This window comes from Silene latifolia, chromosome 4 (genome assembly GCF_048544455.1).
Source record: "Silene latifolia isolate original U9 population chromosome 4, ASM4854445v1, whole genome shotgun sequence".
NCBI classification, from domain to species: domain Eukaryota; kingdom Viridiplantae; phylum Streptophyta; class Magnoliopsida; order Caryophyllales; family Caryophyllaceae; genus Silene; species Silene latifolia.
The window spans coordinates 12569812-12687402 of NC_133529.1; the positions used below are offsets into that span (position 1 = coordinate 12569812).

At 38.2% G+C, this 117591-nt stretch overlaps 12 protein-coding genes, 1 long non-coding RNA gene and 2 other non-coding genes across 25 annotated transcripts; 4 read left to right on the top strand and 11 right to left on the bottom strand.

Annotated features, from left to right (window-relative positions):
• Positions 1 to 6715: 6715 nt before the first annotated feature.
• On the top strand, positions 6716 to 23325 carry LOC141652979 (ribonuclease 2-like). Of its 2 annotated transcripts, none has more exons than XM_074460611.1 (8): positions 6716 to 7014; positions 8515 to 8543; positions 8730 to 8803; positions 9843 to 9944; positions 21655 to 21746; positions 21910 to 22071; positions 22388 to 22487; positions 22971 to 23325. In XM_074460611.1, exons 1-5 carry the CDS (start codon positions 6794 to 6796, stop codon positions 21712 to 21714), a joined length of 486 nt encoding a protein of 161 aa, XP_074316712.1. In that variant the 5' UTR covers positions 6716 to 6793; the 3' UTR covers positions 21715 to 21746; positions 21910 to 22071; positions 22388 to 22487; positions 22971 to 23325. The 2 variants fall into 2 exon arrangements, with proteins under 2 accessions (XP_074316712.1, XP_074316711.1); XM_074460610.1 differs by having other exon boundaries at positions 22974 to 23325.
• A 13502-nt stretch (positions 23326 to 36827) lies between these two features.
• On the top strand, positions 36828 to 37348 carry LOC141652980 (histone H4). The gene has a single exon (XM_074460612.1). The coding sequence runs from the start codon at positions 36912 to 36914 to the stop codon at positions 37221 to 37223; it is 312 nt and encodes a 103-aa protein (XP_074316713.1). The 5' UTR covers positions 36828 to 36911; the 3' UTR covers positions 37224 to 37348.
• An 11038-nt stretch (positions 37349 to 48386) lies between these two features.
• On the bottom strand, positions 48387 to 50742 carry LOC141652981 (ABC transporter G family member 4-like). The gene has a single exon (XM_074460613.1). It carries the CDS (start codon positions 50349 to 50351, stop codon positions 48465 to 48467), a length of 1887 nt encoding a protein of 628 aa, XP_074316714.1. The 5' UTR covers positions 50352 to 50742; the 3' UTR covers positions 48387 to 48464.
• A 1524-nt stretch (positions 50743 to 52266) lies between these two features.
• On the bottom strand, positions 52267 to 52346 carry TRNAL-UAG (transfer RNA leucine (anticodon UAG)). The gene has a single exon. It is a non-coding gene; the product is annotated as a tRNA-Leu (tRNA).
• Positions 52347 to 52418: 72 nt separating this feature from the next.
• TRNAL-UAG (transfer RNA leucine (anticodon UAG)) lies at positions 52419 to 52498 on the bottom strand. Its single transcript has one exon. It is a non-coding gene; the product is annotated as a tRNA-Leu (tRNA).
• Positions 52499 to 54880: 2382 nt separating this feature from the next.
• On the bottom strand, positions 54881 to 55559 carry LOC141652983 (uncharacterized). The gene is made up of 3 exons (XR_012547277.1): positions 55458 to 55559; positions 55291 to 55373; positions 54881 to 55193 (listed from the first exon to the last, which is right to left on the bottom strand). It is a non-coding gene; the product is annotated as an uncharacterized LOC141652983 (long non-coding RNA).
• Positions 55560 to 55571: 12 nt separating this feature from the next.
• Positions 55572 to 56584, bottom strand: LOC141651076 (uncharacterized). Its single transcript, XM_074458801.1, has 2 exons — positions 55728 to 56584; positions 55572 to 55623 (listed from the first exon to the last, which is right to left on the bottom strand). Exons 1-2 carry the CDS (start codon positions 56582 to 56584, stop codon positions 55572 to 55574), a joined length of 909 nt encoding a protein of 302 aa, XP_074314902.1.
• Positions 56585 to 58466: 1882 nt separating this feature from the next.
• On the bottom strand, positions 58467 to 60551 carry LOC141652982 (pentatricopeptide repeat-containing protein At1g08070, chloroplastic-like). The gene has a single exon (XM_074460614.1). It carries the CDS (start codon positions 60460 to 60462, stop codon positions 58618 to 58620), a length of 1845 nt encoding a protein of 614 aa, XP_074316715.1. The 5' UTR covers positions 60463 to 60551; the 3' UTR covers positions 58467 to 58617.
• Positions 60552 to 62395: 1844 nt separating this feature from the next.
• On the bottom strand, positions 62396 to 64667 carry LOC141652081 (pentatricopeptide repeat-containing protein At1g08070, chloroplastic-like). The gene has a single exon (XM_074459728.1). It carries the CDS (start codon positions 64456 to 64458, stop codon positions 62659 to 62661), a length of 1800 nt encoding a protein of 599 aa, XP_074315829.1. The 5' UTR covers positions 64459 to 64667; the 3' UTR covers positions 62396 to 62658.
• A 1427-nt stretch (positions 64668 to 66094) lies between these two features.
• Positions 66095 to 66982, top strand: LOC141651077 (RNA polymerase II C-terminal domain phosphatase-like 4). The gene has a single exon (XM_074458802.1). The coding sequence runs from the start codon at positions 66095 to 66097 to the stop codon at positions 66980 to 66982; it is 888 nt and encodes a 295-aa protein (XP_074314903.1).
• Positions 66983 to 67109: 127 nt separating this feature from the next.
• Positions 67110 to 70571, bottom strand: LOC141652990 (uncharacterized). Its single transcript, XM_074460629.1, has 5 exons — positions 70459 to 70571; positions 69616 to 70004; positions 68026 to 69143; positions 67699 to 67847; positions 67110 to 67499 (listed from the first exon to the last, which is right to left on the bottom strand). The coding sequence occupies exons 2-4, from the start codon at positions 69941 to 69943 to the stop codon at positions 67764 to 67766; spliced, it is 1530 nt and encodes a 509-aa protein (XP_074316730.1). The 5' UTR covers positions 69944 to 70004; positions 70459 to 70571; the 3' UTR covers positions 67110 to 67499; positions 67699 to 67763.
• Positions 70572 to 70819: 248 nt separating this feature from the next.
• On the top strand, positions 70820 to 86685 carry LOC141652985 (tubulin-folding cofactor C-like). Of its 8 annotated transcripts, XM_074460621.1 has the most exons (6): positions 70820 to 70952; positions 71650 to 73038; positions 84890 to 85038; positions 85532 to 86122; positions 86218 to 86298; positions 86392 to 86685. In XM_074460621.1, exon 2 carries the CDS (start codon positions 71768 to 71770, stop codon positions 72776 to 72778), a length of 1011 nt encoding a protein of 336 aa, XP_074316722.1. In that variant the 5' UTR covers positions 70820 to 70952; positions 71650 to 71767; the 3' UTR covers positions 72779 to 73038; positions 84890 to 85038; positions 85532 to 86122; positions 86218 to 86298; positions 86392 to 86685. The 8 variants fall into 8 exon arrangements, with proteins under 8 accessions (XP_074316722.1, XP_074316721.1, XP_074316719.1 ...); XM_074460620.1 differs by having other exon boundaries at positions 85532 to 86298; XM_074460618.1 differs by having other exon boundaries at positions 86218 to 86685.
• On the bottom strand, positions 84022 to 86471 carry LOC141651078 (cytochrome b561 and DOMON domain-containing protein At3g07570-like). Its single transcript, XM_074458803.1, has 4 exons — positions 86292 to 86471; positions 85456 to 85858; positions 84364 to 84650; positions 84022 to 84252 (listed from the first exon to the last, which is right to left on the bottom strand). Exons 1-4 carry the CDS (start codon positions 86469 to 86471, stop codon positions 84022 to 84024), a joined length of 1101 nt encoding a protein of 366 aa, XP_074314904.1.
• A 229-nt stretch (positions 86686 to 86914) lies between the features above and the next one.
• Positions 86915 to 90386, bottom strand: LOC141652986 (uncharacterized). Its single transcript, XM_074460624.1, has 6 exons — positions 90009 to 90386; positions 89463 to 89558; positions 88444 to 88642; positions 88171 to 88259; positions 87508 to 87618; positions 86915 to 87317 (listed from the first exon to the last, which is right to left on the bottom strand). The coding sequence occupies exons 1-6, from the start codon at positions 90114 to 90116 to the stop codon at positions 87156 to 87158; spliced, it is 765 nt and encodes a 254-aa protein (XP_074316725.1). The 5' UTR covers positions 90117 to 90386; the 3' UTR covers positions 86915 to 87155.
• Positions 90387 to 94021: 3635 nt separating this feature from the next.
• On the bottom strand, positions 94022 to 100848 carry LOC141652987 (uncharacterized). Of its 3 annotated transcripts, none has more exons than XM_074460626.1 (21): positions 100366 to 100848; positions 99082 to 99161; positions 98159 to 98245; positions 97981 to 98031; positions 97780 to 97897; positions 97634 to 97690; positions 97400 to 97464; positions 97201 to 97284; positions 97060 to 97110; positions 96906 to 96968; positions 96758 to 96804; positions 96602 to 96671; positions 96445 to 96507; positions 96206 to 96295; positions 96019 to 96057; positions 95587 to 95814; positions 95405 to 95490; positions 95259 to 95307; positions 94990 to 95070; positions 94803 to 94896; positions 94022 to 94716 (listed from the first exon to the last, which is right to left on the bottom strand). In XM_074460626.1, exons 1-21 carry the CDS (start codon positions 100481 to 100483, stop codon positions 94388 to 94390), a joined length of 1950 nt encoding a protein of 649 aa, XP_074316727.1. In that variant the 5' UTR covers positions 100484 to 100848; the 3' UTR covers positions 94022 to 94387. The 3 variants fall into 3 exon arrangements, with proteins under 3 accessions (XP_074316727.1, XP_074316726.1, XP_074316728.1); XM_074460625.1 differs by having other exon boundaries at positions 96206 to 96334; positions 96406 to 96507; XM_074460627.1 differs by lacking the exon at positions 100366 to 100848 and adding an exon at positions 100156 to 100173.
• Positions 100849 to 117591: the final 16743 nt, after the last annotated feature.

The following is a 117591-nucleotide window of genomic DNA, read 5'->3' on the forward strand; positions in this document are numbered from 1 at the left end:
TATATAGATGAGAGCTTAAGTGATTATCTAAAATTGGATGGGAAAATAAATTTTGACACAATTTGCTTTATTATTTCACCTATTTTATAATAGCTTACTGACCTACATCATCTTTCTAAGAGATGACTTTAACCTTGTTTGCTTTGATCTCGTTTCAATGCATCTTAAAATGCACTAATTAGTGTGAGTGTAGTGACTTTATTTCATTTATATTATTTCAATTATATCGTAGGGCGTTTCAAGAGAAAAAAGAAATTAATAAGATAACAACTTACTTATTGACGGTCAATTAGGGCAATTTTATCATAATGCGAGAGCAGCTACAGAGTACTGAATTAGGTTCAAGAATATTGAATGTTGTCTTTTCCTTCTAAAATTTAAAAATAATACTCCGTAATTAATCAGGATAAATTGAGAGGAAATAAAGCTTTCTTCATACTTAAGCCTAATATATAATATGGTGTATAAAATTTAGCCTAGGTTGAATAACGACATTGACGCAAGTACTACAACTGGTTTATGAAGCATAGGTTGAAGAACATAAGTCGCACCACAAAGAAACAAAAAGTAATGCTTTGTAAGACAATTTTACACATATATTTCGTAAAACATATCTACTCACCAAGATCAGTCATGATCGAAATTAGTGGGGAAAATAGTTATTAGACTAACCTATTTTTACAATACACTTGCTTGTGTAAGGCCGCCTTGCCTAAACACATATTGGAAGTGAATAGATGCGTCAATTGGGCATGGATGAGCGCAATATAATACTTAAAAAAGCCGCATCATACTTAAGCTACCAAAAACTTTTCAATTATCATGACATTACAGCACACATAGTAGTTAGTATACATATTTAGCTATCTTTTTCTTTTTTTTTTTTTTTTTTTTTTTTTTTTTTTTTGGCAGCTGTAAACATATTTAGCTATCAAAAACGCCAAACTCTGATAAAAAATTTCATCCAAAGCAAAAACCAATACAAATGAAGGTAGTTTTTTTTTTTTTTTTTTTTTGTCAGAATGAAAAAGATCGCTTTCTTAGGCTATAGACATAGCTATAGCATGAGCGATCCTAATAATACATTGAACAGTAGCTAAGATAAAAACAAACCATAAATCTAATAAAACTAAAACCGTCTCATAACAAAAGAGACGCCAAGTGACAAGCTGGTAAGATGATATAGAAAGGCCACGAGCCGCTTCTTCCAAACCATCAGCAATACTAACAACTTCCATAAGCCAACGAGACGAGCCAGGTGCACTTACGCCACAAGAGCGTAGAAAGAAAGGGGGAAGAACGAGCTGAACAAGCTTGTCTTCAGTGGAGAGGAATCTCCTACACCGTGGCGATCGGTCCCAACAGTCCAAAAACCAACAACTCAAGAAAGGAAGTAAGGTGATAAGAAAGGCAAGAGAGCTCCCCCTGACCAACCATCCATCAAACACTACCAACGACGCCTTTGACCGGCCATTATTCCATATAGCATAACTAATCCTAACAGATAGTCTCCCATAAAGGGAGGTTATTTGGAGAAAAAAGACCAAAAGAAAGCAAAAAGACGACATTAGACTTGTGAAAGACCACCCCATCCAAACCACCCAACACCAAAGACCAACCCAAACCCACACAATCCATCCGACACACCCACACAAAACACACAAAAAACCAACTAGTGTCCAAGACGATCGGATCAAGACCGAAACAAAAGCGACAACAACCAACAAAACCTCCAGCTTCACCCTCAACCAAAAGAAAGACGGACCGAGTCCCACAACCAAAAGATGGACCAAGCCACCATCAAAACCGAGTCAGACCGACAGTGCCAAAAGTTGGCCAAACTAGAAAGACCCAACAAAACAAGAAACAAACTTAACAAACGACACCCATTTCACCAAGCAGATCCTCCCAGACCACCGCCTTGCATGCAAAAGCCAACCAACACAAAGCACCAAAGAGACAAAGAACCGAAAGACGGGGAAATGGGGGATCATCAATCGGTCCTAAACCGTCCCGAAGAACAAAGGGCAAAGACACAAAAAAGGTTAAAGACCGATAGATGGGGGAAATGGGGGGATCACCTATCGATCCCTAACCGACCCAACGAGCTATGCTCATGGACACCACAAAGAAATCGGAATTTTCCGACATAAACATGAAACAAAAGGGGATCACCCTGGTCGCATGCAAGGTCATCTCGTGACAGACGAGGAAACGAAGGGACAGGAGCCCAAGTTTGCAGCGACAAACACCGAAATCGATTAATGAGGTACACCGAACAGTAACACCATCTTTGTGACCAACACCAACACAGTGGATCGATAATAACGATGTAAAAACACAAGGACCAATGAGGGGAAGAAGGAGGGAGGCCGGAGAATCACGCCGATCGGAGCTACGGGTCGGAAAAAGTCAGATCCCAAGAAAATGGACAGAAATTGATTAAAAGTGTGTTAATTTGTACGGAAGTGAGGGTCGCCGGAGATGGGATAAGAAAGCCGCATCTCCGGCGAAAGGATTGAAGGAGAGGGAGAGTAGATGGGTGGGTGGCGGCTGAAGTGGATCAAGGTTAAGGTTTTTTGGAGGGGATTTTCAGAGAAAAAAAAAAAGTAGAGAGAAGAGTTCCAAATGAAGGTAGTTGAAGCTGATCAATGTTATGAAGTTCCACTAAAATTACAAATAGTTAGTCTTGCTAAAGACGGGTCGGATCAAGTGACGGGTAATGTCACTCACAAAATGGATAGGGGGGACAAGGTGGGGGCACCCCCATGTGCTTCCCTCTCTCCTCTACTTGGGTCATTTGTGAAAGAAAATGGTATCCGTCATTCCAAAGTGACAAATACGTGTCGTCTTCAATGAGATTTTGTGAATTACAAAACATTACAGCACACATAGTAGTATAATACCCTATAGTATCTCAAAACACAAATGACAAAATTTACAGGAATGTATCGCTAAGAATAGATATAACCTATATAAAAATAAAACAACTAAAAACAAAATTATATTCAAAGGAAAAAAAAAATAGGTATCAAGTTGTACAGATGTTAAATACTCAGAAAAGGCAGTCGATAAAATTCAAAACAATACATTGCCTGAATTACCCGTTGATGACCCGTTCATTCCAATGAAACAAAAGTAACGCTTTCAAGAGGCTCCAAAGTTTCAGAGATAAACGACACTCATATACGAAGTACTTCGAAGATCCTAAGCAAAAAATGTCGATAAATCGGACAAAATTATATACTCCCTTTGTCCAAATTATTTGTTTGCCTTCTTTATTCTTTGTAAGATTTATTTTAATGGAAGACAAACAAATGATTAAGACGGAGGAGTATCTAAAATGAAGTAAAATTAAATAATCAAATTCATTACAAATGGTTTGGAGAAACAAACATAACTGACCAAATGATAAACAAAATGATGGGGCAAATCTTTGTGGTAAGCAAACTTGTTCTATTCAAAAAATTGGAAATTAGTTTGTTATGACTTATGAGGAAGATAAGTAGGGCGTAGTTATGTGGAGAAGGAATGCCGAAGAGCCGCAAAGCAAACGGAGCCACGGAGTTAGCGTTTGATTTCTAGGGTTTTGTAAGAGTTATGGTCTATATTGTGGTGAAGGAGTTAGGCGGGAAAAAATGTTTAGCGGTTTCTGTTTTATTATTTAGTATAGATTATTAAGGTATAAAATATTCAAATTTTTCTACTCTCAAAATATATATTTTGTGAAACTACCCACTATTAAACTAAAATAATTATCTAACATTATTTTTGTATAAAATAAAAAATTATGATTTTTTTTTAAGCTGAAACATATAAATACATAACACCCATTTATCACCCGATCCACCCGTTTCATCCATGGATGATGGATGGATGGATGACGGATGATATGTTTCATGGATGACGGACGGGTTGGATGAGATTTTAAAGGGACGGATGGATGACGGATGAGGCTTCACCCGACCCGAACCCGATCCATTGACATCCCTATTACACCGTTGTATTGATTTTGGCTTTTGGCAGGTTTAGACGGCAAAATTTGGACCTTGAATCGGTGCGAAAGCGGGACAAGCTAGCCCTCTTGGGAAAAACACTACTCGTGTCATGGAACTAGTGATAAAATCGCCATGCCATGAAGGAATTAAAAGATTGCACCAAATTCGGCTAACCCTATGAGTTATGATATCCGCTCTTCCGTTGTTTGGACAATGTCTGGTTTAATTCATTTTAGATATGACTATATGAGGTAAACGTTTGGAATGAGCTAAATCGTGTTTGTTTAGTCACACTAGACCAACACGTGGACCATGACAACCTTTAGAAATTTGGGTAGTGCACAATGGCTCAACACATGCGAGCCATCTTGCTGCTATGATTGGTAGCACGATACAATCAACCCCTTACTGAACTGCATCCGAAAATATGATTTGAATTCTATCTGCAACCCATGTTGACCTGACCCCATCTAGTCCGACCAAAATGCTAATTGTGGCATATCTATATCTATCTATACATATATTAATCTTCTAATATCTCTGCTGACATGGCATGATATTAGAACCTTTTAGATGATATGTCAACATTAGATTCACTAATAATTCACTAATAAATTTGACTGCTTGACTATTGACAATGAATACCAAATTACGAATCATATCACAATACAATCCTTCCTTTTTAAAATGCATACTGATATCACAAAATATTCCTTCCTATTGTGGTTTTATTGCCCCCTTGATTTACATAATTATTAATGTTATTTACATAATTACATATTTGATTGGATAAGCTAAAGATGTAAACCATTGGCTATGAATATCATGTGGTAAAAAAAATACTAACGGATAATGGTAAAAAAATATTATTTAAATAAAAAATATGGTATTCTAAATTATGAGTGATATTTTTTCCCCGATAACTTTTTTTCCTATTTAAGTGAGGTTATATATGTTATCTAAATTTCTTATTAGACTTGTCAAACGAGTTGGATGACGGATCATACAGGTAGGGTAAGAATACGGGTTCGATTAAATAGGGTCGACTCACGGTTCGGGTTTAGGGTCAGAGTTCGGGTCAAAATTAGTTTCTACCGCATGTTTATATATCGTTTTTTTTTTTAAAAAAAAAAACATCTTTATTATTACTATTTCAACCATATTCAATGTTTACATTATTTATATTCAACGAATTATAGAAATTAAGTTCTTTTAGAAATTATTTTATTATTAAAGTTTGAAAAAATTATACAAATTCTTTTCTAACCGTGTTTGAAATTTGTTTTTTAGCTTACATGATGTGTCACTTTCTCCTAATCATCTATATCAAAAGTTCAAGTAAAGGGTAAAATATTAACCCACCAATAACGACTACCATAAGTTGACCGTGCACCATCACCGTTACTGATCATCGATCGGTGACGACCGCCGCAACCAATACTAAGTTCTGGAAGACCACCGCCACCATTATTAGGCATAGACAATAACCACCACTGCATACCCCCGACTAACACGAACATATTGAGCATGAACGACTGTTGCTTACCCATGAACAAACCAGTCAATGATCATCATCAACTTATGATTCACGCAAGACACCCATCCACCCGACGAACCACATAAACACATTCCCAACCGCCATGCCCAAACTTTGACAATAGATGAATACCGGCAGTGAATAGTGCCGACTGGCGATGAATAGTCCATGCAACTATCAACTCTAATCCACACAACCACCAATGACAATAGACACAAGATTGAGGACCCATAAGTAGATCGGGGTTGACAAAGTCCAATGATTCGCTCGGAAATTTTGGCCGTAAAATGTGTGGTTGTGAAGAGTGATTAAGAGGGGGAGAGCGCCATAGATGATCGATTAATAATTCATGAATTAGTTTAATTATTGACGTCGATAAACTCAAACCCCATCCCAACGGGCCACAACCACCAATAATGGCAGGTGTAATATTCGACATCCATTCTAACACCACATGGGTATATGAACGAAGAAAAAGGGATATAAGAGATAAAATCAACAAGAAAATACAAGTGTACAACGTAGGATTTGCTTTTTTTTGTGCTTACTCATTACGCGTGATTAAAAAACACGAAATAACGAATACTTACTTACGGGTGAGAATTGCTTTAGTATGAGTCTTATTTAGTAACTACGGAGTATTAATTATTAATTATTTTGAAATCATTTATACCTTATAACAACATATTAGAACAGCCCCATGAATTTCACGGGTTTAAACCTAGTTAACCATTATTATCCTTAAATTACTAACTTAACTTCAACTAACGTTATTCGACCCAAATACTTGCTAACTCGACCCAAACTAATCCTTCTCCTACCAAGTATGCCGCTTGCTAATAATTTAGACATGGCAAATGGGTCAAACGGGCCAGTTCGAATTATTCGGGTTTGCAAGAATTCGGACCGGTCATTCGAGTTCAGATCATTTTTGAGTAGGGTGCTTTCAAGTTATTGGGAATATTGATAAAGTTTGCGATAATAATAAACACAAATCCAGGTCAAATTGAATAGAGTCGGGTGAATTCGGATGTCGGGTTATATTTAGGTCCTAAATTCAGGTGCGAGTTATTTCAAATCAGCCATTCAAATCAGGTGTGAGTTATTTCAAATGAGCCATTCGAATCAGGTCAATTTTGTCAAGTCTACTGGCTTATCGGTTCTGGCTAGATCTACTAAATTTAGCATGCAAAACTTAATAGCCTGGCACTCTTTTGGCCCAGACGTCTGATACGATCAGGTTTAACGAACGATTGCAATGGCTAAACTCATAGCCATTGCCGTTCTTTCTCCTCTGATCGTCTCTTTTCTAGTCGGGTCTTCCGCAAGCTTCAGTGTAGCTAACAATGGCGGACTATCACTCCGTAACAGCAACCACCGTGATTTCGATTACTTCGTCTTAGCTCTTCAATGGCCTCCTACTAACTGCCGTAATACTAACACTCTTCACTGCTGTAAATCCAACGCTTGTTGCTCAAGGTTTCTTCTCTCTTCTCCTAATTATTCGTTTTCGCTCAATATTCTTCGATTTTTTTGTGCTAATTAGGTTTGCTGATTTTGATTGTTATTTTGATTTGTCATGTATTTTTAAGCGTTTGCGAATTGTAGCTTGATGCGTTGTTCGGATCATTATGGTCTTCACGATATGTTGTTTTGATTGATTATGTCGTTTTCGGAGTCGAATTTTGTGGTTCACTAATCATTATGCAGATGAATTGTTCATTTGTACTAGTTTGAACTTTGAAGGATTAAATAATCTGCTAATTTACTTTAATGCATGTTAATTGAAACATGTAGGTGATTATTTTGATCAGTTATGTGTATTTAAGTGTCTTCAAATTTTAGCTTGATGCATTGTTTGGATCATTTTCGACTTCATGTTATGTTGTTTTCGGAATCGAATTTTCTGGTTCATTACTCAGATGAACTGTACTAGTCTGAAGGATTAAATAGTCTGATAGTTGAGTTGATGTTGTTAATTGGAGCATTTACATGATTATTTTGATCAGTTATGTGTTTTGAAGTGTTTGCAAATCATAGCTTGATGCATTGTTTAGATCATTAAGGATTTAACTTTTTGTTATTTTGATTGACTATATCATTTTCAGAGTCTAATTTTGTGGTTGTACTAGTACGAGGGTTTAAATAATCCGCTATTTGAGCCATTTTGAGGTGTGCGTTCACCAAGGGACGGTTCTAAAAGATGATTCATGTCAGCCGACCCCAAATCATTTTGGGATTAAGGCTCTGATGTTGTTGTTGTTGACTTAATACTCCGTACATGTTAATTGGAGCATTAAGACACTTTGTGGAGCAATGATTATGTGAGCATCAAATATCAATGAATATTTTGACCTGCTATGTGGTTTCACTTTTGAAGCGTTTGCAAATTTTAGCTTGATGCATTGTTTCGGAATTGAATTTAGTGGTTCATTATTTAGATGAATTGTACTAGTATGAATGATTAGATAATTTGCTAGTTGACTTATTACATGTTAACTGATGCATTCAGGGATTTCAGGCATGTTGTGAAGCAATTTTGTGTGCATCAAATTTTACTTGCTGGCTGGGGAATTATATAAATATGCCGCTTTTCACATGTTTTATTACCCTTGGGAAAGGTGAAAGAGGGTAGGAAAAATGGTGACTGTTTCATTAATTTCTTGACATAGACATCATACATAGATGGCAATACAGCATCATCAATGTGTAAGGATTCTTCTTTCAGTTGTAACTTGTATGGACGATTAAAAGGGCTTTCGAGTCATCAATGTCGTCAAAACTCAGAAGTTTACAATGCGAGTATTCAAAGCAGTCTTTTTTTTTTGAAGTCTCAGTCTTTCACATTCCTCAATCGAAGCGTGCACAATTTGGGCATATAGGGAATTGTATTTATAGAGTTGGAAATATTATATTTTTCTTTTCGTGAAGATTGAAACATAAACTCACCATCTTGTTTTTTGTCTTTTTTTTTTCTAGTTCCGGTCCACCTCAACATTTCACCATTCGTAAGTATTCTATTATACAAAGCAATATCTTCATAAGTAAATGGTTTGCTTTTTTCCATATAAACTGTACACATTCCTAACCCATGACTAGTAAAGTGACATTTTAAAAAATTAGATAGTTATTGCCCCTTTGGACATTGGAATGATGTTCTGTTTATGTATATTCATTTCTCTAACTTAATGCAGATGGCCTTTGGTGTAACTATAATGATGGAAGCTGGCCTTCCTGTTGCGGAGACAACAATTTTGACGAAAAAGAGGTATTACATCTTGGACTTCGACCCTTGTGATTATTGTGCTCGCCAATGCTCTTTTCCTAACCTGTCTGATTATTCTTAACCAGTCTACTCCTTGGATGCAACTTATACAAGAGGCAAAACCAATAAGTATTTGGATTTGAAATTTCAAAATTTTGCTATAAAACTTATGGTGTTGAACTGTTGATAGCTGTAACTTCAAGAATAAACTAAAAATATGGCATTTAGAGCTGATTCTTGTTTAGATGTCCACATAACTCCCCTAATTTTCATCGACTAAGTGTGTCGGACGATTGTTATTTGACTGCCCACGTTGTTTGGAGCTGTCTGATTGTTTTTTTTTTGCTGGAGTAAATTGTTTTTTTTTGGTGTTTATGGATGATTTTCATATACTTATGCTTACTAAATTTAGAAAATAATTTTATGTTCTTTAATTGTCACCTTTCTCAAGTCCTAATGTTTTGACGTACTATACTAGTTGTGCCTAATAGAACGTTCAATTTTACATCAACAACACTAAACTCATGTATCTACAAATGCTCTTGCTTGGTGGAGTAATTTACCTATCTTTATTACCACAAAAAGGCTTCTCCTAATGGCGCTTGATGAGAAAATGTGACAACTATTTCTATTGCACAATATACAAAAGCAGATACAGCTAAATTAGCATTTAAATCATCCCTATTTTGTGAAAATAGTTAATATGTTGGATCAGAAATGGAAAATGTAATTTTTCTTTCGTGTTTTTATCTTGATTGTCTGGTTCTTTTATTCCACTAACCAAGAATGCTCATGGGGAGGGAATATTTTTGGAATTGTTACTGCAATTCAAGAATTTATGGTACCTGGCCTTGGTGCCGATACCAGCATTTTCATTGTTCAGGATGATGCCATTAGGATTTTATTTGGGAACATGCACATATTAGGATTGCTCTCTCATTTCTGAGATATTCCCGCAGCTTTGATGCTTGTAAATTTATGATCCATTTAGATACGCATTTATGAGTAGATACATATATTATTAACTGTTTTCTGGCTCTAGATCTCAACACTGCAGAAAGCACTTGATGACTATTGGCCAACTCTTTTCTGTGGTTCTACCTCAACATGCCATGGACATAAAGGATCATTTTACGCGCATGAGGTGATTGGCTTTTCGTTTAATTTTGAGTTGCTTATATCTTTCTCATGGTGGTTGTATGTGACTTGTAACAATGGCTCTCTTTTGTTTTCTTGCTGTGGCTGGGTGCATTATTTACATCACAGTGGGGTAAGCATCTTCAGCTATTTGTTTGACATTTTTCTGTGTCTTATTGCTCATTAATCGTTGCATACACCTACTTGCTTATAAGAAATTTTGGATGGGAGGATTTACAGTCACACAACTTTTATATCAGAGTAGTGTAATCTAAATGTCTTGTACAAGAGGGATTATTGCACTTTTGATTTGCATGAAGTTAACTCTCTCTAATATAGATTTAACTTAGAATTTTTTTCATTAAATGGGGTTGAAACCCAAACTATTTAACAAAATAAAGCGGGTTTCAAACTATTTACCCAAAATGGGCTCAAGTTATCATTTCCGGAGTATTCTTTTTTTTTTTTTAAAAAAAAAAAAAAATTTAGAACTACTCATTGTGTGGGGGCAATGACTAGTTCTGTGACCAATTTACAGAATATAGGCCTTCGTTATCTTCTTCTTTGTCCTCTGTGCTCTTCCTCTTATTCTTCAAGGCAACGACTAGTTATGTGACCAATTTACAGAGTATAGGCCTTTATTGTTTTCTTCTTTGTGTTCTTCCCCCTCTTTTTCTTCATTATCTCCTCATCCCCCACATCCTCCTCCATATTTTGAGGCTCACCACCTCCTCATTGGTTACCTTGATTAGGGAACAACGCGAGTTGCGCCCATGAAGGAAGAAGCCCATTGGGGCCAGTTACCCTTGGTTGGCCATGAAGTAGTACGGAGGGTATTGGGCGTAGTAATTGTTGACCCGGTCCTCATGCATCCCCAAATGTTATTCAACATCCCGCAACATAGTTATTATTAGGTCGAATTGCGGGGTCGGGGTGTTGGTAGGGTGAGGGTATGGAGGGATAAGTACGTAGCTCTAGGGAGGTGGTTGTTGATACGGAGGAATAACCAATATTTTGCGGAATTTGTAATTGATATCCCTCGGGAGAAAGAGATAAGGTAGCTCGGTCTCTGGTTGTCCCTCTCCTTTTTTTTTTTTTTTTTTTCGAATTTCATATTTTTTTTTCTACTGATTTTTTCAACTTTTTTTTCTTTTCTTTTCTTTTTCATCATTTTCATTTCACACCCCTTTCTAATAATAATAAAGGAATACAAAATCGACAATCAAACATGTACCCATAATTAACAACTAAACTAGCTTGACTAGGGTTGGCTAAATTTAGGATTGTAGTTAATATATGGGTCAAAATAAGTCAATTTGGCTAGTGAAGTTCAAGGGTAAAAGATGAGAAAAAGGATTTGCCTCTCCACATGTGTCACCTACCACAAACCGGATGCATACAAATATTAAGAGACAAATGTCATGCTTATGCAATTTGATGGTACATGTCTTATAAGGAGTACTACTCTCATCTTAGAATGAAACTTATCATGAATGTCATCAGTTTATTAAGCTCTATACCTTAGAAAATTTGAGTAGGTTGCCGATATTAAGTCAAGTCTATTCGTTCAGTAGAAATTAATCAAAAACTCGTAGATTATGCAACGATTTTACAAGAAAGGCATTGGCTATGCAAGGCTTGGGCTATAATAAAAGCACATACGGGGTTTCATCATTGTTATTCAACCGTTCCGACTTGACCTAATATGCAAAAGAAAACATGTTTTTGTATATTTCTCAAATTTTTCAAATTTTTTCTTTTTTAAAATGGAAAAGAAAGAACAATGCATATGGAAATGCAAGAAATATGTTAACAGAAATGCAATAAAAATGCAAATGGATGCAAACAGACAAATGCATACCCTCCCCAAACCAAATCACACAATGCCCTCATTGTGATCAGCAAACAACCAACAACATCAAAATATATGGAAAAGGGATACTGTTGGGGTTTTTGGTACAAATAATATAAAAGGTAAAGACACAATATTTTTGTTATGGACTTAACCACAACCCAACTTGTATTATTATTCTTAAACCTTAACAATAATACAATCTCAATCTTCCAACACTTAGCTACTCGCTAAGATTTCAATCTATGCTTAACTCGGGATATTAAGCACACACTCTTTTTTTCAACAATGACTAAAACCCTTATTTATATAAGGTCCTAAGTCCTAACTTATCTAGTAACATTAAGAGTCTTAATACCTAACTACTAACTCCTACTATTTACATCTTATAACATCTAACATTAAAGGTGTAAATACTAGTAACATAAAACAACTTATGACTCTTAATGCTCAATAGAATAACTTAAGATATATCAATGTTGGGGTTACTTTTCCAACAAACCTCCCCTTAAGCCCAACATTACTTTGGACTTGTCAATCATCGAGCGGAGCGACAACCTTTACTTGGAAGCACTTCCCCTTCACTTGAGAGTGTCTCCCCTTGAACTAACCCATCTTCAACACATCTTCCATCAAATGTGAATAAGTTAGTTTTACCTTTTCTACCTTTGAGAATCACCTTACCCTTTTTAGTGACCTCCAAAACACCACTCTTAACATGAATGGTACAACCCTTAGAATCTAATCTACCTAATGAGATTAAATTTCTACTAATGTTTGGTATATATCTAACATCACCAAACCTTCTAACTTGGCCATCATGAAGTCTCACCTTAACTTCACCAATCCCTTCAATCTTTGCCTTATCACCATTTGGCAAACTAACCACCTTCCCTTCACATTCTTCATAAGAAGAAAACCAATATTTTCTCCCACATATGTGATAGGAAGTTCCCGAATCTAATACCCAACTCTCACTAGGTTCCTTTTCACCATGAACCATTAAGAGCTCACCATCATCAACTTCTGCCATAGCTGCAACCCCACTAGCACGAGTCTTTTTCAACTCTTTCAAATCTTCTTTTGCCTTAGGACATACAGTTTGTATATGGCCTAATTCATCGCAGTAGAAGCACTTGATATTAGGATTGTGCTTTTTCCAACCGCCCTTCTTCTTGCCGCGATATTCACCCACAAAAGCTCCTCCATCACTTGAAGAACCACCACCTCCTTGCTTCATCAACTTTTCGGACTCAAGCAAAACTACAACGGTCTCATCTAAGGCCAATGTTGTCTTCCCTACAAGTAAACTAGTAATAACCGTGTTATACTTTTTGGGAAGAGACGCCAACAACATTATTGCCTTATCTTCTTCTTTGAATGTCTCATCCAAACTCGCCAATTGGGTGATCAAGCCATTAAACTTGTTTAGATGGTCCCTCAAATCGCCGTCATCTACCATCTCGAGCTCGAAAAGATCTTTCTTCAAAAATAGTTTGTTAGCCAAGGACTTCGCATTATAAATGCTACATAACTTGGTCCACAACTCCTTAGGATTTGTCTCCTCTAACACACTATACTTGATTTCTGGTGCAAGGGCTAAACGGATTGTACTAACCGCGCGCAACTTCATGTCCTCCCATTTGAGAACTTGAACATCATCGGGCCTTTTATCTTCAAGCGTCGCATACAACCCGTGTTGTATGAGAACATCCTTTATCATGCTTTGCCATAACGAGAAATTGTTTTTGCCATTAAACAACTCCATCTCAAACTTTGTACCAAAACTTTTCTCCATCGAGCCGTAGCTCTGATACCACTTGTTGGGGTTTTTGGTACAAATAATATAAAAGGTAAAGACACAATATTTTTGTTATGGACTTAACCACAACCCAACTTGTATTATTATTCTTAAACCTTAACAATAATACAATCTCAATCTTCCAACACTTAGCTACTCGCTAAGATTTCAATCTATGCTTAACTCGGGATATTAAGCACACACTCTTTTTTTCAACAATGACTAAAACCCTTATTTATATAAGGTCCTAAGTCCTAACTTATCTAGTAACATTAAGAGTCTTAATACCTAACTACTAACTCCTACTATTTACATCTTATAACATCTAACATTAAAGGTGTAAATACTAGTAACATAAAACAACTTATGACTCTTAATGCTCAATAGAATAACTTAAGATATATCAATGTTGGGGTTACTTTTCCAACAGATACACAGAAACGATATGGAAAATAAGTAAAGTAAAGCAGAAAGAGAAATGAAAACTCACAAGATAGGATGCAAAAGACCTCCCCAAACCGGCCAACAAGGAAAGGTCGTAACAAGCGACTACTAGTCATCGCGGCGAGGTAGTCGGGCGTCGTCCTCCTCCCTCTCACGGGAGCGTGAAGCAAGCCCAGCTCGGTACCGCTCCTCCACCTCAGTTGTGTCCTCCTCATCTGTATCAGCGTGCAGCGCCTGGTACCCGCCCTCTGGGTATCGGTAGTAAGACGGATGGGTCTGGTGGCAACCGTCCGGAACGGGCTTAGTGGTCGTACAACTCCTCCATCCTTCTCTATCCTCGTTGTCCTCGTTGTACGCCTGCACATGTCAAGTAAAAGGTAATCACGTGCCCCCGGTCCCATGACCAAATGGGGCGCAAAAGGAGGGGGTCGAATATAGTGAGCCGGATATAGCGGCTGAGGTCTAGTCTCAATCTCAGAAGTGGGTGCAGTGCGAGAAACATGTGGAGCGGAGCCCTAGAAGACTGACCCACTTCCCTAGCAGTGTGGGAAGTCGGCCTCGACCACAATGGATGCCCTCGGATAGTGTAATGCAAGTGGTAAGAGGGTACCAGTGGTCGAGAAGCACCACGTGGGGCCTGAGGAAGAGAGAAAAGTGGGGGTAAAGTGGAGCAAGGAAGCGTCACAAAAGTCGCCTGGAGATCTTCTATGTATAGTCAGGTAGGATCCAATTCACATGTATCATATAAGGTATGTTCATCAAGCATAGATTATCTAAGGTGACTGGATCCTCAAGTCCTAAGGGCAGCATGTCCCAATTAAGCTAAGCATAATGATTAAAAACCCGAAACAACGTGGGCAAGGAATAAAGCAAAACATGGATGAGATTTACACGACGGCGTAGCATGGAAAACTTTGAATGAACCTTTAAGCTCTTGCATGATCTTTTGACTTATGGACTCTCACGGGACACTCAAACTCTTTTATATGTGAAAGGACAATTCTGTGAATGCACACTCAACTATCCTCAACTTATAACAATGTGCCCGCAATCTAATATGGTAAACATGTCAAAACTAGCAAGCAAAGATAATCAAATGTAAGCATGATAAAGAAGCCAAATGGGTAGGAAGAGGACAAATAAACATGGGTAAGAAAGGGGAACAAAAGAATTATGGTAATGTGGAGCTAAGTCAAGCTAGCAACTACCAAAATGCAAGGATGCTCAATCCCAATTCTAACCCAATTTTGCAATTCAAACCATAAGAAAATTCTCCAAAATAATATGAATAATGCATGAGAATTTCTCACATTCTTTCTTCTCTTTTTTTTTCTTTTCAATGCATACTTCTTCTTTTTTTTCATGCTTTTTCTTTTCTTTTTCTTTCTTCATTTTTTCATCCTCATTTTTTCAACTTTTTCCATTTTTTTTTTTGAGCATTAAGACTAAGCTCACATGACTTCAAACAATAAACCATATCCCAATGAGCACCCAAACATTATCCAACTAAGCTACTAGCTCAACAAGGGTAGACAATTTCAATGATGTAGCTAGGGATAAATTTTGTGAATGGGTCAAAAAGGCTAAAATATCATGTGAATGGCTCCAAAATGCTATAACAAATGAATGCATGCTTACCAAGAGATGACATGAGAACCATGCATGTACGTTTTGATGAAACACACATTATAAGGAGACACCTACACTCACCTAAGAGAGACCGGATATGGATGCATCGGTCAAAAAGAGGCTCTACCTTACCATTTTGTAGCTTGCCACTAGTCAAGATCAAGCCTATTCGGTTCATTCTCCATCTCCCACCTACTATGTCAAGACATTCCCAAGTAGCTAATATTCCATCATTAAAGAATAAATCATTAGCAACAAGCCATTATTAGGATAAGCAAAGAGGAAAGTAGGCTACAAGCAAGCACAAAGCAAAAATTTCTCTCAAAAATTTTCAAAATTTCTACACTACATGCAAACTACACTATATGCAAATGCAATCCCCCCACCCCCCAAGCTAAACATCACATTGTCCTCAATGTGCCAACTATTCAAATTACCCAATCAAACCATAAAAATGGCTCAAAGCACAAAACAAGAAGGACTAGAGGTTATGTTTAATGGGTTGCAAGATCTAAACTAATATGCAAAACAATGAAAAACTTACTCAACTTGCTAGCCTCCCCAAGCTAGCATGAATTCGGGGGATTTCTTCATCAATCAACTATGAAAAGGGCCAAAAATTGAACCCCTTCCTCCCTTTCTTCTTCTTCTTACCACTACCACTTGATTCACCTTGGTGTCCACTTCCACTTGAATCATCCTCTTGAAGAGGAGTGACATACTCACCAATATCTTGGCCACTACCAAGACCATCACCATAGCTACTAATCCCACCATACCCACCATAGCCTCCATATCCACCATAGCCTCCTTGTAATGCCTTAACACCATAATCTGAACCACAAAAATCCGGACCGGGTTCATATGTAGCAAATGTACCTGCATCATTGTTAGGAGGGGGAGGGGGAATAGGGGAAGGAGGTGGAAATCCACCCGGAGGATAAGTATAGAATGAAGGGTGTGGCCCCTCGGGTTGGATAACTCCTTGCCTAGCAAAATGATCATAAATAGGATGCAATTCAAGTCGTTGATCATCACGAATTTGATTAACATTTAAGTTCATTTCCCGCATCATATTCATCATTTCTATGCTAGAGAGTGACTCAATGCTAGAGGTGGAGTGACGTGCTTGAGAGGGTTGACCTCCCGTACGCCTCTCAACGGTGGTAGGTGTCTCACCTCTTAGGTCTAAATGGTAGGTAGGTCTAGTAAAGGGGCCACTTCCACGATGAGGCTTACGGTGAACCAAAGCCTTAATTTCTTTCTTTTCCTCGGGTAGACGAATGGATTCTTGGCTACCTATTTTCCAAATCATGTTAGGATAAGCATCCTTAAACCAATTACAAGAAAGAAAATATTCATAATCAAGCCCAACTCCCTTTTCCCTAGACTTAAGCAATGGTCTCAAAGTGGTATTCTCTTGGTTAAACCTACACAAATGGTGAGCAATTTTAGTGACCAAACCTCCTAAGACAATGCAACTATTCTTGACATTACATTGTTTGGTCAAGTGGACCGCAAAGTGGTAGGGGATATTGATTCCCCATTTCTCATCACCATTAACATTCAAGAAAGCACCCAAAATCTCTACTTCAATCTTCCTCACCGAGTGAGGTTCATTTCTCCCAAAAAAGGTCCATCCCATAAACCTTTGCCAAATCCTTATGTCGGGGTAATGAATAAATTGATGAGGGGTATGATCCCAACCCGGAAAGGGCAAGTGAGAAATGGCATTCCAAGTCAAAACGGGGTTATAATCATCGGGTGATTCGGTGGGTAAGTCCTTGTGAGGCAATTGAAAGATAGCGGCAAAGTCCGCTAAGTCCAACTTATGGTCTTCATTAAACAAGCGAAAGGTAACAAAAACAACACCGGGTTTCCTAGACCTATGAAACTCGAAAGAGCTCAAGAACTCAAGGGTGAGTTCGGGGAAGGTCTTATAATTCATTGTGTTTGGGGAAGGACTCAAAAGGATGCATTACCCTCCCCAAACCAAAACGGACAACGCCCTCGTTGTCCTCAAGCATACACCAGCAGATATATACAGGGGAACGGGAATATACAACCGATAAGGAATGAAAACAATAAAATAAAAAGGAGACAAAAGAAATAAAGGAGCGAGAATAAAAATACAAAACACGAACTTCCCCAAACCAACCAGCCAGTAAACTGGGGAAGTGAGTAGACCAGTAGCTACTCGTCAGCCTCCTCGTCTGGCACGTCCTCCACCGGCACGAGGAGGCTGACGAGTAGCTACAATGAATTATAAGACCTTCCCCGAACTCACCCTTGAGTTCTTGAGCTCTTTCGAGTTTCATAGGTCTATGAAACCCGGTGTTGTTATTTTTGTTACCTTTCGCTTGTTTAATGAAGACCATAAGTTGGACTTAGCGGACTTTGCCGCTATCTTTCAATTGCCTCACAAGGACTTACCCACCGAATCACCCGATGATTATAACCCCGTTTTGACTTGGAATGCCATTTCTCACTTGCCCTTTCCGGGTTGGGATCATACCCCTCATCAATTTATTCATTACCCCGACATAAGGATTTGGCAAAGGTTTATGAGATGGACCTTTTTTTGGGAGAAATGAACCTCACTCGGTGAGGAAGATTGAAGTAGAGATTTTGGGTGCTTTCTTGAATGTTAATGGTGATGAGAAATGGGGAATCAATATCCCCTACCACTTTGCGGTCCACTTGACCAAACAATGTAATGTCAAGAATAGTTGCATTGTCTTAGGAGGTTTGGTCACTAAAATTGCTCACCATTTGCGTAGGTTTAACCAAGAGAATACCACTTTGAGACCATTGCTTGAGTCTAGGGAAAATGGAGTTGGGCTTGATTATGAATATTTTCTTTCTTGTAATTGGTTTAAAGATGCTTATCCTAACATGATTTGGAAAATAGGTAGCCAAGAATCCATTCGTCTACCCGAGGAAAAGAAAGAAATTAAGGCTTTGGTTCACCGTAAGCCTCATCGTGGAAGTGGCCCCTTTACTAGACCTACCTACCATTTAGACCTAAGAGGTGAGACACCTACCACCGTTGAGAGGCGTACGGGAGGTCAACCCTCTCAAGCACGTCACTCCACCTCTAGCATTGAGTCACCCTCTAGCATAGAAATGATGAATATGATGCGGGAAATGAACTTAAATGTTAATCAAATTCGTGATGACCGACGACTTGCATTGCATCCTATTTATGATCATTTTGCTAGGCAAAGAGTTATCCAACCCGAGGGGCCACACCCTTCATTCTATACTTATCCTCCGGGTGGATTTCCACCTCCTTCCCCTATTCCCCCTCCCCCTCTTAACAATGATGCAGGTACATTTGCTACATATGAACCCGGTCCGGATTTTTGTGGTTCAGATTATGGTGTTGAGGCATTACAAAGAGGCTATGGTGGATATGGTGGCTATGGTGGGATTAGTAGCTATGGTGATGGTCTTGGTAGTGACCAAGATATTGGTGAGTATGTCACTCCTCTTCAAGAGGATGATTCAAGTGGAAGTGGCCACCAAGGTGAATCAAGTGGTAGTTGATTGATGAAGAAATCCCCCGAATTCATGCTAGCTTAGGGAGGCTAGCAAGTTGAGTAAGTTTTTCATTGTTTTGCATATTAGTTTAGATCTTGCAACCCATTAAACATAACCTCTAGTCCTTCTTGTTTTGTGCCTTCAGCCATTTTTATGGTTTGATTGGGTAATTTGAATAGTTGGCATATTGAGGACAATGTGATGTTTAGTGGGGGGGGGGGGGGGGGGTGTTGCTATTCGTGGACTAATCTGGCCGCTTGATGCCGCACATTGCGGCTACTCTTTTCCTCGCGCTTTGACTTCAATCTTGACTTCGTGGCTTGACCCGCAAAGTTGGGCTTTGACCCTCATCATAAATAACTCCTAATGCACTCCTTAGCCCATTTAAACATCAAAACCTCATCCTTATTCCACTAGCCCAACACATGTTACCTATTTTCTCAAAATAACACATAACTCAAGCTAAACACCGTCAAAGACAAGGTATGCAATAAAGCTCTCAAACACCCCTTCCAAGTAGGGATGGCAATGGGTAGGGTCTGGGTCGGGTCCACCCGGACCTGAGATTTTCCGTTTGAACCCGTACCCGACCCAGACCCGCAAGGGTCTAAAATTTGAGGACCCATACCCGGACCTTCTGGGTAAGGGTTGGGTCTGGGTCTACCCGCGGGTCCAAGTTTCAGCCACTTTGATAACAGGATTAATAGTTATGGGGTCTATAATATTAAAAAAAAAAATTCATACTACTTTAACATTATGAGTTTATTAATCTCTATTGTACACTACCAAATACAATATACATACCAAAGAGATTAAGAAACACAAAGAAGACCTAAATTAATTTTACCTCCAAATACATGTGAAAGAATCAAACTTGGAACCCTAAAATCAATACTGTACTTGATAGTCTCTCCATCCGACTGTCGCTGGCGGCCGTCAATGGTGGTTGTCGGCCGCCGCCTATTAGAGAGGTGGTTGTCAGTCGCGTATCAGTGATGTGGTGGTGGTTTCCTTGTGTTAGTGGTAGAGTGGTGGTATTGTCAGAAGAGTTTGGTTGGGTTTTATCACTTTATGGGATGAGGGAAGAGGGAGATTTTAGTTGCTTTGGTTTCTACGGTATGTCAGTATGAATTTAGAAAAGTTGTGATTTTGATTTTTTTTAATAAAGGGTCTAAGTGTCGGGTATGAGCCTCATAACTTAGATTTGGACCCGGACCCGGAATATTTTCTTAAGACCCATACCCAGCTCATACCCATTGGGTCTGAAAAAATCAGACCCATACCCGACCCGACCCATTAGGGTTTGGGTCGGGTCCCCGACCCACTGCCATCCCTACTTCCAAGCAACCAAATGAGCATAAAGTATACCTTATTACACCATACAAAACACGTCTAATCAGTGGGATACACATTGACAATTTGACATATGACAAAATCACGTCTCAAATGGCAGATGACCCAGAGGCTGTTTACCAAGAGCATCACGGTTGTGGATTTCATTTTCATGATATAGCATGCCAATCATGCATGCAGGGCCGTCCCTGGTCCTGTGCAACCCGTGTAGTTGCACAGGGTCCCGGTTTTTTTGGGGCCCTAAAATTTTGAGTTACTAATATATACTCCTTCCGTCTCGGTCAATTGTTGTTCTTTGGTTTTTGCATAAAAATCAAGAAAAGTGGAAGGAGCCAATTACCAAATGACAAGTGGAGCAAATTAAGTGTGAATGATCAAATTGTTCATCAAGTTCATTCTTAAAATAGAAAGGACAACTCCTCACTGAGACACCCTAATATGGAAAACGACAACAATTGACCCCGACAGAGGGAGTATATTATACATATATGGCAAAGAATCAATGTGAAAATGTAGTGCAGGTGGTAGAGTTGTTACAAATTGAGCGGCACTTCCTGGGTCGATTCATTTTGGCAGCAATTTTTTTAATTTTTATTACTGGTGGACCAGGATCACAAGCTTGTGACGGATATCGCCGTCACAAATGAGATTTTGTGTACTTTAAAACCCACGATCTTCACCTACTTATACTCCCAAGTCCCATCTCCATGAACACAATTATTCTCATTTTATCAATTGAACGTTTTAATTGGTTGATGGTTTTACTCGGAAAAAAAAGTATGCAGTATACTGTGATATGAAATATTTACTTTTGCATATAGTTTGAGGGATTTTTTTTGGCAACAGTAAAAATAATGTAACCTTAAAGTACACAATCACATTACTTTTTTTTTTTTTCTAAAATAGGAAAAATTAGCTTATAACCCCCGTGCAAAATTTTAGCAAGGGCCTCATTTTTAAAGTTCGCACAGGACCCCCAAAGTCACAGGGACGGCCCTGCATGCATGTATCATCTTGGCATCTCATCTTGAAACTGCATATATGTGTAAAACATCCATTGCTATCATGCTTCACCTTTTATGTTAAATCTTTCAGAGAAGCATGGTACCTGCTCTGCTTCAGTGTCTGGAGACGAGTATAATTACTTCCTCATAACACTCAACATCTACTTCCAATATAATGTGACAGTAAGTGTGCTAACTGTGAATTGCTAACTTATACTCGCAACTTCTTTTATACTTGTTGAAAATTTGCTCAATCATTCCTTCCACTGTGTTAGATAGTTTTTATTATCAGTTATATCCCTATTACTTCATTTAGTTACAAGTGGAATTCAATGCACAATTGCAGAAGGTACTGAGTGAAGCTGGATATACACCTTCAAACTCTGAAAAGTATCCTCTCGGCGGCGTCATAACTGCTATTGAAAATGCTTTCCACGCATCGCCTTTGATAGTTTGCTCTGGCGGTGCCATTCAGGAAATTCGTGTGTGCTTCTATAAGGATTTCAAGGTTAGAGAGGAGACAATAATTTTCTTTGTTGCCCTCTGCTGGGTCTTGTATTGAACTCTTTGTGTGAAAATCTTGAAGGTCATTTGCAGTAAACCTTAGTTTCCTCTGGAAAACAGACTCCAATAGCATAAATTTATTTAGAACTCCGATTCCAATTTTCTAGTCTCTCTTGTGTTTAAGATTGTTGTATAGCTTAAGTCATAGTTTCATACCTTCATTCCGTCCCTTTTTTTTCTCTGCTGGACAAACAATTTTATAGTGTTGAACTTGAACATATATCCTGCAAATCTAAATTATATGTTTGATGTCACTACAGCCTCGAGATTGCGCAGTTACCAGTGGAAATGTAAACAAGGTAGATTTTTCAACATCATCTTGCCCAAAGTATGTCAGCTTGCCAACCTATGTGTCTTCAGGTGAGTGATACTTATTTGCTAAATGGTTTGAATAAAACTGAATTAGCCCTGTGCCCCTTTAACTGTTTTGAGAATTTCTGTGATTGAAAACGCCAAATGCCACAGGAGTACAATACTCATAAAAAATCATTTTAAACGCGCTACTATTTTTTTTACTCTGGAATAACAGTGTCCACTACATGTCATGTCCCGAAAATTATTCAATTTCTAACTTCCGCATCAGTTGCTAAACTCAGAAGCCCTTTTTACATTACTCCTACTAGGAGAAAGCTATGTGGAGGCAATGGGTCATGGTATACTTGCTAAACTCAGAAGCCCTTTTTATATTCTTTATTTATCAGATCAGTTTATCTTTTTGTTGAAGTCCTAGTGAAACCCCTTTCCATGGCCTTCGCTTTGCCCAATGACTCCTATCGTATTCATCTTAGGAGCTTTGCCTTGTCAATTATGTGTTAATTTGGCTAATAAGCTTTCTTCTATCAGCAGGACTAAGAACTGGCGAAACACTCATTGAATTGCAACCCAATGTCGAAGCTCAATAAGAGCCACATTTATCAGGTTAAACCTGCAGCTTATTCTCGGTCTACTGTAAAAACTACTACTGTATAATGTATGCAAGCAGATAGGTTTGTTAATGCCCTGTAATATATCCTGGCAATTGCTCGGAGTTTGGCATACTGTATAATGTATACGAAGCTCTGCATTGTTCCGAGTGTGACGGTAAACATGTTTATTGGCTACCTCGCAGATGCATATATTGTATAAATTTAGCTCTGTTTAATTTGTAGCTTGAGCACAGTTTCCTCTGAATTACAAAAGATCCTTTTCTACGCCTAAATTTCTTTAGTTATTAGATTCACGGCGGATAATGATAGGGCGACACCGCCCAATTTCGGCGTCACTCTCTCACATGCACCCCTTATTATTGAGGTTCCCACTTATTACTGTTGGGTAAATTAATCCAACACAAGTTACAAAATTAAGTATAATGCTAAATGTTACAATGCACATGTAGCATGTTAGAGTTAAATGAATATGAGTTCATTTGCGTAAGAATGTGCACAAACTTATGAATTGTTTTAAATTCATTTGGGAATAACGTGTGAGTTGATTTATGGTGTTAAATTATAACATCATTTCACAAGCTATATAAAGGATGCAATTCCTTTGGAAAAATATCTCACAAATTATAATCAAATAAGATGACTAGTAAATAAAATTACAGTCGGGGTTTGATGGTGAGAGGCAGTATAACGGGTGTTATAATACAATAATTTAGGAGGTTACTCTAGGGGTGATATTAGTGGCATTGACTAATATTACTGGAGGGCTAGAGGTTGTTATCTTATTTTATTGTGGGTTTCGAATTGATATTAATTCGGAACGGTTACGTTGTACTGATACTATATTATTATAGTGGATTCTAGTCGATTTGGCTAGTGGGTTTTACTTCCGGTTTGGAAGGTTTTGCCCTGGGTTTAACCCTAAAATATCGTCTCATCTTATTATTGCTTACATTTATTTACTTTTACGGTTTACTTGTCGATTGGTTGCTTCCGTTGCGCGTGGAGATTGGCGTTAATTTCCCAACAGTGGTATCAGAGCCACTAGGCTCGGTCTGGTGGCTGGTTTAATTGGCAAGGATGTCAAATATGGGGTCTCAATTTGCAGTACCAAAATTTGACGGTAAAAGTAGTTTCACCCTTTGGCAAAGAAGGATGAAAGATCTCCTGGTTCATCTTGGCTTGGCTAGAGCCTTGAAAGGAGATGATGGTAAGCCGGAGAAAATGAGTGATGACAACTGGGAAGAGGTTTGCACCAAGTGTGCAAGTACTATTAGGTTGTGCATCTCGGATTCAGTCATCAATTGTGTTCTTGATGACGACTCTCAATCGGTGATATGGGAAAAGTTGGAGAAGCTCTACATGGCGAAGAGTTTGACCAACAAGTTGCTTTTGAAGCGGCGGTTATATCGGTTGAGGATGGACGAGGATGAAAATTTAATTGGACATGTGAATTTGTTCAATGGACTGTTAGACGAGTTGAAGAAGATCGAAGTAAAGCTTGAGGAGGAAGATAAGGCGTTATTACTCCTCAATTCTCTCCCGGACACATATGAGACTTATGTGGATACTATTCTGTGCGGGAAAGAAACCATCACGATGGAGCAAGCACAGACAAGCTTTATTGTCCTTTGATGCGAGGAAGAAGGACAAGGTTGGGATACGGAGCGACAGCACGGGTACAATTGCAGTTGCTCGAGATGGGAGAGGTCGATCGTTTAACAGGGAGGATGGATCGAAGCATGGCAGGTCTCGGTCCAGGAACGCTTCTAGGAATAATGATGTGAAGTGTTTCAAGTGTGGTGACCTTGGGCATATTAGGCGGTTCTGTCCTAAGAAATGCGAGAATGAAGAAAACAAGGGCGACACCAACTTGGTTGCCGGTGAAGGAAGTGGTGGTTGTTTCCTTACCGATGGTAGTGACATATTTGCGGTCACGGATGTAAACGACGTGTGTTCCAAGGAAGAATGGATATTAGATTCTGGTTGTGTCAACCACATTTGCACCCGGAAGGATAGTTTTGAGGAGCTCCAAGAAGGCGTGGCTAGGAAATTGAGTTTGGCTGATAACTCAATAGTTGATGTCATGGGTATTGGAGTGGTGAAAATCAAAATGTCAAATGGGGTGGTGCACACTTTGGACAAGGTTGCCTATGTTCCAAAGTTGCATGCGAATTTAATTTCACTTAGTCAACTAGACTCGAGGGTTATGGGTGTAAAGCTCATGGAGGAGTAATGAAAGTGACTAAGGGTTCTATGGTCCTCATGAAGGGGGAGCTACGTCGTGGTTTATACCGTCCGGATGCATATGCGGTAAAAAACCTCACGGGATGGCTGGAAACGGAAAAATCGTGCACGTGTTTCGTTCGTGGAAGAGGCGGCGAAGGTAGATTGTTTTCAGGTTACAGACGGGCGCAAAGGTAAAATTCCTGCTGGTAGAAAGGTGGAGAGAAAGATGTTTCTCTCCGGAGTCAAGTAACGCCATTTACTGGGTTTAGGCTGTACACGGTGTATTGGTCGTGATAATGAGTTAAGGCGAGGACCGGATATTAACTCGGGTGTGCAGCTGGTGATTTCAAAAGGCCAATGGTTGATTCCTCGGTGGTTGTCACTTGTGTTGGAGGGGGAGATTTGTTGGGTAAATTAATCCAACACAAGTTACAAAATTAAGTATAATGCTAAATGTTACAATGCACATGTAACATGTTAGAGTTAAATGAATATGAGTTCATTTACGTATGTTCCGGGTGTAATTCCGGAGCAGGATTGTGACCACTTAAGCTTGTAGAATGATGTCGTTGCTCGTCTCTTCCTTTTACTCTTTCCTGTCAAGATGAACAAACTGAGGGCTCGGCTTGGGGCCGAACGTACTCACTCCGACGCTCAAGTCAGTAAACTTAGAGAGATAAGTTGTATGTTAACTTGGCAAAGTATCTTGTAGAGAGATAAGGGAGTTTATACCAGATTATTCAGTTAGTTTCTCAATGAGAGATGTGGAGTATTTATAGACTTTCACCTTTTGTCACGTAGTGGCCAAGTGGCCAAGTGGTCGTAGCAGGTGGAAAGACTGTCTTACCCTCGGCCGAGGGACCCATGACAGGTCGGCAGACCTGGTTGACTCCATGCCGAGGGGACCGGATGTGAGTATACGGATATGCCTCTCGGCCGGCTAGTTGCCGAGCCGAGACCCAAGTGACAGGCCGACAGGCTTCGTCGGTTAGGTCGCTTTTCCTTTGACTTGTTGTCTTTTGGCTTTGACCTTGCTCAATATGTTGACTCGGTTAGCGGGTGCAGAATATGCCCCATCAATTTGCCCCCAGCGTAGTCTATGCCGTGGTATGGACCTTCGATGCGTGTTGAGCGTATTCTGCGCATGTCGAACTTCTTCCTCGGCTTGGTTCTGTTCAGGTCGTACCATATCCCCCCTCCACATGGTTGTGTAATGGACATCGAATGTGGAAAAGAAAATGGCGCTGGCCGAGACCAAGGTTGAGAGTGTCGTGTGCTTTTGATTGCCCCGTCTTTGCCGCCAAGCTTGGTTGATCGGTGGCCGTTGGCAAGTAGATATCAAGGAGCGTGTCGAAGAAGATTGGTCACTGTATGTCGATTGACATTCCGTGGTTGCATGCTTGACACGTGGCCTGGTGCTGATTGGTGGACGCTTCATGGCTTTTGCTCGATTGGTCCATCGAATGGGCTTTGCTATAAATAGAGCAAAATGCCCCTCATTTTGACTCGCAAACTTCTTTTTCTCAAAAATTTCCTCTCTCTAGTTTTCGAAGCGTTTTCTCTCTAATTTTCGAAGCGTTACTCGGCGTAACACTTTCTTTCAAGGTAAACAAACAAATTCTTCCCCAACTTTTATTTGTTAATTAATTGTTGCCACCATGTCTTCTCGCGATGCTCGCCTAGTACTCAACTCCGGGGGGGCGAACCGTCGCATCCCGATGAATAGGAGCCATTGGTTGTCACCCCGATAGGGTTTGGGGCCGCAAGTCGCCTTTCTCTGAAATAGACGAAATATCTCGAGGATTTTGATGATGATGATGATGATGAAAGGACCCAATCTGATTCAGAGAGGCCGCATTACTTGTGGCACGGCGAACCCTGCTCGATAAAACCTGATCGCGTTTGGACGAACAAGTTCGCCTCTGTCTCCGGGCCTGAACTTTTTGAAGACCACTACAACTTCGGGGGGGGTATAGAATTATTGTCCCCTGTGGGTGATCAGCGATCTGTTGCCCTCCGAAGGTTGTATCGGCGTGTATATTAGACATCCGGAGTATGGGCTCCGATTTCCTCTTAATGAACACGTCGCGGCCATAATCAAAGCCATGAATGTCGCGTGGCACAACCGCATCCGTTGGCCATTAGGACGATTATTGGCTTCGTATGGTTTTGTCTCTTTAAGGGGAAGGCCCCAACGGTGAACCTTTTCCGCCGGCTCCACCATCTTCGGCAGACTACCCTAGGCGGCACGGGGTGGTACAGCGTGCGGACCCGAGCCGGGTTACGTGACCGTCTCAAGCCGACATCCCGCAAAGACCGGAAGGGGCGGTGGGTATATGTCGAGGTTCCGGAGGACTACCCACTGCCCCGGTCTTTCCAGCGCCGCGTCAATTTGCGCTGCGAGAGTCAGGGGGAGCATGAAAGATATGTCTCCCGTAATAAGATTAAGATGGACGCCAAGAAGGTCTATCTTAAGGACGGCCAGTGCGGGCAATGAGCATGTTCGAGGCGAGAGGATGGCACGCCGAAGGGATGGATGCCTCCGACGCAGATCGTCCTTCAAGACGAGCCGCTTTGTCACGTCGGCCTCATCCGCCCTCGGCCGGGGGTGAGTGGGGTCGGTATGAGGCCCACCTTTGCTTTTTATGCTTCTGTATTTGAGCCTCGGTTTACTTCTTTTGCTTAACTCCTGCTTTGTTTCTTGCAGATCGATTTGGCCGGGATCTGTCTGTCTCCATCCTAAACAAGTTGAGACTTGACCAGGACGGGAGAGTTGTTGAGCTGCACCCTAAGGCCGCGCCGCGTGATCGCAAGTTGGCCCCGCACGAACTCATGGAGCAGGCGTTGAAAGCAATGGATGTGGGGGCGACCCAGGCAGAGATTGGCGGTAACGTGCCGCGCCGAAAACCAAAAGCAATGTCTTCGGCGGCTACGACGTCAACTCCGACTCGATCTCCAATCCCCGTAGTCCAAAAGGAGAAGGTGGTCGTCAATGTTGAAGAGGACGTCGCCGTTCTGGAGGGTCCTCCTCCTTCAAATAAGAGGAAAGAAACAATGCCTGTTGCTGCTGCTGTTACCGAGGCAAGGAAAGAGGAGGGGTCAGCCGGCCCTCAATCCAAGAAGGCCAGGACTGGTACGGATCTAACCCATGGCTCGGATTTAGCGGGTTCTTATGCATTTCGATGACGGGCTTTCGATATGTCGATGAATGTTGACATGGACGCTTTGTCTGGGTTTTTTATAGATCAGCCGTCGCCAGCTGTTGTTCTCACCGAACGGCAATTGGAGAAGCAGCCTGTGCAGACGGGCGATAAAAATGTCGCCGCCGACTCCTCATCCGAGAAGGTTTCCTCCGTTCGGCTCGGGCGGACGGCATAAGGTTGGCCAAAAGGTGGTAAAGTGGATCGAACTAGCGGCACTCATCTTATCGAGCAAGAAAAGCTCGTGGCTCAAATCGCCCCTACGCTCGAACGACTTAGGCTTGAGCTTTGCTGTTAGGAAGGAGGCCGAGAGGACGAAGAAGGACTTCCTGGCCACCATGAAGGACTTCTCTCGAGCGAAAGCTTAAGGAGGACGCCGAGAAGGTGGTCCTGGCCGAGAGAGCCAAGGTTGAGTCTGCGTTGGCGATGCCGCTAAGTCGCGGGAGGAGAGAAACAAGCTTGAGGGTGGTTATAAGGCCATGGTTGAGCAGAGGGAAAGATGGAAGTCCCTGCATTTGGCCGAGGCGAAGGAGCATAAGGGCACAAAGGCTATCCTTGCTCAGAGGGAGAAGGATATTGAGATGCTCAAAACCGTCATCATCCCCGAAATGTGTGCCGATTCACGGGACCAAGTCAAGATGCTACCGGGATGCGATCAAAGAGCTCCTTCCGAAGGCACCTTTCCGTGGCAAGATTTTGACAAAGCCGGATGAGAAGGCGGGCTGCTGCGGAGGCCAAGGCCGCGGCCGAGGCGAAGGCGGCGAAGGCCGCTCAGGAAGCTACGGCCAAGGCGGCCCATGATGCTAAGGTGAAGGAGGCTAGAGAGGAGGCCGAGAGGGCAAAGGCAAGTGAAGGCCGCAAGTCGTCCTCTGGGCCGCCCGCGTTGGTGATGATGCGGCCTGCCGTGTGGAAGCAAAGAACAAGCATAGGGAGACGGGCGGTCGTCAGATTCACCCGGCCCTTCGGACGACTTCATTGTTCGGGGCCAACTATTGAGCCTTTCCTCCCTGCCATCCTTTTGGCGCTTCATGTCTTAATGTTGTAATCTTTTGTTGTTCCCTCTTTTTTTGTTGAACTTTGGTAGGTTGTGCTTAGGCTATCCCTATGGGGACTACGTCGACTTGATTTTGTCTCACTTGTAAACATTTTTAATAAAGTTTGTTTATTTGCCTTCGGCTTGGCCGAGGCTTTGATCTCATCCTCCATTCGGTTGTCTTCTTACGTTTTTAAACATATTGAGCGCTTGTTCGTTTTACCTTCGGCTTGGCCGAGGCAGTTAGATTGCGTATCTCAATCGTACTTAAACGTTTTTAGCATATTGGTCGTGCCCTCTCCCCGTTGCACTGAACAGCCGAGGTAGCAAGATTCATGTTTCCCAATTTGCTTAGCAACATGTTGGCATGTCGGTCGCTTCCTCCTCCACTCTCGGCTACTGGCCGAGGCGGTCGATTTGCGCTTCCCAACCGCCGTTGTAAACATGTTAGCATATCGGTCGTTTCCCCGTCACTCCCGGCTTTGGCCGAGGCAATCGAGGTTACGGCTCGACCGCATTCGTATCTATAGACATTTTGATCGCTTCCTCCGCCACTCCGGATTGGCCGAGGCAATCAGATTTGCGTTTCAACCGTACTTATACGTTCTTAAGCATGTTGGTCGCTTTCGCGAGTATCAATTGCATTTGTAGTGATTGCCGGCTTTGGCCGTGGCGTCTACTTTGGTATGACTACGGAGGGGACAAGCATTTCGATGGAAAACTTGGATCACTCTTCATAACATATAATCACGCGTTGGGGTGCCCACAACGGTCTCGAACACCTCCGCCGCTATACAAAATATTTCCTAAGGTTGTCTGTGTTCCAAAGTGGCTCATTAGAGGCACACCCTCCCATGTCGTCCCGGTATGTCCCCGCCTCATTTCTTCAATCACCCCGTAGGGTCCTTTGATTGGCCGTCATCTTACCATGGATTGTTTCCTTTGTTGGTTGCGGCCGACTTTCTCAGGACTAGATCTCCTACTCTCAAGTCTCTTTTGTGCACCCTACGGTTGTAGGCTCTTCTCATTCGGTTTTGATATACTGCCAAGTTGAGCCGTGCCGTATCTCGACTTTCTTCGACCAGTCAGGGAGGCTCTCAGGCCTTCTTCATTATCGATGGGTTAAAGGTTTGCATTCGAATGTCGGCATCGCCGCTTCAATTAGCGGGACGGCCTCGGACCCATAGACTAGGTGGAATGGATCCACTGTTGCTTCTTTCTCCGTGGTTCGAAGGGACCATAGGACGCTAGGGTAGTTCATCACCCATCTTCCCTTTAGATCTTCAACCTTCTTTTTCAACCCGTTCGATATTGTTTTATTAGTCGCTTTCGCCCGCCCGTTGCTCCGAGGGTGGCGAGACGGAGGAGTATGCAAATTTGATACCGAGCTCTTCCAACCAATTCATCACCATGTCGCTCCAAAACTCTCGGCCGTGGTCAAATACAATGACTTGGGGTAACCCAAAACGAGTTATGATGTTCTCCCAAATCACCTTTCTTACGGCCGCCGTGGTCTTGGCAGTACCGCGGGACACCTCGACCCATTTGGTGAAGTAGTCAACGGCGACAATCGTACTTCTTCTTCCTCAGGAGGCCGTCGGAAATGGTCCTAATAAATCCATCCCCACTGTGCAAATGGTAGGGAACTAAGTACCGGTTGCAGGTCTCGGGAAGGTGCATGTACACGGAGCATGCATCCGACAATTCTTGCACTTCTTGGTTTTTGCCCTGGAATCTTTCAGCATGGTAGGCCAGAAGTAGCCGGCTCGGAGAGCTTTGTGGGCTAGCGTTCTCGCCCCCATGTGGTGTCCGCAGATGCCTTCATGAATCTCTGTCAGTATAAGCTCCGCATCGGCTGGGCCGACGCATTTCAAGAGTGGTCTTATTACGGACCTTTTGTACAGTTCTCCTTCGAACACTAAGTACCTTGCAGCGATCCTTCTTATCTTCTGAGACAGACTGCGGTCCTCCGGCAACCCTTTTGTTAGCTTGTATTTCATTATCGGAGTCATCCACGTCGTCTTGGCTTCGATGTCGACCACCATGCCGACGGTCTCAGTGATGCTTTTAGCATTTCTGATATCCACCAGCACGGTTCGACTGACATTTTTGATGCTTGAACTGGCAAGTTTTGAGAGAGCGTCGGCTCGGTTGTTCTCAAACCTGGGGATGCACTGTATTTGGAAAGATTTCAATTTTGAGGTGTCAGCTTTTACCCTCTCCAGGTACCTTACCATCCCATCGTCTCGAGTCTCATACTCTCCTCGGATTTGATTAGTCACTAAGAGCGAGTCTGTTTTCAACACAATATGCTCCGCCCCGGCAGCTCTAGCGGTGGAGAGTACGTTCAGCTTGTGAACGATCACCTCCCGGCTCACGCCTGGCATCTCGGCAGCTGAGTATGCGAAGACATCTTTGTTCTTCCTCAATAGGTCTAGGAGATCAGCTCTAAATTTTGGCTCCAGGTCGACACCGACAGTTACGGTGCGCTCTGGGTCAATTTCCACTTCCTCGGTCTCGGCTCCTTCGACCATGCCGACATTAGTATCCATCGGTTCGCGTTCCTGCTGCAAGGATGGGCTCTTCCCTTTCTCCGATTTCTTCGCCACTTTGAGGGATTGCATGTTGCACCCCCTGGCAGACACTTGGATATTGACGATTTCATCTCTCTCATCCTTTGAGACGAGCTTTTGTGCTTCCCCCCGGTCCGAGACGTACATTAATGTCAGGGCCCGGATGGACATCACTGCATCGGCCTCGCTCAAAGTGACCCGGCCTATGAGAACATTGTAGGCAGACGAACCATCAATAACCACGAACTCAGATAAAACATTTTTAGCCGCATCCGCTAGGCCGAACATCACCGCAACTGATTGACCCAGGGGTACCGGCCGCCCCGGAGAAGTCAGTATAAGCGGGTTAATGCGGGGCTCGGGTCTCCAATCTTCAGACCGAGATTAAGAAAGCACCCCCTGAACATGATGTTCGTGTAGGCGCCTGTGTCAATCAGGCACCTTTTGACCAAGTGGTTGGCTATATCCAGGTGGACTACAAGCGGGCCGCTGTGCGGGGCGACGACTCCCTCGTAGTCCTTCTTTCCAATGGTTATATCGGGGACGGTGGAAGCGAGGATCGCTGTTTTGGGCACAAAGTTGATGGCTTGGTATAACTCATTCAGGTGCCGTTTGTGCCCATTAGCTGACCCACCGTTCTCGTTTCCCCCGATGACAACCTGGATTACTCCCATCCGTTGGAAGACAGATTTTCTATTCGCCCCGTCGGCGCTTGCTCCTGGGCCTCCAGCTACATACTTGCTGTGGCCGTGGTATTCGCAAAACTGGCTTGTGCCACCGTCCCTCCTCGCCTTGGGGGGCCTTGCCCACTTCTGTCCATCATTCTTGCTTAGGGTGAAGACCTCGGCTGGAGAGGCGACCAGGGGGGTGAGACTGCTGTACCGCTTCTGGTTGTATGGTCCCGAACTCCCCCCGGCGCCCGCCGAGTGCTGTTTCCTATTAAATCTCTCAGGCCGTGACCTATTCCCGTCACGGCGGCCTTCATCTACATTGTCCCGGCGGCTCTTCCTCTCTGGGTGCCCAGCTTCACTGTGGCCTACCCAGGTTTTGTGATAGTCCTCCACCTTTACGGCTCGGTCGGCCATCTTTCTGGCGGAGTCTAGGTTGAGGTCTTCGCACTTGATCAGCTCGTTTTTGAACTCGCCTTTTGAGAGGTCTTTCATCAGCGCGAAGGCCGCCAGTTCAGTGTTCAGCTCACGGATCTGCTGAACCTTAGCGTCGAATCTTTTCACGTAGCTTCGGAGGGACTCGTCCTCCCCCCTCGGATAGTTAGGAGATCCGATGTTTCCACGACCCTTCTCTTGTTGCAAGCATCTTTGGGCTATGAAATTTTCTATCGGTCGGCATAAAGATATCGAGCCATTAGGTAGCCCCTTGTACCAACTCTCCGAGCCATCCCATGCGGGGTCGTTGGGAAGACTCGGCACCACACCTCATCAGGCCGCTCCCATACCGACATGTACGACTCGAAAGCCTCGGCATGGTCGGTCGGGTCGCTATCCCCTTTGTATGATAAGGGCGGCGGCTTCGGTTTAGTCGGCACGGGGATCTCGAGGACATAGGTGCGAGGGGTGTCGACCACGTGTCGAATGACACGCGGCGATCGGCTCCTCGCAACCTTAGTCCGGCTTCTCTCCTCGGCGGGAAGGGCTTCTTGTCCGACTTTGGTGAGTCGGACTTCTTTCATTCCTTCGGGTCTGGCCTCGTTGTTCGCGGCGATCTTTGTCCTCCCGCGAGTGGGGAAGGACTCGGTCCGCCACCGGCACCACGGGCTCTGGCGGGCGTCCGAGCATGCCCGGCTCCTTGTATTGCTCCGGTCAAGTTGTTCGGAGTCATTTTATGGGCCCTGGTCACTGTGGATGCGCTCTTGTCACCGTCATCGTGACAGGGGTGATCGGCGTACTACCCATCAGGTCCAGGAATAGCTTTAATTTGGCCGCATCGACCACATGTCCCATGATGGTGACTTGGTCGGTAGGCAGCGGTGTTTCTGGCTCTTTCGGCATCCCGAACATCACCGGCTCAGTGACTCGGCCGGTGGGGGACCGCCCGATCTCAGAATTACGGAACGTGTCATCCTGGAAGAATGCAGTTCCTTCAATCACAGTTTCTTGTTGCTTTGACATCTTCTTAGCTCGCTGAATGTTTTTTTTTTTTTTTTTTTTTTTTTTTTTTAATGTAGGTGACTAACTTTTAGTATCTATCCCCACAGACGGCGCCAATTGTTCCGAGTGTAATTCCGGAGCAGGATTGTGACCACTTAAGCTTGTAGAATGATGTCGTTGCTCGTCTCTTCCTTTTACTCTTTCCTGTCAAGATGAACAAACTGAGGGCTCGGCTTGGGGCCGAACGTACTCACTCCGACGCTCAAGTCAGTAAACTTAGAGAGATAAGTTGTATGTTAACTTGGCAAAGTATCTTGTAGAGAGATAAGGGAGTTTATACCAGATTATTCAGTTAGTTTCTCAATGAGAGATGTGGAGTATTTATAGACTTTCACCTTTTGTCACGTAGTGGCCAAGTGGTCGTAGCAGGTGGAAAGACTGTCTTACCCTCGGCCGAGGGACCCATGACAGGCCGGCAGGCCTGGTTGACTCCATGCCGAGGGGACCGGATGTGAGTATACGGATATGCCTCCCGGCCGGCTAGTTGCCGAGCCGAGACCCAAGTGACAGGCCGACAGGCTTCGTCGGTTAGGTCGCTTTTCCTTTGACTTGTTGTCTTTTGGATTTGACCTTGCTCAATATGTTGACTCGGTCAGCGGGTGCAGAATATGCTCCATCAGCGTAAGAATGTGCACAAACTTATGAATTGTTTTCAATTCATTTGGGAATAACGTGTGAGGTGATTTATGGTGTTAAATTATAACGTCATTTCACAAGTTATATAAAGGATGCAATTCCTTTGGAAAAATATATCTCACAAATTATAATCAAACAAGGTGACCTAAGACTATCCCCAAGCAGAAGGTCATTTCACAATAATCATAACGTCATTTCACAAATTATAACGTCATTTCACAAGTTATACTGTGTTCTTCTCAATAATTTGTTTACTTTTTCTATTTATTACTCCGTATGAGAGATTTTTTTTAAACATTTTATGACCTAAGACTATCCCCAAGCAGAAGGTCGAGTTAATCGGGTCACTAATATTTTTCTTCTTAATCACACATTAATTATCTTGACCCACTTTCACCCTTCCAAGCAAAAGTTCACGACCTAGGTTAGCAACCCAATCATTTTCCACTCTCCGGCTAGTGAGTGTCACTTAATGGATCACCATACTCAAGCAAAGGTCACCTTCCCTTTGTTTTGACGGTTGTCCTTTTTTTATATCCGGCCAATGGGAGAGTGCCACCTACCGGGTCACCAACAAGGTCACCAACTCAATCGAAGGTCACCAATTGACCGTGAGTACTTCAAGGTCACCAAAGTCATCTCTTTAATCCTAATTTAAGGTGTCATTAAGGTGACCCAACAAGGTCACGACCCAATCGGTGACCTTGCTTGGGGATTGTCTAAGATGAATATGATATGATTGGTTAAATATTCATTTGTTACTACCAATAAATAACTTACTTAGATACTAGTTTAGATTCCGCACATTGAATACACGGTATTTATAGAGTTTTTATTATTGTATTACTTAATCATGTTAAATTAACAGCTTATTAATTTTTCATATTTCACATCATTATATTTTGATATGAGAAAAAAAAATGTAAGATTATTCAAGAAATCTGAGTAAAATTAAACTGTAAAATAATAGTGGTATATCATTAGTCGTTCTTGTACTTTGTTTCAAGCCAAAAAAAAAAAAAATTAAAACTGAGAATTAATCCAAGAAAATTGAGCAATGTGCTGAAATGTATTTTTTTTTTTAAAAAAAAAAAACATTTTTTGTACCACAAAGCTAATGATTTCAATTTATAAATTCTCTCAATTCTTTTTTTTTATATTTATTAGTATGAATAGTATGAGTTAAGTCATTCTCAAATAATAGCATCAATAAAAGATTTAATAGTTTATAATTTTATATTATTTATACTTTAATTAAAATATTATAGTTTAGTGTTTAGTGAAAATTTTATAATTTGTTGAAAAGATTAATTTTAATGAAAAGAATTATATAATGAAATACATTATAATTATTAATTTTTTTATTTAATGAATACAGTTAAATTATCAATAGCTTCCTTATTTAGTGAACACGGTTAAATTATCAATAGCTTCCTTATTTAAAAAAATGTTTTTCTGAGGGAAAATTTGTGAATTCGCCTATTATTTTATTAGATAGAGGATTAAAGCTATTAATCAAAGGAATAGTCCACGAAATATGGAAAAAATGAGTTGATATTTACATTTCTCATATTATATATTCCTTTGATTTTTTCTTTATTTAAACTCTTAATACGTGCAATTAGAACACACGCTAAAAAACCGTGTCGAAAATTGCTTTAATAAATCGAGTCATTAGTTCTTTACATTTATTAGCTCTAGCAAATATTTTCAACTCTTTAAAATACAAATTCAAACAACGGAAAAATATCCATTCAAAACTCAATCCCATACCAAAACACAATCTAATCTCATCCGTCCATCAACATAAATCAACGATCCTCACTCCTCCAAATCCCCACACACGGATCGCCATTTTCCACCGTCAGATCAAATCAACAATCCAACAGTTCAAATCAAAACCCACACACCCCACCACCAATATAAATACCACAAACCCCAAGCCCTCTAACACACATTTTCACACACTCAAATATCTCTTCCCCTATTTTCCCGCTATCTACAAATTCAAATTTCCCCCAAAAAATGTCAGGGCGCGGCAAAGGAGGAAAGGGTCTAGGAAAGGGCGGAGCGAAGCGACATCGGAAAGTCCTCCGTGATAACATCCAGGGTATCACCAAGCCGGCTATTCGTCGTCTTGCTAGGCGTGGTGGAGTTAAGAGAATCAGCGGGCTTATCTATGAGGAAACCCGTGGTGTGCTTAAGATCTTTCTTGAGAATGTGATTCGTGATGCTGTTACTTATACTGAGCATGCGAGGAGGAAGACGGTTACTGCTATGGATGTTGTTTATGCTCTCAAGAGGCAGGGGAGGACTCTCTATGGTTTCGGAGGTTGATTTTAGGATTTTAGGATTTTTACTGTTGGTGTTGTGTAAATTGTTTTCGATTTCTATGTCGGTTTTCGATGTAATGTGGCATTTGGTTACTTTGGAATATCAATTTAAATGTTAATTTTCTGAAATGTTGGTTGGTTGTTATTTTGCTTTCTTGGTTAATTGTTTCGCACTGAATATCGTTTTAGGTTTATGATTAATTTGTTGAGATATGAATTGAAATGTTCAATTTCAAGGATGTTTGATTGATGATTAAATTTAAAATTGTGTTTGCTGCTGTTGTTGTTTTCAGTTAATTGACATTTTTAGGTTAATGTTTAATCAACAATGGTGGCTGTGATCTGTTTAAATGATTACAGAATATCGTGGTAAATGATTTGTTCATGGTATTGATATTGATACTTGTATAGACCCCGTGTAATGTATGCGTATTAACTGTTAATAATGTAAATGGTAAAGACGTTATCCTCGGCATTTCGAAGTCAGCTACAACAACTCAAGTCAATTAGCACATGTCTATTATCTTATTTGATGTATTTTAATCTTAGTCAAATGTATACTTGTAACCTCTCCTTGTTAATAGGTTTGTTAGCTTATCTTTAGGAAGCTAGTTACTCACATGAGTAGTCACATCAATGTATATAAATATACCTCCTGTAAACATCCTTGATCATCAATACAATTATTATCAAACCTTAATCTTTATATGGTATCAATCCCGACTTCGATCCTAACCTTTCTTCTTCTTATCACTGTTGTACTTGACACACCCTCGCCCATGTCGACCTCCAACAACCTCGTCCCAAACCCAGACGAACCCACCAAGCCCCTCCTTTCGATTTCCTTTCCGACTTGCACCAAATTAACCCCGACAACCTATCGCTCATGGCGTTTTCAAATCACTAGACTTCTTCAAGGCTTTGGCCTCTTTAGTTTCCTTGACGGTTCCGTCACACCACCACCCAAAACCACCACACCCGCTGCCACAACCGAAAAGCCCTCGCCTGAACCCGTGCCCAACCCTGCCTACAACACTTGGTTCAAACAAGATCAACTTATCCTCGGTGCAATCGCGGGTACTCTCCACGACACTGTCGCCCCAATAATCCTCGATTGCACTACATCCCATGATGCCTGGAAACTGCTTGCTTCCACATACGCTAATCCATCCCGTGGCCACATCCTTCAATTAAAAGACCGTCTGAAAAATATAACCCATGGTGATAAAACCATCACCGACTACATGCTTGAAATCAAAACCTGTGCTGCTAACCTTGCCCAACTAGGCAAACCCGTCGACAGTGAAGACATCACTAGCCAAATCCTAGACGGCCTCGATCAAACCCTCTACAAACCCGTCATCGATGCCGTTCGTGCTCGTGACTCGCCCATAACCTTCGAAGCCTTGCATGAGAAGCTAATTCATCATGAACTAATCATTAATAAACAACCCGCTCCTACCACACCCTTCACCCCATCTGCCCACGCTGCCTTCACTCGTCCCTACACCAACTCCCACAACCAATCTCGACAATCCCAAAACCCTCCTGCCACACAAGCCCAAAACCGTGCACCATACTACACCAACAACACCAACCGTAACACCTATACCAACCAACCAAAACCCTTTAAGGGACGGTGCCAATATTGTCGCTATAGTGGTCATGTCATCAGTGACTGTCCCGACTTTAAACGCGACTACCCAAATGTCACCTTCCCTCCCCCACCGACAAGGCAGCCAAGACCCTATGCCAACACCGCCACTGTTTCGAACCAACCAACCACATCATACCTCATTGACACTGGTGCGTCTCACCATGTCACTAATGATCTTCAAAACCTATCCCATCACCAACCCTATGACGGACCCGATGACCTCATAATCGGTGATGGCTCCTCTCTTCCAATTACTCATATTGGTTCTTATTCTATCTCTACTCCTACTCATACTTTATTTTTTAACAATGTCCTTGTCATTCCAACTATTTCTCGCAATTTACTTTCTGTTTCTCAATTCTGTGTTGATAATAATGCTACCGCTCTTTTCTCACAAACCTCCTTTTGTTTTAAGGAAACCACGACGGGAGCGAGTCTTCTTCAAGGGTCATTCCTTGATGGTTCCTATCATTGGTGTCCATCACCACGGCCTACAGCACATGCGGCCGTCTCCTCCACCAGCAGCTTGTGGCACAACCGTTTAGGCCACCCCTCCTTAGCTATTCTTAAATTATTGAATTCTCAGTTTAATTTCCGTATTTCGAATTTCTTGCATTGTAATGCGTGTTTGATTAATAAAAGCCACAAGCTACCTTTTTCTACTTCAACCCTAACATCAAACGCTACCCTCGACCTCATTTTCTCCGACGTTTGGAGCTCACCCGTTCCCTCTTACGACTCATTTAAATATTACATAATATTTGTCGATCATTTCTCACATTATTTCTGGTTGTATCCGCTCAAACAAAAATCCGAATCGTTAATAACATTTAATCGCTTTAAAGCACTCCTTGAAAACTACTTCAAAAAACCTATCAAGCAGTTCTATTCCGATAACGGCGGCGAATACAAAAAGTTAACGCCAACCCTCCTTGATGCCGGCATCACTCACCTCACCTCACCACCTCACACTCCTGAACACAACGGTTTTGCTGAAAGACGGCACCGTCACGTCGTCGAAACCGGTCTCGCCCTTCTCACTCAGGCACAAATGCCTCAACCTTTTTGGCCCTTTGCTTTTTCTACTGCTACTTATTTAATTAACAGACTACCCACACCCACCTTAAACAATAAATCACCCTATCAAATTCTTTTTAATGAAAATCCTAATTATCTCAAACTCCGTCCATTTGGGTGCTTATGTTACCCTTGGCTACGACCCTACAATCGTCACAAGCTCGAACCAAAATCACAACCTTGCGTGTTTGTTGGCTATTCCACCACCCAAAGTGCTTATCTTTGCCTTGAACCCGTCTCACAACGTGTCTACACCTCTCGACATGTCCGTTTTGTTGAGAATGAATTTCCGTATCCTGCTCTCACCAAATCCAATCCCACGCAACTCCCTTCCCCAGATCGATGGTGCACCCTCACCATACCCATCCTACCCCCCTTCATCGAACCCTCCCCCACCACCCCATCACCCTCTCCTCCTCCAAATACCGACCCTCCTTCTCCCCCTCACTCCCCTGACCAGCCTTCCTCCCCTAACCAGCCTTCGACTCCTGCCTCCCCACCCTCCTCTACCTCCTCGGCCTCTTCCTCATCACCTCCCTCCACCTCCTCAACCCCTGCCACTACACCACCACCACCACCTCCCCCACCTCCTTCTGTCAATCGTGTCACCACTCGCCTATGTAACAACATAATTAAACCCAACTCAAAGTATGCTAAAACAGCCACCTTACCCTCGTCCCATACGACTCCCACAACGACAAAACAAGCCTTAATTGACCCTCGATGGCGACATGCCATGAACGAGGAACACCTCGCCTTGCTCCGCAACCACACCTGGACCCTCGTACCACGCACCCAAGCCCCGAATATTGTCGGCTGCAAGTGGGTTTTTCGTGTCAAGTACAACGTTGATGGAAGTATCAAACAACACAAAGCCCGACTCGTTGCTAAAGGCTTTCATCAACGACCCGGCATTGACTACTCGGACACATTTAGTCCTGTAATTAAACCGACCACCATCCGTCTCATTCTCACCATTGCCGTGACTCAGCAATGGCATTTACACCAATTAGATATTAACAATGCCTTTCTACAAGGCACCCTGGATGAGTCCGTATTTATGGTTCAACCACCCGGTTTCGTCGACCCCGAAAAACCCGATCACGTTTGCAAGCTAAATAAAGCCATTTATGATCTCAAATAAGCACCGAGAGCATGGTACCCGGCTCTCAAAAACCATCTGGTCGACCAAGGTTTTCGCAACTCCGTGTCTGACCCATCGTTATTTATTTTAATCACCCAATCCACCTGATGCGAGTTGGGATACGGATCAATGGAAAGACGTGTTCAATGAATGTCGGATATCAGTTTAATGCATTCCGATGATTTTTTGGGGTTAGTTTAATGAATCTCGGGATGATTAAATGAATTTCGACTTTATTGAATATGGTCCAAATATGTATCACAAACGCATGCCAAGGAAAGGACGGACCAACATTACATTTTTATTAGCAATAAGTAAAATAAGAACATAATATTAACTTGTAGTATTTTGGACCGTCACTTGCAGCTCCTTTGGAATGTGTGCCAAACATATTTGGGCCGTGTGTGACGAGCTAAGGCCGAGCCTCTCCTTGGACCGTATCCGTACTCGTATCATTCCTCTTCCCTTAATTACAAACATAATCTGAAAAATGCTAATAAAAATGTAATGTTGGTCCGTCCTTTCCTTGGCATGCGTTTGTGATACATATTTGGACCATATTCAATAAAGTCGAAATTCATTTAATCATCCCGAGATTCATTAAACTAACCCCAAAAAATCATCGGAATGCATTAAACTGATATCCGACATTCATTGAACACGTCTTTCCATTGATCCGTATCCCAACTCGCATCATCGATGATGCGAGTTGGGATACGGATCAATGGAAAGACGTGTTCAATGAATGTCGGATATCAGTTTAATGCATTCCGATGATTTTTTGGGGTTAGTTTAATGAATCTCGGGATGATTAAATGAATTTCGACTTTATTGAATATGGTCCAAATATGTATCACAAACGCATGCCAAGGAAAGGACGGACCAACATTACATTTTTATTAGCATTTTTCAGATTATGTTTGTAATTAAGGGAAGAGGAATGATCATTCCTCTTCCCTTAATTACAAACATAATCTGAAAAATGCTAATAAAAATGTAATGTTGGTCCGTCCTTTCCTTGGCATGCGTTTGTGATACATATTTGGACCATATTCAATAAAGTCGAAATTCATTTAATCATCCCGAGATTCATTAAACTAACCCCAAAAAATCATCGGAATGCATTAAACTGATATCCGACATTCATTGAACACGTCTTTCCATTGATCCGTATCCCAACTCGCATCATCGCAATAAGTAAAATAAGAACATAATATTAACTTGTAGTATTTTGGACCGTCACTTGCAGCTCCTTTGGAATGTGTGCCAAACATATTTGGGCCGTGTGTGACGAGCTAAGGCCGAGCCTCTCCTTGGACCGTATCCGTACTCGTATCATCCGCCCTTTCTTCAAAAAGAATCGTCCCGATTCTTGAACCTATAATATGGGTTATCAAAGTCGATCAACCCTCGAACTACCTCGCTCGAGTTTAACCTTTGAATTCCAATCGCAACCGGAAATTCAACCAACATCTTGACTTCGACACACCTTAAGACCGTTTGGGACAAATTTCTTTTTTTTTTCTCACGGATGAACAGTAACACGGTTGTGAACAGTAACTTTTTTTTTTTTTTTTTTTTTTTTTTTGTAAACACAAGTTTTTATCAAATTTCTGGATGTGTTTATACATAAGCTTCAAGGCTTTATATAGCAGCCAAGAATTCAAACAACCAGCTAAGAAGTAGAAGAGTTAAAGCTTAGAAGATCAAAAGGTAAAGCTAAGCAAATGAAGAGGTAAAGTCAAAAGTAAAAAGAAATCTGAAAGAGTAAGTTGAAGAGGCCTTGTGGGACGTCCTCCTTGGTGTGTGTGCTCTTGTGGGACGTCCTCCTCCTTGGCATGCGTGTGTGATACATATTTGGACCATATTCAATAAAGTCGATATTCATTTAATCATCCCGAGATTCATTAAACCAACCCCAAATAATCATCGGAATGCATTAAACTGATATCCGACATTTATTGAATCCGTCCTTCCATTGATCCGTATCCCAACTCGCATCATCCAGAATTTATCATAGCCTCGGCTCTTGATTTCCTTAAATTCAAGACGATCCATGGGAGAGTTCCAATCAGAATTTTTCGACCCAACTCTACCACCAAGATTTGATGAATATCCTGAAGAGTCAAGGCTCTTGTTGTCCTCATTCGAAGACACTAAATGTTCATCCGTGAAAAAAAAAAACACTGTTCACGTCAGTGTACTGTTCATCCGAGGAAAAAAAAAAAAAAAAAAAAAAAAAAAAGATGGAGTCTTTAAACATTTTCAATCACACAAAAGGGGTATGCTTTTATAAAGAAATTCATGAGGAGGCTGGTTATTTCTTAAATCTTGATTTACCTCCGCTCTTTGATGATTATGACGAACTGTTGTTATATAAGGATGGGGAAAATGATGTTTATAATGTCGGGACTTACATTGATTTCAATCGACCTCCAAATTTTGACGATTATGGTAATGAGAAAGTGGTAGTTGCTGATTCCGATATATCTTTTTACTCGTTGGATTTTGGTGTTGGGTTTGGCCTGATTTATGAGCAAAACAAGTGCGAAAGAAACACATAACCAAACTTTTTGTTCTCGTATATGTTGACGATATTATCGTCACGGGCCCAAACAAAACCCACATTACACAATTTATCTCCCACCTCTCAAAAACCTTTTCTCTAAAAGATTTAGGTCCCCTTTCCTATTTTCTGGGCATTGAAGTCACACCGACTAAACACGGCTTACACCTAAACCAAACAAAATACCTATCTGACATTCTCCACAAATACAATCTTCAAGACTGTAAACCTGCTTCCACTCCCATGCTCTCTCATCCTCCTCTTACGGCCGAACCTCACCAACCCGTTGACAATGAAACGGACTATCGTGCCATAATTGGGAGCCTTCAATACCTTTCCTTAACCCGTCCAGATATTGCGTTCCCCGTAAATAAACTCGCCCAATTTCTAACACACCCAACCGCCACTCACTGGCTCGCCCTTAAGCGCCTCTTGCGCTATCTCCATGGCACTCTACATCTCGGTATTCATCTCGATCACTCCTCTCCTCTTCGTCTCCATGCGTTTTGTGATGCAGATTGGGGTGGGAACCCCTCTGACTATGTGTCAACCACCGGTTATCTAGTCTACTTGGGCTGCAACCCTATTTCCTGGTCCTCGAAAAAGCAGCGCGCCCTTTCCTGTTCATCGACGGAAGCTGAATTTCGAGCTATCGCAGCTACAACAACTGAGTTATTATGGCTTCAGTCGCTTCTATCCGAGCTCGGTGTCACCACAGTCAATGCTCCCACTATTTATTGTGACAATTTGAGTGCTACAAGCTACTCTACCAACCCGGTATTTCACTCCCGGATGAAGCATCTCGCCATTGCCTTTCATTTTGTCAAAGAACATGTCCGTCAAGGCACAATTCGGGTACAACACATCAATGGTACGGACCAACTAGCTGACGCTTTAACGAAGCCACTTCATAAGCCTCGATTTCTCGAGTTGTCATCCAAGATTGGCCTTCGTCTACGACCGTCCATCTTGCGGGGGAATGTTAATAATGTAAATGGTAAAGACGTTATCCTCGGCATTTCGAAGTCAGCTACAACAACTCAAGTCAATTAGCACATGTCTATTATCTTATTTGATGTATTTTAATCTTAGTCAAATGTATACTTGTAAGTTGTAACCTCTCCTTGTTAATAGGTTTGTTAGCTTATCTTTAGGAAGCTAGTTACTCACATCAATGTATATAAATATACCTCCTGTAAACATCCTTGATCATCAATACAATTATTATCAAACCTTAATCTTTATATTAACTAGTACCTATAGAGTTTTATTTTTGGGTGTATTATTATGGAATTTAAATTCATAATTTATTTATTTTTCATGTTTCTCGTCATCGTATTTTGATTAGAGAAATAAAAATTTAAATCGTTAATGAAATAAGTATTTTTTTGAAAGCTTTTTTTTTCATCAAGAAATTAATGATGTTTATTTATGAATATTTATTAATAACATATTTTTTAGGCGCAATTTTTATCATAAAAACTCAATGAATTTTTAACCAATATTTACTAACAACATATTTTTAACCACAACTTTTTATCATAAAAATCGATGAATTTTTATCATAAAGTTCTTAAAAAAAAGAATTTCTTTATCATAAAAAGATCAGAGATAAATTTGTGCAAATGTGAAAGATTGAATGTTATAAATATTTAAATATAAAAGATTATGTTCATTTATAACCTATCAATTTTCATGTCCATACCTATAGTTTTATGCTAAAAATAACAAGCATTATTATAGGAAATACTCCCTCCTATTCATTTTAACTCTCCCATTTTAAAAGGGCACGGAAATTAAGGGGATAATTATTTTATTGTAAAGTATTGTGGTGGTGTAAGGTAGTTGGAGAGAGAAAAAGTATTATTGTGGGGTAAGATGATTAAAATAAGTATTGTTGTGGGGTAAGGTGATTAAAATAAGATAAAATATGAGTATTGTGGGGTATTGTTGTGGGGTAAGCTGATTAAAATAAGTATAAAACTTTACTAAATAAGGAAAGGGGGAGAGTTATATGAATAGATGAAAAAGGAAAGGGAGAGAGTTAAAATGAATAGGAGGGAGTATGTTTTCAATTGGTCTCCCTTGTGACGGGTTACCATTTGTGGCGGATATTTTGTGAGATAAAATGGTAACAAAATGGGTTAGTGGAGAAAGGGGACCACATGAATAGTGTTGCAGAGAGAGAAAAAGTGGGTACTTTGTGAGGTAAAATAGTACCCGTCACTCAAGAGTGACGGATATGTGCCGTCACAAACAAGAATTTGTGGTATGTTTTAGGCTACTACAAAGTGTTCATTTTTTTAACAACGATAAATTAAACTTTCATAAATAAATAAAACTAATACAAAGTGTTCATCTAAAATACAAACAAAGGGGGATTAGAAAGCCTTGAACTACTTAATATAACCGGCAAAAAGCTAGACAGTACAAAATCGTAAGTGAAGAAGAAATACGGTATTTCTTAAAAGTTGGATGATAGTGGGTGTCAAAATCAATCGAGTGAACCCCTTTTCTCTTGGTCCTTGTAACCGTAACGATAGAGTGAGCAAATCTGCAAATAGAAGTTGAAACATTGATGGAAACCAATGATCATTTCTTCGAAGTAGTAAAACCTCGGCCCTTTCGACCCTTTCCGTGTGAACAACCTTCATTAAGCCTCCATTTACTATTCAACTGATTCCCGGCCGCTGCAAATTTAAAAGTGACCATCAATACTTGGCTAACATGGGCAGAATCAGAAGAGAGTCGTTTCTTCTTATCAACTTGGAAAATGACCTTCTCGTGAACCGACGCAGCACTCTCAATCTGCTTGACCTCAAAGGTTGTATCAAGATTCTTCGATATAGGAGAAGAAGTGGGAACTTCTACTTTCCTTAAAACATCTTTCAGGGGAGTTCCCGTCTGGATGGTTTTGGAGGTGAGGGGACGAACCCTCATGATAGACACAGACCTAGGGTGAAAGCAAGAAATCCATATTTTTGTTCTGTAATAAAGTTGATGAAAGATTTAGCTTATTATGAGGCTTTTTGTTGGCAGAGTTGATTCGAGAGGATGTTGAGCTATGGTTGAGTAGACGGTCTCATTCTGGACCTCGCAAGGCTCAGGGATACTCTCAGATTCCATAGACACCTCGGGTAAACTAACCGGGACACAATCATCAAAGAAAGTCGGAGACAACAAAGGCTTCTTTCCTTTCCTTTCTATGCCCAGAGGATCAGCTTGAGAATATACTATTCTCGTTTTCCATTTGAGTTGATAGCTAAACGATCGACCACATGCAACTTGTAACTCTCGGGAATATCCTTATTTTGAGGATTAAATTTAAGAGCACGTTCAAAATCAGCAAGGGCTTTCGAAAAGGCGATTCAGATGCTTAAAAGCTAACCCCCTTCGGTAGAGAGCTTTAATATATGAAGGGTCAACATACAAAATCAAAGTACAGCACCGACAAACTTGTTCGTAATCAGGGGTCTTCATAAATAAGGGATAGCAGTCGATGCAGTTATCCTAAATCCCGAAAAAATAGTTAAAAGTTATTTATTTCTACTATCCAGATTTCTAAAAATGCAATGTCAATAAAAATACTAAACCATAAGAAGAAATATTGCTGCTTAGAATTTCAGTTCTCACTACGTTCCTCGTTGGGAAAAGCCTTACATTATTTTGCGGTTGAATTCACGGGTGTTAGTTGATCTTGGATTAATTTCCCGTGAGTGAATCTGTGTCTTTTCCTTCGTCCTACTTAATCATGTGTTTCCAAGGCCAATTAACCAATGTGAATGCATGCATATGCATGCAAACTATTTCGATCTTTTATACGCGACATTTTCAGCCAATTTATTTTATTCGTTTTTTTGGAAATCAAAATAAATTATTGCACGACAGAAATAGAATGACTTGTTGGCTTTGTTGCAAGGACAACGACGTTAGTTTCTTGTGATCTATTCATATTGTTTTTATTTGTTTGGATAATTTGACAAGGACCCGTGACATCTTTATCAAACTCGCTCTCCAATCAATAATGTATCTATGATACGTCTATTATTCTCTGCGTCTCAATAATTTATTTATATTTTATATTTTTAGCGTATTTTAATCAAATATAGATAAATAATTGAGACGGGTGGAGTATTATACGACACGTAGTACATTTACTTTTGCTTCAAATTGGCCTACCCATACTCCCATAGTCCCATATATACGAAAGATGGTACATTTCAGTTTAATGATTTAGTAAAGTGAATGATTGAAGTTATTATTACTAGTTCGAAATTTCTCGACATTATGTCTTTTTTATTATACCTTTTTTATTTCCAAAAAACAATATCATGTCATAAATAAAATATTGATAATCCTTTTTTCCATTGATCGATTTATGAATTCTTTTTACTACATTCATTTACTCACGATAATACGTCTTAGTCGTTAATTAAAGATTACATTTAAATAAAATGATAAAATAACACTCCATACTACGAGTAACGAGGAATAGAAATTCGTGACTCACAAATAAACTAAATACTCCCTCAGTCCCGATCAATAGGTTATACTTTCTTTTTTTAAGTGTTTCAGTCAATAGTTTACGTTTCTGTTTTGGGTATATTTTACTCTCAACTTTATCTTTTAATACAAAATAATATTAGAGCAATCTCCCTCTCTTTATACCTTGGCTGTCTATGTGTATAAAACATGTGTAAACATTTCATTAAGACAGATGGAGTATTAGAAAATGGAATTATCATCCATAAAAGCCATTAACAAAATGGAGAAATACAACTTAATCAATCACACATAATCTCTATTTTTTGGACCTTGAAACCCTTCTAATCAACACAATTAAACATAAAACCCTATAAATCACAAAATACCCTAACAAAATATAAACATTATTCCATCTTTGCCCCTCACTTAGGCCTCTATTTACCATCACATCACGTCCAGTTACCATGCAACTCTTGCTATCATCATACCAAACCAAGCACTTATTAACAAGGCAAGAGTATTCATTCACAAGCAAAGCATCAAGGGCATACTTGTACATTGACACATAATGCATGAACACCCAATACTTTGGCATACTTTCCTTTCCAATGAAGTAACCGGAGAACAGGAAGAATGCAGCCAATATCACGGTCACCAATGACGTCCCGGCTATGTAAGAGGGTGCTACCGAGCTTAAGAAGAGTACAAATGAGTTGGCCATTAGGACAATTACCCAAATTAGTAAGACAAAGTACCCAAATGCTTGCCATGTTGAACATAACCCTACTAAAAAGTAGACCGAAATCGAGTACATTATTGAAATTGCTAATAAATAAGGGAGAAAAACAAGTGTATTAGCAATTAAGTATGATGATACTCTATAAACTCCACTTGATGTTTCTCGAATTAAGATCGGTCTTTCGTTGATGAAGATTGGTAGGGTTTCTGTTGTTGATGATAATAGAAATGTTAATGTAAATGCAAAAAGCCCTAATCTTTTTTGAATTCCTTCTTTATTATAACCAATATTAATGTAAATTGTTCCTAAAACAAGACCAACAACTATTGCTTCTAATGTATTTGTTAAAAGAAGTTGTTTTGTCCTATATATTATCTTCCAAAATCTTCTAGAAAGTGTGATAATTTCATGCAATCTTGAACTTTTATATTTAACTTTTTCTCTTTTTTCAATAATTGCATGATTATTATCATTACTATTTGAGTTAGTAGTTGAAGAAGCAAGATTATTAGGAATATTATTATTATTAATAATAATGGTTTTATTATTATTACTTTCATGAAGTTGGTTAATTATTTCCATAGCATATTCAAGAGCATTAAGTTGAGGAGGAACATTAAACCCATTTAAGATTAAATGATTTTGTAAAGAAGAAAGACTCCCATGATGCAAAACTTTTCCTTTAGATAATAAAAGAATTTCATCTATAGTAGAGAGAATTTTAAAACTAGGTTGATGTATAGACACCACAACAGTTCGATTTCTCGACACTGCTATAGACTTTAGGGTCTGCATAACATTGTATGCAGACCCAGAGTCTAACCCCGAGGTTGGTTCATCTAAAAGAAGAATTCCGGGGTCATGTAATAAACTTAACCCTATGGAAACCCTTCTTTTTTCACCTCCAGATAAATTTTTAGAACACCAAGAATTACCTAAATGCCCTAGATGAAGTTCTTCTAGAAGAGATGACACAATAATTGAGATTTGTTTGCATGAAAGATTAGGGTTTAGGAGACGTGCAGTGAAAGTAAACGTCTCGGAGATCGTAAGAAGGTCAAGGTGGAAATCATGTTGTGGGACGTAGGCTGATAGTTTTCTATAGTATGAAGGTGTGATGGGGTGGGAGTTGAGGTAAAGGGTGCCGGAAGTAGGGGTGGTTCGGGCTGCAAGGATGTCGAGAAGTGTCGATTTTCCAGCCCCACTAGGGCCTACAATGGCTAGGATTTGAGAAGGGTGGGCAGTTAGAGAGATGTCTTGGAGAATGTAGGTTGGTGGGGTGGTGGTGCATGACTTGAATAGGAATGATGGTGGAAGAGAAATTGTTGTGGTGGAGTTGAGTGTGGTGTTTTTTGTGTATGAGATTGATGTGGCTGTTAGTTTATAGGTTTTCGGTGGCGGTGGCGGTGATGAGGGTGGTGGTGGTGGTGAGGGTGGAGGTTGAGGGAGGTGATGATCTTCCATGAGGAGTTTTAGATGTTGTGAATGAAATTTATTTAGTGTGTGAGAGGTTGAAAGTTGGAAGTAATGTAGACTTATTAATGGTTGGGAAAAGAGGATGTGTCATTATAATGAAAAGGAAAATCAGATGGTGTTATCTGTTGCAGGTGCGGTATTTAATTTCGGTATTACTGTTTCATATACAATATATGTACGAGATCACTAAAAGAGTCTACATAAAAGCATGTAAGAGAGTGATATCGAGATAAGATAACACCTGATCTTTATCATTTCTTAATTAAAAATGTGCAATTTGAATTGTGTAGGAAGGATTTGAGGTGTCTAATAATAAGACATGAAAATTGAGCAATATGAGTGGGACAAATGGCTTTGCATTTAGTTGTAGCACCTAGCTTGTGATATCACATGTGAATGTGTATTAATGTGTAAGGCATTTGTTAATGTTAATGCAACTCTTGTTAAGCTAGAGGGACATTGAATGGAATTTCTTACTTTTATTTGTTTGCACAAGCATTGAATGGACAATGAATCTCATTGAGAAATCATGTTTGTGAAATTTTGGTGGTACACAAATTTGTTTCTTAGTCTTATGGATTTGTGTTTTGTTTTTGTTGTATTTTAGTGTTAGTGTGGATGACATACAGAATATATATTTAGTGTTAATTTAAATTAGATATTGTGCTTATAACAATATAGGCCAGGTATAGACTCGTGCTTATGAGTTATTAACATGTTGTGTACTAGAATTCCTGTAGACTTGGACTTGTTTGAGATCAAGTCGGGACCTCTAACCAAGTTCGAACAAGTACTCAACTATGTCTACATATTGACTCGAGTGATCTATTATCACACCTATAAATTTATAACTAATCAACATGCTACATGATGAACAACTTAATAATTAAGCTAAATAAAATAGACTTGAACATTGTTAATTGAAGATAGATGTTGAAAGTGTTTAACTTTCTTTTACTCCTCACATCCGCGAGGATGTTGTAGATTAATTTCAATTAACCTAATTTCCTTACCAAAAAAAAATAATAATAATAAAAATGTGTAAAGTAAAAAATGTCAGAATAAAGTCATATGACAAACAAGTAAGAATCACGGGTTGAGTTAGAATGAAATGATGTATGAAGAAGGCAGGTCCTGAAATAAGGCAAAAGGACAAGAAATAAGACATCACAATAACAAGAGTACCACCTTTGCGTTGTTTGCATTTTACTTTAAATTGTGCACCCTAAAATCAAAGACTTTATAATTACGCCCATATTAATATGAGTACAACCTTTTCCCTAACTCACTTAAAATGGTAATATCCGTTTTGGAGTATAAAACCGTTAAACCCTATCACATATAGGTGGATGGGCCAAAAATTTGTCATACCCTTAACATTCTATTTTTTATCTTATCTACTTATTTGACCCGTTTTATTATTTATGACTGATATGCTACTCTTAAACAGAAATTCGAGTGATGTTGATGTAGTCATGTAGACTAGATCATTAGATAAGCAAGCTAAAGTAGAAGAGTGTAATTATTGAAGTAATCCCCATATCTCTACATGGTAGGTAGTTAGGTTACTTAGGTACTCCATATAAGCTAACAAAAAATATAAGTATTGTGTAACCATTGATCTCAAGTAAAGTCGTCTTATATAAATATTGAGATATCTTCGATAACTATACTATTGCCTTTTTAATTTAGCTCGTTCTGAAATTTCTATAGTTTGATATTTAATTAGTAGTATTTTACCCTTTTCAGATCGAAATATACTTGAGTCTCCACTAAATACGCAGGTAGCACTTGGGGCTCAGGAGTGCTGTGCAAAAGTATACCCAAAATACAAGATCAATCATGACTTTCATGTCCAAACATTGAATCACAAAGAAATTGTTAAAAGAGGCAAAAAAGAAATTGACGGCTGTGGGATTTGAACCCACGCCCTTTCGGACCAAAGCCTAAATCTGGCGCCTTAGACCACTCGGCCAAACCGTCTTTGTGATTACAATTATAAAAAAGATGTAAAGAGTTGTAATTGTTATATAAAAAAAAAAGATGCAAAGAAAATGACGGCCGTGGGATTTGAACCCACGCCCTTTCGGACCAGAGCCTAAATCTGGCGCCTTAGACCACTCGGCCAAACCATCTTTGTGATTATAATTATACTAGAAAACACTTTAACAGCTCTTAAGTTCCTGTACTGCATACTGATTCTTGTTTTAACTTTTCAGATAATTCATTCACTGTCAATCTGTCATATAAATAAAAATTACTCAGTAGATTTCAAATTTAAGGAATCATATATGCTTCCTCAAAATAATTTTATCTTCTTTTGTTTCCAAAAAAAGCGACTGAAAGAGTAACGGCAATCGGCTGAATTTCAATATATTGCTAGAAAATCTCAGTAACTGCGCTGTAAAATATTCAACTAACAAGGAAGATTGAACGATTTGCCAAAATGGGGTTTTCTCGCAAAGTAATCAACAAAATAGGTAGCTTTTCAAAGTTATTACCCAAAATGGGTCCACGTCATCCCGAACCTAGCTTCGTATTCAAGTCGCTCCGTGAAACGACCTTATACAAAGTGACAATTTATGCTAACCAAACCTGAGGAAGTCATTTTAAAGTAAGTCGCTCTCCCGGTGAGCGACTTGACTTAAAGTCGCCTTCCCCCAAAGCGACTTTGTAGTCCAGTAGCAAGTTTTTTTGGCCAAAATTTTTCTTCTCACCTGAGTAAAGTCGCTCGGTGAGCGGGCGACTTGAGCTCAAGTCGTCTTCCCCATAGCGACTTTGCACAAATCCCGAATGATGTTTTTTGGCAGCTATTTTGATCTTTTCCTCGACAAAAGTCGCTTTGGGAACGAGCGTTTTGACCTTTAGTCGTCACCCCACTGAGCGACTTGAAGCTATTTACATAACAAGCAAAGAAACAAACGTTCTTGCCCGGAATTGTTCTCCATATTCTTGTTCTCATTCTTTGACAACCAAGGAAATTATCCTCATCAAGAACAATAATGCACAAAACAAGACCAAAGGAAAGTTTTGAAAATAACTTAAATATTACACCCAAACCAAATTGTTTTAACATTTGATACAAACGAAAGTAGCTTAAACATTACACAAACTAAATTGTTTTAACATTTGATACAAACAAAAGGAGCTTAAATATTATACAAACCAAAGTGTTTTGCTTAACTAGAAACATGAAACTACACTACTATCTTCTAACTTGGCGGCGACTCCTCTTTGATCTCCTTGGTTGAGACGATGATCCTTCTTCATTTTCGTCTTCTTGGATTGGAGTTAGATGAGTAATTTGCTCCACTTGTGTTGTAGCATGAGGTGGACTTGGGTGAGGAATGTTTTGTGGTTGGATGAGATGTCCAAAATGTGCACTTTCCAAACAATGAAGAGATGTATTTTGCATGTCAAGTAGCAAATTTCTATAGCTAGCATCCATTGCATGAAGAGATGTATTGTTCATGTAGTCGGTCACTTGATGGTAGATATATGAATGACCACCCGCAAGAGTGTCCAAGTCGGCTTTGCACTAGGAGTGTAGTGATGCTCATGGAGGTATTTGTCAGTCAAGATCCGATTTTGAGGACTAACAATCCGACGAGTGTGCTCCCGATACCATACCATGTATGGATCATGGTGTGACATGAAACCACTATAAGGAATTCCTCCACCCAACATTTTTTCCTTCCTATTATCCCACTCATTCACATAAATGGAGTACTCAGTTGCATAGTCCCTTGTCTTGCCTCGTTTATCAGTTTTATGAAGTAAAGGCTCGGTGTTACAATTGGGAGGTATTGTTTGATGCCATCCAAATTGCCTAACAACCCTATTAGGTATGTGCATCTCAATAATCTCGAAGCATATCAAAGGGGCTTCAACAACCCACTCCTCCTCATCCTCATGGCAAATATCGGGAAGATATTGTAAGGTCTCGTGTGTATAAGGTTGCCAAGTGAATTGTGTTTCCGTCAATTTATCAAACATATCCCTATATGTCACAAGACCAAGCCTATGATCTTTATACTTACGATCCACCCTCAACCATTTACACCCTAAGGGATCCTTTCCCGCTACCATTTGGGAGCCTAGAGGATAGACTTCTCCCTCATTCTCTACAAAATGTGACCTAACAATTTGGGGACGACCTACAACAACACGTTCCCAAGCCCATAATCGAAGGAGAACAATTGGCCCGGATATTTCACTCTTCCCTCTTTTAGAAGCACCACACAAGTTTCTATATAAACAAGATAGCAAAGCAGAGCCCCAACTATACTCATCAATTTCATCTAAATTAGCCAACAAAGGTAAGAAAAGGATACAAACCTCATTACCGCTTTTATCGGGAAAGATGATTGTCCCGATCAAATAGAGAATATAGGCACGAACATGCTTATAGAGCCTATCATCATCAAGATCTTGTGGTAAACCGGAGAAATTACCACTTAACCATGTCAATTTCAAACCCAAGCCTTTTAACTCAGTTGATGATGGCCTAAATCCCAATAGTTCCTCACACAAAGCGGGCCAATGGTGATCACTCCTACCGGTCACCGCCTTACCACTTACCCGTAAACCAAATAAAACATTCACATCTTGTAAAGTCACGGTTGCTTCACCAATAGGAAAGTGAAAAGTGTGAGTCTCCTCCCTCCACCTCTCAACCAATGCGGTAATCAAATCCGGATCAACATACAAAAAACAAAACCGATGAACTCCGTAAAATTGAGTATCTTTGATAAAAGCTCGAACCCTAGGATGAACATAAAACTCATCTTTTGCTTTCAAGTGTACCCTACATTTCAACGGACCATGATCCTGCAATAGACATAGTAAGGTAAGAAATAAAATAATTAGTAAAAACATATAAAAAGAATAAAATAATTAGTAAAAACATATAAAAAAAGTAACTTACCACCCCATTCCATATAGATTCACTTCGGTGGCCCGCTTGTAATGTAAGAAGTTCGGGGTTAAGTGGACCCGGATCCATGAGACCTGCAACACAAATAAAGGTAAGTCTATCATGATTTAATAAGCAACAAATAATTAATTAATAAATAAAAAGAATAAATAATTTACCCGGAAGAACCAACAATTTCACGATTTTTAAGAGGACATCCACGCTTGTTGTGTCCTTTTTTACGACATAGGGTGCATGTATTTTTTGTTTTCGTTTGACCCTCGTCCATGTCATTACGAATCCTTTTGGACTTTGGCCGACCATGTCCCCTCTTCAATGACATGTCTGGTAATACATGCTCCCCAACCCAATTAGGCCAATGACGTTCATCAGGAACCGGATGAAAGTTTGGCTTGTAAGAACCCAAATATTTCCCACAAGTAAAATACGGGTCAATAAATTGGTCCGTCGTTAGATTGTAGGTTCTACAAACTGCAGCAACATGAGAACATGGGAAATGGTAGATCTGAAACTTGTTGCAAGTACAAGTTCTTTTAGACAAGTTAACAGTATGTCTATGTCCACCCTTTCCTGCTGTCCTTTGACCTCTCCCAGTTTTAACTTGGTAGACTCCGGTCTCTGAATTAAAGGGTTCAACCTTATGATGGGCTGCTTTTTCAAAATTGTTTTCAACATACTTGGTGACTACGGGTGAAAACTTCAAACCCTCCATTATTCTAGCCTTAGCAAATTCACGCCTTTGGACAAAGTAAGAATTTACTCTAAAGAATGTGACTTTGACAAGAGCAGTGATAGGCAAGAAACGAGCTCCCTTTAGCACATTATTAAAAACCTCAGCCAAATTGGTTGTCTTGATTCCATATCTAAGGGCACCACCATGACACATTGACCACTTTGATAAAGGTAATGTATCTAAGTCTGCCCTTGCTTGTACATTCAGTTCATTGATCTTTGCTAAACCAGTATTAAACTTGATGGATTGATGCTGAAAAGCTGTCCAACTAAACAAGTCTTTCAACGCCCTATTTTTGAACTTTGAATTGATGTTGGATGCATGGTGTCTTATACAAAACCTATGATATGCAAATGGTTCCTCCCACCCACTCCCATTTTCATTCATGGCTTTCATGATGCCCTTATGCCTATCAGATATTACACAAAGCCCAGTACGTTGTGTAACCAAACATCTAATACATGCCAAAAACCATGACCATGTATCGGTAGTCTCCTTTTCAACTATAGCAAATGCAAGAGGATATAGTTGATCATTGGCATCAACTCCCATGGCAATCATAAGCACCCCTTTGTATTTGCCATACAAATGAGTCCCATCAATTGTAATTATAGGGCGACAATGAGGGAATCCCTTGATTGATGCTCCAAAAGCCCAAAATACCCGGCCAAATATGACAACATTTGGATCATCGGTTGGATAATTTACAAATTGAACAACAGTACCGGGATTAGCTTCCTTCGAGCTTCAAAAATCGAGGAAGAATCGGTATGATAACTCCCAATCACCAAATATGTCGGCAAGAGCTTTTTGTTTAGCTTTCCATGCCTTCATATAAGTGATCTTGTAGTTATATTTATCAATTATTATTTCAATAATTGCATTTCGTCAACCAATCAGTCCGCTCTCCACAATATTCCTAATGGCATTACTAATAAAAGTTCTTCGCAAGTTTCGGTGGTCTATAGGCATGATGTCTCCTACACATGATGTCTCATGACCACCATTGTATCTCACAATAGTAAATGCATCGGAAACCAATTTTTTTTGGGTGGCTCTTAATGTCCAACTACATGATGTAGGTCTCCTCCCACATTTGTATGTCACAGTGTGAGGCTTTGACTCATGAACTTTGAAACTTTGATTCACCCTCAAATTATACGATGTAATTGCTTCCGTCAAAGAACTCTTATTAGGAAATGTTTGACCAACACAAAACTCTCCCCTAACATCAAATGGGACAACATTTTTCCAATTAGCCCAATTATTCCCTTGTATTTCATCAAATTTAGAAATACTATTGAATTCCGGATTTGGAGCAGTGGAAGACACATGATCAATGTCCTCATCATCCTCATCATCCTCATCACTAGCATTCTCTAGTCTTAAATCAACATCAACCTCAACTTCATCCCCTTCAATATTACCGTCCCCTACCTCTACTCCAATATTATTTGTTAACAATGACACATACCGATTATCACTCCCTATACCTTGTACATTATGCGTTGGTGACATAAAATTATTTAACATCCTAGTAAAAGACACATCGGGTACTACATTTGCATTACTCACTTGAGGTTGTTGAATTGGTATCAACTCAACATAAATGTCCATAGATCCCGCCTTTGAATGACATATACTAGCCCACATCGCTTGTAAAGAACGGTCATTGTTGAGAGAAACAACCTTAAAACATCCAAGACTAGGAAACTTCATTTTCAACACTAATTTATACTTACTACTATCAACACCAATGGTTGTGTATACCTCATTGTGTATATCATTGAAGCTCATATTACTATTAGCAAAAATAAAAGACTCATTTCCACCTACATAGCTTACACACCCATCTCCTTCAACTATTTCACCATTCCAATAACACAATAAGGGAAAATGACTCCTCTCCATAGCTATAACTAAAAAAAATCGAACTACAACACTAACAACCACCCAAATTCAACACAAACATGAAATATATGGAATAATAATCAAAAACTAGAGTAAATAGCTACTCTAATCAAGTACTAATTAAGAAAATAAGTAAACTAATACCTTCAATATGTTTCGAATTTGCCCAAGAAATACCCAAATATTTGCTTGATATGGCTTAGAGAGTAGTAAATTGTGTTTTAATCAAACCAATTGACTGATTTAGAGTAGATTTTGGAGGAAAAATCGAAGAGATGTGCGATTTAGGGTTTTGATTTGGTATTTTTTTTTTTTTGATAATGAAAACGGGGTAAGGGAAGGAAAGAGATGTGCGATATAGGGAAAGAGTTAAGTCGCTCTCCTGGTGAGCGACTTGACCTTTTCTCCAGCTTCGCAAAAACCGAGCCTACATGGACCCATTTTCGACAATAACTTTGAAAACGCACCCATTTTGTTTATTACTTTGTTAAAAAAGCCCATTTTAGAAAAAAATTCAGGAAGATTCATGTAAAAAGTTACAATTTCAAATAATCTCTCTTTATCTATTGCCAGCAATGTTAAGACATTACCAAACGATGTCGTAAATGTCACTAAATAAAGGGAAAGATAATTTCTAGCAAAAATTTTAGGATTCCCATTCTCCAGTTTACCAACTACATGCAGTATTTTTCTGGAGATTTTTTTGCCTTCATTAGATTTCTAACTTGCAAAGAGTCTTGCCATCTACCTGCATCAGCATAGATGTTTGAAAGGAGGACATAGTTAGCCGAATTCTCAGGTTCTAGCTCTATTAGCTTCTTTAGTGCGACTTCTGCAAGCTCTACGTTTGAATTTTTCCTGCAACAACTCAATAGAGTGCTCCATATGACAGCATTTGGTGGGTCCTCCATTTGACATATAAACTCATAAGCTTCATTAAGCTCCCCACTTCGACAAAAGAGGTCGACAATGCAAGCATAATGTTCGATCTGAGGCACGATATTGTAGTCTTTGCGCATGCTATTGAAGTATTCGAGTCCCATACCGACTAGGCCAACATGGGTGCATGCTGTTAGTAGTGAAGCAAATGTAACAGTATCTGGTTTTAAGCTGGTCTTGTTCGTTTCCTTCTTTTGAGCATAAGGAGCTAGAGTGGCGGTATTCAAGCAATCAGATTTGAAACTTCCGTCATCTGTACCGCCCTCAACGACCTCACCAGCAGAGCTCGTTGGCAGACAAAGTTTCTCCATTTCAAAGAACAGGTTAATCGCGCCCCCTGCATAGCCATTGAAAGCTAGTCCAGAAATCATAGAATTCCAACACATGACATTTTTCTCATCGATTCGATCAAACACTTGCCAAGCCTTCTTCATGTTTCGACACCGTGAATACATGGCCAAAAGGGCTGCAGCAACAGATACGTTTGAGTCAAAACCTCCGACCTTTATGTAGTTCCCAAGTTCTTCCCCTGTCTTTACTGAACCCAGTTTAGCACAAGCCGATAAGACGCCTACAAGAGTCACATCATTCGGCTTAATCTGCTGACGTTTCATCCTCTCAAACAATGTCAACGCCTCGACTGATCTCCCATTTTGAGCATAACCAGCAACCATAGACCCCCATGTAACTATATCTTTTTCCTTCATTCGATCAAAAACTTGACGTGCTTCATTAACGGCCCCACATTTCAGAAACATGTCCAACAATGCAGTTGAAACTGTCATATCAGACGACATATTGTTATCATCAATATACTTCTTGAGCTTCAAACCCATATCCAAATCCCCAAGACTGGCACAAACAGTAAGAACAGTCGTCAGAGATCGTTCATTTGGTTGAAACTTCTCCAATTGCATCTTCTCAAACATTCTCATTGCATCGTGAAGTTTCCCACTACGAGCATAGCAAGTAATCATGGAATTCCACGAAACATCCGTCTTCTCAGGCATCTGATCAAACAACATCTTGGCAGCAACATCATCACCACAACTCGAGTACCCGGAAATCAAGATATCATACATTGTAGGATCTCTATCTAAAGCGTCATCAAATACGAATTTAGCCGAAACCAAGTCACTAGATTTCGCATACAAATCCAACAAAGCATTCTCAACAAGACAATCCGACTCGAACCCACATTTTATAATCAAAGCATGAACCTGTTTTCCCAACCCCAACATAAACAATGCTGAACAACATTTCAAAACCGGCGGTAAAGTGACAATTGGGACACGGGTAATTTCAGAACGCATTGAATTAAACATACCTAGAGCTTCTCGGTAAGAACATTGCTTAGTATAAGCAGTAATGAACGCATCGTACAAGCGTTCTTCTCTTTTAGGCATTACATCAAACACCTTACGTGCATAACTTGGGTGAGATAAATTGAGCAATTCTTCAACGAAACGAGGATAAATTGGGGCAATTGAATTAAATTTGGTTAGAATTAGGGTATGGATTTGCTTAAGTTGGTTTATATTTAGTGATTTGCCCAGAAAATTTAATACTTGAAGATCCATAATTTGCTAGAGAATGTTGTTTACTGAGCTTTCCAAGTTATTTGTCCGCCAATTAGATGGGAGTGGGTCAGTGGGGAGTAGGCAATCTAGACCCGACAAATCGGGTCAACGTGTCGGGTTCAGATCGGGTCATTTCGTGTTTTTTAAATTTTCGGGTTGGTTTGGGTTGGATCATTCGGTTTACGGATCCGTTTTGATTTGTTGGTCGAGTTGTTTCGGGTGAAGCGGGTCGAGTCATTTCGGGTTAGGTCCTTTTCGGATCAATGATTAAGAGAGAAAAAGGCATTTCAACTCTTTTGGAGTCAATTAAAGTTATATTTTGTCGGGTCCTTTTCGGGTTGAGTGAATTTGGGTCGAGTCATTCCGGTTCGGGTCTGTTACGGGTCCATGAAAACTCGGGTCATTTTCGGGCCGGGTCACTTCGGGCTTCGGGTGCAGCAGTTCGGTCGATTTCGGGCCTCGGGTGCAGCCTTTTCGGGTCGGGTTAATTTTGCCAGGTCTAAGTGGGACGATGGGAGTGAGTGGGAGAATAAAATTTAAGAGAAATCGAAAATTTTAATCATAAATTTTGATGTTTTTAAAATTAATTGAGTGATAGTATATAAGAGGAGATGATCCGATTTATTTTTCTAAAGTATTTTAAAACCTAATTGTGATAGCGAATCGGGTGATACATAAAATCAGTACCATCGGAGGTATTTTTGTTCTGTAATACTCTCCATGTCTAGTCAATTGTTATCATTTGTTTTCAATCCAGTCAATTGTTATCCGGTTTTTTTGTCAAACACTACCTTTAGTATAGGGCACTTTGTGAAACAACACCTTTAAAAAAAATTCTGGCTTTTTACCACCTTTTAAAAAAAAAATTGTTAAACAGTACCAAATGGCCGGAGTTTGACTAAAACTAAAATAATTCTGGCGTTGACTTCATATTCGACTACCTCCTCACTCCTTCACTTTCCTTCCTCACCATTATCACCCTCCAGCCCTCCTTCCTCGAGACTCATTCACCCTCCTTCCTTTGTCTTCAACTTTTTCTCTTTTCTTATGAGTTTGTGTTGATATCTAATGTTTCCTTTTCCCCTAATTATCTTCGCCAATTTCTTAAGCCAATACAAAAAATTTGATTATTCATCTTACCTTTTAATTCACTAGTCCACTTCTAGGTTTAATCTATCAAAAGCTAAAGAAGCAAGAGTGAGCGGGTTGTACCTCTTCAATATCTGCTATCTGCGAGCCCTACATGTCCTCATCGTAAGGTGGAGGATGAGGAGTGGGCATCAATAATCTCTGCTTTTTACTACTTCAGAGGTATTGTATTCGCAATCGTCTTTATACACTTTTTATTGCGTCAAATAGATAAGAGAAAGGAGCGGCGATAGTGTAGAAGAAATGGAGGGAAAAAGAAAGGCAAAAAATGGAGGGAAAATTTGGAGAGAAATGAAAAGAATAAAACAAGTTAGTGTCGGAGTTTTCTATTTTTATCCAGATTCCGGCCGTTTGGTACTGTTAAACAATTCTTATTTTTTAAAGGTGGCAAAAACCCAAAAAAATTATTAAAGGTGGTTTTTCGCAAAACACATTTTTATAAGGTGGTGTTTGACAAAAAAAACTCTTGTTATCCTTTGCCTTTTGCACGCTTGTCGATACTCATTTCAATTTGTAAATATGTTTACTTTTATAAAAGGGTAAAAATTATCCTCCCTCCTTCTCGTTCATTTGTTGTCCTTTGGTTTTGGCACAAAGACTAAGGAAAGAGGAGATAACCAATTACTAAATGACATGTGGATAAAATTGAGTGTGAATGACCAAATTGTTTATCAAATGTAATCCTAAAATAGAAAGGGCAACAATTGACTAAGACATCCAAAAATAAAAAAAGACAACAAATGACCGGGACATGGGGTAAAATTTATCATCATTTGTTCTGTAATACTCTCTCTGTCTAGTCAATTGTTATCATTTGCTTTCAATTTAGTCAATTATTACCCTTTTGCCTTTTGCACGCTTATCAATGTTCATTTCAATTCGTAAATATATTTAATTACATAAGGGTAAAAATTACTGTATAAAACTATCATCATCATTTGCCTTCCTAGTGAATTAGGTGGTGGGTTACCTTCTATACGGGGTATCGAGTGTCATGGAGCTCCGTTACCTAATAAAGTAGCTTGTCGAAGAAACACATCCTTCAGTTTACCAACTACATGCTGTATTTTGCTGGACATTTTTTCCCCTCATCAGATTTCTAACTTGCAAAGAGTCTTGCCATCTACCTGCATCAGCGTAGATGTTTGAAAGGAGGACATAGTTAGCCGAATTATCAGGTTCTATTTCTTTTAGCTTCTTCAGTGCGATCTCTGCAAGCTCTACGTTTGAATTGCTCCTGCAAGAACTCAACAGAGTACCCCATATTACAGCATTTGGTTGGCTCTCCATTTGACATATAAACTCATGAGCTTCATTAAGCTTCCCATTTCGACAAAAGAGGTCGATAATGCAAGCATAATGTTCGATCTGAGGCACGATATTGTAATCTCTGCGCATGCTATGGAAGAATTTGAGTCCCATATCGACTAGGCCAACATGGGTGCATGCTGTTAGTAGCGAAATAAACGTAACATTATCTGGTTTTAAGCTGGCCTTGTTTGTTTCCTTCTTTTGAACAGAAGGAGCTAGAGACGCGGTATTCAAGCAATCACCAGCCAAGCTAGTTGACACAAAAAGTTTTTCCATTTCAAGGAAAAGGTTAATCGCGTCTTTAGCATAGCCATTGAAAGCTAATTCAGTAATCATTGAATTCCAACACACAACATCTTTCTCATGGATTCGATCAAACACTTGCCAAGCCTTCTTCATATTTCCACACCGTGAATACATGGTTAAAAGGGCTGTAGCGACAAATACACTTGAGTCGAAACCTCCGTCCTCAATGTAGTTCCCAATTTGTTCCCCTATCTCTACCAAACCCAATTTAGCACAAGCTGATAAGACGCTTACAAGAGTTACATCATTCGGCTTAATCTGCTGACGTTTCATGATCTCCAACAATTCCAACGCCTCGCCTGGTCTCCCATTTTGAGCATAACCGACAACCATAGACCCCCATGTAATTACATCTCTTTCCTTCATTCGATCAAAAACTTGACGCGCTTCATTAACTGCCCCGCATTTCACAAACATTTCCAACAATGCAGTTGAAACTATCATATTAGACCAAATATTGTTATCGTCAATATACTTCTTGAGCTTCAAACCCGTATCTAAATCCCCAAGATTGGCACAAACAGAAAGAACAGTCGCCAAAGATCGTTCATTTGGTTGAAAATTTTCCAATTGCATCAACTCGAACATTCTCATTGCTTCATGAAGTTTCCCACTACGAGCATAGCAATTAATCATCGAATTCCACGAAACAAGCGTCCTTTCAGTCATCTGATCAAACAACATCTTCGCAGCAACAACATCACCACAATTCGAGTACCCGGAAATCAAGCAATTATACATTATAGGATCTCTATCCAAAACCCCATCAAATACCAGTTTAGCCGAAACCAAGTCACTAGATTTCGAATACAAATCCATCAAAGCAGTCTGAACATAACAATTCGACTCGAACCCACATTTTACAATCAAAGTATGAACCTGTTTCCCCAACCCATACATAAACAATGCTGAACAACACTTCAAAACCGGCGGAAAAGTGAAATTTGTGACATGGGTAATTTCACAACGCATTGAATAAAACAAACCAAGAGCTTCTCTGTACAAACATTGCTTACTATAAGCAGTAATGAATGCATTGTACAAGCGTTCATCTCGTTTAGGCATTTCATCAAACACCTTACGTGCATAACTTGTGTGAGATAAATTGATCAACCTTTGGACGAAAAGAGGGGAAATTGAATGATAATTGGTTAGAATTAGGGCATGAATTTGCTTGAGTTGGTTGATATGAAGTGAATTGCGCAGAAAATTTAATATTTGACGGTCCATAATTTGGTAGAGAATGTTGTAAAATGAGCATTTTTCAGAATAACGGGAATTTAAGATCTAGGTTATTTACCCGCCAATTAGAAAGGAAGTGGATGGGATTGGGGAAATAAATTTTGAACAACATAGAAAATCTATATTATAAATTTTGAATTTTTTTTATTTCTCAGGATGATGGGTAAGAAATGATTTATTGTTGAAAACTAATTTTAAAATACGTTGGTACAATTTGAGTATTTTAATCCGATACTACTCCGATACACATTAAAAAGTTCTAGTTCTTATGAATTTATTTGAATTTCTTGTTATTTTTCTATTTTATGCAATTAGCCTTCTACCCATAACCGCCTCTATAAACTTACTCTTCTCATTTCAATTCATATTCGAGAAATTTATCAATGAATGTATGAAATTTATCTCATTCAATCTAATTGAATCCCGTTGTTATTCATCACTATTGATCTATTATTGGGATAACTTATCAATTCTTATAATAATTAAAATACATTTTTAGTTTGATCCATCCTGTATAGTCGAATATTGCAATGGACTAATAGTCGGTAGATTGTCAAAAACTAATTCAATTTGTATTCATCTTCTTTATATATTGGTCGTTACTCCGTATTTTAAGTGGTATAATATGATAAGATTAATCCATACAATGTTGCACGAGTAATAGATTTAATAGTGTGGGTAGTTGTCAAAAAGAAAACATATCATGACACAATGCAAATAGTTTTTCTTGCAATTAAGGTTTCTTATGACTCAAATTCTAAGGCCCTGTTTGGTAAACAACATATTAGGGGAAATTAGTAGATTCCGGCTTAAATAGTAGTTTGACCAATCAATCTACTAATTTTACATGTTTGGTTAATAGCATATTCGGATAAAGATATTCATTTAGGAATCTATCTTTGTTTTTGAATATCTTTGCTAATAGCAAAGATATTGTAATAAAGATATTGAGTTTATACATGGAAATGGTAGATTTGTCCTATAATCTGCTAATTACCAAACACGCTTTCTTAATTCTGCTAATTTCATATGATGGTCAAACCTGCTACTAAAATCTGCCAACCGTATTCTGCTAACGCTATCTGCTATCATTAATCTGCTTCTGCTGTTTGCCAAACAGGGCCTAAATCAATGTTGAAATAAAATTTTCATCATATTTTATTATATTTTGTTAGATGGATAATTTCCTAAAAATATTGTTGAAATGTGATTTTTTTATCATATTTTATTATCAGTTCGCCGTATAAAAATTCGTAAATTACGTAAAATATTAAAATTTAAAATCCCAATTAGCCAATTAGGTGAGCATCCAATTTCCAACGGCCTTATTATATCGTTTTTTATTTATTTGACTACTTATGGAAAGTTTTTGTATATTTTAATAGGAATCTAACTAACAATTTTATTACATACCGTGTTATGGAAAACTTATTACAGCTAAACCCTAATCCAAGAAATTACCATAAACCGACTCACACTCGTACTAGGAAAACTATTCCGTTCATATATATAGTGTAAAGAACCATATAATTTTATCATACACACAAAAATCATTGTTAATATCTTTAATTTAATTTAATATAATTTAATTCATTGTCAATCTTGCAACAAAAATCATCTAAGCATGAGTACCAGTCTTGCAGAAGGATTGAAAGCGTATCGAGACCGCGATTTAGAGAGTTTGTTAGAACGTAAGAAGCTTCACTTGGTGCTTGATTTGGACCATACATTAATCCATTCAAGAGAAAAAACCAAACTTACCTTGGGCGACAAGCAACTCATCCTAAACCCTAATTTAACCCTACCCGAGATTTTGAATGGTACGTATCTTGTTAAGTTGAGACCGGGAGTTGATGTTTTTCTTAGAAAGGTAAGTACTATGTTCGATTTATCGATTTTTACCATGGGTAGTGAAAATTATGCGAAACTAATCAAGAATTTACTCGAAGATTTTGATAATGGGGTTCAATTTAGAGAGGTTTTGTCTAGGGAAGATTGTCAAGTTAGTAAAAAAAAGACACTTGATATGTTTTTATCGCATGAACGCGTTGTTGTGATCGTTGATGATACTGACCATGTTTGGATGAATTCGTCTCATAATGAGGCGAACCTGGTTAAAATTGCTCCGTACAATTTCTTTACTAGTCGCGGGGTGAGTAATCCTTGTTCGAAATTGGAGGGTGTTGACGTACAATTTCTTTACCAGTCGATGGATGAAGAACTGGCTAGGGTGTTGGCGATTTTAAGGTCTGTACATGATGGTTTCTATGGAGGACTTGATTGTGTTGATAGAGATGTGAGGCAAGTGCTGAAATTGGTTCGAGAATGTGAAGAACACAAACGAGGAGGACGAGAAGGAGGCGAAGAAGTTAACGCGAGAAAGGGAAAGAGGTCGTATGAAGCTTCCTTTGATCAGCCAATGGATTCTTCTGCAGCTGCAAAAAGATACAAGGCCTGTAATAATGTGATTGATCTCCGTCTGCGTCACATGCTGAGAATTTTAATGCCATGAATCTGAATATTTTTTTTATTTTATTTTTGCCGAAATTTAATTTGTTACATTCGAATGATAAAGTTGCATATGTAATTACAGTGTTGAACTCGTACAAAAATACTGTAGTATTTTGAACACCACTGCAAAGTTTAACAGATACAATTCGGATAACCAATAATGAAAATTGGATCGAGAGTTACAGAAGCTATATTCCAGTGAGATTATATTTTCTAACACGAAACCAGGAAAAAATACAGAGAAACATTCTGCTGTTCTAGCGTAAGTATGTACATCCTACTAAATTTCATCCCACAATTTCTCGGTGTACAACATGGGTAAGCGCGCCAACTTTGTTTATAGCTCAGAGGAAGAAGAATAAGCTGTAACATATGCTTGCACTATCTAGCACCAGCGTATTATCTTCCAATGTCGTCAACTTTTGCTAACGATCTTGTCTTGCATCAGGCATCACAGGAACGCAATTGGTGAACTTGAAAGCAGTGGCTCTTGGAATGTCTTTTATCAATATCGATCCCTGTAAATTTTGTACAACTATCATTAGATAATATGCTGAATGAACAATAACGTAACGTTCAACCCCTGTGCTCCACCTGAGCAGTAAGCTTATGAGATCTTGTGGTTACGTTTAACGTACCAATCTCTTCGTTTTTTCAACCGAAAAAAAGAATTGAAAAGGCATACAAGATACTCAAAATCACAAAAGATGCCTGTACCTAGAAATGACAAGTTTAAGAGTGACTAGTATCAACAGAGACAATGGATGCTTTCTAAGAGAAAGCTACGTAGCATTGATCCAATTGCTAAATGTCCGCTTCATCCATTCTTTCAAGCAATGCTTTGATAAATGCTCTGGCATATCTGCCTGCAAGCCGCCATATAAGTATGTTAGATGATTGATTCATTATCATAACAAAAACGCTTTTTAGTGTCGAGGGAACTACAGTGGCAGTTTTGACTCGATGACTTTACTTGCTAAAACAAGTGAACGCCTAGTTCATAATAATCAAAGTTACGATGACTGGAAGGTTAAAAAATCATACCAAGGTCCACGAGGAAGCATAGTCGTCGGTAGATAGAAACCAACTAGTAGAACTAGACTGGAAAATAGGTTTATCATCTGCATCATCTAGGTCTAGCAATTCCTCAGCATGAAACATATCGTGGTCTACGTTTTTCTTCCTTTTCTTTCTACTCTTTTGCTTCCTTTTCTTCCTTTTCTGTTTTTTCTCCGACTCACTGTCCTCTGAAGTATCATTGCCTTCTACGAGTCTATATGCATCCGAATTACGAAAGCCAATTTTATTACTGATAAACATTGCTTTCCAGGTCTCAGAATCATGGCATTCCTTAGATAACCTGTAAAGAAGACACCATGACAGAAGACCAAGCCATTTCATTGTTTCCTTAGCCTTTGACTTAAAATGATATTTTGAAATCGGAGTCAAACCCTCGGCTTCACTTGTTTTAGTCCATATACTTGACGCTAGATCACTGATTTTCAGCTTCTCCCCCGATGCTTCCTCAATACCTACTACGCGTAAAAGTTGTCGTCCTTTGTTGAATAATGCATTCAAGAGAAGTAACTCATCAATAGATATCCGATCCCCACATTTGTGAATCAATATATCCAACCAATAAGATTTGCCATCAAAGTTTACGGGCTCCTTGCTTCCACTGAGACATTTCTGAAGCTTTCGTAATAACAAACTCAGGTCCGACTCATGGAGAATGATTAACAGATGCTGGCATAGATAAGAAAAGGATTTCTCCACTAGAAACTGGTCAATGACCTCCCATACTTCTCTAAGATCATCTTCGTACATCAAGTCAATAAAGAAATCAATAAAATATGTTTTATCAATGGAAAAGATTTCGCCATCTTTTAGAGACTCAGCAAATTCCTTAGATGTCCAAAATTCAGGTACATTCTCCACAAAGTTCTCTACAGTCTGCTGAACGTCCAAATCAAGAAAGTAGTGTGGTTTTGTCGCAACAACTGCAGGTGATTGTCCGTGTTTTCCTTTCCATTCAAGCTCTTCCCAACATATGTCCCTGTTGATAAACGCAAACTGAGATAATGCCTTAGCACCCTTGCCATGGGCTGAATCAATTCCAGTGGAAAAGGTTGAAAACCATTGCATCATACGTCTTGGGTGTCCTGCATCAATTAAGAAACGTGTTTGAATAAGAGCTTTCAGTAGTTCGAGTCCCCCCTCCTCTTCCTTCTCTGACGAGAGATCAAAGTGATAAAAAAAGACGAGCTCCCCACAGAAGGAACCACATACATTTAATACTCTGAGATCATAGAACACTTGCAAGAGAGCCAAATAGACATTATATGAAGCAGACACTGTCCCCAATGGCCAAGACCTTAAGTTGGCAGGTCCCCAACTCGTATTAATTTTTTCGGTTTATATACATTCCGGTGCATAAATTATTACTCGACCCCCCTTGGCTCAATGGTAGAGTGGTAAATAGTCAAACCTGAGGTGAAGGGTTCAGATATTAGCCCCCTCTATTTTGCTCTAAGATCCGCCACTTCCTAAGACGACAGTACCATTACACAGTAGACTCAATGCAACGAAAATAAGCAAACACCAAAAAATATACAAGTCAGAAAACTAGCATACCCTGAAAGAACTTCTCAAGTCTGTGACTTTTTTTAGCCAAAATAGCACCGGCTTCATGTGGTCGGTCAGCTATAATCAATTGCAACACTTGTTCGGCAAGATCCCATTTACGAGGCTTAGATCTCAACAAGCTCATAAACAGGTCACGCTGCTCCCGTGGAGTGATTGAGTTTAAGCTTGATATTGCCTCACAAAGCCATAATCTAGCCTCTGATCGGCCTTCAGACGTCATAACTCCCCAAATCACCGTTTCCAACTCGTCAAAAAGCGCAATTCTTTGCTCAGGGTCATCACCCCATATGGGTTTCGATAAAAAGAGCTCAATCATTAAGGAAACTTGGAAACTTCAACTTTCGACGACAATCACTCTGATAGCAAACACTAACCAGCTGCAACAACAAGCATAATATAATCACTGTACTTTATTTGAGCCACAGAATTTGGCATTTTGCAATAACAAAGAAATAATATGGGTACAACAACATTACCCCAATGTCTCAATGACTCCTGCAAATTGCGGAAGCAACACAAAGAGGCTGTTTCCGCAAATTTATAAGACTAATTATACTGATGCATCAATATTTTTGCTATATTCAAGGAAAATGGGACAGATTTTACAGTTAATTGAATCCCAAAGTAGCTTCTTCAACTTATCACATAAATGAGCAAGAAATCAACAAAAAGAGTTCAAATTGAAAATACCCAGATGCTAAAGAGTCATTAAACAAGTATAATTTGTTCAAGGATGCAACAAAATTGAATTTTTAATACATGGAACCCTAAAATTAAACAATCCATGTTATAAATTAGCCAGAAATAACAATAAGAAATAGTGAAGCTTACCAATTAAATTGATGATGTGGGTTAACTGGGAAAGTTCCAAACTTTGAATCTTCGAATTTTGGCGCTGATGAATGATGAATTTGTGCTCAAAGAAATCTTCCCTCTTTGCTGAGAGAGGCTAGAAATTCAGGAGTTAAAAGAGTGGTAAATTGCAACGGGTGAGATTCGAACATACGACCTGCCCGTTTGTAAGATAAAAAAAAAATTATTTACCTTTGATCCAACGAATTGACCCGTTCAGGTCGGGTCTCGATCCTAAGATAAGGGCTCATTTCAGGTTCGGGTCAAATAGATCGCCGGGTTAAAATTTCGAGTCTTAACCTTGAAAAGACGGGTCGAGTTTTCGGCTCGGCCAGAATTTGACAGGTCTAGTAATGCGCATCTAAAACGATTTAAAAAACAAAATAAAATGAGTGTTACCTATGTTCTACTGTTCAAGTAGGCAGTTCTACACTTCTCCCTGGCTCAAAGAGGATTGTTTAAGAGGAGCATCGGTAACAACTTTTACAACCCTCAAATTTGTCTTCAATCTTAGACTGTGTTTTACTGTACTTGTTTGTTTTTTGTATGTTGAATGTTGTTTTTCACTTCTTTTGCATTTAATTGCATAATTTACCATTTAATTTAAGATGGGTTTTAACCTTTAATCATATCAGTTATAGCACTAGTCTTCAGATTACTCAGTTTTGCTGATTAAATTTAAACTTGGAATGATGACAATCCCAAATTCCCAAAATGTTGTCTTGTTTGATTCATTTCTTAGGCATTTGTTATTGTTATGAATTTATGATGATTTAATTTCAAATATCATCTTGATTAATTCAATTTATGGGCAGTTTCCTGCTAGAAATTGATTTGGAAAGGCCATTTATCTTGTGTGTGTTTAAAAAGCATAATTTAACTGACATTGGAGGTTAAAGTTTGTTGCTTTGACATTCGGAAACTGCCTCTGTGTGTTAGCTTACCCATTATTCACTCCGTTCCGATTATTTGTTTACCTTTTGATTTGATTAAAACACCCCAAAGAATAAAAAAAGGTAAACAAGTGATTGGGACGGAGGCAGTATAAAACCGCGCACATCTGACCCCCTAGTCCACAATTTGTAGGAGTGCCTGCTCTTGAGGCTCGGGGGGTAGCGTTGTTGTTGTCGTTGTTATAGTGCTCTAATGCGTAGTGTATTATTTCAGCAGAACTTTGAAGTTGCTGTTACCTCTAATAAATCTGGGCAGTGTCTTTTTCCAAGGAAAGGCTGCTGTTTTGAAGGATTTAAGATCTGCAAGAAAGTCGGTTTTTACTGAGATTCTGTGGATGGAGGACCAGAATGATGCAGCTATCCAACGAAAGCACCAAGCAATGATTGAACGCTTGTCTAACCGCCATAAAACTCGTGTACAAGACAAGGAGGAGATGGATTCATCGCCATCATTTGAATCAACCGACTCTTTCCTAGCCCGTTTTGCCAAGCTCAAGGAATCAATTAATTCGGAACTTGTTCGTATTGATGAAGCACTGGAGTCTTTTACTAAAAAAGACCTTGATAGTGTCTCCATTTCTATTTCGGAACTTGAGCAGCTGCTTGCGGAAAACTCGTATCACTTGCCTTCTTATGAAGTTCGTGCTTCTCTCAAAACTATCTCTGACCTCAAAGAATCTCTTGAAAATGTTTCCTCAAAACTCGTTCCTAGAAAGAAGTTCTCTTTCAAAAGCAAAGCTGCAAAGCAAAGGCAGCCAATTGCTGCCGTGCAAAAAGAAGTTCAAGTGGATAAGGGCAATGCGGTTTCTCATGAGGAAACGCGCATTGTGATAGATACCCCAGGGTTTAGAAATAGAGAAGGGGAGATTTTGGTGGAGAATCTGAAGGGAAAAGATATGGGAGAGTTCTCATTGTTGGACCTCAGTTCTTGTGAGGTGAGACTGGTGGGTAGGTCAAGGGCAATTTTCATTCATGGATTAAGGAATTGTAAAATATATGCAGGACCGACACTCGGTTCAGTGTTGATTGATGACGTTGAAGGGTGTGTTTTTGTACTGGCATCACATCAGATCAGGATTCATAATGCTAGGGAGTGTGACTTCTACTTGAGGGTACGTAGCCGTCCTATAATTGAGGATAGCAGTGGGGTGAGATTTGCACCTTATTGTTTGCAGTATGAAGGGATCGACGATGATTTAAAGGAGTCAAAACTTGACGAAGAAACTGGGAATTGGGCCAATGTCGATGATTTTAAGTGGTTGCGAGCTCTGCAGTCTCCTAATTGGTCTATTCTTCCAGAAACTGAAAGGATAAGCTCTGTTTGTGTATCAACTGCTGACACCTGATAAGTGTTCAACATGAGCTTCTAAGATTCCAAAATGGATTCAAGTATCTTTCTTACACGCAACTTTTTGAAGTTCCATGAATTGGCACAATAATGCAATATGTATCAATGTATGGATCTCTATTTTCAAGTGACTTCGTGTGCCAGTTGATTTTTCCGGAGTTTACTATGACTTGCTTTGTTGTCTTGTGGATCAGTTGTACTTGCAGAGCTGTTCATGATGTTCAGTTCATGATGTTTTTGACTTGAGCATGTTTTCTGGTGAGTGGTCACTTCTCCTCTCTTCGACTAGGTTCGTATTTAGGTACTGAGTTGATAGTATAATACATTTGATGATAAATATATGTTTTTGCCAAATTTCTTAATTACATAAAGTCTGAAGATAAATATAGAATACCTAACTAGCCGAGTTGTACATAGGTCTGAGCTTTTGATGAACATTTAGGGTGTGTTTGAATTGAGGGATTTGGAGGGAAAAGAAAGGGAGGGAGAGTAGGGGATCTAAAATCTCTTGTTTGGATAGCAAATGAGGGTGGGGGGGAAATGGAGGGGGAGAGATTTGGAGGGATCCAATTTCCCTTCTCCAAGCCTAATCAAAATCTCTCCACAATAGGCAAGATTTGGAGGAAAATTGTATCCAAACCACCATACTTCATAACCCCTTCGCTTCCCTTCTCTACCTTTCCCTTCCCTCCTTCCCCCCCTCCTTCCTTTCCTTCCACTTTTTCTATCCAAATTTAAGGTGTGTTTGGATTGAAGGAATTAGAGGGGAAAAAAGGGAGGGAGAGTAGGGGATTTAAAATCCCTTGTTTGGATAGCAAATGAGGGCGGAGGATAAATGGAGGGGGAGAGATTCCTCCTCCAAGCCTAATCAAAATCTCTCCACAATAGGCAAGATTTGGAGAGAAATTGTATTCAAACACCCACACCCTATTCCCTTCTCTCCCTTTCCCTTCCCTCCACTTTTGCTAAAGGGAGGGAAAGGATACAAAATCCCTTGTTTGGATAACAAATGAGGTAGGAGGGCCTTCCACCATAGGAAAGATTTGGAGGGAAAACTCCACCTCCCCATTCCCATTCCCCTTCCCCTTCCCTTCCCTCCTTTTGTAATACCCGCCCTTTTAGGGATCCCTTTGACCAGCGTTGACTGTCCTTGGGGGCGGGAGTAACCTTAGGGAAGTATGCCAAACCATCTTGGGGTGCGTTTTAAGAGTGGTACTCGATAGAGTAGAGGCTACTCGATCGAGTAGCTAGGGCACTCGATCGAGTAGGGGGTTACTCGATCGAGTATGTTGGGTACTCGATCGAGTGCCTGGTTTTCAGCGGGGGTTTTATATCGCGTTTTGTTAAATCCGCAAATCACTTTCGCCACTTTCCTCCTATCCTTCAGCCGCCTCTTTCCCTCCCCTTTCACCTCAAAACCTCCATGGATGTCTCTTGAAGATTCTTATACCTTAGGAGGGCGTCCCTTGAGTCGGGTAGCGGTCTTTTGCCTTGTCTCTCCCTAATAGGTATGTCATAATCATCATCCGTGCCTTTGTTTCCATAGTTAGGGTTTTGCTTGTAGTAATAGATATTTGCATGATGGTAATAGGCTTTGCTTGTCGGCTGGATCTTTGTGTTTGTCGGCATGGATTGGTTGCGGATGCGTAAAGGTAGGTTCGCCTACTCAGTTGCTGTAGATCGTCTAGGGTGTCGGTCGTTGTGATAGTATTGTGGTTGCTTGACATAGTAATTGTATTGTGTTGTGGTTGTGGTTGTGATCGTTGTGATGGTTCTCGAGATGCGTTCTCGGCTGAGTGGGGTCACTTGCGGGAGTGACTTCACGCCCTAGTTTCGCCCTTCGTGGAACCCGCCACGAAAGGGGATGTGCACATTAATGAGCAGGGTTATCGCTCGTATGATGAGCGGGGCTTAGGTGGGAACGGCTGCGGTCCCCCAGCGCGGGGGTCCGGTGGACGATCGATGTGAGTTTGGTTGGATTGTTGAGGTTGCAGTTGGGACTGGTGTCATTGCTTGTATGGTCGTTTGTAGTTGTCTTGTCTTGTCTCAGTACTGACCTTGTGTGTTGTTTGTTTGTTATGTGTCTGCCGTGATCCCTTATGGTGAGCAGTCGGTCTTAGCAGGTGTTGATGTCGTGGTGGATAGCTGGGGTCCGAGCGGGGATGAGTCTTCACGAGATATGATGGTCGTAGCGAGTAGTCTTTGAGTTGTACCTTTATATTGTGTTTTGGTTTGAATCACTTGTAAAGTAATTTAATAGTTCTTTTATTGACGTTTGGTAACTGCTTTCCTCGGGCAACCGAGATGGTAACGCCCTTATATGCTAAGGAAGGCCTAGTTAAGGCTCCTCTGAATATGGGGGTGTTACAAAGTGGTATCAGAGCGACGATTTTGGAACCTGTAACAAATGAACATAATGAATGTAGAGAGTCACTACTACAGATACAGGCTATAACAACGGTCAAAAACCGTTGTTATATAAAAAAGCGGACGTTGTTAAAGCGTCCGTTGTAGAAGGTTTTAACAACGGTTGGTTTACTTAAGGAAACCGTTGTTAAAACTATTAACCACGGTTTTATGTATAAAAACCCGTTGTGGAAAGTGTGACTCAATTTTGGGGGGAAAGTTATAACAACGGGTTTTAATATACAAAACCGTTGTTATAACTAAAGACAACGGGTTGTTTGTAAATAACCGTTGTTGTTTGTTCTTAAAAAATAAAAAAATTAAATTAAATATTACTAGATGCATGCATAATTACGGCCTGTTATAATTCCAATGCATGCATTATTACCGACATCTTTGTACATATGAACGGATAATATGGAATGAGAAGGGTTAGTAATAGGATTTGAAGCAACATTATTGAGAGAGATGATGATGATTATGGCACAACTTCCTAACATATATATTAATTAAAAAGCAATTAACTCGACCCACACATTGCTTAGTATAAATACATTGCATATCTCAACTAACATTTCCATTATCTCATATATTCATCTCCAAACTCTAACTGTTAAAACAAACTCTACTTAATCTTTCAAATCAAACTCAAAAACTCTAAGAAAATGAATGATTTCATCCTAAAGACTCTTACCATGATCGAGAACAACAACAACTTCATCCGCCGGTTCCTCCATATTGAGGAAAGTTTCAGGAGCTACCTTGCGGAAGCTCGATCCGCACTGAAGCACGCCAAAGAAGATGGCTTGATGGAGCGAGCGATTGCGGCTATATGACGATATAGCAAGCACGAACGGAACCTCCAAATAGCCAAGGAGGAGAGGATGGATACGATAGAGCACAATAAGATCCTCCATGAAAATATAAGAATTGCATTTTTACATATGTAATTTTTTTTTTTTAATTTATGTATTTATAAATATATATATATATATATATTAATTATGTTTATCTTACTTCTTCATCTTGCTTCTTCATTGTTTTAGTAACTAATTATGCGAACAATACTTAAACAAATAACATAATGGTCGATAAAAACACATATATGCAAAAGAAATAAATAGAAAAAGAAAATAATGACGATGAAACTAATAAAGGACGGCGAGATTTACCGATAAATACGAACGTAATAGACGATGAAATCACAATGACGGCGAGAAGATAAAGCGACGATGAGAAAGAGAGAAATAGAGAAAGAGAGAAAGAGAGTGTGTATGTGTTTTGTGTTTGTTTGTCTGCTGTGTTTGTGTTTGTGTATTAAGGGTTGTGTTTTGTGGCTGCAGCAGACTTCTGTTTGTGTGGGGAAGGTATTGACAACGGTTATTAAACAACAACCGTTGTGAAATATGTTTTAACAACGGTTGTAAAAAACACCCGTTGTCAAATATGTTTTAACAACGGGTTTCAAAAGTAACCGTTGTGATTACTTTTCACTAACTTTGCGCCAATTTTGCGCCAAATTATTAACAACGGTTCTGCATGTGTGACCCGTTGTTAAAAATAATAACAACGGTTTTTATAACCATACCCGTTATAATTGATTTTAGTAAAATACGCGCCATACATTCTACAACGTCTATTGTGATTTTCGTGAATAATCGTTGTTAAAGGGGCGTTGTAGTTGCCTAAATTTGTAGTAGTGAGTCTAATAAAATGAACCTGGTGTATGTGTAATGGGAGCCCCGGCTGATGCTAGATTTTGGGTGAGTAGGCGCCCTCATTTCAAAATTTTGGCCCCATGACACTTAAGCCAGTCACATGGGATGGGAATGTGGAGTCCGTGTGTCTATGTGTGCTATGTATGTTGATTGTGCCGGAGCTACCTCCGGTTAAGTTTTGTTAGAATTAATAGAGGTGTGATAGTAATGTTTGGGCCGAGTATGGTAATTAGTGACGGGATTATTGAAGCTCGTTGGATGGTTAGTGAAATAGTGAGTTTATAGGATAGCTAGGAGTTATGTGACGAGATTATACGTCATGGAGATGCGTGAAAGTGTGCATTTGAATGTGTAGTATGAGTAGCGAACATGTAAGTGTTTGTCATAAAATTAATGATAATTATAGTATGGATGAGTAATAGTTCGAATCACGGTATATGGTAATGTGTATGTGCTTTATTAGTTAGTTGAAATTTTTCCGCTGCGAAATATTTGAATTATGCAAAATAGATTGCTTAGAATAACATGTAAGGCATAATTGATTAAGTGATTGGCAAAGTATATAATTATGTGATAAGTGAATATGGAGAATTAATGTGAACTATACGTTTCAAGTTGATGAAAACACGAGTTTAGTAATAGCATGTAAAGTAAGTTTAAATGTAATAAAATGACACGGCTAGGTTTATACATAACTCGGTGACAGGTAGACCGAGTTGGGTAATTTGTATAACGTAACGTGATATGTCTCTTAGTTGTTGAAGAGTTGTATTTTGTGTGACGGCGGTTATAAAACGTGATTGAATGCGATAATTAGTGTCGAATTCCGAACTTAGTTGGAATCGACACGCGGTGTTGTTTTTGCAGGAATCTTCAAAGTTACTTCATATTTTTGTTCGGGTACTTAACTATACTTGACCGAGTGCGAGTGCTTACTTGACCGAGTAGACCTCACTCGATCTAATTAGGAAGCTATGATGTCGGGATGTGGGAAAATTCCCGCAGATACTCGATGATTTAGCTCCTACTCGATCGAGTAGGGTGGTACTCGATCGAGTACCCCAGGCACTCGATCGAGTAGGTTACTGTACAGTGATTTCTACGGGTTTTCTTAAAACCCCTAATCTTCCTATATCTTCTTCTTATTTCTCCCTATTTCGACACAACCATCTTAATCTCTCTCAAATCCCTTAAACTCTCTCAAATCCTCTCTTTCTCTTGGGGTTAGTAGTGATTCTTGGGGGGTTGATTTTCTTGTTAATTCGTTTCTTTATCTTGCTAACCAACCAAGGTATGTTATTCTTCTTAATCTATGTGATTGTTTCTTTAAATGTGTTCAAAATAGAGTAATAATCTGAAATTTTCGATTATAATGGTCAATTTGGTGCTCTTAATTGTTGAAACATGACTCACATGCTTTCTTGCTATGTTTGTTGGTGGTTAATTGCTGTAAATTAGATTAAAAATTGCAAAGTTGAACCCGAAATTTCTAGGGTTTCCAAAATTGAAAACGATTTTTGATTGTTTTACATTGATTAGATGATGGAATTAAGTACTATACATTGTTTACATCATGTGGAAGAATGAATTTTGATGATTATCACCTTAGAAAGTTGCCTTAAAACTCCGTCTTAAAAGTGCCTTATGGGAAATTCGTGACTTAGAATTAGAAAATTGATGTTGTAATTGACAATATAAGCATGAATTGAACTTCAATATGATAATGGAAACAATGATTGATGAATACATGCCACGATCTTCACAGCTGTAAAGACCGTCTGAAAAGTTTGATTGAGTTGTTTTACATAGTAGTGAAGGGTGATATAAATTTGTCATAAATTATTCATTTTCTTGAATTAGTAACATGTAATTAGCAATGTACTAGAACGACCCTTAGAAGCATGATAGGGTATTCAAATTCGCTGAACATATGCGGCCATCATGATAATTACTTTCACCACTATGCCCTATGAGTAGTAATAGTATGAACTTGTGTGATGAAATCGTAGAAACTGCTAATGAACATGTATACTTACTTTCATACCCAAAGTAACAACGTGAAATATGTGCTTCACATGCTGAGAATGATTGGAAAATTGGTGTGTATCTAGCTGAGCAACCCAGTTTGGTGACATGATTTATGTGCTTCAAATGTGGAACTGGTTGATGAATTAGCAAACTTACTAAGTATATAGAACTCAAATTACATGAAGTATATGCTTGCATGTTTATATAAATTGTTTGAACATATGTCTAAAGCAGATGCCGAGACTAAACCTTGGAACCCGTCAGAGTAAACGGGGAAGGGTTGATCCACTTGAGAGGGGGGAGGCTAGTGGACCGGTAGTACCATGCATCTCGAGTACCCTTCGTTGTTTTTGTTGACTTTAAGCAAAGAGAGCGTTTTTGTAGCTTTACAAAAACGCAAGATGAGACCCACAAAGTGTATAGACACCGGTGTGCTAGAAGAGTTGGAAATAGAGACGGATGTCCGTCATATATTCGAGACCTTGGGTTTCTTGGTTTGTACCGGGGTGAGGAAGCACACCTACCCTTTTCTTACCCTAGAATTCATGAGTTCCTTTAACTATGACCCGGCGGGTCGATTGTGGAGTTCGGGGATCGATGAATACCAGTTTTCTTTTGACCATGGATTTGTTTGCCTCTCACCTTGGGTTGGCCAAGCCTCCCAAGGACTCCATCACCGACATTCCGGTGAGTGCGGCGTCACGCCTAATGCCTTGCTTGACCGGGAAGCAAGCTCCCACCGCGAGCAATATATTTGATTAATGACGTTCAAAGACATCACCTTGAGAATCTTTCTCCGTTCCCTTTCAAACCTCCTCTATGACCGAAAAGATATCAGTAAGTTGAATAACCATGAGGTTTTACTTTTGATGTCGTACCTCAATCCGGAGCGGGCCAAGAAAGTGGTCTTTAATGCTCCTTCCATAGTTTGTCTTTGCTCTTGCCTTGATGGCTTCCTCTACTTCTCGGTGCACGAGTGTGGTGCCATTGCCACTCGGTTAGCTGAAAAGCTAACCTCCTTTGAGGCTTCCTCCTTTGAGGCTTCTTCAGCGTACGTGCCTCTAGTTACCCCTGTGCCTACCATGGATCGTGAGTACTATCTCGACCTGAAATGGTTGAGAACCTTGGCGACGGTAGCCTAGCATGGAGAGTGCTTGGCATGAGTTGGATGAAGATTCCGGCTCCGAGCACCTCCCGACCCACGAGCCCTTAGAGAGCGGTGGTGACTGTGGATGGGGACGATGAGGAGGAGGAGGAGGAGGAAGATGAGGATACACCCGCCACCTGCAGACCTATCTCATTGATGGCACGATCCTCCAGGAGATGTCGGAGCCGACGAAGGGCGAGAATGCGGAAGTCCAGAGGGTGGAGAGACCCAGAGTGGTGAGGGGACCCCGTCGAGTGAGGAGAGGGCCTCGGGGACTAGGCCACGGCGGAGGCACAGCGAAGAAAGAAGCAGCAGCCTTTCCCGTACTACCCTTACCTCGACACCGGAGACGCGATCCGATTACAGCGGAGAGAGTGTCATCTACCTTGACACTCCGGAACATGCACGAGATGGCGTACGCTCAGGGGATAGGTACAGAGGGACCGCATCCAGTTTGGTGGAGTGGAGTTGGGGACTACTCGGGGGTATTCCATTCCTACGGGGTGGAGCAGTCGACGTGGGGGACACCTCAGTCCTTCCCTTACGGCGGCTTGACTCCATGGTACGCAGCCCGGGAGCGGGAGGAGCGGGAGCAGGAGTGGATGCGGGGATTGGGACATCGGAGCCGGTACTTCGGGTGGTGGTGATGATGAGGTGATGTTGGAGCAGCAGCAGCGGGAGGAGTGATACTCCTCGTTCTTATATTTGTTGATAGTCGTTGATGTTAGATGGTAATGTTGTTGTTAGACTTTGGTAGTTATTTCCTTTTGTTTTTCAGACTTAGTCGGATTTGTATGATTGGCCATAAGGCCGGAATTGCTACTCTAACTTTTTGCAGGATTATTGAGAGTCGGGGCATCACCCCGACTCAATTTATGTGACAATCGTGTGTTATATGTGGGCTTACGACGGGTATGAAAAATACTTGACTGCGGTACTCGACAGAGTACCCCACACTCTATCGAGTAGCTGCGGGGAAAGGGGAAAGGAAACATTCGATCTAGGGCTACTCGATCGAGCGACCAACACACTCGATCGAGTAGCATGTTACTCGATCGAGTAGCGATACTTACTCGATCGAGTGTCAGCATTAGGGGTTTTTGAAAATTGAAAATGTTCAATCGTTTTATAACGGCAAGTTTAATGTTTAATGTGGTTATTAGTGCGTAGTAACACCTTTGAACTGTTACATTCATATGTTGGAAGTCGTGCTTAAAGTTTATAAGCGTATTGGTCACAATTAGTAAGGCGTTAATAATTTCTTGTTACGATTAGTGAAGCGGTAGTCATTTTCTTGTTACTTTAATATCGCATACGCCTCCTTCATACTATTTGTCAGCATTGTAACTTCACCTAGGTTTGCGCATACCATTTTAACATGTGTCGACAATAGTAACGAGTTATTTCGGTAACTTGCGTATGGTTTCTAACTTAACAAGTAAGTAATTAGCGAGTAATGTCCACAACAAGTAATATGGTCTCCTTTAACATTAAGATACATGTATTAGGTGTTACGCGTTGATATTTGGGTGGTGAACTTCGGGGACGAAGTTCCTTTTTAGAGGGGAAGAGTAATGTCGCGAAATAAAAAGATTGTTTTCGAATAGTGTTTTGCTTGTTTATAATTGTTTTCGAATAGTGTTTTGCTGGTTTATAATATTGTTGGTAGTTGTGTATAAAGGGGTTGGTGTCATGTGTAAAAAAAAAAAATTTTGTTGTTGAAATATAACGACTTATTTTCTTTAGTTCGTTAAAGCGAGTGTGATTGTATCTGAATCATGTTGCCAAGTAACAGGGTGGCATTAGTTGTACCACATGAAAGTTGATATGAGATATGTTCTAGGTGGATGGTTGGACAGTAATTAGTGTATGTTGGAAGTTCGTGAGCGGCGATTCGCACTGCGCGTCGGATGTTTTATGTGTATATAAAATAACGGTTGACTGTGATAAAACTTGCATGATAGTGACAAGAGTCGATAGATTTATATGTGGTCGGTGATGATGATGACATGGGGGGGGATGGTATTTTCAGGAGGCAATGGTTTGGCCGGGAAGTTTAGTAAGGTCGTGTTGGTTCCATGTCGCGAGCGGGAGAGGTGAGTTGAACTTCGGGGACGAAGTTCTTTTTAAGGGGAAGAGGCGTAATACCCGCCCTTTTAGGGATCCCTTTGACCAGCGATTGTCCTTGGGGGCGGGAGTAACCTTAGGGAAGTATGCCAAACCATCTTGGGGTGCGTTTTAAGAGTGGTACTCGATAGAGTAGAGGCTACTCGATCGAGTAGCTAGGGCACTCGATCGAGTAGGGGGTTACTCGATCGAGTATGTTGGGTACTCGATCGAGTGCCTGGTTTTATTGGGGTTTTATATCGCGTTTTGTTAAATCCGCAAATCACTTTCGCCACTTTCCTCCTATCCTTCAGCCGCCTCTTTCCCTCCCCTTTCACCTCAAAACCTCCATGGATGTCTCTTGAAGATTCTTATACCTTAGGAGGGCGTCCCTTGAGTCGGGTAGCGGTCTTTTGCCTTGTCTCTCCCTAATAGGTATGTCATAATCATCATCCGTGCCTTTGTTTCCATAGTTAGGGTTTTGCTTGTAGTAATAGATATTTGCATGATGGTAATAGGCTTTGCTTGTGCGCTGGATCTTTGTGTTTGTCGGCATGGATTGGTTGCGGATGCGTAAAGGTAGGTTCGCCTACTCGATTCTTCGTAGATCGTCTAGGGTGTCGGTCGTTGTGATAGTATTGTGGTTGCTTGACATAGTAATTGTATTGTGTTGTGGTTGTGGTTGTGATCGTTGTGATGGTTCTCGAGATGCGTTCTCGGCTGAGTGGGGTCACTTGCGGGAGTGACTTCACGCCCTAGTTTCGCCCTTCGTGGAACCCGCCACGAAAGGGGATGTGCACATTAATGAGCAGGGTTATCGCTCGTATGATGAGCGGGGCTTAGGTGGGAACGGTGCGGTCCCCCCGGGCGTGGTCGGGTCCAAAGTGGACGTCGATGTGAGTTTGGTTGGATTGTTGAGGTTGCGATTGGGGTGGTGTCATTGCTTGTATGGTCGTTTGTAGTTGTCTTGTCTTGTCTCAGTACTGACCTTGTGTGTTGTTTGTTTGTTATGTGTCTGCCGTGATCCCTTATGGTGAGCAGTCGATCTTAGCAGGTGTTGATGTCGTGGATAGCTGGGGTCCGAGCGGGGATGAGTCTTCACGAGATATGATGGTCGTAGCGAGTAGTCTTTGAGTTGTACCTTTATATTGTGTTTTGGTTTGAATCACTTGTAAAGTAATTTAATAGTTCTTTTATTGACGTTTGGTAACTGCTTTCCTCGGGCAACCGAGATGGTAACGCCCTTATATGCTAAGGAAGGCCTAGTTAAGGCTCCTCTGAATATGGGGGTGTTACACCTTTTCCCTTAACTTTTGCTATCCAAACACACCCTTATCTTCTCTTAGACAGATTGGTTATTTTGGTGTATTTGTACACCCAGTTACGTCTTCAACTTAATTTGAACGAGGAAGTGGAGAGACACAATGGTCAGTGGCCGAGCGTCTTAAACGGAAAAAAAACTAGGAAGGGAAGGGGAAGCTGCTAACAAAATTCAGAAAGATGTTAGGGGCAAAGATGACTCAAGTTGTATGCTTATACTTGAATGCGGGACATGAATAGCTCATTGATAAATTACAAAGTTGTAAATCTTGTGAGACGAAGCATTAGGCCTTGGTTTCTAAGTCGGGAAAAGATTGTGATAGATTATCGACAAAACTACAACGAATATGAATGACCAGAACAAAAAGGTTTAATGTCATGACATTAAAGTACATTAAGAAATTTGATGGCACTCTATTGTGAGAAACAAGTAAAAAACTTCTAGATCAGCACTGTCATCAAATCCCTGTAGCAAGTACATTCATGTCGGCTTTCTACCATCAATGACCTACAATGTTATCTTTGCCTTCGCAGCCTGACTTCAAGAACAATAGCCGTGACAAACATAATTGCAACTATGGCAGCGTAGGTGCCATACCAACTAGGTCCTTCCATTCCTAACCGTACCCCGTAGAATATATTTGAGATTATAAGGACAATCAAGATTCTTCCTGCATTATGGTGATACCAGTTCCAGTATTTTCGTATCTTCATTTTCTTCTGTGGTCTAACCAAGAGAGCCAACACCTGCAAAACCCGCAATTTACCATAATTATATATATATATATTTTTTTTATTTTTTTTTTATGTTTAATTACTAATGTGAAAGTATGTAACTGAAGTCGAGTTGAATTGTACCTGAAAGCAGCTGATGATAAGAATTGTGATACCGATGTTTTTATGGTATGTTACCTCTGCTTTTATGAATCCCTCTACTACAAAGCCTAACATGAAACCAACTACTCCAAACAAGAAGCCGAGGATCTGGACTGTTGTGTGAGTATAAAACCATACTGGATCCAAATGTCGAAAATACCTAGCAACTATTGCACCAATCGGCATGAAGATACCCCATCCGATCATGTTCAAAGCTCCATGGGTTTTCCGTAGTCCTGTAAATGGGCTAGCCTGTGTGTGACTTAGCCCTGTCACAAATGTAGGTAAATAAAATCAATTTTGTAAATTATTACTGCTATTAAGCATTTGCCTTTGTTTGAATTAACAGTTGTTGAGATTAAAAGGCTAGTTACTTAAGGGGCCTCTTGGCTGGATTTCTGATTTAAGTCGTTTGAGCGTCTGATACTATAGAGTTGTTGTTGGTCAATATGGTTCTCTAGGTAATTTTTCATTATCGAGCAGACAAAAATGACCTCTGTGTTTTCAGTGTAGGGGTAAGGTTGCATACGACTGTGGCTTACCTCCCGCCTATGACGGAGGTTTGAGGAACTAAAGGTAATTCTGTTACAAGTTGTTCTTTGAAGTAAACCTCTATGGAGAAGGATGACCGTATTCGTGTAAATGACATATCTTGAGGTAAGATTAATTATTTATATGGTCAAACATTATATGGAAACGGTATTTTTTGTGTATGAGCGAGAGCCTTGGTCTCAGATTATTTTTGGACAAAGGCTTTGTTCCAAACTATTATGAATTCGGAGATTTTAGAATGGACTATTCAGATCCTTCATGTGCTACCAGTAACCCCAAGCCTCGACCGTGAGTTTTTTAGTAGAGAAACTCCAATATTTTCATTGGTGAAATTCTGTTTTCCTTCATTTGCTCATCTTATTCTGTCATTCTCATTCTGCAGTTAATTTTAAATTTCTACGCTATCATGCAGCTTGCACTTCCATAGATGCGTAGACTTGTTCCTCCTTATCTTGCCTAAACATATAATGATCAAAAATCTGTAATTTTATAAACTAATTATTAAGAACATGTTAGCCTTACCTGTCTCAAAATCCATTGTGGTGCTGATATAAGTGCGGTGCATGCTCAACTTGAGCCCGTCGTTTTCGGTTGGCAGAATGAAGGGCCCAATAGCATACAGAAGGTTCGTCAGGGGTTGGGGTGTGCTGAGCTGGAAGGCCATGTACATGCGGTCTGATTGCACGAAAAGTGAGGATGAATTGGCTATTACAGTGAGATTACCCTTATCAGGTAGCACACTTTTGCTGTCCTTGCCCTTTAAGTCATACTGCAGGACCTTGCTGGTCCCATTCAGGTACATCCAACCCACCATTGCGCTGGACCCTATCATCTCATTGTTGGTTGAAAACGCCATCGCGATCCAGGAGTTTCGGTTGTAAGCTGAGAGTAGGAAGCTCCACAGCCCAATGCCTGCCTTTGCATACTGGAAACTCAAGGAAGTAAGATTGATCAGATCATTATCATAACACACATTTATTTACAAATTTACATCTATAAAGTGACCTTCAAATACTTTCATAATTTGATTTTTTTTTTCTCGTACACCTTCCCCTATGTTTTTTCCTTTTCTAGCGTACAGAGCCACTAAGGCAGTTTGATGCTGACGGGTTTTGTACACCAGATCGTCATGATTACCCACGTGGACATTACCATCTAGCTGACATGTGCACCATAGCATATGAATAAGGTTGGTTTTGTTTTGGTGTAGGAGCCGCCTTAGGGTAGTTTTGATTCTGATGTATGACTTTACCAACTATGCTAGTTGACATTTGCATGTTTAAGGTTTGTTATTATCATCATTACCCTCAATGCCTCTCGAAGTGCTGAAAAAAGGATATTGACGGAAGTCGACTTACCCTGAGGGTAAAGCTTTCTTTTTCCCAGACAACTTGGCAGGCCATAGCGGTTGTGTCAAAGCTAGTATATTCATTGAAGTTGATGACATTGTTGTCGCAGGAATCCAGGTACTGAGAATGCACAAGGAAACTCGAGTGTAGGAGGAAGATGGCGAGGATGAAGAAAGCACCCCCTTTCATAGTCTTCTGCTGTTTTCTTTATTCTTTATCTTCCCTGTATATTTTGGAGAATTTTAGTAGGAGACTTTTGAATGTGTGAGCAAAATGTTGCAGATCATTCTCTCCACTATGTTTTTGAGTTGTAGTTTGACCATGTTTGTTGTCCCTCTGTATCTGCTTTGGAATGTCAATGTAACCATGTATATGCATTATTTAATGAATTATGCCTAAATGATGGGAGAGTTGTTTGTTAGAAATGATTATTTGATTCTTGTCTCTTATCTTAATGTTTGTTTTTTCTTTCATTTCAGTATTATTAATCAACCCGCATTTTTTTAGGGATTTTAGTCGATCACAAATCATTTAGTCGATCTCAAATCATTAAGGGCCTTTGTAATCACTAATCAGATTGTTTCTACCTACCAATGTATGTCAGCAAAAGTTGAACAAATACACCATAATGAATAACATGATTGACAAGAATAAAAGATCGATAAGAGTACATACATCTTTGGAATTTTGAAAAAGTTTACAAAAGGGTTCAAGTGTTATGTAAGGTAACCACTTAACTATAATCGCAAAAGCAAAAAGAAAAAAAAAATGAGTCGATCCCAAAAATCTACAACCTGATGAAGGAAGCAAAAACAACAAACCTAGAAACCTAGAACATGTATACATTGTACACCTACCAAACCCCGCGGAGTTTCAAAGTACAATTTCAAAAGTATCACAGTGTTGACATCGCAGATACAATGCAGTTAGATCAAAGATAGTCTCTACGCAAAATTCCGGTTTTGACCTGCAGCCTCTGTCAAGATGTTCTTCATGAGCTTCTGCGAGTCGATCCCTCAACAGCACCATGTTAAGCTACTCATTGGACAAGGGAAGAACAAACGGAAATTAGTCCTGGCTATTAACCAAACAAATGGGTCATTTGGTCAGGATAGCCCGACAAATTCAGCTATTTGAGACGGGGCCAGTTTACTTTGGACACATATGTGGTTGCATAAGGGGAAAAAAACATGATCAGAGAGACAAAAGGGTGAGATCAAAATACCTCATCTCCTCTGTTGATCTTAAAAACGCAAAGGCTGCAATAGATAAAATGGAGATTTTCTTTTAACTCCCCTTTCCAGCAAATAGGGCACCATGTTTTATCCTTCCATCCCTACATTCATTAGCAATGCCATTACAACCAAATATATACATTCTTTCCCTCAAACATTCTTATTTCTAATCTTAACCTCGATTCCATCCAAGAGAAAACAAACTCCTCAGAACAAACCAACTTGACTATTAATATTACCTCAGGCACCCGTGTCCGACACTTCATTTTAAGCAAAAAACATGCGGTTAATGGTAGAGTACCCTAGTCTGACGTTTAGACGCACACCCGGGTTAGGATGTGGAGTTTGAGTAACACGACCTAAAACTATATTGCGGTTAAAGATGATCTATATCTCACTTGACAAGAGATTCTTCCTCCAACAAAAGATCTACAAAAGACGAGAGCATAGATACCACGAATATATGAACCCCAGAGTTAAAAGACAAAAGCATGGTCAGCAACAAATAAATCAAGTTTGGAATGGTTCCACCTCTGAAGAGAGAAACCAGCAATAGCATAGATACAGAAATCCAGCAACTGTTTCTAATTCGGTTTTTTTTGTGAAAAAAAATGAGATGATCATGAACAATATTCGACTAATGTATGACATACCTTCTCATCATTCAATTGCATATACTCTTGAATCGCAGATGCCAAGTATTCATCCTCTTCGTCCTCCAATACACTGTGATTCTCTGCTTCTGGATCCAAAATTAGACATAAAACAGCTTTTTCAATCACCGTCAAATCGGATTCAGTCTTTCTTAATCTACAAATTGCTTTTACTTTTGTTCTTTTTTTATTGTCGGGCAGTGAGGATTCTCGGAGAAGTCAACAAATGCTTGTACTCTTCTTCGTGTTATGTGCAAATAAAATGAAGCTAACCTCTTTGATTCATCTCCAAAATGCCATCCTCATAGAAGATCTTTTGCATTTCAAGCAATATCTCCTCGCATTCCTCTTGATCAGCTGTATGGAGGCCATTATATTCCCATAACATGTCGCCTTCTCCACCGGACTTTTCATCTTTTAGCTTCTTCAGCTCATCAGATACTATATCTTGCAAAGCAGACTTCATAAGCTCCTGCAGAGAGTTCGTGAGATAAGGCAGCGTAAGTCATAACTGCTTTGGTACGAGATACGAAAATAACAATACCCCCAATGCTTCAAGCTCTCCCACAAAAAAACAAGGTAAGGAATGTCGGATGTACGATTCTTTACCATAATATCATAGCTATTGTGCACGGAAGCTTCTCAAGTTCTCGTAACTTCCCTATACGTACAACAACCATCACACAATAGCCATTCTATTTAATCTAAGCCGCTGAAATGCATATTGATATAATACGACAAGCCCCAACATAAATTCTCCTAGGCAGAAATCGTGAAGGTGAAGGGTCTAACCTAGATGCTACTTCAAAAAGAGTCCCACACAACTTAACTGTTGAGAGGAAGGGGTTGTAAAGGGCGGGAATGAAGAGGTCGTGAAAGACTATTACCCCCATGCGAGCGTAAGTATTACACCTTCATGAGGTAACTACTAAACCTCTCTTTGTCTCCAACCTCTATCCATGATCGCCACCATCTTCTGCTTCCCCTTATTTTAATTCCATTGCACTTGTAACTATTAAGGAAATCACCTATAAATTCACAGTTCTGAATATCGGCACTCACATTGATAAAGCGACTGAGTTATCAAGGTTTTAGAGGTTACTATGACTGCAGTTTGAACCCATATTAGCCGCATTAAGCAAGATTAAGCCAGGATAACAAATACCACAAACCGTCTCCAAAACTGAGATTGAACACTATAACTATAATGTTCTACCATAATACTATAACCAAATTAAGGTAATCAATACAACAATTACAAAATAACCATAAATTCAAATTGCAGAACAAACCTTTTCTCCTGCACAAGATTGTTGATGAGGTGATCTCAATCTCCATAACAACTTATCTCTATCTTCTTTCACCCTTTTATAACAGCTCTCCCTCAGCTACACTTCACCAAAATTTCCACACAAAAAAAAAAAAAAAAAAAAAAAAAACATAAACATAAACATAAACATAAAAAATCCTTCCACTGTCCCAATCATTAGTTTACCTTTTACTCGTATATACTTTGTGGGGTATTTTAATCAAAGGTAAACAACTGATTGGGATGGAGGAAGTAATTTTAAAATCGACAGTGGCGGAACTAAGGGGGCTAATAGGGGTAATTGCGCCAAGTAATAAAACATTTAAAACAATTACTTCAAATTTTCGACTTTTTTTCTAGTTTACCTTACCCCAGATTACTATTTGGGGTGCGAAATTTTTCGCACCCCTAACTACTAATCCTAGTTCCGCCACTGGACGACTCCAAATTGAATCAAAAACTGAAAAATGACAAGATAATACATAAAATGGAATAAAACCCAGAAAAAAATTAAGAAAAAGGGTTTTACCTTCTCTTTCCAGGAATGATGAAAATTGGGATTTTTGTCAAGCTTGTGGATATTTAGGGTTTTTAAAGGTTCTCTTTTTCCAATCGAATCCTTGTTTTCTTCCTCCATTTTCAATTGATCACAGTTTTTTAGTATTCTGGGATTAAATTGAGTAATTTGCTTCGATGATTGAAAATGAAATTTGGGGAAAATGTGAAATCGACGAAGAAAGGTATCGTTTGGCGCCTTGGGCAGGAAGTGATGGTGGACTTGCGAATTGCGATTAGCGGCTTAGCGCGGCAATTATTGGATTATTATCGTACGACGTCGTTTCGTACTTAGGAACTCCTTTCGCATAATAGAATTGAAAAGACTACATTATTCGGTAAAAGTATTTATGAAAACACAAATTCTCATTATAGAGGGACATTATCCGTCTATAGACGAATAGTGTCCCTCTCATAAATGAAAATGGGTGGTGCAAGTGGATGCGAAATGGATACCCCACTTGCACTATCCACTTTTATTTGTGAGAGAGACACTATCCGTCTTTAATGAGATGGACTGGAATGAAAAATATCACTTTCATACTGTAACTAGGTAGTATCTCGCGCTTCGCGCGGCCTGTTTGAAATTTTTATTATTATAATTGAAGAAAAAATAATACTCCCTCCTATTCAGAATAATTGTCCCATTTGCCATTTTCGTCTATTCACATACCTGTCCCATTTGCCATATTTGGACATGTTTTTTGACTTTCCTACCCTTGACTCTTTTCTTTATTTACCACCCCAACCACCCCTAAACCATCATATTCAAAACTTTTCATTATTTTAACTCCTCTCCTTAATTCTCGTGCCATTGTCCAAATGGAACAGTTATTCCGAATAAGAGGGAGTATAATTCAAATATGACATTTAATATTTTTGTTTATAAATAAAATAAACTAATCTTTCTCAAATCTTATTTTTTTATAGGTTTAATTTCAATGTATTAAAATAAAATACATACAATTTTAATTATACAGGGTAACTAATAAGTGACAATTAGTTATACATGATCAACTTTTTATAAACAATTTTGTAACTAATCAAATATCATATTAATTATAATAAAATGTATTTGAATAATGCTCCAAATTAATTAATATATGTTTTAAATGACGTGAATATAATTTTAGGCACTTTTTAATTTTTTTTTTTTTTTGTATACCGTGTGATATTTATGGAGCAAACATATCGGGTCCAAACTAAACTTATTCGAATGTTTTGCTTGTGTCCTGCATCACTGCATGTGCTATATATCAAACATACATATTAGAAATTTGCACATTTTTTTTAAACAACTACGGAGTACCGAGTATATATAATGATGTTTTAAGATTTTACCTATATATAAAACGAAAAATTCTCGTGGTACCCCTAAACTTTACTTCTTTGCACATGGTACCCAATATTTTAAGTTTATGTACATGTTACCCTTTACGTTTGATTTTTATGCACAACATGTCTTTTTTGTCGCTCTAACAAACTTTAATTCAGCATAACCCATGCACTGGAATTCGGAATCGGACAATTTTTTGTTCTACACACATTTTCTTGTCATAATTTACGATTTAAGAAAAAAAATTGTCGACTGACATTTTCTAGGGTTTTTTTCTCATGGAACCCTAAAATCGACCACAACTTCGATCTTAGATTTTCGAATGACCATTTTTATTTTATAAGATTATAGATCTCGTAGCGATAATCAATATAGAAAAAAAAATTTGGCCAATTCCGATTTGTGGTCTACAATTTATGCTCAATTGAAGATTCGAATAACGATAAAAGCAGCATGTCATACTTGAAAATTAAACTTCAAGGTTATCATGTGCACAAAGTTAAAAAGTTGGTTACCATGTACAAAATGACATAGTTTAGGGGTACTACGTGAACTTTCCGTAAATAAAATAGGTTGAACATTCTCAGATATTATTTTTTGAGGTTTAACTTCAAAGTATTTAAAAAATATGGAGTAGCATATAAAATATTTAACTAAATGTAATATCTTGTTCCCTCAAAAAAAAGTAATATCTTGTTAGCCATAATCAATGTCGTGTTATACTTGACGTATACATATTTAATTGAAACTATTAAAAAAAATGTAATATGTTTCTACTTTTTCTTGTCGTTTATAACACTATTGTACTTAATAATCATTACTTTTATTTTGATTATTCAAATGTACTCGTGATCACTGTGTACATACATACTCGTTATCACATTACTTAAACCCTCACAAAAAAATTTCATGTGTATTTAATTTGTCGCAATATAATTTTTTCATTTCCACACTATAAAAGCTTATCTTTTGTAGTTAGCTTTAAGTTTTGTTTGTAATAAATACAATGACTCTTCCAAATTTTCTTGATGGATTTAATGATCTAGGTTTTATAATTTTTTCAAAATATTTTTTTACGTAAATGTAAAGCATTTTGAGAAACTAACTTTAGTCATCTATGCATATCAAAATATTTCATTAAATATATTGAAAATTATACTCTATTGAAAGCATTTTTCGCAATAAACGCAATGATTTACATTTTAAATTTTTTGTCAAAATATTTTTGTAATAAATTTAAAATCAAACCATCGTGATTATTTGATGTAATTTTATAATAACATTTACTAAACTATAATTAATACTTTGCTGAGATTTATGCTGCATTTATTACATTCGTATTTAATGATCAACTGTAATTAATGATGATAATTAAGTTTGAAATGGCACGTGGCGCATCCACAGCGTTTCAACCCAGTTTTATATGTAAGGCCGTCTTATACAAATAATTTTCCAAGTTAAAAAGCTTGTGTCACTTGTTTTGTAAAAAATGTAAATTATTCGATTTATTTAAATCAAGCATACAAATGAGTGGCACATTATATGTCAGTTTGAGTAGCGTTCGAGACAATCTTATTACAAAAGAAACACACCGATTTTTTTTGTTTATTGGATATTTTGGCCAATCAACAATTGGTTGTATACATATACACAGAGGTGGCCACGGGCGGTTTAGGGTTGGGTTCAACTTGGTCGACCTTGAACCCGTCTTTGGGAATGGCAAGTTGGTCGAGTCGGGCCGATTTCAAGGATGGTTGACCATGAACCAGCCACTAGGCGGTCAAAAGTGAGTTGGGGTTAAGTATAACCACGGGTATGATTTGGTTAGTTTTCATTTTACTTTTTTCCCCCTAAAAGGCGGGTCGAGAACAGGATTATGAACTCTATGAATTCCGACCTTGGCTGAAGTGATCAACGGGCCAATACGGGTCTAAGGGCAGGGACGCGGGGTAGTTAGGCATTATGAGAGAGGACCCTTTGATCCGGTCGTGTCGAGTCAGGCCGGCCCGTGCGATTGATCACCTCTACATATACACAAGTATACATGTAATGACACGATTGCCTTCCTCCACGGGTTTGGCATAGAGCGTCCGTAGAAGTTTCATTTCATTACAACGATGAATACCGCAATTGTTGCCTTTTTACGAGGTATGCATTGGTGAAAACCCGAGAATGCTACGAGGTATGCATTGGTGAAAACCCGAGAATTCTGATAGCATGCAAACCATGCATATTAGATCAACTACTATATTTACCGATTCATACTATTTACTCATATTTTAACCAATTGAACCAACCTATATCGGCAATTATCGAGTATTATTTTCAGTAAAATGTATATTTATGTGGAAGAGCTTCCTTTATCTAGATCATAATTAGGAATACAAACAATGTTTAGTGCCACAGCCGCATAGGAATATATAGCCACCTTATGGCCTTATGGGTAGCGGCTTATTGGGCACTGCAGAGTGACTCAATGGTACACTTTCTGGAAGTAAAGGGAGCAGCAAAAAAATTGTTGGCGACGAGAGTCGAGACTTAACCCTGCTCGTGAGTATTAGCTCACTTGACTTGCTAGCTGAGCAATTATAGATATTAAGAGTAACTGAGCAAAATTCGAGCCAACGCAAAAGGATTTAAAATTCGATAGATAAACAAGCAAATCCACTCATAAGTGTTCACTCCATATAATAAGTCTTACAATGCAAGTCGGAAGGGAAAAAATCCTTCACAAAAGAGGATACCAGCAGTTATACTACCCTACACAGCCTGCATTCACTTTCCCTATAAATATCAAGAGCACCCCATTAATCATGAGTAGAACTACCATACAATATGCCTGCATCGTCAAGTCGAATGCAGCAGGCGATCCCGACTAAAAAAACAACGGAATTACAGCCCTATTTGTATGCCAAATCTCGAACGCTACAATACCCGAGCTTACTCTCTAAATAACAAACTGTACATACCAAACTGCATCTCACTAAAATCGAGCTACTCAAAAATCCCACTTATCTTTAGTAGTGAAGACCGTTCCCATTACTGTAACTACCTTTGACACGATCGCTGTAAGCTCCGTTAGTACCATTAGCTTGGTCCTTGTGAATGCCATTAATCGAACCATTACCGTATTTCGAATAAACACCATCTAGTGACCCGTTTTCATGTTCTGGATGCACGCCATTCACTGACCCATTACTGTAAGAATACTCGGGGTGAACTGATCCATTTGATTTCGAGTGGAGGGATACGTTGTACTTCAGCCTCTCCGTTTTTAGCGAGTCTTGTACGATAAGAGGGCTTTCTAAAACAGCATCAAGTTGCCCGATTGCTGCCGCAATTAGACCTATTAATGAGTAGTCATGAGATTAGATGCTAATTGATGAATAAATCCTTGGATACAAGACGATTTGAGTATGACAGGCAAATTACCTATGAACAAAGGAGAGGGTTTTCCGGGTCTTGACTTAAACTCTGGATGAAATTGAGCTCCGATGAAAAACGGATGATCGGGTAGCTCAATGATCTGTCAGACCATAATATAATTAGAAAATTTTTACAAGCAGATAAAATGATCGGATAAAAAACAAATATAATGACAGTAAAATCTGAATCCTACCTCCATTCGCTCGCCAGTTTCGTCTTTTCCAGTGAATGACATACCAGCATTCTCTAACTGAGCAACCATATCGGGGTTCACCTAAAATATAAAGCGTCAGATAAGGTTAGTTATACGACTAGTTTATCAATAATCACAGGGAGTTGAGTTGCGGTTCTCTTTTTTTTTTTTTTACCTACTTGGCAATCCCTGAACTTTTTTCTTTTTTACCTTATTAAGTAAATAAAATTATTTATCCAATCAAATAAAGATAAAAGAAGTCGACAAACCTCATATCTATGCCGATGCCTTTCATCGACAAAGCTAGCATTCCCGTAACTAATGAAGAAAGAACAATTGCATAACCGGAGTCAAATTATATAACACGAGACCTAAAATAAATCGCTGATAATAATTACAAGCAGTAATTTCTTACAGTTTTGCACTTGTGCAGTCCTTCACTTGAAAATATGTTCTCCTTGAACCAAGTCGCATGGTCCCTCCCATGTGTGTTTTCGATCCCTGGTCAAACAATGTTACAACACAAATACTCAACAGACGACATCTAAGATACCGTGTTTTCCAAAAATCAAGAAACATAGGCAACAAACTACAAACCTCTGGCATAAATATAACATAAGGGCTCTTGGTATCTTTATGAAACTCAGTGCTGCTTGCATCTTGTACACCGAGTATAGAGCGAGCAAAGTCTAATACAGCAGTCTGCATTCCTAGACAAATGCCAAGGTATGGGATTTTATTTTCACGGGCGTACTTTGCTGCAAGAATTTTCCCTTCAACGCCTCTGTCACCAAATCCTCCAGGTACAAGTACACCATCTGCCCCCTGAAATTAAAGCTTATCAAAACATGGCAGTAATACTAATAAGACAGTTTTGTACTCCTAATTAAAGAAGGAATGCATAGGGATTTGGGTTTGGTATCACATGGGAAACCGTCTCATTAAGACTCATTGATCAGAACAAACAATTAAGAACAGTTTGGAATGAAATAATCCATAACACAAATGTAGCAGATGATGAACACAAACCTTCAGCAAATTCCATGCTGTCCTGTAGCCTTCAGGGTTCTGGAAAGAAAAGAAAATCGATCAATTTATGCATGTCGCACATGTTGATATGTACGTAAAAGAATATACAGACTCAGGAGAAGTGACAGAAAGAGATTCGGGGAATAAGTGCCGATGTGAGGAATGCAAGAAGAAATTATCTAATCACCTCTTCAATGGTTGCTTCTTCAAGGTCACTTGCTGGAACCCAGTCTACAATAAGTTTCCCTTCACATGCAACTGAGGCATGTAGCAAAGCCTGCAAAGAGGAGAATATATTGTCTTGGTTACGTCCACCCTTTGGTAAGTATGAAATTGGAGTGTAAAGCTAACACGTAAAAGTTACAGCTACTCCAATTGAAAGAGAACCGAGAACATGTGTGTAACCAATATGAAGCTTAAGGTTACCTTCAGTACAGAAAGATAGGAATCTGAGAGCCCCGTATACTTCCCTACCATGGCTATTCTCACCTATGAGATGGAACAGAAGTCAAAACATAAGAAACAATTAACAAAATTTAGCAAAGGCAAAGAATATAACGGCAACATATTAATTAGGACCCACCGTCTTATGCAACATATCACAGCGTTGAGCTCTTTGTGTCCATTCATCCAAAACAGGGTCCTTTGAAAAACTGCAAAGGGAAACATGAGTCGGCTGTAACCTACAAAATTCAACTAAGTAATCAAAAATTATTATAATAAATGAAATAAGACATACCTCTTCAGATTCAACACTTTCAGTATTGCTTCATGAGCCTTTTGATCCTGATAAAAAAAAGGGAATAAGTCGGCGTAAACGATAATACAGAAAGAAGCTATATCAGATGAAATTAATAGGGATCTCATTGAAACAATTAGTCACTTACCCTAAGAAGCAAGGGTATGTGCCAAATGTTGGGAACATCAAATAAAGTGACAATACACTCACCCTGATAAAAAAAGGCAACACTCAAGGTTACACTTCAAAAAATAAACAAGAAACCAAAACGTGAACAAATGTATGTGTATACTATATAATACCGGGACATGACAGAATTGTGACAGCTTTGCCTTCACATTTTCGTCTAGAGGCTGTAAAAAGAAAAATGTAAATGTCAGAGTTAAATATACAAAGTAAGCTTAGGAAAATGTCGATAGGGAATAAGGGGGAAAGAGTTAGACCATTGTGCTCCTACAAGCCAACATATCAGGGGCCAAACCCAAGCCACGCAGTCCCCGGACACTGTGCTGAGTAGGTTTTGTTTTCTGGTAAAACAGAAAAAAAAAAAAAGATTCTGAGAAAGATCCCTAAAATCCCATGGCTCAGAAGCCAGCAAATACCAAAAAGCAAAGAACAAATGACGAATTGGAAAAAAAGTACCTGTTCCCCAACAACATTTAACACCGGTACAAGGCTAACATGAATTAAGCAGAAGTTCCCTGGACCTGGAAACAAGACAAAATTAGCATACAACAACAAAACCTTCACCTCAACGAGAATTTAGGTTGGCTAACAGAATCATTATTTGAATCCAATAGAAAAAAAAAAAATCAGAATCTGAAAGCAAAACACGTTTAATGATGAAAAGACCACATAATAACGGTGACAACATACCTACACGATACGAAAATTGTCCAATAGCCTCAATAAACGGCATGGACTCAATGTCCCCTGCGTGTCCAAACAAGGTTTCCAGCTTAATAAGACTTGTAAAAGTTTCATAAGCATGAAATAACCTAAATACATGTAACATGACACACCTATGGTTCCACCCAATTCTATGACACAGACATCGGGTGGGCCTTCCTGTCCATCCACGGGTAATTCAGCCACACGCTCAATCCATTCTTGAATAGCATCAGTGATGTGTGGGACAACCTAACAGACAGAACAAAGATGAGTTCAGGGCACCATGAAGCTTCAATATTAACAGGAAACTTTGGATTGTTAAAGATATAGACCTGAACCGTCTTTCCCAAATAATCTCCCCTTCTCTCCTTATCAATGACAGACTGCCACACAAAGGCAAAACGATAAAAAACTATCAGCGGAAATAAATTTAATCGTCAGTGGATACTTCATATGAACGAAGGATAGGTTCGGAATAAACAAGGAGCAGTCAATAGACTAAATGTATACCTGGTATACTTTCCCTGTGGTGATATTATGATCCCGTGTCAATTTGATATCTAAAAACCTCTCATAATTACCAAGATCCAAGTCAACCTGCCAAACGAATAACCAATAAGCGAAGCTTATTTGATTGGTATGAAGAGTAACAAACTCCTTTAAGGTACAATGATAAGAAGAGGATGCAATATTGCGACTAAATGTGACACGTGCAGAAACGAGGTTCGATAATGTTCACAAATCAGTATATTTAAGTGCCCTTTTCACATCTCTGTAAACTAATTTCGCGAATAATTCATTAGAACTACGAGAAGTTACTTATCGTGAGAAATAATTTTATGCAACTCTGCGAGTCATAATACTCCCGATGCTTCTCTCATAAGAGGGAGGGGGTCAAAAAATCATATAGAAAGAGTAGAAATCAGCTCTTGATTAACATTATGGTTCCACCCCTAAAAGCTTCTATTCTCATATTTTTCTTCTTTTTAAGATGAAATGATCCATATTGAAAATATGGTCTCGCCGTACACGTCAAATTATATGTTCCTACGAATATCCTGGGTAAATCAAGAGCTCTCTCCTTTTCACGAGTAAAGAACAATATCCATATCACTTAACCACCAAAAGGGGCAGATAGTTTCAAAGAATCAGCATCAAAGGAGGATAACTTTATCTGCCTCAAAAGCTTTGCAGGCAAATAAAATTGCTAACATCATTGTCCAAAACTAACTCACTATCACCAAGAGAAACCAAACAAACCGAATTACCGGTAACAAAAAAGAAACTAATTAACAAAAAGCAACATCCACCTAAGTCCAAATCTGATATAATCTTCCAATTGAGATTTAAGAAGTGGCATAGACAAAAATTAAATTAAAAATAACAAAGTGACTACACAACCAGAAAAAAAGAAGGATAAGGTTGAAGATTACCTCACCACCATCATCTAACACAAACACTTCACCGTGTTCAAAGGGTGACATAGTCCCGGCATCCGTATTCAAGTAAGGATCTACAACAAACCCATATATTAATTAAAAAAAAAAAAAGTGAAAAGGTGCAAATAAATTAAAGCTAACAAACAACAAAGATAAGAGAAATTTTCCATCAAGCAAAAGAATGTGAACATGCGAAATAAAAGAGAAAATAAAGCAGGAAAACATTCCCCAAGCTTTTGGGATTTCAACATTCTTGACATAAAGGCTAAAATTTGACTACTTTTTCTAGCTTTTACTCAATTTTCTAACCAATTAGAATGTAAATAAACTCCATTAATTGATTCATTAGCCCCAAAATATAGCATGATTGAACATCAAACTTCAAATTTCATTCATTTAACCTCGAAATTAAATATTGCAACATGAGAGTTGTTGCGTATCTCTTCATCAACTACTCAATTGATTTATTTCTTCTAGTGAAAAGACATGGTGTTAGATCAAAGCTAACATCTTTCTCACAGTAAAATACTAAATTGATTCATGATTAAACACATAATAATGACCATCTTCCTCACCAAAGTACTTTGCTAATTCGTTTCGCCTTGCATAAAGCCGTAAAGGCGTGGCGTAAATACAGTGCAAAATGACAGTAGTATTTCTTCTACTAATCATCAATTAAACTGATAGTAAACATACAAATTAATCTTTTTTGCAATAAATTGCATATAATCCCAATAAAACTTAAAAACACAATCAAAGTTCACATCTTTCTATCAAACCCACATCAAATATCAAATCTAAATAACAAACACTCAAATTAATCAACAACCCACACAAATACAAATTCAACACAATCTCAAAAACCCACTTCACAATATTACATCGAACAGTTGGTCTCCTTTAAGACAGTCATACTCATCTTAAGTGTAAAACGGGTCAAGTAATACTCTATGATAGATGATAGATGGGAGATATTCTACTTTTTGTCTCGTCCATCTATTTGCCCTGTTTTATTGTTGAGACCGAAAAAAAGCTAAAAATGTTCATCAGAATGTATACAAAAAATACCAATTTTAATGGAGGTCACATCTAACTAACAAACCCTCAAAAAATCAAAAACCAACATACAAATTCAACCCAATCTCAAAAACCCACTTCACACAATACCTTCAAAATCACATAAAACTCCTGGCATAAAACAATCTATCTAAAACCCAAAAAAAAAAAAAAAAAAAAAAAAAACTGAAAAAATGTAAATGAAAATGTATGAAAAAATACCAATTTTAATGGAGGTAACTCTTAAACCACAAGCTTTAAGAAGAACACCAATACTACTAGCAGTTACACCTTTACCCAATCCACTCACAACTCCTCCTGTTACCAACACATACTTCATTTTGTACCCTTAATTTACTTATTAAAACCCTAATAACTAATTCGAAATGTAGATAAGAGGTAATAATTATGTAATACCCAGAAAATACTAAGGTTTAAAACCCAGAAAAATGAGTGGTTTTTGAGGAAAATAAAGTGTGTGAGAAAAAGTGAAAAAAATAATTAGAATTGAATGAAGGGAAGAAGAGATTGTTGTTGATCCCTTTGACGGCCCATGTAATATTTATATAGGAGTTACAAGTTTTGGGTATTTTTTTGGTGACATAGTTTTTGTGGGTTTATTTTATATTTTGGGTATAGTCACATAAACCCTAATTTTTAGTCCAATGTTTTGTAATTTTATTATGTTTTTTTGATTGCTTTCCTAACGGCAGGTGGGTACTTGTATTGTTCTTGCTTCCCGCGCTCGCCCTTGATGTGATGGCCTTGTCTAAAATTAATGACAATTTCTCATTTGTGACGGACACTATCTATTACAAGCTTGTGACGGATAGTGGCCCTCTCACACAATTGCAAGTGAGAGGGCAAGTGGGACGAATATAGAGCGCCCCATTTGCCCTCCCACTTGCATATTGTGAGAGGACCACTATCCGTCACAAGCTTGTGACGGATAGTGGCCGTCACAAGCAAGACGCTTTGAAAATTAATAATCGGAAAATTCACATGGTGTTTCTAAACTTTGTCACTTTGCATAGTATTTTAAGTTTGTATAAACCGTCTCCATTTTTCTGTTTTTTTCTCATTTCATTAAAATACTCTTCACATATATTAGAGAAATGGGAAAAAACAGGAAAATGGAGTGAGTATATATCATTAGAAGTGGGCAAAATTCGGTCCGGACCGGAAAAATAGACCGATCCGGATCGAAATCTACCAAATCGGAATTAAAAATTCCAGTCCGGGTCTCCAGTCCACCATTTTCTAAGATTCCGGTCAGGTCCAGGACCGGTTTGAACCAGAAGGACTAAAATTATTATTTTTTTATTTTTTTCTTAAAAATATATTATAATCCGGTCCAATTGACGAAATTTGAAAAAGTGGGCATATTATGGTAAATTTCGGTGCAACCGGTCCGGTTCGGTCTTGGACCGAATTTTTCCGGTTTGGAATTTTTGTTGATTCCAGTTCCGATCCGTTTTTGGACCGATGCCCAGCCCTATATATGACGCCCTTTATTTTTTATTTTCATGCATAGCGTGCTCTCTTTGTTGATAATATATTCGATTTAGCATAACTCCTACATCGAATTTCGAAATCAATCAATTTTTGTTCTAAAACGATTATCTCGTCATAGTCTACGATTTGAGAAAACAAAATTGCCGACGGACGTTTTCTAGGATTTTTTTTACGAAAACCTCAAATCAACCGTAAATTCGATATTAAATTTCCAAATAACCATTTTGGTTTTATCAAATTATAAGTCTCGAAAAAGGTAATTAATTTAAAGAAAATAAAATAACCAATTTTGATTTCTAGTTTAGGATATATGCTTAACTTAAGATTTAAATGTGGGACACTCACATATGGGAATATATGGGTGATTTTCTTCACAGATAAAAATGGTTTCATTAGAGCAAATCCAATGGTAGGCTACTTGCTACTAGCTTGACAAATCCACATCACATTTCAAGCCACAAGAATTTTAAGCTACCATATTATTCCAATGATTTAAGCTAGCTTTCATAACTTTTATTTAATTAATTAAAACATGTTGTTGGTTGAGGTGGTTGTACACAGTACATGTTACTTATAAGTTGCTTGTTAATGAGGCGTTTTACGTTGGTTAGATGAATACTTAGTCAAGCTAGGTATAAGTTTGGTTATAAGTTATTGAGGTTAATTAATAGGGAGTTGTGTGGCTAGAACGAGAGTGGGCTTAGATTGATGGTGGTTTAGGGCGGGACATGTAGGGTGGTTGTGTAACACCCCCTTTTTACCCGGTCAAGGTAATTGAAAGATGTTACCATCTCGGTTTCTCGAGGTGGTAAATCGGAGATATAATAAAGAAACATTTATTATAAATAACAAGTTTAATGATTACAAAACATGAAAGAATAAATGAAAGAATACAACTCATGACTACTATCTATGACTATGTCATCCATGCTACACTACTCGACTCCGAGTCCAAGGCGCGACCCAAATCCCGATCACGTCAACAAGCAAAACCTGTACTCAACCTGCTCCCCATATGATCAGAAATATCATATGGAACGACACAGGCCACCCCGGAAATAGGTGACAATTACACAGACACACAAACGCCAGTTTCAATAAATAAGTGTGTGAGTATGCAACATGACAATGATATGAATGAGACGTTATCAAACAACTACCACACCGGTACCGGGACGCGCCCAGACGTACCCATAACCACCACGGTACCGGGACACGCCAAGACATACCGAAAACCACAGTGGTACCGGGACACGCCCAGACATACCAACAACCAGAAACAGGTACCGAGACACGCCCAGACGTACCGGGTCCGGAAGCCAACTGGATCCCTTGCCAGATGTCGTGTCTCAACCACACGAGTCCCTCCGTAACTCAAGCCATTAATGTGCACATCCCTCTTGGAGTGGGAAGCTCCAAGAGGCGACTTAAGCGTAAGACAGTCTCCCAACCGCCTTACGTCTCCATAGTAACAAGCAACACCACTAAACAATCACAACCGTCATATTCTCCAATATACATGACAAATACAATAATGCAAGATACCACACAATATGTCAATTACCGACTCATCAAGTTATCTTAATCAATATCATGTTATAATGCAATTCCACCAACATACTTATCTCCTTAATGATATTATTAACCATTCAACATGTTATAATGCAATTACTCTAGTTATGTGACACTAATTACAACATTAACCACAACATCTACAATGACCACATTATTGAAACCGAGTAGGATTAACCCACCTCTTAACATAATCCATAAGCTAGTCGAAATCACCAAGTGTCCATCTCATAAAATCGTGTCATCCTACATAAATCACATATTAACTATCACAAATCACCCTATAATATAATACAACACAAAACCCCTTATTATTACCCACTAATTACCCATATATTAACAATAATTTCTAATTAATCAACCCAATTAAAAACCCCCAAAAAAATAGGTTTCATAAGACTAGAAAAAAAGGTAGATCTCAACTTACAAGGTGAAAGGATGAAGGAGAAGGTGAGCAATCCTCTAATCCAAACTTGAATCCCCTGATATGGTGTTTGTGAGGGTTTTAGAGAGAGTTTGGAGAGATAAGGAAGAAGATATAATGAATGAAGATAAGGGGATAAGATTTTCTTATCCCGTGTCTGATTCAGCACCACTCGATCGAGTGGCGAGTCCACTCAGTCGAGTGTCACTCACTCGGTCGAGTGTCGGTCCACTCGGCCGAGTGCGACAGAGTTCTCAGCAATGACCAATTTTCGTAAAACAGTCACATCTCACTCGTTTCTTTGTCATTTTGGGTGTGTGACCTACCATTGGAATCGTAAGAGAACAAGCTATCACCTCCAATTAGAATTACATTAATATCATGTCTAGATCTCACGTTATGACAGTTTTACGACGACCCTTCTACAGACGGGCATTATCACAACTCCACTAAGTCTAATATAGGTTATACTCGGTCCACTTGGTCTACTCGGTCGAGTGAACGCCTTAAAAACTACGAGGTATTACAGGTTGTGAGTGGATTTAAATGGACAGTTGTTGTAAATTTGTTAGGGGACGAAGTTGGTTATGGCCTTATGAGTTTGTTCATTGGTTGATCATGACTCGGTTGAGATGAAATTGGTTTAGATAGATGGCCATTGTGAGCTTGTTCTTTGAATGGACGATAATGGTTGAGTGAGTGACTAGGTAATACCTACTGTCTGAGACCAATATGAGTACGATAAGGTGATTTGATGATCTAAAAGTTCAAAGGGGATGGAAAGACTTTGTAATGACATTATATGTTTATGAGTTGTTTAAATTGGTTCAAACTGTTGTAAATGAAAGGAAAGAAATATGATATCATAGATGTATGGAGTTTGAACCTCATACTTGCTTATAATTGCTCGGTTTAATCTTAAAATGGATGTGGTGGCACAGAGTTAAAAACATGAGGGTCTAGATGGGTTCAAAGGGATTGGAATTGAGTTACAATACATAAAGTATCTAACATTTAGAAACTTCTAAACAAACACTAGAATGAATTGTTCCATTTCAATTTATTTCAAAAACTCAAACCAAACACCCTATAAATTATTACGGTGAAACGAGAGAGTAAAATACTACTCCCTCCATACCACACCAATGGTAACATTGACTTTTTCACACTTGTCGAGACACGGTTTGCAACGTAAATATCTTTTGTTACACATTATTAAAAATTATAAAAAATTGATATTCTTATAACATTCATGACGATAAATCAAACAAGATTTCACATGACTATATTTTGTCTTATAGATTAAGAATAATATCGAAGATTCCCTACGACCATGAATAGTGGCAAAACGGTCAATGTTACCATTGGTCTGGTATGGAGGAGTATACATTTTGCTCGTTTTAACTATTTGTTTTGTTTTTTTTAGATATTTTAATATAAAACTTAATAATAAGAATTGACCAAACAAAAAAATATACTTTGTTGTAATATTCCACTTGCATTGCACAAAATAACCTTAATTATAAGGAAATGATGGATTGATTGGATTCCTCAATTGTGAGTGACATGTGATGAGTAATGGCAAATAGGTATTGCCATATCTGTCCAAGGCCAAAACACATGGACTTAATGTTGTCGGGTAAATATTTGTCTTAATTTTCCATTGTTTTTTATTAGTGGGATTTATCACTTCACGCATTGCCTTGGAATTTTGAGTTAACTATCTAGTCGGCCGGAAATGGATCCTCTCCATTTCTTTATCTCAATTTTCTCTCAATTTTCTCTCTTAAACTTATTTAATAATATTTTTCCCTCCAAACCTCATTATCCCTGTATTTTTACCCATAAATTTTGAGCCATTCGATGATGCCAGAATACGATCTGGACCACCGAAAAGAAATGGTCTCTCCATTTCTTTTTAGGAAATGGAGAGAAACTCTCCTCTAGTCGGCCACTCATTTTCTACCAAATTACTCATTCAATCCCAACTTAATTATCTGTGGTCCATAAATACCTAAGGATAGATTTAATTCAGCTAGTTTTGCTTAACACGATACTATTCGTTTAAGTTTAAAACGAGTTAAATATCATCCCATATAGGTATATAAAATAAATTTTTTATGTTTTCCAATGCATTTAACTAATCTTTACGTTTTCCAATGCATTAGGGAAGTGGAGAAATAATGCGTCTTTGGAAGAGGGGATGAAAATCCAACCGATCCTTCTTTCCATTTCCTTAGCAACAATTCATTACTTCTAAAAATGCATTTGACCATTTTCTCTGTTTAATTTCGCGCCGGATTCTATATACGAAGAAATTTTTGTGAGATTGCACCGTCCTTCCTTTGGTTGGTTTTTACTTAATACAGATGGTGCCTCAAGAGGAAATCTGGGTAATGGGGGATATGGTTGAATGCATTCTGCTTTTGTCATATTCATGCCACATATAAATATATTTGACCAGTTTTAAGCTTAAGAATAACGCCCGTCTTAAACAAGAATTTGTAAATTTAACACGGGTAGTTTGATCCTATCAAGGTCCTCTCCGTTTCTATTGGTCCATTTCCCTTGTCATATTAATTGTTGTAATCTTAGTAGTACCAAAACGGATACGAATACCGACACAATATAAAATAGACATGTGATATAGCATTCCGTGAAAGAGTTACCATTCGATTCAACAAGGATCCTCTCCATTTCTTTTCTCTTCATTTCCTCTTACAAATTCATTTAATAATATTATCTCATCTATACTCTATTAACCTTTTATTTTTATGCATAAATCGTAAACCGTTCGATGTTGACATAATACAATCTCGATCGTTGATAGGTAATGGCCTTTCCATTTCTTTTTAGGAAATGGAGAGAATTTTGGCTCCATTCGTTTGTAGACTTGTAGTCTTTTAGAGTAGTTTCCATAGATGGGTATTTGCTATTGACTATATATAGAGCCATACCAAAATGGCTCGACCAGATAATTATGCCGCATTGTCCATTGACACACCCATTCAATCAATAACCAATATTTAAGGGAAGATCACATGCTTTGGGCAGTTGGGGTAGTGCACATTCTGCACATGGCCTTCCTAATTAATTACTACTTCATCTTTATTTTTTAGTGTAGGGAGAATTATAAGAGTGATTTTAATATTAACGAGTGTTAATCGAATGGGTTTGGTGTGGTGATTGCTCACCTTATTCCTTAATCATGAGGTTAAAGGTTCGATCCCTGTCCATGAGAATGAAGCAAACTCTTTGGCCATGTGTTTACCTTTTCGTGAAAGTACCCGTAACGAGGGGATTATACATTATTGTCGACGGTGGACACCCCAATTTACACCAAAAAAAATATTGACGAGTGTTGAACTCAGGTTATGTGGGGTGATTTCCTTATATCAAAAATTCTAAGGTCCACCGGGTGTACAAGAATCTCGTACACCCTAGCGAATGAAATGTCTTTGTTTTTATTTTATTAAGATTATGTTCAATTATTTATGGAGAATTTATTCAATTCTAATATTCTCATTGGGTAGGGTGTACGATGACATGGTACACCCGGTTTTTATAATGTATGAGACAAATTAATTTTTCATTATATGGTTACTTGAAACATAATTCTCACCATATAGTTAAGGTAGGACTGGGTAATCCAAAGCAAAATATTTGAAAAAAACAATAAAATTGGATTTTCCTTAAGTATTGTCTTGTAAAAAAATTATTTCCTACATATTGCAACTTTATTTTATAATAATTGCAATTATAATAGAAGATTTTTTTTATGTGTATTAATATTATTTTAAAAATATTTTTTTCGTAGCTTTATTTATATTTTGTGTCCGAAATAGTCGGATTTAAGTTTAACATCAAAGCTAGTACAAATCCGGGTTATGATTCTTTTTTTAGGCCTTTTTTTTGGGCAATGCGTATACGTCGTACACCAAGTGTGAAGTGTACAAAATCCAAAATGTTTGGCTTACTTAAAAAAAAAAAATTGGACGGAAAAAAATTTTTGGGCACAAATATTATTAAATAAATCTATGAAAAAAAATGTTTTTAGACTAACATCATCATATAAATAAAAAATAAATTATTTTATTATAATTGTTATTTAAATTTTGTAATATATAAATGTCATCTTAAAATTTTAAAATAAAAATTAAAGTAGCAATATGTAGGGAATCTATAAAACTATATTAAAAGGTAACCTTAAAAGGCCACGTAGACAAAGCCACATAGGCGAAAAAAAAGCCATGCGTGCATTACGAATGTCACATCTATAAATCTATATAATCTATACTATATAGTTAAAAGGCAACTTATTACATTTAATTTTTTGCCATGTAGGATTATCGTAATTAAATTCTATTAATTTATATTGTTAATATTAAGGCTACTTTAATAAATTTATTAAAACTCATTATAAGGTTTAGTAATATTTATTTTTGTGTGGAAACCATAAGATCATGATTTAAATTATAAAAATAAATTAAGAATTTACTCTCATCATTTAAATCATTCAATTTGTTAATCTAACTCTTCCTTAATAATAATAATAACTAGTTTTGAAACCCGTGAGAAATCACGGGTCCTATACAAATTTCCTTTTTTTGTTAATACTACTTGTATAAAACAGATTTTGATTTGGAAACATTACAGACGATAAAATAGGATGAAAATTATGAGATTAAACATAATTACACGGTAATATAAACAATAATAATATGAGATTAGTGGGGAATAGAGGCACTGTATTTGTCGTTAAAATATGGGTCTTTGTAAGAGATACAAAAAAAAAATCTAATCATGAGCAACTCTTCTTCTCCTCCTCTATTAACAACCTAGTAAATTAATGGGGTTTAGGCATTTAATAAAGAGTTTTTTTTGAATGTATATGATGAACGGATGACGTTGCTCATGCTCTGATAATTCATAATTTATGCTAACTCGTAAATTCAGTAATGATTTGCATTCTCAATTCATCATACTCAAATTAAATAGTCTAATTATATGTATATAGACATAAGTTGTTTATATAGAAATCAATGATTAATACTTATACATGGGTTATGTATTATGTAACTTTAAGATATTGATGCTCTGGAGATTGAGGACTTTCTTAACCGCCAATTTACCAAAGGCGGTCTAATTTTTCTCCTTCAATAGGTAAAAGAAAAATAGCCTAACAAAGTGAATGAAGTAAGACTAATATAGTAAATGAATACGTGTCTCTTCACTTCAAATGTAATTATCATTTGATGGTTTTTGTTTTCTCTTGTAACAATTATCCGTCAATGTTGTGTCGATACTATCACTACAACTAAATGGCCAAGAATAACTAATAGGCTAAAACCCTTAGCATAATTATTGGAACAAAAATAGATAGGCTAATATCAATTAAAATGATCAACGGCATAAAAATACATCATCAATATGGTGATTACTCCATTCAAGAGCTTCGGATTTGATCATCCATATGAACACAATCCTACAACATCAAATATCGCGTTAATTGATATTGAACTAAAATATGAAATAAAAAAATTGATAATTCTTAAACTGTATTTTGTACTCACCGATTGTCATGTATTAATTGATAATAAAAATAGAAAATCTCCCAAAAAAAAAAAAAAGAAATTCCAAGAAACAACCTCTTAAAAAATTCACATACTTGTCGATGGTCATTTGTACGTATTGATCTCCAAGCAAGTCATGCTCCTAAAAATTCAATCAATTTGTATAAATTGGTATTATGCCAAAATCAATTGTACACGAAATACAAGATTGCATAAGATATACCAAGTATAGGTAAAACATTATCAAATGAGTTTTGTATTAATAATTAAAATAGAAAAATCTTCCAAAAAATGAAATTCCTAGAAAAAAATGAGAAACATCATGCTACCTCTTAAAAAATCCACATACTTGTCGATTGTCATTTGCACGTATTGATATCCAAGTATGTCATGCTCCTGAAAATTCAATCAATTGTACAAATTAGTATTATGCTAAAATCAATTGTGCACGAAATATAAAATTGCATAGATATACCGAGTATATTTAAAATATTATCAAATGAGTATGACCAATATAGTAAATTCTTATAATGGAAAAGAGAACATGAGAAAACCGAATGAACTGTAGGCTGATAAGAATTTATAATAAAAAATGCATGTCTATTGTTGTGCTAATGGAATAATTATCATCTCAAGGAAAAAAAAAGTAGTAATTAAGAAGTCATAATATCGGGTGATTTCCTTACACAATGTTATGGGGAAAAATAATTCCCAATGTATAGTTAATTTAAAAATATTTCCCACCATATAGTTAGATGTAGGATTGGATAAACCAAAGGAAAAGCTATGGAAATAAAAATACAATTGAATTTTCCTCATTATAACGTATTGTATAAAATATATTCCCTACATATAGTTTCTTTAATCACTATTTATTTTTAAATTTAAATAAGTGATGAATTATGATTATAATAATAATAATAATAATAATTATTATTATTATTATTATTATTATTATTATTATTCATGTAATATTGCTTCATATTCAATACTAAATTTGATATTTTAGATTTGTATAAACATTTTTTAAATACGATAATTCATAGTTGTATGACTTGTATCTGATTTTTGTATTATTAAGCATAAATCCTTCAATGAACCATGTTTTAAATTATCCAATCATATCTAGTATTTATGATCAGGAGTTAAATATTTTTGTAGTTTTATGATAAATTAAACAACTATATTGTCTATATATAAACTATGAAAAAGTATAATTTTAATATATCATAAAATAAGATTAATGACAAGTAATGAGTAATAATTTATAAATTACTATAATTTTAAATTTTATAAACCTAAGTATAATTTAGATTTAGCATTATAGATAATTATGTGGAATAATAATAGTTTATGATTTATTAAACAAGGAGTTAAGAAATTATATGCAATGAGTTATTTTTTTTTTCAATATCTTATTTAATAAAATTTAAATTTTTTTCCATATCACTTGCTTTGGATTATCCAATCCTACCTCTAACTTTATGGTGGGAAATACTTTTAAATCAACCCTACATAGGGAATTATTTTTGTCCATAACATTATGTAAGGAAACCACCTTATAATATCATCAAAAGTTTAAAGGTAAACTAAAAATATGAATCACTATAAAAGAAGTTGAAAAATGAGATATGAAGAAAGAAGATGAAAAGTATGGTTAAATGCTTGTGGTGGATTGAATAAAATATTGAAGTGGAAGAAGATAAAAAGTTTATTGTCTTCTTTAATTTTTTCTAATATAATTATTGTAAGAATAAATATTAGGGGAGATAAAAGAAAATAATTAGGGGAGTATGATATAATGGGACTTGTAACATGGCTTTTTGAAATCATGTGGTTGTATCACATGTCATTTAAAAATGTAATCATTGTTAGCCTTTTATACTATTATTGTTATATAGATTTTTAAAAAATAAATAAATGTATACTTTAATTTTACGAGTTGTGTTAATATGAAAAATTTTAACCGATTCAATGATATCTATATTCTCTTCTAAAAATTTGAATTAACATGTGAAATATAATTGTAAATTATGAAAGTTTTATGTGAATTTTTGTAAGTTACATTTTTTTTTTAGTTTTTTTAGCTCATCAAATCTTTAATATATACATTTAATTTAAGAATATTAATGATGTCTTTTGATTTTCTTTATTTGTAAGTTACACAATATGTAATGACATATTTTTAAGCACTTTTATTAATCATTTTTTTTTAAGAATTATATCAAATAACCAATAATCTAATAATAATTAATAAATAATAATTAAATAATCAATAAAAAATGAATAGAAATTAATGGGATATAAAATATCATGTGGAATTAAATTAAATGTTAATGCCATGTGGAATTAAATTAAATTAAATGTTTTAATCTAGCCTTTTAACTATATTGTACTCAATGTTAGCCTTTTATACTATTATTATTATATAGATTTTAAAGAAATAAATAAATGTATACTTTAATTTTACGAGTTGTGTTAATATGAAATTTTTTAACCGATTTACTAATATCTATTTTCTCTTCCAAAAATGTCAATTCAAATGTGAAATATAATTTTAAATTATGAAACTTTTATGTGAATTTTGGTAAGTTAACATATTTTTTTAGTTTTTTTTTAGCTCATCAAATCTTTAATATATACATTTAATTTAAGAATATTAATGATGTCTTTTGATTTTCTTTATTTGTATGTTACACAACATGTAATGACATATTTGTAATCACTTTTAGTAATCATTCTTTTTTTTTTTTTTAAGAATTATATCAAATAACCAATAATCTAAAAATAATTAAATAATCAATAAAAATTAATAAAAATTAATGGGGTATAAAATATCATGCGGAATTAAATTAAATGCTAATGCCATGTGGAATTAAATTAAAAGCTTTAATCTAGCCTTTTAACTATATTGTATAGATAATAATAATAATAATAATAATAATAATAATAATAATAATAATAATAGTAATAATAGTAGTAGTAGTAGTAGTAGTAGTAGTAGTAGTAGTAGTAGTAGTAGTAGTAGTAGTAGTAGTAGTAGTAGTAATAATAATAATAATAATAATAATAATAATAATAATAATAATAATAATAATAATAATAATAATAATAATAATAATAATGCAAACCTTTTACATACCATTTATCATTTTTCCATATTTATATTTATATTAAACTTCATAATAATGAAAAATGGATGCTCAAAAGTCATGAACTTGATCTCTATTTATACCTATATTAAATTTCATAATAATGAAAAAATAATATTTAATAGCAATAAAACGCATCCTTAATTTTTTATATATTTTCTATGGAAGGCAAAATTTGTAAGGAAGAAATTTCTTATCTCTATCGTTAGTAGAATGGTATGTGTCACCGATATTATTAACTATTTTTTTTTATTTTTATTGGAAGTTTCATTGGGTTATGAAGTGTTCATCACATTTTCAATTTCGCGTATGTGTTTGTTTTGTTCTCATTTAGGTGCTATCAAAATTATTTATGTGTTAAGCTCTTCCAAGGTAAATATACTTATATCTCTACGATTTGATTATCTATCCCTCTTTTTTTCATTACTTAAGGTGAAACAAAGTTAATAACGATAATATTGCATAAAACAAATTTCACTATTATTGTGTTACTTTTTTTAATAGGTATGATTTATTGAAGAAAGAAGATTATAAGGAGAAATGAAATACTAAGATTGCTTAAACAACTATATTTTACATACTAACTAAAGATTGGTGACATCAACGTGGAATCGTGGATGATTAATAATTTTTTGAGCATTTATTATATATATTTTTTGAAATATCACAAAAATATGGCTAAAAGGTGGAAAATTTGAGGGAATGACATAACATTTTTTGTATAATATTGTTTAATAGGTGAAGTATTCGACAATAATGATCCAATTGTTGTTCAAGTTGTTGCCGCTTTAAAATTTTTAGTTCCGCAATTTATTATTGTATTAGCTTCAATTTTATGGGGGTATGAAATGTTAGTTTTGTCATAACATTTCTAATTGTGTGTTTTATGTTATTTTTAGAATTGTTGATGAAATTTTGATATCTAATTTGTGAGGGTGCTCTATCTTTGAGGATCTTTGTTTGATAATATAGTTTTGTTTAATTTGATTATATGAATACTTACATTATTAATTCATTTTAGCTTGCATTGAGTTACTTTAGTTTTGATAGGGGTATCTTAGTATATCTAATGTATGAAATTTTAATTTCTGATAAACTGTTGTATAAAAGACTAATTGAATTTATACAACCCTTAAGGCCTTAAAACATGAAAACCGTAAATTGAATTGATCGTAGTATGTTATTGTATTAAATCACTAAAGTATTACACTAAAAACAGAACAACCCGTGAATTTCACGGGTCACAAAACTAGTTATTTTCTTACAAAACAATACCTAAGGAAAATCCAAGTATAATGTTATTTCCGATCCTTTTGCATTGTATTTTTCAATCCTAGCTTAACTATATGGTGGGAATTATTTTTCAAGTAACCATATAATGGATATTAATTTATTTCATAGCATTATGTGAGGAAATCACCTGGTTATGTGCATCATCTTTTACAATTTTTCAATTAAATTAATTGACATCTACGCTTCTTCTTTGTTAAAAGTCGGTATATATTATCTTATGGTTCATAAAAATTGTAAAATAAAAATAAATATTAAGATGTTTTCAAGAATTACATGTACGAATATGTTCAATTCCTGTAAATTATAAAATTGATTGGAATTTGCAATCTCCACCAAATGACCATTGACCACTACATATAAAACTTTAATCGGCCGCGATCCTCCAACCAACAACCGAAGGTCCTTTCAACTGTGGACTTATCACTTATGCAAATTCATTTTATTTTATTTTCAAGAATTAAAATCGGACTCATAACCATATACGGAGTATTAAAGTATTAAATTCACACATAGGTCCGTGTCATGTCCAATAGAGCTGATCATATGGCCCAGGCCCGCTAGCCCGACCCGGCCCAGCCCGATTTTTTCCCGGGCTTGGGCCTCGATTTTAGGCCCGAAAAGCCCACGGCCCGAAGCCCATGGCCCGATTCAATATAATAGGGCCGGGTTTGGGCCACCTTTACGGCCCGAATTTTGGCCCGGCCCGGCCCGAACATATGCAAAATTTATAAATATGTATAATTTAAGAATGTTAATAAGCATTAAGTAAAATAATTAACCAATCAATTGTTGTATTGTAAATAAGCCGTAATAACTTGTTTACATGTATTAGTTTGATAAGGCTTAGTATTTTCCTTCACCAGTATTTATATGATAATAAATGAGCTAATGATTTTGTATCATATTAGTGCCGATAAATTATTTACCATTATCGGGGTGCTAAGTCAATGTTTTTGAGCCTAAAGAAAAACAAATATCAAATCAATTACAAAATTACAACAACATACAGTGAGCACCGCACTAAAATATATTATTACACTACAAAAAATTGTGCATTTAGTTTGTATAAGTCACCTCAAGCAATATCATAAAAGCTACATTAGGTTACTACTTCTTAATTGCAATACTCGAAAAAAATCAGACAATTCTATACGAAATTTTTGATAACAAATACACAAAGTATTATAACTTCAAAAGGGGATTTCTAAACTTATTTTAAGAGAAAAAATATTTAGCCCGAATTGGCCCGAATCGGCCCGAAAGCCCGCTTAAGCCCGCATGGGCCGGGTTTGGGCCGACAAAATAGGCCCGCACTTGTAGCCCGGCCCGCACACTTGGGCTTAATTTAATGCTTGGGCCCGGCCCAAACCCGGCCCGGCCCGGCCCATGATCACCTCTAATGTCCAACGACTAGGAGAGAGTGTCAACTTTATATTACAAGAATGTTTCATCACAAAACCAATTGGCGACATCTCCTTGATTAAAGTAGATAATTATCTCATCTTTAATTTCTCTAATATGGAATACACGTGGCGCACCTTCATATTGAGCTTATTTCTTCACACTCCCTCATATATAAGGCCAGTAAGTGGATTATACATCCGATGTACTACCACAAATTTATATTTTCTGAGCATTATAATAAAGTTTTTGAGCTTTGTTTTAAAAATTATGAGTCTTACTATAAAGCTTTTGAGTTCATTAACTAAAACATTAAGCTCAAAAAAATTACAATAAAACTCAAAAACATTACATACAAACTTACTTAAATTTGAGTTTTGATGGAATAAAATTAAAATCTAACTTATAAACTTTAATAAGCTCAGAAAAAATACACATATGCTCAAAAACAAATAAAGTTTGAGGTAATAAGCTTAGAAAAAAATATAAAAATGCTCAAAAACAAGTAAAATCTGAGGTAATACATCCGATGTATGTTCCTTTTTCTCACCCCCTTTTTTTTGGATGACGAGGGGTTGAATCCCCCCGGGGTCCATGCATTCCCGCACCACCACATGGAACAGGTAAGCCACCCCCTTCGGGGGCTGCAGTGGCCAAGTGATCATCGCCCCAGCTGGTAGTCGAACCCGGGACCTCTCAACTCCTGCACTTCTGCAAGCTTCAAGGTTTAACCCGACTACCACTGCACTAACACCACTTGGTTTATAAGGCCCTTTTTCGATTAATCGACATGAATGTCATTCTTTTCGATCTTGTTTCAACAAACGAGAATATCCTCACTTTTCGCACTCGCCAAATAATGGCTTTCTCATGTTTCTATCATACAATACAACCCGCGTTAGCTATAGAGTCGTCGTGACAACTATACGAATTCTAAGCTTACAACAAAAAGTTCTTACAACAAAAATATATCGCTCTTAATTACAATGTACCATTTCTAATTAATATCATGTACTTCGTACTTAATTCCCCTTAAATTGAAGCATGGAGATTCAAAGTGTTCAATTTACCAAGGATATCATCAGGATCGACGACACAAGGCTTTAGTGAGAATATCAGCTAACCGAGCTATTGTATGAAAATTGTACCACTAACACTAACTACCGTACGTAGACTCAAAAGATAATGCACTAATGGTTAGAGATACTTATATAATGGGAATAATTACTGTTTCTCTTAATATAACGTGCAAAGTTGTGTCAAAATGCGAAAGATTAAACTAATGAATGAATGACAATAAAGACAAAAAGAAGAAGAGCTAGATTATCCCATTTTCGGGAAAGGATTAAAAATAATACTGTTTGTAATTAAGCCTGCATTGAGAAAATATATGTCAGAGTTTAGTGAAGGGAAAGCAAACTTTTACACAATTTAATCTATACAAAAATAATAATGGGATCTGCAATTCATACTCCCTCCGGACATAAATTTTCTTCCTATTTCTCTAATATATCTGAGGAGTATTTTATTGAAATGGGAAGAAAACAGAAAGCCAGAGGGAGTATTAAACTAGCAAGTTTACAAGTAAAACTGTTTTACCTGTAAAATCATAGAATAACAACTCTTGTAATTAGCAATTGATTTTACAATATTAGTTTATCGATTTTTTTAACGTGTGCTTTAAGAATACAACAACGCATTAATAAGCAAATAAAAGGAAGATTGTTGAGAAATGAGAATATTTCACTAATTATGTACTCTTAAATATGAGTTTTTACATCAATTTTTCATGATATATTATTAACGTGTACCATCGGGACACACGTTAGAAAAACCGTTAAACTTATAAATTAAAGTAACCCTTGATACGGGGTAGGCATTAAAACTATGGACGAACATGTCAGTCTCTAATTAATTTCTTATACTCTAGTTGATCAATTGATAAAATTTATTAAATTGGTAATAAATTGACTCTTATATTTAATGGTTTTATAATCTAATCGTAATACGATTCTAATAAAGAATATTTATAAACAATTAGTCTTGCTGAAGACGGGTCGGAGTAAGTGACGGGTAATGTCACTCACAAAACGAATAGGGGGGACAAGGTGGGAGCACCTCCATGTGCTTCCCTCTCTCCTCTATTTGGGTCATTTGTGAGAGAAAATGGTATCCGCCACTTCAAAGTGACGGATACGTACCGTCACAAATGAGATTTTGTGATTTACAAAATCGTTTTATAACGAACTTAATATTAAAATCGCCTTTTTTCTAATCGTGAAAAGAAAAAGAGAAAAACATTAGACAAAGAAGTTGGTAATGTTGATGGGTCAAATTACTCAAAAAAATAGGATGACAAAAATAAGGTGAAATGCTGTAAAGAGAGTAGATAGCTCCATTTTTTTGCCAAAATAAAACAACCAAACGGCCAACTGACAACTAACAACCTAATGACCTAACCTTACCATTGTCATTTGTCATCATTTTCACATTATCCATCCTACACGTCAACATACAT

What these genes read in the sequence shown, in the direction of transcription:
- LOC141652979 (XM_074460611.1), top strand. Translation starts at nt 6,794, where the DNA reads ATGGCTAAACTCATAGCCATTGCCGTTCTTTCTCCTCTGATCGTCTCT. An exon ending in TCCAACGCTTGTTGCTCAAG is followed by an intron (nt 7,015 to 8,514) that starts GTTTCTTCTCTC and finishes TTTTTTTTCTAG; the next exon opens with TTCCGGTCCACCTCAACATT. An exon ending in ACAATTTTGACGAAAAAGAG is followed by an intron (nt 8,804 to 9,842) that starts GTATTACATCTT and finishes TTCTGGCTCTAG; the next exon opens with ATCTCAACACTGCAGAAAGC.
- LOC141652980 (XM_074460612.1), top strand. Translation starts at nt 36,912, where the DNA reads ATGTCAGGGCGCGGCAAAGGAGGAAAGGGTCTAGGAAAGGGCGGAGCG.
- LOC141652981 (XM_074460613.1), bottom strand. Translation starts at nt 50,351, where the DNA reads ATGGAAGATCATCACCTCCCTCAACCTCCACCCTCACCACCACCACCA.
- LOC141651076 (XM_074458801.1), bottom strand. Translation starts at nt 56,584, where the DNA reads ATGGGAGTTGATGCCAATGATCAACTATATCCTCTTGCATTTGCTATA. An exon ending in ACGGACCAATTTATTGACCC is followed by an intron (nt 55,624 to 55,727) that starts GTATTTTACTTG and finishes ATGTATTACCAG; the next exon opens with ACATGTCATTGAAGAGGGGA.
- LOC141652982 (XM_074460614.1), bottom strand. Translation starts at nt 60,462, where the DNA reads ATGGATCTTCAAGTATTAAATTTTCTGGGCAAATCACTAAATATAAAC.
- LOC141652081 (XM_074459728.1), bottom strand. Translation starts at nt 64,458, where the DNA reads ATGGACCGTCAAATATTAAATTTTCTGCGCAATTCACTTCATATCAAC.
- LOC141651077 (XM_074458802.1), top strand. Translation starts at nt 66,095, where the DNA reads ATGAGTACCAGTCTTGCAGAAGGATTGAAAGCGTATCGAGACCGCGAT.
- LOC141652990 (XM_074460629.1), bottom strand. Translation starts at nt 69,943, where the DNA reads ATGATTGAGCTCTTTTTATCGAAACCCATATGGGGTGATGACCCTGAG. An exon ending in ACTTGAGAAGTTCTTTCAGG is followed by an intron (nt 69,144 to 69,615) that starts GTATGCTAGTTT and finishes TAATTGATGCAG; the next exon opens with GACACCCAAGACGTATGATG. An exon ending in ATGCTTCCTCGTGGACCTTG is followed by an intron (nt 67,848 to 68,025) that starts GTATGATTTTTT and finishes GGCGGCTTGCAG; the next exon opens with GCAGATATGCCAGAGCATTT.
- LOC141652985 (XM_074460616.1), top strand. Translation starts at nt 71,768, where the DNA reads ATGGAGGACCAGAATGATGCAGCTATCCAACGAAAGCACCAAGCAATG.
- LOC141651078 (XM_074458803.1), bottom strand. Translation starts at nt 86,471, where the DNA reads ATGAAAGGGGGTGCTTTCTTCATCCTCGCCATCTTCCTCCTACACTCG. An exon ending in CACAATGGATTTTGAGACAG is followed by an intron (nt 84,651 to 85,455) that starts GTAAGGCTAACA and finishes CATTTGTGACAG; the next exon opens with GGCTAAGTCACACACAGGCT. An exon ending in TTATCATCAGCTGCTTTCAG is followed by an intron (nt 84,253 to 84,363) that starts GTACAATTCAAC and finishes CGGGTTTTGCAG; the next exon opens with GTGTTGGCTCTCTTGGTTAG.
- LOC141652986 (XM_074460624.1), bottom strand. Translation starts at nt 90,116, where the DNA reads ATGGAGGAAGAAAACAAGGATTCGATTGGAAAAAGAGAACCTTTAAAA. An exon ending in AATCTTGTGCAGGAGAAAAG is followed by an intron (nt 88,643 to 89,462) that starts GTTTGTTCTGCA and finishes AACTCTCTGCAG; the next exon opens with GAGCTTATGAAGTCTGCTTT. An exon ending in AGATCAACAGAGGAGATGAG is followed by an intron (nt 87,318 to 87,507) that starts GTATTTTGATCT and finishes TCCAATGAGTAG; the next exon opens with CTTAACATGGTGCTGTTGAG.
- LOC141652987 (XM_074460625.1), bottom strand. Translation starts at nt 100,483, where the DNA reads ATGAAGTATGTGTTGGTAACAGGAGGAGTTGTGAGTGGATTGGGTAAA. An exon ending in AGTTACCTCCATTAAAATTG is followed by an intron (nt 99,162 to 100,365) that starts GTATTTTTTCAT and finishes GGTTTGTTGTAG; the next exon opens with ATCCTTACTTGAATACGGAT. An exon ending in AGAATTGGGTGGAACCATAG is followed by an intron (nt 97,691 to 97,779) that starts GTGTGTCATGTT and finishes TTGGACACGCAG; the next exon opens with GGGACATTGAGTCCATGCCG.